At 40.8% G+C, this 129,062-nt stretch overlaps 9 protein-coding genes and 1 long non-coding RNA gene across 17 annotated transcripts; 5 read left to right on the top strand and 5 right to left on the bottom strand.

Moving 5' to 3' along the window:
• Positions 1-2,866: 2,866 nt before the first annotated feature.
• Positions 2,867-38,542, bottom strand: arhgef25b (Rho guanine nucleotide exchange factor (GEF) 25b). Of its 3 annotated transcripts, none has more exons than XM_015959754.3 (17): positions 38,410-38,542; positions 37,609-37,702; positions 18,713-19,032; positions 18,544-18,633; positions 14,250-14,374; positions 11,508-11,574; positions 11,325-11,428; positions 11,140-11,209; positions 8,321-8,410; positions 8,140-8,232; positions 7,933-7,983; positions 7,788-7,865; positions 7,043-7,234; positions 5,152-5,332; positions 4,879-5,075; positions 4,653-4,793; positions 2,867-3,204 (listed from the first exon to the last, which is right to left on the bottom strand). In XM_015959754.3, exons 3-17 carry the CDS (start codon positions 18,983-18,985, stop codon positions 3,100-3,102), a joined length of 1,857 nt encoding a protein of 618 aa, XP_015815240.3. In that variant the 5' UTR covers positions 18,986-19,032; positions 37,609-37,702; positions 38,410-38,542; the 3' UTR covers positions 2,867-3,099. The 3 variants fall into 3 exon arrangements, with proteins under 3 accessions (XP_015815240.3, XP_015815236.3, XP_070405967.1); XM_070549866.1 differs by lacking the exons at positions 37,609-37,702; positions 38,410-38,542 and adding exons at positions 3,340-3,400; positions 27,205-27,514 and having other exon boundaries at positions 3,067-3,204; XM_015959750.3 differs by lacking the exons at positions 37,609-37,702; positions 38,410-38,542 and adding an exon at positions 27,205-27,514.
• Positions 38,543-39,346: 804 nt separating this feature from the next.
• Positions 39,347-46,505, top strand: ankrd33ab (ankyrin repeat domain 33Ab). Its single transcript, XM_054749402.2, has 5 exons — positions 39,347-39,483; positions 40,826-41,122; positions 43,841-43,970; positions 44,049-44,189; positions 45,587-46,505. Exons 2-5 carry the CDS (start codon positions 40,865-40,867, stop codon positions 46,369-46,371), a joined length of 1,314 nt encoding a protein of 437 aa, XP_054605377.2. The 5' UTR covers positions 39,347-39,483; positions 40,826-40,864; the 3' UTR covers positions 46,372-46,505.
• Positions 46,506-50,740: 4,235 nt separating this feature from the next.
• On the bottom strand, positions 50,741-57,670 carry LOC107385688 (protein kinase, AMP-activated, gamma 1 non-catalytic subunit). The gene is made up of 13 exons (XM_015959756.3): positions 57,546-57,670; positions 55,081-55,132; positions 54,898-54,998; positions 54,744-54,825; positions 54,590-54,648; positions 54,431-54,476; positions 53,460-53,514; positions 52,993-53,119; positions 52,734-52,899; positions 52,589-52,626; positions 51,913-52,059; positions 51,677-51,776; positions 50,741-51,582 (listed from the first exon to the last, which is right to left on the bottom strand). Exons 1-13 carry the CDS (start codon positions 57,552-57,554, stop codon positions 51,572-51,574), a joined length of 993 nt encoding a protein of 330 aa, XP_015815242.3. The 5' UTR covers positions 57,555-57,670; the 3' UTR covers positions 50,741-51,571.
• A 1,486-nt stretch (positions 57,671-59,156) lies between these two features.
• rhebl1 (Ras homolog, mTORC1 binding like 1) lies at positions 59,157-67,573 on the bottom strand. Its single transcript, XM_015959757.3, has 8 exons — positions 67,153-67,573; positions 65,660-65,731; positions 65,498-65,565; positions 65,238-65,320; positions 63,206-63,262; positions 63,078-63,125; positions 59,642-59,723; positions 59,157-59,558 (listed from the first exon to the last, which is right to left on the bottom strand). Exons 1-8 carry the CDS (start codon positions 67,202-67,204, stop codon positions 59,466-59,468), a joined length of 555 nt encoding a protein of 184 aa, XP_015815243.1. The 5' UTR covers positions 67,205-67,573; the 3' UTR covers positions 59,157-59,465.
• A 1,839-nt stretch (positions 67,574-69,412) lies between these two features.
• Positions 69,413-73,362, top strand: LOC107385690 (zinc finger protein Eos). 5 transcript variants are annotated; one of them, XM_070549250.1, is made up of 9 exons: positions 69,413-69,524; positions 70,476-70,530; positions 70,622-70,726; positions 70,868-71,122; positions 71,293-71,460; positions 71,548-71,697; positions 71,955-72,086; positions 72,280-72,423; positions 72,818-73,362. In XM_070549250.1, exons 2-9 carry the CDS (start codon positions 70,494-70,496, stop codon positions 73,198-73,200), a joined length of 1,374 nt encoding a protein of 457 aa, XP_070405351.1. In that variant the 5' UTR covers positions 69,413-69,524; positions 70,476-70,493; the 3' UTR covers positions 73,201-73,362. The 5 variants fall into 5 exon arrangements, with proteins under 5 accessions (XP_070405351.1, XP_015815246.3, XP_015815244.3 ...); XM_015959760.3 differs by having other exon boundaries at positions 72,496-73,171; XM_015959758.3 differs by having other exon boundaries at positions 72,280-73,171.
• A 3,245-nt stretch (positions 73,363-76,607) lies between these two features.
• LOC107385691 (small ribosomal subunit protein eS26) lies at positions 76,608-78,786 on the bottom strand. Its single transcript, XM_015959762.3, has 4 exons — positions 78,661-78,786; positions 77,462-77,639; positions 76,868-76,998; positions 76,608-76,700 (listed from the first exon to the last, which is right to left on the bottom strand). The coding sequence occupies exons 1-4, from the start codon at positions 78,742-78,744 to the stop codon at positions 76,665-76,667; spliced, it is 429 nt and encodes a 142-aa protein (XP_015815248.3). The 5' UTR covers positions 78,745-78,786; the 3' UTR covers positions 76,608-76,664.
• A 1,091-nt stretch (positions 78,787-79,877) lies between these two features.
• On the top strand, positions 79,878-82,540 carry LOC107385693 (uncharacterized). Its single transcript, XR_011520210.1, has 3 exons — positions 79,878-80,387; positions 81,716-81,783; positions 82,177-82,540. It is a non-coding gene; the product is annotated as an uncharacterized lncRNA (long non-coding RNA).
• On the bottom strand, positions 81,479-83,362 carry fkbp11 (FKBP prolyl isomerase 11). The gene is made up of 6 exons (XM_070549865.1): positions 83,139-83,362; positions 83,003-83,065; positions 82,330-82,417; positions 82,184-82,217; positions 82,036-82,106; positions 81,479-81,871 (listed from the first exon to the last, which is right to left on the bottom strand). Exons 1-6 carry the CDS (start codon positions 83,238-83,240, stop codon positions 81,663-81,665), a joined length of 567 nt encoding a protein of 188 aa, XP_070405966.1. The 5' UTR covers positions 83,241-83,362; the 3' UTR covers positions 81,479-81,662.
• A 2,953-nt stretch (positions 83,363-86,315) lies between these two features.
• Positions 86,316-92,020, top strand: LOC107385694 (ADP-ribosylation factor 3). 2 transcript variants are annotated; one of them, XM_054749332.2, is made up of 5 exons: positions 86,316-86,415; positions 87,579-87,823; positions 87,910-88,020; positions 88,109-88,233; positions 90,040-92,020. In XM_054749332.2, exons 2-5 carry the CDS (start codon positions 87,676-87,678, stop codon positions 90,199-90,201), a joined length of 546 nt encoding a protein of 181 aa, XP_054605307.1. In that variant the 5' UTR covers positions 86,316-86,415; positions 87,579-87,675; the 3' UTR covers positions 90,202-92,020. The 2 variants fall into 2 exon arrangements, with proteins under 2 accessions (XP_054605307.1, XP_054605309.1); XM_054749334.2 differs by having other exon boundaries at positions 86,382-86,448.
• Positions 92,021-101,388: 9,368 nt separating this feature from the next.
• Positions 101,389-125,898, top strand: erbb3a (erb-b2 receptor tyrosine kinase 3a). Its single transcript, XM_070549864.1, has 29 exons — positions 101,389-101,718; positions 110,351-110,508; positions 110,820-111,006; positions 111,299-111,424; positions 111,653-111,718; positions 113,399-113,517; positions 115,013-115,154; positions 115,322-115,435; positions 115,564-115,681; positions 115,765-115,838; positions 115,920-116,010; positions 116,169-116,186; positions 117,287-117,504; positions 119,016-119,148; positions 119,260-119,353; positions 119,839-119,993; positions 120,075-120,128; positions 120,228-120,369; positions 120,455-120,565; positions 121,065-121,163; positions 122,588-122,773; positions 122,872-123,027; positions 123,115-123,190; positions 123,258-123,404; positions 123,499-123,596; positions 123,679-123,864; positions 123,964-124,032; positions 124,124-124,385; positions 124,686-125,898. Exons 1-29 carry the CDS (start codon positions 101,613-101,615, stop codon positions 125,438-125,440), a joined length of 4,260 nt encoding a protein of 1,419 aa, XP_070405965.1. The 5' UTR covers positions 101,389-101,612; the 3' UTR covers positions 125,441-125,898.
• The last annotated feature ends 3,164 nt before the right edge of the window (positions 125,899-129,062 follow it).

Raw genomic sequence — 129,062 nt, 5'->3', positions numbered from 1 at the left:
TCCTTACTTGTTGCTTGTTACTTCTGACAACAGAGCCCTCAGTCTCATTCTTGCAGCTTCATTTAACCTATTAGTCTTTTGATCAATTCTATTACGCAACTATGGTAAATCGTTGCTGTGTTGTGGGGTGCAACACGTGATCGCCAGGGAAAAAGGTGGAAAACGAGCAACTTTTCACCATTATCATCATGGCATAACCACAGAGATCACAGTTTCTAACATAACAAAGTCTTGTCGGCTCGCTTGGACCGCAGCTGTAAGGAGACCAAACATCACCTTCCAGAGTATTTTCATTCTGGTAAGTTACAGATGTATGTTTTTCTATTTTCTTCAACTGCGACATGCACAGACAACACGCACGTATTGGTAGGCTAGTGCGGGGTGCACTGACCCACAACACAACTTCTGCTGCCACGCTTCTTCTATGAGGTGAACATTTTTATAGTTTTACTAGAAAAGCCATCAAATGAAACGTTTACCTCTCATCCAGATGTAAACATACACTCACACCACAAACAAGTTGGCTGTAAATTGCAAGAGCAACAAGTTGTCGTCAGTGCTCCACGTTTTGGTCTTTCATACGGATCCAAACCATTTATAAGGCTGATTTTGTCCACATACCGGTCCCTGATGTCTCTATTTAACATATCCCTATATTCCACATCCTTTTTGGGATTCCAACATGCTGTTTAACCCCTTAGCATTCCCGCATCCCGCCCATGGGACAAAACCCCAGTGCGTTCATTAAATCTGGAAATTTAAGGGGTTAACACTTCCTTTCTCCCAAATCTGCTTCTTCTTTGCAACGTACTGTTTGTTTTTACAGTTTGTTTACATTTGTTAGGCCATCAGCATGTCTGCGCACATCTCAGAATGTGACGCATAATCTCACGTGTGATCCCAAGCTCGATAGGAACCCATCCAAGATGGCAGCCCGCTGCTACACAAGCTCCAATAGGCAGCGCCAGTCCACGGGGTCGAGTAACATAATTTTCCTACATTTTTACTCAAGTGGAACAAAGTGGTCATCAAAACATTACTCAAATAAGAGAAAAAAGTATTTGGTAAAAAAGGAAACTCATTTACTGAGTAGCTTTTTGATCTTAACAGCTGACTTAATTTGTTAAAATGATTTAATCAGAGGTTCAAAAGTGAATAATCTAAAAGTCAGAGCAGAGGTGAACTTACCAGGCAAAGGAACGTCTTGGGCCTCAACCACTTTAGAGGTGTCATGATGAACACACAAATATGTTTAAGATATTTTTTCATCCAAAATGTATTAACCCTGCCATTCTAGAAAAATACATCAAGCTACAGCTACAATAGACTGCTCCATGACCTCAGCAAGTGAATGACTGATGAGCAAGTTTGTCATCTGATTTGAAAGTTAATAATGAGAGGAAGTAAAAAAAAACATGCAAAAAGGAAATGAAGCTATTCAAAGGGTTCTGAGGAGTGAAAGAGGCAGGAAGAGAGTAAATATCTTACAGATTTTTCATAATGCTGCTGAGTAACAGTTACTGAAAGCAGCATTAACATTAATGGTTAGCACCAGAAGCTGCTGCCTGTGCTAGCGCTTTTTTCAGTTCAGAACAGAACAACAGTGGCAGGGGGGCCCGTGTCTTTGTTCGCCTTGAGCCCCCAAACTGCTCTGGTTATCCATCCGCTGGTGTAAATGTCCTCTAGATATTCTAAACTGAGGCCAAACACTTATTTACTATTAATGGGTGACGTTTGTCAGTTATACATATAGCTCCCATAACCTATGAGGACACCGCAGTGGGAACATCTTCACAAAAGCCAGAACATTAAAGGTGTGGTTGGCTGAAATACATTTTTTAATGATAATTTCTGATTCTAATCAGTCATTCTAAGTTTTTAATGCGGGCCGAACATGAAAGCAGTCTTCTACACCTATCTCCTGCACTAGCTTCTGATAGAAAATAGATGGTGAGATGCTAGGATTTGAAAATCCTCACGGATCTATGTAAATAATAATAATCTCTAAATTTGCATTTGATGGCCCTGCCCATCTGGGGTCGTGCTTTGTAAAAATGTTTTTGCAGTGAGGAGAGAGAGAAGAGTGTGTCTTTGTGGTAGTGACTTTTCAACATGACTGAACGTATTCTGTTAGCCAATCAGAAGCTAGGTGTGTGCATATCATTAATAATAATGAGCAGTCCAGCTGTTTTCAGCCCACCTCTGCACCAGCTAACTTCTGCATCTCAGAACAGGAGCATCGTAGATTTTTTTTTAAATGACTCATAAGGCAGTGATTCCCACTTGAGAACACTGCAAATGTATTGAATAAATGAACCACACCTTTAATTTGAAACAATGTGTTAACATCTTTACATCAGCTGTCAGCCAAAAAAGACACAGAGTGACTCTCATGAACTTTTATGATGGAGTAACATACATGTCATGTTTCAGCACACAAATACACAAGGGAACTTGTTCAAAATTCAAATATCTGAACATAATTTCTCTTCCAGTCTACACATAAGGACCCTACATAAGCACATTGTTATGATGTTTGATCTTTGTACCCCTTTTCTTCTTTCTGCTTGATCGTGCCACATGGTTTGTGTGCGTTTCAAATGTGTTTAGTCCAGATCAAACGCACAATGGAAGGGTTTAAATAATCTGGCAAATGGAAAACACAGCTCTCTGCTAATCTGCACGGGATAGACAGATGAGATCTGATCCAGAATGAAACTGCAAGTCACGATCACTGGAGTAATGAGCTCAGAAGGTTTCAGGGGGTTTCAGATGTTCTCAGAGGAGAATAACGTGAAACGGGTCCATGGAGACAATTTTGGCCATTTTATCAAAAACATCCAGTCAATTTTTTTTTTGTCAAAAAGTAGAGAAAAACAAATTCAAACAGCATGAAGCAACAGGACGTTTTTTTTCATCTCAGCATCTGGAAATGTTTGTTGATGAGCACATGGAATCTGTGTACACACACACTGTTATTCAAGCACATTCAAATGTTAACGTTACACAAAATCAAACACAGAAAGGCCTGCGACACAGTTAGTTGAAACACCGCAGCTTTGCTCACGTCTGCACAGAGTTGAATGGAGTCACCGAGGGTCAGTGCTGGTTGCTCTCCTCCAGCTGATCCAAGCTGTTGGGTCGGCGGGCTGCGTAAGGTGCGCCATCACAAAATGCGATAGTCTGGAAACTGGCTGTCACAACCTATGAGGAAACACACAATCCAGCAGTTACTTTCTTTGTTTAGTTTCTAGAAACATTTGTATGAAGCAAAATTTAAAGACTAAGTTCACTTGTTTTTTCAACACATTTGCAGTGATTTCTAATATAAATGAATACCTTGAGAGTGGATGTCTTTGTGAAAAGCTCTGGCGCTTCAGTTTCAGGAGCTAAAAGTGAGCTAGAGCAGAGGAGAGCAGAACACGGCAGGATTTGGAGTCTTGTTTCTTGATATTCTGGCATCTCGCCTCTGACTGGCTAACAGCAGTGCGACTACCACTGACTCTTTTTTGCTTCACAAAGTTGATTGGTCTCCACGAATAGCACAAGCCAGAAGGAATTCTGCTGTGTAGTGGAGTTGCTAATGCTATTGTTAGCTTCTACTAGCTGAGACTTTCTCTGTTCTCTCCGGGATGCTACATCAATAGCAACTTTCCTGGTAACAAGGCAAGATGGGAGAGTTCGTGAATGCCACTTTTTCAATGTGATGAAGATCTGTTTGGCTTTTCTAATCCGAGCGTCTCCCTGTCTATTTTCTATCGACAGTTAATGCAGGAAATAAGGTTGTAAGACTATTTTCACATTAAGCCTGAGTGAATATTCAAATTAAAATTAAAATAAAAAAGTAAAAAATAGTTTCTCAGTGAACTTGTTCTTTAAGCTGCATAAAAGTATTTATTTATTTATTTAATTAGATACACTAGAATAATTTTAACAGAAAAAAGGCACTTTGATCTTAACCTTGGTATGACAAGTTGACAGTCTGGTCAAAGGTATTCACCGTTTCTCCCAACTGAGCTTGTTTAAAGCGCTACCTACAGCAGGCCAGATAGTAAGTGTTGAGAACTTTTACACCAAAACTCACTTCAAAAGTTGTGAACTTTCTCTTTATAACAACTCTAACATGACGTGCTTAGAAAGATGTGGAGTCTAACTTGATCTGGGGAACCTCTGAATCAAACAGACCACATGAGGGCAGCAAAACAGGTTTTTTTCTGCTGATCAACAGAGTAGGAGCTAAGAGGACAAGAACAATTCTGTGGATTTAGGCCAGATCTGCAGCACTTATACTGTTTCCTTGGTGGAAGTGTTAGTACACAAGATAAAACACCAGGTTGGAGAGTTTCCCACAAACTGGATGGCTGAATAACACAAGCAACACATTAGGCTGAGCATGGTAAATCAACAGAGAAACAACAACAGGATATCTGACAAAGGCAGCTGGAGAGTTATTTCCTCTCAACATTAGTGACCGTGACAACAAACAGGCTGTACAGTTCTGCCTACGTGATCAACATCATTTTAAAACGTTATTTAAAAATTAACCATTCAGAAAAAGATAAGAGCTTTCACGAGAATTATTCGTGATTACTAAAGAAATTCAAGAGGTGTTTTCCTGGTGTTTAACAGGGTGACCTGGTCTACTGGTCTACCTTTTGGTGGTGGTGGGTGCAGGGTGACGCGGTGCTGAATGTGTCACAGCTTCGTTTCACCTCTGAGTACAAACTGAGCTGCTGTTGTGAGGAAAATGGAGGGTGAGTTGCTCGAAGTGACTCATCACTTGTATTGAAGTCCTTGAAAACAGAAAGAGAAAAGAGATGTGAGCTAGAGAGATACATGCCTGTGTAGAAATAGGATTATGGGTGTGTGCTGCATGACCTTTGAGGACTGGGTGAGCTGAGGCGAGTGCAGAGATGGCAGAGAATTGTTATGGGACAGCAGGCAGGGTTGGTGATGTCTCTGCATGGAGGGGTGCGATGACAGGCCAGGTGACGACACAGCTGGAGACTTTGTGCTCCTTCCTAAGCTGTTTGATGTGATTTCTCTTCGCTGGTACTCTATTGGGGACTGGAGGGCTGCAGCGGACAGGACGTCGTGTCACACCTTTTTAATAAATTACACATTTATTGTTGTAAAGTTCAGCTCTGGTACCATTTAGGAAGTTTCTCTGGGTCTCTAAGATCTGGACCACATCGTCGAACCAAGCTTGTTGTACTTCTGGAGAGACTGCATGCATAACAAAGCGTGTTACACTGCTGTCGGTTCCCCTGGAGGTCAGGACCAGACAACAAGGGTCTTCTTCAGAGGGGGTCTCCACACCCAAACAGCTAACCTGCAGGACACAAAGTGCTTATGTTGAACGCATCAGTACTTCAAAGTGTTCAACAGTTGTTTAATCTATACATCTGCAGTGGGCTATGGTAGGAATGAATGCCTTGCAAGTTGCACTGGGGGTGGGGCATAAGTGCCTGTATCAGCGCAGACAAGTCTGCTGCAGCAGAAGGTGGCAGCAGGATTTGGAGTCTTCTTTCTTGATACTTGGACATCTTGCCTTTGATTGGACGACAGCAACATGACTCTGCCACCATCTCTGTTTGCTCTGCGACATGGATGTTTTATCTCCTTAAACAACAGAGACCTGGATGTGTTCTGCTGTGTGGTGGAGTTGCTAATGCTAATGGTTAGCTTCTACTAGTCGAAATGCTCTCTGCTGTTTCCTGGACGTTAAACCAACAACAGCCGTCCTCATTCCCCTTCTTCACACTGGAAGCATCTACAGAGCGGAACGGCAGCAGAACGGTTTACTCGTGACTTTTGATGCGGTCCAGTACATACAGGAGAACCTTGGTTGCAGAACGGCTTCCTCGCTGTGCTCCTTGCTTAACTCGCAAGATCACAAAATCTCTCGAGTTTATGCCATCTGCCATTAAACAAAATAGATCCACTTTCAGGATTAAAGGCATGAAAAACACACCCCTGCACTTCTGGTGTAAATAAGTCGTCACTTGTACTGACGCAATCTACATAGATATGAATTTGCATCTCTGCAATAGTCTTTTATTTTGAAAATTACCAGGGGTTTTCCACTGAAATTAGAGGCCGACCGATCTATTAAAATTTTCTGTCGGCCATCGGCCGAAATTATTTTTAAAAGCCGATAAAATAAATAAATAAATAAATAAATAAATAAATAAAACAACAAATGTTAAATTATATATATATATATATATATATATATATATATATATATATATATATATATATATCAGGCACCTGTGTGGCCAACTGCCACCAACTATAATGAAGAAAGGACCCGAAGGACCCCAACACACCATTCTTTTAAATATTTTGAGTTAGTTTTATATTTGAAGTTCAATAAGTATTGAGAGATTTACTGACTTATTTAATTTATATTGCACACAGTGAGTGTTACGTTGTCCTTCACAATTAATGTGCTGCTAAAACGTGTATAAATCGGCCATAATAATCGGCTTTAGATATCGGCCATCGGCGACAAAAATTCTTTAAAAATTGGTAACGGCCTTAAAAAAACATATCGGTCGGCCTCTAACTGAAACCGTATGTGATTTCCTGTCTAGCCCTATGTTAACTGCGGAAATTGATGCCTCCCAGAAGCAGCTCATGGCAAAAATAGAACCCGATCCTACATTTAGTGGCGCGGAGTGCCACTTCTGGGATGCGCCCGAAAATTTCCATGTTGCGACTGGACTGAATCACCTTCATAGACTTTGTGGGATTCCAATTCGAAGCAGTGACGTTCTGCTGCCGTTCTACCTCGCCGATGCTTCCAGTGTGAAGTAGGGGTCAGTTCAAGCAACCACTCAACGTAGATCTGCCAAGCATTTCAAACCCTACCCTCTATCTTCCAGAAGCTAATGCAGCAGATAGGTGTAGGAGGCTATTTTCATGTTCAGCCTGCATGAAACATTCAGAGTTACTGATCATTTAAAAAAATAATCAGTAAAAAAAATTGTTTTGGAAAATCATGAAAATATATTTATTAACACCAAGTTTCTCTTACCTTGATGCTGTTTTTAAAAGTGTACCCTGGCAAAGGGATCCCTTTTTTCTTCTCAAGTGGCTCACTGAAAATGACGAGCTGCTCAAACAGAAACACCCTCCTCTCCCTGGCTTTGGACAGGATGCTGCTATCCTGCTCACTCACGGAGAAGGTGTCCTGCTGGAGAAGCTTCCCTTGAGCTGTGATTTTTCCCTGATTCAAAAAGTAGACCACAAACTCCATCAAATTATTGCATCCGACGTGTGATGAACAATTAACCCTCCCACTGTCTTCATGGGTGAGCCCGCCAGGAAAGTTGACATTGAGCAGGGTTGATAGTTTATCCCTTGAGGTCCACATGACAGGGGTGAGGTGGTGCTCACTCCTCACCCCTGCCACGTGGACCTCAAGGAATAAACCATCAATCCTGCTCAATGGTCAACTTTCCTGGCGGGGTCACCCATGAAGACAGTAGGAGGGTTAAATATCATTATCGATTATGAAATATGGTTCTTCACCAGTATGATTTCACACAATCCAATACTGCATAATTCAGTGGGTCATGACAGGATGTAACATGATACAATGTGATGTGACACAATACAATAAGCTATGATAATGTTGGGAAATGTAGTTTCAGACTCATAACTCTCCCAGTAGCCCATAGCAAACATAGCCTCAATACAAATAATAATCAACCACAATGGCTTGTTGCATAATTCTTAATGTGTGTTTAAATATCACACACAAAAAAAAGGATAAATACCTCAAAGCCTTGCAGCCTGCTTACATTCATCATATCATTACAGCGTTTTGGCACAAAGCACATCACCTCCACAGCTTTCTGAAAGATGAAATCGAATCAGCACAACAAAAATAAAAATAAAATATGGAAAAGTCTGGGTTCATACCTGGAGCTCTTCAACGTTCCTCCCAGCTTTGCTGTAATATTTTAAGAAGTCCTGAAGATGCCATAGAGATACATTTTTTATATAAAAAAAAATTGTTTTTATTTAAATTATGCTTTTACTCACAAAAAAATCCGACACAACTAATTCTCATTAAAAAGCGAATGAAAGCCTGTAGAAGCATGTGAACATTGTTTTAGTGTGACAAACCTTCAGGAGTAGCTGATACTTCATGATCCTCTGGACGGGTTTGATCAGGAGATCATTGAGCTGCAGCCTGTGACCCAGCTGCTGCCTGAGATCCTGAAGCACAAGGTGATGGGTTTAGTTAGATAAACTAAAAAAAAAATAGAATAAAGAGTCAGAACAAACAATCATGTTAGCTTCTCACCTCAAAGTAAGTCTCAATGTATTCTGAGACAACAAATTCTGACTTGGGTTTGTTCTGGCAGTAAACGACGTACATGTGAAGTCGTCGTTCCTGCATGTTCAACAAAGAGAGATGTGTGAAATCAAAGGGGAACTAGGCAGTTTTAGCTTGCTTTTAGCACCTCCTAGTGTCCGTTTGTAGAATCAAAAACAAAACGTACAGTATCTCCTCTTAGTGAGTTAATCTTAACACCTGAATCTAACTGTTGAAGAAGAAGAAACAATCTTTTCTTTTCTCAAGATAAAAATCACGAGGCGCTTCACAAAAACAAAAAATTTAAAATACAAAAAATAATTTTTAAAATGATTACAAATATGTTTATAATAAGCAAAAATAGACAATTGTGATTAAAAATGTAAAGAAAGAAAGAGAGAGTTAATAGGAAAGAGGGAAATCAGTGGATCCTGAGGAAGGTGAAGCAGGTAAGGAGAGCAGAATAAGGAGAGAGTGGTGACGCAAAAGCCTGAACAAGTGAGTCTTCAGCTGCTTTTTAAAGGAGACCACTGAGTCCACTGATCTCAGGCTCAGGGGGAGAGAGTTCCAGAGTCTGGGGGCCACAGCAGCAAATGATCTGTCACCTTTGGTCTTTAGCCTGGTGCTGCACAACCAGTAGGCTTTGGTCACTGGACCTCAGGGACCTGCTGGGGGTGTAGGGACTAAGATCACCAATGTAAGATGGTGCTTGCCCATGTAAGGCTCTAAAGACCAGAACCAGGATCTTGAAATGAATCCTGAAGTTGACTGGCAGCCAGTGAAGCTGGAGGAGAAGCGGGGTGATGTGGGTGTGCTTGGAGGACTTGGTCAGAAGCCGATCACAGGCTCTCTGAACCACCTGTAGACGTTCAGGGAGGTTTTGCTCAGACACATGAAAAGAGAGTTACAGTAGTCTAAGCGTGAGGAGATGAAGGTGTGGAGAACAGTCTCAAGTTCAGAGCGGGACAGAATGGGACTCAGCTTAGCAACGTTCCTGAGATGGAAGAAGGAAGAGCGAGCAAGAGAACTGACATGAGAATCCAGGGTGAGAGCTGGGTCAAAGGTCACGCCAAGATTCCTGACAGAAGGTTTGGCGTGAGAAGAAAGCTGACCAAGACAGTCTCTGACTTTGGGAACCAGCTTGTCTGGGGCACAGAAGAGGATCTCAGAAATGTCTCCTCAGCCTTCATAAGTGTCTACAGGAGTGATTGAAGTTAAAGCTAAAGTCCCTTTAATCATCACACACTGGTGAAATTCTTCTCCGCATTTGACCCATCGCTGTGGGGACGGTGAGCTGCAGCTGTGGCCGCACTCGGGAACTATTTATTACCAATAGGCCACTGAGAAAGTCATCACTAAATGAAACGAATCAGCTGTATCCATGATCTAAAACATGCTGGAACCAGACTGCAGCGCCAGGTATGTTGGCTCAATTTTCTCTAAGTCCCAAAGAGCGGCCTGCCAGTCTTAAGTTGAAAGCAGAACATTCTGGCCACAAGGGCGATAGGGGCTGGGTGGCCTTTCATTATAGCTTCTTTCTGGAGTATTTCTCTTATCAGATGGCACCATCTAGTGGCTGACAAGCATATCACACAAAAAATCTGTTGCTTTGTTTGTTTAAGATCGCAACTTCACATTTCTGTTTATTTATGTGATTCTGTAGCCGATAAACAGAGCTAAAACACGTTGTTTTACGAGTATTATTCTCATGTCATGTTGTGTTCTCATATATTTATATTTTAGAGACTAACTTGTCCGTGAAAAGTTCATCAACTCTGCATCAGCCGAGGTATTCCTTAAACTTGAAGCCCGTAAGCGGTAGTCTAATGCTATTGGTTAATTCTGGTCGGCGCTCAGTTTCCTATTGCACAGAGCTCTGCTGGGCAGGGGGCGTGCTTAGCAAAAAAAAAAAAAAGACGTATTGTTTACATTTTATCACAGTACATGATGAGATTATCACTTTTACGGATTCCTGAAAAATCATACATCATTTCTGAAAGGGGAATACTCCGGAAAACAGCTTTAGCCCAGCACAAAGTCAGTTTTGCACATGCTGGCTCAAGAAAACGATTTAAAAATGTGAAAAAGTTGCAAAATATCCCTTTAACAAAGGATTTGTTTTGTGTCAGTATGTTAGTTTGTGCATGAGGGAAAAGACACAGAAAGAGAGTTTTCTAAAGCACCTTGGACCTCAGTTTCCTCCCTCTTGGTTGTGTGTCAGACCAGGAAATTGGTTTATTAAACAGATTCAGGGCTGGGAAGGAAATATTTTATTAGCTGTGGTTTAATCAGACATGCACGGTAATAAAAGTGGGAATAGGAGTGTGATAGCTGCTCTCTCTCTCTCACACATTGTATCCTTTTCTGTCTTTTTTGTTTTACAACACAAACTTACTTCCTTGTGTGTTTCCATTAAACTTTATCCGTTTGGCCATCTTTTGATGTGACTCAGTAAAAGTGCGTGTAGTAAATGATGCACATGTTCAGAATGAGACAACAAAATGAGGAAAACTCTGAAAAGCTTTGATGCAGCCACGTGTATTACCACACACACAGCTTGATGTCTGTAGAGCTTCTTTAACTCTTATTGCAGTTTTTAGGAGCTTTTTAACCAAACCAGTGTGATCATTGGACCTGCTTATTCTGCAGCTGTACCTCCAGAAAGAAGATCATAAACAAACATCTGGAAGGAGGCAGGCTAAAGCTTTCACACAAAGGAACTGATTGGATTTTTATTCAGAGAACATGCAGTGAAACAAGAGCCCAGCTTCTGATCTCCATTTGAGTGATTTGTTTGAAAGACTCACATGTTTGATAAATAGCTTAGCTAGGCTGTCTGGATCATCCACACTTTTTTCCAGTTCTCCCAGAAAAAAACTGCAAGACAAAAAGCAGAGCGCAACCAAATCTGCTGTCAGACATGAAACGAGCTGACCCATCGTGAAACACTGGGAGGTCTGTAACATGAAAACGAACGGTCAAAGGAGCTCACTCTTTATGCCAGTCGTAGATCTGGTGGATGTTACCAAACACAATTCTGTCCTTCCCTTTCATGTCCTCTGGAGCTCCCTGATTGGCCATTGCGGTCATGTAGCCCTAAACAAAACAAACATCTCACCAATCAGCTCAGGGTGGTCTAAATGGGACGGAAAAATCCATTTTCATGTCGACTCACCTGGACGATGAGACCAAGGTCTTCAACATACAGCCTCTCTGTTTCTATCAGCTCTGCCAGGACATATCTGAGAGAAAAGATAAGGCTATCATGGTCTGGAAATTGCCTTGTTATGGTTCTACAAGCCCCCAAGGCTTCATAACACAAGCAGTCATCCACCCATTCACACGCTGGTGATGATGTGAAGACTTCAGAACATTAAGCTTCATTCTTTTATGCCTTTTTACCTCTAAAGCTTCTGTTTATATTGGGTGCCATTTGTAAAGTCAAACAGTTATAATTTAACAGCAGTTATTTTGGTTTTTTAATATCATAAGTGATTAAAAATAAAAGTTAATTATTCTAAGTCATATTTTCACCATGTTATTCGTACAATTAAAAATGTTAAAGTTTCCAACTAAATATTTACTCAGCAAGCAAATATTTAATTTTGAGTCACGTATTTATTTTACAAACTAAATATTTAGGTCAGACCTAAATATTTAGTTAGCGAAGTAAACATGATTAACTAAATATTTAGTTTACTAACTAAATATTTAGATTGCAAAATAAATATTTTATTTATTAACTAAATATTTAGTTTATAAACTAAATATTTAGCTTCAAATTAAATATTATTTTTTTAAATAAATATTTAGATCCAAGCTAAAAATTTACTTGGGAGCTAAGCATTTAGTTTGCAAAATCAATATTTAGATTTATCCCTCAAAAATATTTTGCTGGAATATTTTGCTAGGATCAAAATATTTATTTGGGAAAATAAATATTTAGTTTGTAAACTAAATATTTAGTTCAGTTCAGTTCATTTATTTATAAAGCACTTTAAAACACCCAGCACAGGAACAAAGTGCTGTACAGAAAATACATTAAAACAATAGAATAAACAGAAAGTAGCAAAGAGAAATAAATAAAACACAGGAGACATAAAATTAAAACAGCCCAATAATAAGAAAAAAAAACTAGATAAAAACAGCATTGAAACACACAAAAACAGCTAAAATAAGTCAAAACAACAAAAAAAAAAAAAGTAACCGACATCTCACATGGTGTCAAATGAAAGGGTAAAGAGGTGTGTTTTCAAGAGTGACTTAAAAACAGGTAAGGAACTGGCCTTATCTCTAAAGGAAGCTCATTCCACAGTTTAGGAGCTGCTACAGCAAAGTCGCGATCTCCTCTAAGTTTACGCCCAGTCCTGGGTTCATTCAGGAGCAGCTGATCAGCTGACCTGAGAGAGCGGGAGGGTGTGTAAGGCCAGACAGGACAGAGAGATAAGAAGGTGCAAGGCCATGGAGACATTTAAAAGCAAACAAAAGAATTTTAAAATGAATCCTAAAAGAAATGGGCAGCCAGTGAAGTGAAGCTAAAACAGGGGAAATGAGCTCAAACTTTGGAGAGCCAGTTAAAAGACGGGCTGCGGCATTTTGCACCCTCTGTAGATGACTAATATAAGATGCACTGACCCCAATATAGAGTGCGTTACAGTAATCCAGCTGAGTGGTAACAAAGGGGTGGATCACTGTCTTGAAGTGCTGCCGTGAAAGAATTTGCTTTATTTTCGCCAGCTGCCTGAGGTGAAAGAAGCTAGATTTTACCACCGCCCTAATCTGATATTCAAACGTCAGATCACAGTCCACTTTGACCCCCAGGTTTGTGACAGTTGGCTTAACAAACTGGGCCAGGGAATCAACATACACATTGGGGGTCTCAGTAGGACTACCAAAAATCATCACCTCAGTCTTTTTATCATTGAATTTTAAAAAATTAATAGACATCCAAGCCTTTATGTCATCAAGACACTGAAGTAATGGCTGTATGCGGTATCCGCCTTGTTTCTGAAGAGGGACATAGATCTGACAGTCGTCAGCATACAAGTGGAAAGCAATGCCATGCTTACTCAGTATAGACCCGAGAGGAAGAAGAAACAAAGAGAAGAGGAGAGGGCCAAGAACTGAGCCCTGCGGGACACCACACAAGAGAGGAGCAGAGGACGACACATAGTCACCGAGACTGACACAAAATGTTCGCCCTGCCAAGTAGGACCTGAACCATTCGAGAGCTAAATATTTAAGTATAAAAATAAATGTTCTCTTGCTAACTAAATATTTAGTTGGCAACTTTAAAGAGCAAGTAACACCTAAATTAACTTTCTTTTTGCTGATAACCTGTATAGATCAGTGTCTAATGGTGCTGTACACATGTGTAATCATTAGTGTGGCAGTTTAGTGCAATTTATTTCAATGTAATATTTCAGTCCGCCATGAAATGTGGATGAAAGCAGTCTCCACCCATACACTGACTCCCACTTTAACATTTATAAATGTATGTATAACATTGTGAAATTATGACATTGAAAAATGAACTCCCATTATTTTTCTTTTATGATAGGCTGAATAACCAAAAAACTTCTGTTAAATTATGACTGTTTATCTTTACATATGGTATCCCACATAGTTAGGACACTCACTCTGCTTTAAATTATTCTTTTTTGCCCCAACCTCAAATCAGCAAAACACATGAGCTAAAAACAACATTTCAGCTTCAGCTCAGGTAATTTTTTGTCAGCTCTCAGCATTCAAACAGTATTTCTGCTACAAAATAATAATAAAAAATAACCTAGTTATCTCTCCATCTTTAAACCTTTAAAGGTTGTAAAAAGAGAGCAACGTGAGGCACAGAGTGTTTTTATTAAGAACTAGCACAATAAATGCACTATTGTGTTTTCCTTTAGCACCCAACACTCACAAGCTCTTCTCCAAGGCCATGTTTCTGTCCTCATCACTGTCCACTGCAGAGCACTGACTGGCTGAGTCCTCAGCCGGTGTACGGCCGTCCTCTCCATGATGAGGGTTGGGGCTGACTATCTGAATCTGAAACACATAAATCCACCATTTTGCATGTTGTACAAAAGAGGTCAGAGAGGGGTCAAGCTGTAATGTGGTGCTCTCATTATTGCTGCAATATATAAATTTGCTTTATTCAGACATTTATTACTAAATAATGTAAACAACACTAACACCCAGTATCCACTGGTTGGTTTTAATAAAAATTGGGTAAAATAAAATGTTTCCATGCTTCTTTATTTTCTCTAATTTGACCACCTAAATTTCAGGCACCAGTATTTTTTGCTTTGAAAGACTTTTCCTTCAGTTACATGCTGAGTTTCCAAATCATGAGTGTTATTTAGAACTCTTTCTTAAATTAGTAAATGAAATATTTTCCAATTTGTTTTTTTTTTACTATGTTTTATAAATGTAACAAAGTCCTTTCAGTCTCATTTTATACAAGTGGAAATTGAACCAGCTAACCTTATTTTATTTTTCTAATGTTTAACACTTGACTGTGGTGAGCACGATGTTCTCTCACTGATCAGAGTTTTGATGTGTCGCTTCAGACATTCAACAATAGTGTCGGTTACAGTGGGTCAGCAATAATTAGAAAGCGATATTTGGGTCGTTTCAGTCTTATTTACTTTATATTGTAATGCTTTTATCCCAAATTAGTAAAAAATGCAGAAAGGTAAAAAATAAAAATAATAATAATGTTTCTTGTTGTGATTCAGCAGCATTCATGACTGTAGCCATTCAGATGATTAATCTTAACACACACACACACACACACACACACACACACACACACACACACACACACACACACACACACACACACACACACACACACACACACACACACATGAATCAGTGTTCTATTTGCAGCATCTCCAAACACTTATCTAAGAGTAAGGACTTTTACTTTGTGAGCTGCAGAAGAAACAACTGTACAGTTTGTCAAGTCATGTCACAGATAAGTAACTGACCCTGGATCAGAGTTACATAACAAAAACCACTCCCCACCTAAAAGCTCCACAATCTAATGTAAAATGGACCATAATAATCCTCTTGACATACTTTAGTCCCAACACATTTTGTCCTCAGGACTCTAATACCTCTGTAGGATGGGTGTGTATTTGTAGGTCAGTGCTTTAAGTTTATTCTTTATCCAGAATCATCCCTCTGCTTCCTCTATTTCTGATTTTAAATGCTCACGTCTCAACACAGCAGGCATCCTTCCAGTAGACACATGTGTCTTGCCCGTGTATGTCTGATCTCTGAACTGTGTGTACTGAAACTCTAATTTCCCCCTGGGATTAATAAAGTATCTTTGATTTGATTTGATTTGAATCAGTTTTCCTTTGTCTCTAATGAGAAACGGTCATGTTTAAAAGGCTTAAATGTTACTTTGAAAACATGTTTTTCTTTCTTGCGGACTTCTAAAGTATTATCCAAAAGGAATTTCAAGAAAAAACATTTTACAAATTATAATATGGTTGGTTTTTTTTTGTCCCCTGTGAGTTTGACCAGCTGAAACCAATCTGATGTTTTAGCAAGAAAATCAGTGCAGTAAGCTGAAACATCCATTCGCCCCAAGATAAAAACAGGAAACAGATCACAGTTTATGCCATTTTTCTTTAGCTGTTTTACAAAACTTCACATGGACTGTTTGAAAGATTTATCGTGCAGTAGTTTGGGACCAAATCAAAGCTGTTTCTAGTGCCTATCTGAGCATTTACTTTCATTACAAACGCAAGAACAATGTAAACAATCAGCACGAAGGTGGGCCACATTATTATTGCTGCATGAGCTTGTGAAATTAATTTGTCCTAAAGGGATACATAGATTAAAGATGAGCTCATTCATAATGCTATTCTGTAAGAGTTAAAAATGACTTTAACTTTTTCAAAATTCCTACTCCTGGTGTAAACATTACAAACGTGACCCTGTCACCACAGAAAACATCTAACATCCCCAAGGCCCCATGTGTGAAATCCACTGAAATCATGGTGAAAAAATGCGACGCTTTAGCGCCACGCAGTTCAGAGAAAGTATTGCAGCTACGGTGGCTCACTCATGAGTTTGACTGTATAACCAATTTCCAAACTGTGTAGCCAGCTCAGTGACCTAGTGGTAGAGTGTCCGCCCTGAGACTGGGAGATCAGGGTCCGATTCCTGGTCGGGTCATACCAAAGACTTTGAAAAAATGGGACCCAATGCCTCCCTGCTTGACACTCAGCATTACGGGTTGGATTGGGGGGTTAAACCACCAAATGGTTCCCAAGCACGGCTGTGTCTGCAGCTCACCGCTCCCCCTGGGGATGGGTCAAAATCGGAGAACAAATTTCGCACACACATCAGTGTGTGTGACAACTAATGGGACTTTAACTTTAACTAATCCACACAAAGCTTCAAACAAGCTACTCGACCTCTTTAAAAAAAGCATTTATAATTATGACTGTTTTATCTACCAGTTCTGAAGGAAGCAAGCTAGTTTTGTTCTTGAAGCGTTCACGATTCACACGTGGAGGAGGGGTGACGTCAGCCGGGAGGTCAGGTGTTGTGAGAAATTGTGTTCCCCTGAAATATTCTGTCCCCCGTGTCGGGAGATGCACTTCTGGCTATTTTCACAACATTTGTGATAAACTTTTACAGGAAAACGATGTAATGTAATGTAATAATGTTATGCTTGTAATTTTTTTATCTGTAATTCCTCCTAAAACCATAAAAAAGATACAGTAAAACCATTCTTCACTTTTTTGCAGCAAGCTTATTTATCATTTTTGAAAGTTATGTAAAAAGATGTAATCTCACTCAGTTTAACCATCTTTTTTTGAGGAAGTTTAGTCCTCATAATGGACAATAAGTTCTGTGAAATTGGAAATATTTGCTCTTGATTGCCTAAGGGAAACAGAATATTTCAGGAGAACATAATTTCCCACAACACCCGTTTCACGTGGATCACGGTGCCTCGATGTAAACAAACTGGCTGCTTATATGGATATGGACCGATCACTGGCTGATCTTAACTACGATCTTAACTACGGTTGGTGAAGGAGTGTTGTTGAGCTGGAGACACGCTGTAAACAATGCTGACTATCCACCAGCTAATTGTGGCTCACGGCTGGGATGGTGGAGATGGGCGACATGAGCTACTGAGCTACTAGTTAGCCATGGCTAGAGCCGGGGAGACGCGGTGTATGCTCTAAACTCCCACGGATTACCAGCAAAAGGAGACTCAAGTCTAAAGGTAACATTTGAGAAGAAGAAGCGTCTCTGTAACGTGTGGAGAACTACATCATCTTTAGTAGAGTGTTGTGATAAAGTAGGCTAAGCAATGCTGCTTTAGCCACTGGCTAGCGCATGAGCGCTGGAGCGTGTTGGGCGAGAAGGCAGGCTGCGGGAAGAGAGGAGACTTGAGTAGAAAGACTTTGGAATGGACACGTTGGGACAGAGTCGGGAGTTCTGGTACTAGGAAAATACAATTGAACAACTTGAGGTGAGTTTGGGAGTCAGAGACACTAATCGGAGGCTAGGGTCCAGCTAACAGCGGTGGGGATCTGAACATATGCTGCTTCCTTGTGTTGGACATGATGACGAGCTGACAAATTTTATGTATCTTTTGATTTAATTGTTTTTTTATTCAAACTAACAAATACAGCAACAGTGTAGCTATTCTTTTCTATTTCTTAGTTGAAGTAGCAGACTCCATGCTTCCAGGGCGCACTGCTGCCCTCTGCTGGTTCTTTCTGGTTACAGTCATAGTCCAAACGGGTAACGTGGAGCTCGTAAGTCCCTAAACAGCTACTGTATTTTAAGATGGCGGATGACCATGGAGCATCGACCACAGTTTATGTATATAAAAATTTATAATTTCAAGTTGAGCGGAGTATTTAGAATTGATGTTGGTGAGAAATATTAGTGAAAAAGGACAAGTTTTTGAACTGGAAACACAGGATTTGATAGTAAACTGGAAAAATATTACACACTGGGCCTTTAAAAGCATTCCCTTCATCCTACTTCATTTTTGACAACCATCTATTTTATATGGATCTTCACCTTTATGTATTCTTGTTTTTAACTGCAGACGTTAGAATATACCAAACTAAAACTAAATCTGTTGTTTATTCTGTTATTCTTTTTGAAATTACCTCTGGACTGTGAATACCAACAGAGTTTGTGTTAAGAAAATAAAGAAAATAAAGCACCAGACTCTGTGGGTTTCTGCTTTGCAGGTCACATAAGTCTCCCTGTGGAGTCTCCAGCGAAGGTGTTGAAGCCGTTGGACTTTTCCACTCCTGCAAAAAAAAAAAAAACATGCAGCATTAAATTCAAGTCCACCTGCTGTGTTTCTCTGTTTGTGCCACAAAGTCTCACCGTGTTTTCAGATGACAGATTGGTGTCTTTGTTCATTTCCAGAGACTTCTGCTGAACCCCACTGTTGGGTGGAGATGATGGCGCTTCCTTTTCATCCGATGTGAACATCTGCTTCTCGGCTTTAGCCGCTCCACCTCTGGGATCAGAGCTCAGCTTTCGGACGGGGTTGGTAAGCCATTTCTTCAGGGCGCTGACGGGGTGCCGGGATCCTCCAGATGAGGAGTGTGAGCAGGGGCTGGTGCTGCCTGAGGCCTGGTGGGGCATGGATCCCATTGATGGGGTGGTGCTGCCTTCGCTTCCTGCCGCAGAGTAGGACTCAGCTGCAGGGATGAAAGAGAGGGACATGTTCATTAGCTGATTGGGGGGTGTATATATATCCTCATATAATACATCACAACCAGATTTGTACAGGAAACTTTCCTGTTCTAAACCCACAGGTACTGGACCTGCTGTGGTCCCAAAACATATGCACATAAACACAATTCTGTTCTCAGGAGGAAAGTCTGTCATAAAGATACTTTTCATAAGTTTCTGTCAACATTTATGACAATTACAGCAAACTGACAACAAACAGACTATTTAAAACATTTTGGAACCAGTTGTTCTCTGCTTAGTTGAGAGGAGATGTGTACATCTGGGGTGGTTACAGTAAGAAGTATTCGGTCTAGCGTTTGCTCCTGACGAAGGCGTACGCTGTACAGTGTGTTCTCGAGAAGAAGAATGGGAAAATGAAAAATATAAAGGTGGAAATTATATAATGGGTGGGAATTGGATTTTAAAGAAGTAGCCACAGAGAAACTTTCCAAAGGACTGAACAAGACCAATCTTATTAATACCAGAGTCTTTCTGTTCAGAAATAAAATAACTTTTGCACAGTGTTGTATGCAACAGAAATAACCAATAAATGGTGTTTACTATTCCAGGTTTCTAATAATAACCACTGTACACAGTTTAGCTGAAGCTAACGTGGAAGTAAAATTGGTTTAAGTGTTTGCTTGTTTTTGTAGTTGTTTACTGAACTAATGACGTTTTTGTTCAACTTTGTCAGATCTGCTGATGTTAATCCCTCTGTTTAAATCAAACCTCACATTTTTGTTCCTGGCACCAATTAGTTGGGCTTTGGTCCAGGTTGCTTCCTCACAGGGGAGCCATTTCACCGTTGGCAACTCCCTAACTTTAACACAGCAATACTTCAATAAAACAGTGAGGCAGTGGTTCAAAATGATCTTGGTTCATACATAAAAAGCAGAGAATGTTACAAGCACAAAATCATAAACCGGTGTCGGTACAGGATCGGCTCGGGGTCCTTCGACTGCCGATGACGTCAAAGTAGTTGATTGGCTGAACAAGAAGCTTACGGAAGTGACGTTATCACATTATGATTTTGATTGGTCAGAACAAATTTGCGGTTGTAGTCCTGTAGTCCCAAAAATCAACACTTTTTGGAGAAAATATGTTTGAATTTCTAAAGGAAATGTAAAATATAAGCAAATGATAAACGGTGACCCTCAAAAGCTCTTGATGTTGATGAAACGGGGCAAAATAAAATATAAGAACTTCATTGAAAGACACCAAGCAATATTTGAGTCAAAGAATGTATTTAGATAACAACTAAGGAAATATACAGACGAACTCCACATTAATACAAACAGATGTGGCTTCACATATAAGAACTGTTCTATTTTTTTGTCAGTCCGATGTTGGTTTTATGCAGAGTCACATTCTTTACAAAACAAAAATAATATGGTGTTTTATTAGCAAATTACAATTATAAAGAAAACATTTAGGTGTTAACAAACAATAATTTAACTAAACTGCTGATGTCTTTCCAAAATGTATGTGTGAAAGCCGAGTAGAGTTGCAGTAATGTGACGTCACTGGCAGTCGAAGGACCCCGAGCAGATCCTGCACGACACCGGACCGTTTTAGGCCTTATATAACTGTGGATCTGTATGCGTCACAAATCATGAACAAGATACAAAAACAATCTAAAATCAGTCAAAACTAGTCTGGTTGTGGAATAAAATCATCAAAAGTCAGATAGGAACCTAGCAGATATCACACTAATAATTCAACAGTTCTGTGTTGCATATTTTAGTCTTTTAGCTCTTTTTTGTGAAGCTGTCATTCTTTGTTAGCACAATTCTTAAGACACCACAGGAAAACTGGGCCAATCATTGCGGAGATGAAGTCCAGAAAATAACCACGTGTCATTGTTCTGTTACCATTGTTCCCTTAGAATAAATGTATGAGTTAGTGACATGTCAGGATGAAAGTATCAGAAGTATAAGAAACAGGCAAATCAACATCCATAATATTAGAACCACTAAAAATATCTGATTAAATCAGCTTCCCATCTCAAGCCTGTCACACTGATTACAATTTGTGTCACTTTCTAAAAGAAAACAGGTTTGATAGTTTCAAAAGGCAACAAACCCTCTTTTACACGTATTTAACAAGAAAATGTCAGGAAAGCAAAAACCGTCTCACCCTCTTCCTGTCTATCTGATGAAAACTCAAGTATGACGCATGCAAAAAACACTCCGAATGAATTAGATGTAAAATGAAAATGTAATGTAAAAATGTTTGTTTTAAAGAGAATCTCCTCTGAGTTGAGTGACTGAACTTGTCGTGATGATTTGTGACAGTTGTGTGACGTTGTAACTTCCAAGAAGAAGCACTACCTGGAAGTCAGGGAGAATCTGGAGAGTGCAAACATGCATTATGCCCCAGACATCACCTAAACACTCGGTTACAGCTACACTATACAGTAAAACACGTTTTCTGCAGTCAAATCTGCTTTAGAGGTAGTCTAATAGTTTGTAGTTTATACAGCCCATACAGATTGTGGATGGATGCTGGTTCAGGGAGCTCAGGCAACACAAACACAAAAGCAGGTGAAAGTAAATAAAAACAAATGTCAGAAATTGCCATACTTCCTCACATTTCGTCCGGCCAGTAAAAAGGCTTCAGTTTTCTGGATTTTTTATGGTTCAAATCCTCTCAGAATCACTGCAGCAGCTAATTTTACATCCCCAACCCCCCCAAAAACTAGCAACTAAAAAAAAAATCATTCTTTCATTCTAGCTTCTCATTCTAGAAGTTCTACTTGGATGATGTTGTTGTGTCAAAAACAACTTGGAGGCAATTACCAGCTGAGATTATTTACTTTTGGAGTGTCGCTTTGAGCAGCAAGATGAATCAGCTCTGAACATTATTTTGTTTTTGTCACCAACAGGGTTTAAAGTATGAGTGCTGATGGATGATAAAGTCATTATATATAATTCTTCTGATTAAAAACACAAGAGGATGTTAAATATTCAAAATAATGTGAGCTAATTAAATCTGTTGTGACAACTTAAGGACTGCATGATTTATCCAACGACTCCCACAGCAGCTTAGGTTAATTTTAACATTTGTAATTGAACATATCACATAATCTTATAACGGAGGCAATCATTTAGTGCAAACACAAACCAAAGAGTTGTTTTCTTTCTTTAAAAACTCACAAGTCAACTAGGAAGTAGGCTTCTGCTTGCAGCCTCTAAAAGAGCAGCTAACACTCCCCCGCTTTCAGAAAGAGGGTCTCACCTCGATTTACTCTTAACTCGGAGTCTGTTGTGCAAAGCTACCTCCCTCACATCCTGCAAAGTTAAATATAAACCTGACTTCCTTTTTACGTCTTTGAAAGCTTAGAAAGTTCATACACAATGAAACATTTAATAACATGTTAAGGCTACAATGGGACATTTGAAAAATAAATTAGCTTAAAACATTTTTTTCATGCTTTTCAACAACGTTCTAACATGGTATAGCTATGTATGTAATGCAGAGATAAAAAAAAATAATAAAGTGGTTCTCTCGTATTTGTCTAAAAACCTCCACCAATAACACGTTTCAAACCGAAAGCAGCCATTGGGTCATCCTGTTGGTCTTGTCGAATCGCCACACTTCTGCTCATCCCTGTTCCTCCACTCATTACACACTTACATACAGTATTTACATATTCTGGTGTGAGAGGTTCTCCACTCAATGACATCAGAGAAGGAGAAACAGCCGGCTGCTACCACTTTCAGCTTTAGAAAAACACCATTTGAAGTCACGGACAACAAAAAACTTTGGACATGGTGACTGGTGTTCAGCACTATATTGTTTCCTGTGTTCCGTGATTGCGTTTTTGCATTCAAAACCTAGCTTGTTTACAGATTCGCCATAACAGCTTTAATCAGAATCAGCTTAATTGTCACTGAACCAATAAAATTATTTGGGTCTGTTTTGCTCCACATCGTTTCTGTTCTACAGTAAACTAAAACAGCTCAGCAGCAGATATTCCACTCCACTCCTCAATTTGGCATATTTCATGACTATTTAAATCATGCTGAATCTTTAATATATTTTTCAAGTAGAAATAATTCATAACTGATTACTCTTTAATGATTTACATGTGCAAGACCTTTAAAATGGGGTTGTTTGTCAAATTCTCAGTAAAAAGCCCTTTCTTCTGCCTAAGGCAATCAGAATTCTTCCTGTCTGTTGGAAACGTCATTTTGTTTTTTAATCTCACGGCAAATTTATTTTAAATGCTACTGGGATTTAGCCAAGCCCCCACAATATGGCTCAAAAATTGAAACAATCCTGGAAGTTCCAAAAATTGCAGTTCCACCCTCATCCGCTGGGGGCTGGTGTCAGAAACGAGCAAATCCTCATTGACTCCCATGTTAAAAATACCAATTTCACAGCAGAAATAAACATGTTTACAGCCTGGTACCAAAACATGTTTTTGGTTTAAATGATCTAGTTTACACTCATGACAACTCTGAGGGGGTGAATTTTTTTCTCACTCTTCTGTTAAAGTGTATTAAAAGCCTAAAATTCTGTATAATTGAGCATCAGACCCACGTGACCACAGAGCTAGCTCCGTGGAAAGGCCTCAGTAGAGCCTCGGTCTTGCTTGGAAACTGCTCTGGGATTTTGAGTCTCTTTGTTTGTGTATTCTTTTTTGGATGTTTTTTGTGCAATTGTTGGACAAAATGACTTGCTGTGGCATTAATTGCACTAATAGAGCATCCAAGGAGTCTCCACTTCATTTTTTTCGGTAAGTAAAATTATATTTATATATTTTAGGTCACTGCCGAGCTGAGCTTAGATTTTAACATGTACTGTTTAACCATGAAATTTAAATGTAATAGGGTTAAACCCAGTGCATTTAACATAATGCTGCACTTTAGAAAATAGGTTGAAATATAACATGTTGGTGGAGCTGGGTTCCGACTATCGGCTTGTGGAGCTCTCGGGAGACCTCTGTTTTCCACCCGTTTCTCCCCTCCCTGCAGCTCAGCGCATCTCTGTCTGATCGCGGCTGCCGGCTTGTGGAGCTCTGGGATAGAAACCTTTCCACCCAGTTTTACCCAATGGTCAGCCCAGCGTATCTCTGACTCAGAAGCTCTGGTGTTGTGCACAGTTAACTCCGGTTGTAGCTAGGTTGCTACCTCCGTTAGCTTAGCTCCCACCTCCGCGTTAGCTTTGGGTTAGCTTCAGGTTAGCTTGTAGCTAGTTTGACCGGGTGTCGTCAGTTGATCCCAGCCTTACAGCCCCACCCTCAGCTCCACCTGTCTTCCCTTTTGTGGAATTGTCTGGGCTTGACGGAACCTGTGACACGGTCAAAATGGCGGTGGTGGCCACCTCCCATTTGGCCTCAAAAACGTGTTATTGGAGTCCATGGAAATGAATTGTCCAGTATATATGTCGATGGATTTAGTTTATATTCCAGCCAAACGCATCATGACCTGAAACTGTAACATGTTGTTTACATATCGTGTAATTTTGTGAGTATTCTGTAACACGGGAGCGAAACTGCTGGCAGCTCTTTGAAACTGATTTCTGTTTCTAAAGGTGCTCATATGCCTTCATTATCGGTACCAAGTAAAAAGACAAACCTATCAAAAGATCAGTGAGTGGAAGGAGAATCGGGTCTTTATAGGATGGAGATCAGAGAGCAGGAGGAGAGCCTCATAAAAAACAGCAGCTGAAAAATCAAATGAAACAAAATGAGCAAAAACAGGACATAAAACAGTAAATAACTATAAGAACCACACAATGTGGATCATGGTCTTTTTGTTCAGACGAACTCATCCTCACAGACAAGCAAATGAAAATAGAAAACAGCTAAAAATGCTGATGTCAGAAAGTGTCTCTAAAGAAAAGTCACCGGGCGGTGACGATCTTATTGAGGTCAGTGGACAAGAGGTGAGAAAGCATGGACGCGTCAGCACACGTCTGTTTTCATTTTCACATTTCACTTGTCGGCTCACAGCATTTGTTACGCTGCTCTGTAATCCCCCCCCCCCCCCCCCCCCCCAACAACTGGAACAACAGAGGATTTACAGGTCAGAGCAGGAATAGCACATGTTGACTGTAAGCGTGTATGTGTTTGGGCTTGGGCTGTTTTTCTGGAGAACAGGGAGACCAACAGGGTTGCTCAGTGATTCTTATATTTCCATGAGTCAGTGATCTGTGGAATGTTTGGACCCACTGTGATCCAGATGTAACGATGTTCTACCCCCCAAGGCGCCATACAACTAACCAGTTATTCACCCACGCACACACACACACGCAACAATACTCAGGTAGGTTGTGGAGTTTAAACCAGGCTCAGGTGGTGCTAAGGGGAGAAGTGGGAGAAGAACCCCCACCCCCACCATTACACCTCCAGCAGCAGCCTGAAGTGTTGAAACAAGGATGGATCCATGCTTTCATGTTGGTGACACCAAATCCTGACCCGACTATAATCCAGACTCATCAGACCAGGAAAGGTTTCTCCAGACATTTCTGGTCCGGTTCTGGTGATCCTGTGAGAATTGTAGCCTCAGGTTCCTGTTCTTAGCTGGCAGGACGGACACCTGGTGTGAACTTCTGCTGCTGGAGTCCATCTAGAACAGCTGTTGTGGTTCAGAAATGCTTTTCTGCAGATCTTGGTTGGAACCAGTGGTCATTTCATCTTCTGTTGTCTAGTATCAGCCTGACCATTATCCTTTGACCTCTGAAGGGATATGTCGTCTTTTTCTGACCTCTCAGTTATCCTGAGAAGGTTGCAGGTGAAAATCCCAATAGATCAGCAGCTTCTGAGATGCTCACATCAGCAAGTCAGGCACCAACAAACATTTCACATTCAGAGTCTCCTGACTCTTTCTTCTTCAAATCTTGGTTGAACTTGAGCAAATAATCTTCACCTTGTTTAAATGCGTTGAGTTGCTGCCATGTGATTGGCTGATTAGTCGTCTGTGTTAAGAACTGAACAGATACACCAAATACTAACGAGTATCAGAGTTTCCAGGATGACATCACAGCAACACCGTTGTGGTGACTCTTTGTTCTCTGGAAGCAGAATAAAACTGCATGCCAAATGCAGATTAAAATATCTCACACTGATTTTAAGGATCCCTGCAAATATTTTCAGCATTTCCTCATTTGCTGTCTTTTCATGAGGAATTACACATTTCCTGGTAAAATGAGCAAAAATGTGAATTTCTTGTGCTTAAATTGAGTTCTCCAAACTCTTAAAACCATCCTGCCAAGTGTAGAACATTATCCAACTTGTTGGTGCATCATTAGGTGATAATCCACCACATGGAAAAGGATTCAAGATACACAGAGTATTTGTAATCCACAAACCAGACGCTAAAAATCAAACTTCAGGAAAAACCAAACTCATAATCATCTGTGAAGCACATGTGATAGAAACCGACAGAAACATCTGGATCTGCTCTGAAGGTAACAGACACACGCTGTTTTAGATTCAAGATATGCAACAGATTATCAGATGATAATATGAAGATGAAAGCATTTAAAATACAAAAAATATCCACGATGACTAAGTTAATTATCCTAATTACATCTGAGAAAATGCTTCATAATATAAAAGTTTTCTTTAGGATGAGAAGATACATTAAATATGATTTTGTATGAAGTGAAAAAAAACTGAAGTTGCTCTACAGCCAGCAGCTAAGAGTTGGATTTTTTAATGGAAGTAGTTCATTTTTAATCCGTTTATGCTGTTTAAATTTGTCTTTAGCTCGCTCTGATTAAAAAGGGATTAAACTCTTCACAAAATGAAAAGAGATGCTTTTCAACATTAATCCCCAGCTGCTTTTTGTTTAAATTATTCCTGTAACAAGTGGCATTAATCTGGTTTTATTTTCCATTTTAAATTGATCATAAATAAAAAGATGCAATAAAAACTACACCAGATTTCTTTGCAAGTCGCTCCATTTTTGGTATTATTTAAAGGTACCATCCTCCTAATAGATAAGAGGTAAGGCAAAGATCAATATAGTGAATAGAAAGTATTTACTTTAAAGAAACCTTTGTGTTTAAGTGAAAATTCAGCTTTGATGAAGTGGCATGATAATCTGACTGAATTATTCGTAGAAAGCTGTGCAAACCCAGTAAAAAAAGTTGATTAACTTCCAGTGAAACTCAAATCCGGTACCTACCTCGACCTCGGACAAAGCAGCAGCTACAGGAACGGAGAACTTTCCTGAACAGGTGCTGACACCCACACCCTCGCTGGTGCTGCCCCCCTTTCATCGTGATCCACGTCTTCTTTCAGACTCAACAACATCCGGAGCGGAGCTGACGGGATGCTTGACGTGCAAAAAGTACAACACATACACACACACACTACTCCTGTGGTAATCCCCAGGAGAGATGAGTGGAAAGGTGTCCAGAGAGCTCCACGGTCATATTCCAAATCAGGGCAGGAACCTTTGAGGAGAACAGTGGTCCTATTCCATGGAATGATGACAAACAACAGGAAAACGTTCCTGACTTTGACTCACGAGCCTCCCTGTGTGGTCACACAGGGGTGGAAGGTTTGGGAGTGAGTGAGGCAGTGACTGAGGGGTAGGAAAGAGGAGGAGCTGTGGCGAGAGTGGGGTTTAGCAGACGGTTCTGCTGTGCCAGCATCTGTTTCTCCTCACTCCTGTTCACACATGCCTCTCTCTTCTACTGCAGCAGCATCTATTTTCTGCATTTGCTCATGTGCTGTCTTTTCATGAGGAATTACACTTTTCCTGGTAAAACTAGCAAAAATGTGAGGTGTTGTAAGTGAATATCTGTTGGGTGATTTTTTACTGATGGGTAGGTAGTCTTTTCTTGTGTAACTGAGTTGGTAGAATGATTCCAGCGCTTATTTAAAGATATTTCACAGTGAAACAGCTGATTATCTATTTTTATAGCAGTTCCTGGAGGTGAATTCCAGTTGAATCAGAAACTCAGAGTTGGCAAATCCGACAAAGCCACAACATTCTCATGATTTCCTGTAGCAAAAACGACATTTACAAACTATTTATTTCAAACTCTGCTTTGTCTCTAACTTTTAAAACCATAAGAATCTTAATATCAGAAATATCAGTGAAAGTGCTGTACAAAATACCTAAAATGATCAGAAACAACTTGTGTTGGATAGAGTAAAACATTTTTTAATTTTCTGCAAAACATCCATCTATCCATCAATTTCTGTCTGCTTATCTGGGGTCGGGTCATGGGGGCAGCAGCCTTCGCAGCGAGACCCAGACTTCCCTTTCCCCAGCCACTTGGGCCAGTTCCTCTGGGGGAATCCTAAGGCGTTCCCTGACGAGCTGAGAGACATCGTCTCTCCAGCGTGTCCTGGGTCTTCCTTTAGGTCTCCTCCCAGTTGGACGTGCATGAAAAAACCTCACCAGGGAGGTGTTCAGGAGGCATCCTAACTAGATGCCTGAGACAGCTCAACTGGCTCCTCTTGATGTGAAGGAGCAGCAGGTTTACTCTGAGCCCCTCCCGAATGACTGAGTTTCTCACTTCTCAACCTATCTCTGAGGGAGAGCCCAGCCACCCTGCGAAGAAAACTCATTTCCACCGCTTAATTCTTTCGATCACTACCCAAAGCCCCTGACCCCTGACTCCAACCTCATCCGTGGTTCCAGACAATCGGAGTCTCCATCTAAAACTAAGGTGAAACTTTCCATTGTTATCCTGATGTGAATGTAAACTGTCACCACTCCTATGCCACTCTCCTGTTTAACATTGTTATGGAGACAGTTGTGTGTTTCTGTGGGACCAGATTGTTTTTCCTTCATGGAAGAGATGGCAGAAGATAGTGTTAAGAGCACAAATACCCGGATGTTCTCTTGAACGGAACAACTCGGTTGAACCCTGGACTCGACAGGAAGGGACAGTCGGATCTTTTCCTGTGGCCGTTCCTGTGCTTCAGGATGTGATGCACCAGTCTGCAGATGCTTCATGAAACCAGGGCTTTTATAATCAACTCTGTGGTCTGATGGAGCAAAAAGCTAAAGGTGATTGTTCTGTGATTTGCCAAAAAGTGACTATACTTTTGTTTCAGATTACTGAAGACAGATAATCTCTAATCCCAAAGTACCAGGATGTGGTCTTCTGCTGTCAAATAGACAGATACAGGAAATCCTGCCGCATGCCCACTCCCATCACCAGTAGCTCTATTTACCCAAATCTGTGCTGACATTTTAATTAGTTTCCTCTTGTGTTGAAATTTATATTTGATTTGACTTTAGGATTTATTGTATGTTGAATAAAGTCTTGTGTACAGCCTGTTATGCTGCTGCTGCTGAATAATTTCCCAATTATGGGAACAATAAAGCTCATCTCATCTTGTCTGGTCTGCTTCGTCTCGTCATAGCTCATCTGTTCTGGTTTCATCTCATGTCATCTCGTCTCCCCTCAGTCTGGTAGCACTGAGTTAGGTGAGAGGCTAAATTCCTTCAATAATTTGAGTAAGCCATAGAAATGCAACGTTTTTAACTCCGTCAGAGCAATGATTTAATCAAAATATGTCCAAATATCCATACACAAACCAGTTATCAACTAGCATTCACCGTTTTATTACTAAATATCTGTAAGAGCTCCTCACAATTACATTTCACTGATATCATCATCATCATCCTCATTTATTTCGATAGCACCTTCCACTACCTTTGTAGTAGCCCAAGATGCTGTACACTTTCACAATAAAAAAAAACGAAGCAAACAAATAGTAAAAGAATATTAAAAAAAAATACTCAGACAATAAAAAAGGTAAATTAAGTAATAATAAAAGTGAACTTAAAAACAAATGCAAAACAATTGAAGACTAAAATCACAGTAAAACCAAGACTGACTTGTGACTCAACAGGAAATGGGATGGAGCCTGCCTCACAAAATAAAGGCAACGCGTTCATTAAGCTTGGAGCCACCACAGAGAATGCATGATCCCCCATAGATTTGCATCTAGAGCGTTGCACTTCCAAGAGTTTCCTGTCTAGGAAACGCAACTCCGGGTCGGGGGAGAGGTCCTACCTCAAGTGGAGGAGTTTAAGTATCTCGGGGTCTTGTTCACGAGTGAGGGTAGGAGGGATCGGGAGATCGACAGGCGGATTCGTTTGGCGTCTGCAGTGATGCGGACGCTGAGCTGATCTGTCGTGGTGAAGAGGGAGCTGAGCCAGAAAGCCAGGCTCTCGATTTACCGGTCGATCTACGTCCCAATCCTCACCTATGTGTCATGTTCCTGGGCAGAGGTGAGTCACACCTTCTCCTCTCACCAGACTCTGAGCTAATTCTCCACAGGTGAGGAGCAGGGGGAGCGGCAGCTGCAGGAGATTTCCCAATCAGGGACGCGGGTTCAAAAGGAGGATGGAGATACATCACTTTGCCGGATGATTGCACCAGTTTAGGTAGCACCAGCCACTCGACTCTGAACTTTGATCTTGTTAATTCGTGTTTTGACTCGCCTTCGACTAGTGGATTTATGACCTTGGATTGTATTTTGGATTTGGAATTGGATTATCCCTTACGCCTGTTTTTGTCTCGCTCAGGATCATCTCTTCATCTACTCACCCTCGCTGTCTTCTTTTTCTGGAACATACTCATCACGTCCCATCCTCCTCCGCCGTTCCTGTTTGGCTTTCCCTCTGCTACCTCACCCCTCCTGGATCTCTCATCCTCTGCCCAGCGTCCTCCCCGGCTTCCCCTCCTCTACTGATTAACCTGAGCACCTCAGAGACTCGAGCCGTATTGCTCATCCCACAGGACTTCCCTGTGCGGTTTCAGTTCCCGTTTTTATAATAAAGACATTTTACTTTACTGCTTTGGACTACGTGTGCTGATTCTGCATGTCTTGGGTTAGACACTTACCTCGAGCCATGACAGAATCATCCGGCCACACATCTAATCCAGCGGAGTCAGCACTCGCGGATCTGGCTACCCGGATGTCCCAACAAGAGCAGACTCTTCCCGTCCTCATGGAGCAGCTGAATATCACCAACCAACGTTATCAACGTTTGGAGACCGTCCTGCAGCAGCTTCAGGAGCAGCTCTCCTCTACAGCCTCGGGTTCCGTCCCCGCTCCAGCGACAGCCGCCGCTCCGGCGTTCGGAACAGAACCACACGCACACGCCTCGGGAGGTGTGGTTTCACCTGGACCGGAGGCGCTCGGCTCTCCGGAAATCACCCACTTCCGTTCGGCTCCTCCTCGGCAATGTCCGACCTTCTCCGGTGAATTCGAGGATTGCTTTGGGTTTCTGCTACAGTGCCGCCTAGCGTTTGAAGACTCCCCGAGGTCTTTTCCTACTGACTCAATGAAGATCTCGTTTATTGTTGGACTACTTAGAGGCAAGGCGCTTCGGTGGGCGGAGGCTAAGAGCAGAAATCCTAATTTCCTGTCTGGTTCTTACCCAGACTTTCTGGAGGATTTTAAACTGACTTTTTGCAGTTCAGAGACCACCACTGACATCAGAAGAAGACTGTTGCACCTCTCGCAGGGAAGAAGGTCAGTGGCTGACATGTCTCTGGAGTTTAGGACCTTGGCTGCAATGACATCATGGGGAGACGATGCCCTTAAAGCAGCATTCATCGAAGCGCTGAACGATCGGGTAAGGAACCAGCTGGCTCTGTGCCCCGAGCCATCAACCCTGGACGGACTGATCTCATTATGCATCTCTATCGACAAGAGACACAGGGAGCTTCATAAGACACCATTCAGGGATCTGTCACCACCTGTAGCACATCGTCCATCCCATAGGTCTCCTCCTCTGGACTCACCCGAGGAGCCCATGCAGGTGGGACGTACCCACCTTACTCCAGAGGAGCGCCAACATCGTTACAGTAAAGGGTTGTGCCTTTACTGTGGAAAACCAGGACACATGGTGCACACTTGCCCTGCGGCGTCAAAAGGGCGTGCCCACCAGTAGTTCCGGGAGTTCTGGTGGGCAGTCATTCAGGTAAAGAGACCTCCCGTTTTCTTATTGACCTTGCTTTGACTGTTAACAGTCGTCGCCACCGGACGACTGCTCTAGTAGACTCAGGATGTGAACAGTCTTTGGTGGACCCTCAACTGGTGCGGGATTGGGGACTGTCTACTGTTCCACTGCCGGAACCTTTAACAGTGTCCTCCCTGGATGGGAGGCCCCTGGCCACAATCACCCACCGGACCCAACCACTCCAGCTCCAGGTCTCAGGTAACCACACGGAGATGATCTCATTATTTGTGTTTCCCTCCCCGCAGAACCAAGTAGTTCTAGGCCATTCCTGGCTTAGGGTACACAACCCGTGTTTGGACTGGAGATCAAGCCGTGTGGAGACCTGGAGTCCGGAGTGTCATCTTACCTGCCTGACCTCTGCTTCCTCTGGATCCAAGGACTCTGAAAAGACTCTTGTGGAGCCGCCCGATCTCACCCAGGTACCAAGTGAGTACCATGACTTGCAGCAAGTGTTCAGTAGAGATCAAGCAGCCACGTTGCCACCTCACCGTCCATTTGACATTGGAATAGACCTGTTGCCAGGAGCTCCGCTCCCAACCAGCCTCCTCTACAGTCTGTCCAAACCTGAACAGGACAGTATGAGGAAATACATTACAGAGGCCCTGGCCAATGGCATAATCAGGCCATCCACCTCGCCTCTGGGAGCTGGGTTTTTCTTCGTGGCCAAGAAGGACGGGTCGCTTCGCCCTTGTATTGATTACAGGGGTTTAAATCAAATAACGGTGAAGGACAAGTACCCGCTCCCTCTACTCTCATCAACCTTTGAACCTGTGCAAGATGCCACTGTTTTTACGCGGTTGGATCTCCGCAATGCATATCACCTGGTCAGAGTCCGCCAAGGTGACGAATGGAAGACAGCTTTTAAGACACCCCTGGGGCACTTTGAATATTTGGTGATGCCCTTTGGCCTCACTAATGCTCCAGCGGTGTTTCAGAGACTCGTGAACTCGGTGTTGGGGGACTACATTAATGACTTTGTATCTGTATATCTTGATGATATTTTGATTTTTTCTAGGTCCATTGATCAACACCAGAAACATGTTCGGATGGTACTCCAACGGCTGTTGGAGAACAGACTATTTGTAAAAGCCGAGAAATGTGAATTTCATGTTTCAGTAGTTAAGTTTCTTGGTTTTGTTTTAGAAAGTGGACGGCTGAGGGCGGACCCAGACAAGGTCCAAGCAGTGACTGAGTGGCCTACCCCTGCCACCAGGAAACAACTGCAGCGGTTTCTTGGCTTTGCAAACTTTTACAGACGGTTTATCCGCAATTACAGCCAGACCGCAGCCCCTCTGACAGCTCTAACCTCTGTTGTTAAGCCCTTTTCCTGGTCTCCAGAAGCCGAAGCTGCATTTAGGACTCTGAAGAGGAGGTTCACCGAGGCCCCAGTCCTCTCCAGACCAGACCCCAAGCAGCAGTTCACTGTGGAGGTGGACGCCTCTGACACCGGGGTTGGCGCAGTCCTCTCTCAGGTATCCCCAGAAGACCACAAACTTCATCCGTGTGCCTTCTTCTCACGGCGCTTGACACCCACCGAGAGCAGGTATGACGTGGGGGACAGGGAGTTACTGGCAGTAAAACTGGCTTTGGAGGAGTGGAGACATTGGCTGGAGGGGGCTGAACTACCATTTATCATTTGGACTGATCATAAAAACCTGATCTATCTCAAGGAGGCAAAGAGACTGAACCCTCGACAGTATAGGTGGTCTTTGTTCTTCTCCCGCTTTAACTTTGTTTTGTCCTATAGACCAGGATCAAAGAACACAAAGCCTGACGCTCTGTCTCGCCAGCACTCCTCTGAAGATGAGACGGCTCCTAGCACCATCTTGCCTGCCTCCTGCATCGTTGCTGGAGTAACATGGCCCATAAGAGACCAGGTCCTGGAGGGCCTTAAGGTGGATCCTGGCCCAGGTAACGGACCCTCCAACAGACTGTTTGTTCCCCAGGCACTACGAGAAAAGGTTATTCACTGGGCTCACACCGGGAGGTTCTCAATCCACCCTGGAGTAGGACGTACTGTGGCTCTGATCAGGCGATCTTTCTGGTGGCCCTCCCTCTACAGAGACTTGAAGGAGTATGTGTCGGCCTGCCACGTCTGTGCCCAACAAAAAGGTACCAATCAGTCTCCAGCAGGCCTACTCTGTTCCCTACCAGTGCCGTCCCGTCCTTGGTCCCATATTGCCTTGGACTTTGTTTGTGGGTTGCCACCTTCGCATGGTTTTAGTGTCATTTTAACTGTTGTGGACAGGTTCTCCAAAGCCTGTCATCTGGTGCAGTTAAAGGCTCTCCCTACATCTGCCGTCACGGCCCAGCTTTTAATTAAACATGTCTTTCGTCTGCATGGGATCCCAACAGAGATCCTCTCTGACCGAGGCCCCCAGTTCGTGTCTCGTGTCTGGAGGGAGTTTGCCACCGCCTTGGGAGCCCAGGTGGCTCTGACCTCGGGGTTTCATCCGCAGACCAACGGACAATGCGAGCGGATGAACCAAGAGTTGGGTGCCATGCTTCGCTGCGTCTGCGCCACCAACCCATCCACCTGGAGTGAGCATTTGGCTTGGGTCGAATATGCCCATAATAGCCATGTCTCCTCCGCCACAGGTCAGTCTCCCTTCGAGTCCTCCCTCGGATATCAGCCCTCTCTGTTCCCCCTTCATACAGATGCCACCATCACCACTCCTCAGTTCCTTCGTCGGGCCCGCCGCACTTGGATCACCACGAGGTTGGCTCTTCAGCGGACCGCGGAAGGGAATCAGCGACTGGCTGACCGACACCGTCGTCCTGCTCCCACCTACTCTCCCGGTCAAATGGTCTGGTTGTCGTCCAAGGATGTCCCGCTGAAGGCGACCACCAGGAAGTTCTCTCCTAGGTTCCTTGGTCCCTTCAAGGTCGCGGCGGTCCCTAGTCCGACGACCGTGCGGTTGGAACTCCCGTCGTCTCTTCGGATCCATCCTGTGTTCCATGTCTCCCTGATCAAACCCGTCGTTTCCAGCCCTCTGTGCCCGGTTCCGGCTCCGCCTCCTCCTGCTCAGCTCTACAAAGGGGGGCTGGTATACAAGGTGCGGCGCATCCTCGACTCTCGCCCCCGTGGTCGGGGTCTTCAATATTTGGTGGACTGGGAGGGGTACGGCCCGGAGGAACGCTCCTGGATTCCCTGGTCCAACATCGAGGACCCCTCTCTCATCTCGGACTTCGAGGCCTCCAGATCCGGTGCTAGGACGCCGGGGGGCGTTCGTTGAGGGGGGGGGGGGGGGGGGGGCGGCACTGTCATGTTCCTGGGCAGAGGTGAGTCACACCTTCTCCTCTCACCAGACTCTGAGCTAATTCTCCACAGGTGAGGAGCAGGGAGAGCGGCAGCTGCAGGAGATTTCCCAATCAGGGACGCGGGTTCAAAAGGAGGATGGAGACACATCACTTTGCCGGATGATTGCACCAGTTTAGGTAGCACCAGCCACTCGACTCTGAACTTTGATCTTGTTAATTTGTGTTTTGACTCGCCTTCGACTAGTGGATTTATTACCTTGGATTGTATTTTGGATTTGGAATTGGATTATCCCTTACGCCTGTTTTTGTCTCGCTCAGGATCATCTCATCATCTACTCACCCTCGCTGTCTTCGTTTTCTGGAACATACTCATCACGTCCCATCCTCCTCCGCCGTTCCTGTTTGGCTTTCCCTCTGCTACCTCACCCCTCCTGGATCTCTCATCCTCTGCCCAGCGTCCTCCCCGGCTTCCCCTCCTCTACTGATTAACCTGAGCACCTCAGAGACTCGAGCCTTATTGCTCATCCCACAGGACTTCCCTGTGCGGTTTCAGTTCCCGTTTTTATAATAAAGACATTTTACTTTACTGCTTTGGACTACGTGTGCTGATTCTGCATGTCTTGGGTTAGACACGTACCTCGAGCCATGACACTATGGTCATGAGCTTTGGGTAATGACCGAAAGAACGAGATCGCAAATACAAGCGGCTGAAATGAGTTTCCTCCGTAGGGTGGCCGGGCTCAGTCTTAGAGATAGGGTGAGGAGCTCGGACATTCGGGAGGGACTCGGAGTAGAACCGCTGCTCCTCCGGATCGAAAGCAATCAGTTGAGGTGGTTTGGGCATCTGGTCAGGATGCCTCCCTGGGGAGGTGTTTCGGGCATGTCCTGCCGGCAGGAGGCCCCCGGGTCGACCCAGGACACGTTGGAGAGGTTACGTCTCCAATCTGGTCCGGGAACGCCTTGGGGTCCTGCCGGAGGAGCTGGTGGAAGTGGCCAGGGAGAGGATGGTCTGGAGCTCCCTAGTTGGGATGCTGCCCCCGCGACCCGGACCCGGATAAGCGGAGGAAGACGATGACGACAACGGAAACGCAAGGCCCCTGAGGGGGTGTGTCTATGGAGCAGTGAGGAGAAATAGTTGGGGCAGTGCCCTACAGCAGGGTTTTAAACTTAACCCGATACTCAACTGGGAGCCAGTGAGGTCCGGCCAATACAGGACTGATACGCTCCCTTCTCCTAGTACCAGACAAGAAGCTCGCCACTGATTTCTGGACAAGTTGAAGGCAGGCAAGTACATCTGAGCTCACACCAGCATTACAATAGTCAAGGCGTGACAATACAAATGCATGTAAAACTGTTTCTAAATGAGCCCTCGACAGCGTTGGCTTGATCTTAGCGATCCGTCGGAGGTGGAAATAAAACAGGAACTTACAATATTAGCTTAATAGCAAGCATCACAAGTGAGGGGGAACCAGATGAAAGCAGCATGACGTCAGCATCTGGCTCACAGCTCCATTCTGTCACCCACATGTAGACTTTTAGTTCAAATGTGTGCACACCATCTGCTCATTTCCTCTTCAACCATTCAGCTAATAGCTGGAGCACACATGCAGCTCACCAGCATACGACCAGCTGCAGATGTATGCACTTTCAGCAAAGAAAAAAGGATTTTGAAAATAAATAAATAAAAAACATTTACTAATTGGTTTCTGGTTTTTTATTTGTAAAACTCAATGAGAGCAGCTGTGGCTAAACTTGCATTTTTATTAAAAAATTTTCTCGTTCATCTAAACATTTAACACAGCTGACTAAACTTTAATCTGAAAGACAGCATTCTTGATCATCTGAGCACAGCTGTTCAAACTTACTGCAGCCAAGGAGGAAACATACAAAATCTGGGAACAAACTCCTGCTGGTTCAAAAATGTATCGAGATAAAAATAAAACTGTGCGTACAATTTTGTTTTTGGCAATTTTGTGCATGCAACAAAAACTGCATTTCCAACCCTAGAGACAGACTGCAGTGATAAAAATATCAAAATGCTCTCTTAATCTTTTAAAATCATCATGATCCTTCTCCGTGAACTAGCCCTGACCTCTTCACAGTGTAGGATTATTGTACGTGGCTGTATGTGGAGCTGCACGTGTCTGACTGAGCAGCGACTAATCAGACGTGTTCATTGTTTAGTGTGCTGGATCACTTTCTACATGCAAGCACCAATCTGCAGCATGACACCTCTGGGTGACATAATAGGTACCGACGGAAGCAAACAAAGCGGTCGCTCTAAATTTACTGCAGACACCAGGTCAGTAAACACACTCACTGTTGTACCTTTACTTCCTGCAGCCACACTGGACTCCGGCTCTGTCCTGATATCCTGACTGTTTCCCACAGATGGAGCTCCGGCTCTGCTGCTGTCGGAAAACTTTACACAAGACCAATGAATGAGTGAACAGGAGAGAAAGAGGCCATTAAAAGTGTGTTTAAAAGCAAAAAAAAAAATACATCAGAAGTAAAGAATATGGGACTACATGGTATGTATGAAATGCAACAGATTAATGGGCAGGTTTAGACCCAAGATAGAAACCTGTTCTCTTCACCTTTCTTCCCTTTTGTTTTATCTCATCTGAGGAATTTTTCTTGGGGCAATAAACTGAGCAGGAGACTGCACAACATCAAATCCTCAAACCCAAGACTTGACTTTGCAGCCAGGTTTACAAAAGACAGAAAAACACAGACACCTTTTTATATTCCAACTAAATTACAGAATGTAATCTTCTGCTCTGGATGAAGTGTGCACAAATAACACTACTAGTGACCACTTCAGAGGAAAATGAAAACGTCAAAAGAAATGTTTTATTACATCAAAGTTAAATTACACTAAGTTCAATAATCTACAAGGTAAAGTGGAGAAATGCAGACATTTTGTCAGTTTTATTATATTACAAAGATTTAAAAAATATGTATCTACATTTAAACTGATTTTAATATATTTTTCAAAACAAAATGTGAATAAGTGCTGAGAGGATCTCAGGCTTTCAATTACAAATCAGTTCAATCCTAAATTGCTATTTTTAAATAGTTTTCCAGCTGTTGGAGTCGTAAACGTTGTTAGGAACCAAATGCACTCACGGTGTCAACGCTGCCTCCTAGAAGTCCTGGAGTCGTCTCCTGAACTTTTACTTAAGTTTTCATCTTGATTTCTCTGCTCTTTTCTCTTGAGTTAGTAAATCTACTGTTGCATCATTTTACTTTATCTTGATGTTGTTTAAATCAAAGTCAAACAAGTTAAAGAAGCTTCAGAGAAATCTCTGCATAGTCCAACCTGCAGCTTGAAAAAAGCATCAAAGGCTACATTTGTATTCCAGCATTTCTTTGTCTCCTCTGTTTTGATGAAGACAGCAGATCTGTTTCTGCAGGAGCTCTCCTCACGCTCTGGTAGAGGTAGAAAGGGTCGGCCCGTACAGCAGTTTCAGCCATGCCCTCAGACGTTCGATCAGTCCGGAGAAGAAAAAACAATCTGGAGTAGACACGTGTTTAAATTATCTAAGGGTCTTATTTCAGATTTTTTTAAACTCTTTTTGGTGGAAAATTGAATTCCTTTCAGATACGCATCAACCTTGGATGTTTTTCTTTTCTTTGACATTCATGAGACAAACTTTGTTTTCTTGCGATCACATTAAAGAAACATCTGAGGCTGAGCACTTTGAGAGATCTCCATCCAGTGGTGAACCTGAGAAACTCACCTGCTGCTCCTTTCATCATCCTTTGGACGACTATCCACAAATCACTAACAGTGTTTACATTTGACTGCACATAAACGTCTTCTTAGTAAAACCCATTCGTTTGGACAGACATAGTAATTTTCTCATCGTTTATTCTTCAGCAGCTTTGAGTCTGATGTCCTCGACACCTTTTTAACACTGAGAATTGTCTCGTCCAAAATGATAAATCCAAATAAATAAACAAGCAGTGAGCTGTGACTTGAGGGAACTTTGGTATTAGATGGAGCCAGAGATCGGACAGAGCAGGAAGTAATCCTCTTTCTAAAGCTGTCGTAAGCAGGATGAGCTGAGAAGAGCAACAAACCGTGACTCTGAGAGGACTCCTCCTCTCCGTTGTGGGATGGACATGGAAAACTCAAGTGTGACAGCTGCTCTGGAGCCATAAAAGAGGAAATCGAGTCATTTTGGTACAATAATAGAGGTAAGACTTGGAAATAACTTCTAGCTAGCTGGTCAAACCCATCTAAATAGTGGGGTGCGAAAATTTGGGCAGCGTTGTTAATCTTCCTGTATAAATCGTTGGTTGTTACGATAAAAACATTCAGTTAAATAAATCATATAGTAATATTTAAAAATAAAACAGTAATATTTGAGAAGTGAAACGAGGTTTATAGGATTTACAGAAAGTGTGCAATAATTGTTTAAACAAAATTAGGCTGGTTCATCCTATTAACTTTGTCTCCTATGATATATATATATATATATATATATATATATATATATATATATATATATATATATATATAACTGACATTTTTTATCATAACAACCAAGGATTCATACAGGAAGATTAACAACGCTGCCCAAACTTTCACATCCCACTGTATCTGCGTGTTTGGGTTGCCTAGATGGGAGGATGGTAGATGCTGCAGTTAAACCTCAGAAGGTCCATAAAGAGACAGAACTAAAAGGTTCAAAAGATGATATAGATGTGAACAAATGTCTAAATGGAACTCCAATTCTCTTTAGAGATTCAAAACTACTGATAATGATAACTGCATCCTTGTATTTATCATTTCTACATCGTTAAAACTTCCAAAACACTTTTTATCACCCAAATAAAAAAGGTGATGTTTTTGCCTATCTGAGATCTTGATTGTTGCAAAACAACTTCCAACTTTTCCCTCTTCCTCTTCCTCCTCTTGCATGTGCAGCGTGTTGTGGTCACATGTATGACGGTGTGGAGATTAGGACACCTACTGCCCTGGAAGTGCTGCAAACATCAGACCTTCTGCCTTGTTTTATCTCATGGCCTCTCATGCTTCTCTCAGAAACCACCAATGTTCTCTGTCCATAATGGGAATTCATATGACGCCCTTTGATCAGAAACATACCAGAATAATTTTTTCACTATTTGACCCAAAAGGTTAAAGATTCAGGGGCTGAGCAGTGGCGCAGTTAGAGCTGTTGCCTTGCAACAAGAAGGTCCTGGGTTCGCTTCCCAGCCTGGGATCTTTCTGCATGGAGTTTGCATGTTCTCCCTGTGTGTGTGTGGGTTCTCTCCGGATGCTCCGGCTTCCTCCCACAGTCCAAAAACATGACTGTTAGGTTGATTGGTCTGTCCAAATTGTCCTTAGTTGCGCGTGTGTGTGTGTGTGCATGATTGTTTGTCCTGTGTGTCTCTGTGTTGCCCTGCGATGGGCTGGCACTCTGTCCAGGGTGTACCCCATTGACTGCTGGAGATAGGCACCAGCTGAGTGTTGAATCCCGCATCTATTTTGATGTTTTTGTTTGAAGTGTTCCTAATTGTGTTGATCCTGTAGATGTAATTCATCCAGACTGAGTCCCATTTCTGTTGGAGGATGGCCACTGCAGATGAGGACCCCTACCTGGGCTCAGGCCCTGATGATGATGATGCTTCATCAGGAAGAGAGCCTGACTGCGACAGCATCCTCTCTGATGACTCCTTGCTGCCTGTCTACACTCAAGAGCCAACAAATGCTGGTGAAGCGTCAACTCTCTATCACGCATGTGCTCGGAATGACCACATAGCTCTACGAAAAGTCCTGGAGAGAGGGGTCACGAAGGACGAGGCGATGGAGTATGACGTCAACGGCTGGGTGAGGGTTTCCTTTGTTTAGTCATTTATTCTATTTTGCAGGGATGGGACAGGTCAGAAATTAAAATCAGGAAATGGAAGGGAAGCGTGATAGGCGGAGCCCCAAAACCTACGAAAGTTGACTGCTCGGTTAAAAAATTTCTTCATCAACAACTTCTTAAATAACTTCCACCCACCTGGACTCCTGACCCTCTCGTTATAGCCCTCAATTTTGATAAACATAGTGACTGCTATCCTGCGCTCAGTGACCTCTGACCCTGACAGGCTTCGAGGCACTCCACTCAGCTATGTGCTTTTGACCAGACTGCTCCTGCTCCTTCATTAGTCCAGCTGTGTCCTTACTCAGTGGAAGGAATCCGCCATAATTTCGATTTCTAAGCGGTCTCATGCCAAGGATCCAACGCACTACAGGCCAGTGGCTCCAAGATGTCTTGTGCAAACGCATGGCAAGAGTGCTGCATAATTAATTCTCAAGCATGTTGTCAAAGAAAATCGGATCCACTCCAGTTTGCTTAAAGGACAAAGCGTGGAGTAGACTAGTGGTTCCCAAACTTTTTTCCTTAAAGACTCCCTTGTTAGTGTGTCCAAGACAAGCCAAGACCCCGCTCCTACACGCATACACACATTAAACGTGATCATTTACAAACTTCACACAGCAACACATTCTGACACCCTAAGCGTCGAAAAATTATGCGGTGTGACCAATCAATCAATCAATACTTTATTAATCCCAGAGGGAAATTAGAGTTTCAGTACACACAATTCAGGGATCAGACAAACATGGGCAAGACACATGACAAGAATTGGTGACTGTGATCATTCGCAACCTGAGTCGCGCTACCTTAATAGAGATAAGAGGTAACATGAGGACTGGTTCAGGTGGAGGGAAAAAAGGCACTTCAGAGTTACCCTCTCCCAAGAGGGCAGCTTTGCTATGCAAAAAAAAAAACACCTCAGACAGATATGCAACAGACTTCAGACAACACAACATAACATGAGACTCCAATAGGAAGGTGTGTGTGTGTGTGTGGCGGGGGGGGGGGGGGGGGGGGAATCCAGCGCTCATCTACTGTACAGTCACAGGTGGGAGGGAGATCTTGGGAGAAGCGAAGAGCACATTGACTCCTCCAGCTGATGACCTCGCTAGGCTGAAGTCCACCAAGGCGGGGTGCGTCCCCTGTGGACATGTGGGAGCCCCCTGCTCTGTTTTCATTGTTGATAAAATCTTATCGATCGCATTGACTGACCAGTGCAAACTGGTCATTCAATGCGGGGACCACAGGGACACACGCTTGTTTCCGACATGTAGGGAGCCCCTGCGTGTCAGGAGGCGACGTGTTGTGCCAGAGCGTCGCCATTCGACGCACATGGTAAGACGGAGATTTCACAAACATTTCACTAACCTTTTAGCGATTTAACCTTCCCCACACCCCCATCCTAACCTTAACTCAGTATGTCAGTCTAAATTTTATGTTAAGCGTGTTTGAGAGGAATGATGAAACGTGAAACAAAGCATGCGCAAGCTGGTTAAGATTAGGATGGGGGAGAGGGGAAAGTTAAATACCATGAGACTTAAGGTCACAATTCAGTCAAATCTCCGTTCTACCGCGGACGTCGGATGGCGACGCTTTGGCACAGCGCGTCGCCTCCTGACGCGCAGGGGCTCCCTACACGTCGGAAACAAACACTTGGTCACACTGTGTCTCTTTTTGACTCTTAGGGTGTGAGAATGTGTTGCACACAGAGTTATAACTTTTATATTTATGATTATACTGCAGGCTGTTATTGGGATAATTTTTACAAATCAAGTAACCTCAGAACTTCAGCACAGACAATTTTGTGGGGAACCCCTGCAATCTTGTGCAGACCCTCTAAGGGGTCCCAGACCCCAGTTTGGGAACCACTAGAGTAGTGTCACGTGTGGCGCAGGAGGAGGTTAGGACCTAAGAGGCAGAACACCGGAACGGCTCGAGGCAGAAGAGGTTTAAGAAAATAAAGTCCTTTTATTAATGGAGGCTGGGCAAAAATGCTGACAAAAAGGCAAAACAGAAGCTCACTCATGAAGAAGAGAAGAACAGGAGAACACTCGAGACGGACAAAACAACACTGACAACGACAATGGGCCGACAAACACTGAGAGACACAGACAGGGTTATATACACAGGGCTGGGTGATAGGAGACGAGGAGCAGGTGCGTGGGGAACTGGGCACAGGTGAAAATAATGAACTGAGGGAAGAAGCAGAAATAAGCAGGGGAGAAGCCCATATCTGAATCCTAAACCAAAGCTACTAAAATAACCTGAACTTTAAACACTGTAGAACAAAAACTAAAGATAAATAAACTAATGTTAAGTGAAGTGACTAGAGGGAAACCTGAAGACGCTGGGGACCAAAAGGGGGGCACAGAAGATTAGGGGACACATGAAAGGAACCAGGAGGGGGCTGGGGACCACAGTGACACAGAACATGACAAGTAGAGGATGCACGTCTCACATGTCTACTACCAAAGAGATGGACTCTGTGCCCACACAGCAGAACGTTATCTATGGATTTGTCTTCTGCTTTTCACATTGTACGTGTATATAATCTGTTGCACTGCCTCTCTGACCTTCAGGTTAATCTCATGCTGCTTTTTTAAAAATCTTCCCTTCTCTCTATAAAGACAACGACTCAGAGCATTTGAGTCAGTCTGATCTTTATCACTGATTTTTACCAACAGAACGGCTTGATGGTGGCCTGCTGTAATGGTTTTGTGGATATTGTTCATGCGCTACACAACTGTCCCTTTATAGACATAAATCACCAGGACAACGAAGGCAACACAGCACTGATTATGGCTTCCCAGGCAGGTGAGTCATCTAGTCAAACAACCCCACTGAAAGGAAAGTAGTTTATGACACTGATCACCTGATACCTGAACTCTGCAGGTCATATCAACACAGTGATGTACATCCTGAACTACTACCCAGGTGTAGACACAGAACTCAAAGATTGTCGAGGGTTCACGGCTCTCATCAAGGCCACCATGACAGGCCGCGATGACGTGGTGGCAGCTCTTGTTATGGCTGGTATGTAAGAATGTGGCAAAGTTAACCCTTTTAATTCTATCTTTTAGCATACAGGTCTTCGTTAATGACCTTAGACAAGTAGCTGTTGCTGCCCACAAGATCTCAGGTCTCAAGACAGCTGCCAGTCTTCCAAAGGGGTGATCGTCTGGTTCTCCTTCAAAATAACAGTCCTTGTGAAAGCTACGAGTAAAGCAGCTACTCACCTGTGTGTGTTGATTAGGTTTAGATTTTTACACATGGCATTCCAGCCTAGTCTCTTGCTGTTAACGCTACATGATCATTTATTTATTTATTTATTTATTTTCCTGGTGTCCTGTCAAAAATAAACAATCAATGATGAACAAGAGTCTGCTTCTAGACCTGCAGAAAGAAAAAAAAACAAAAAAGAAAAAAAAGGGGACACACAATACAACAAGAACAAGCCGTCACTGCGTCAACCTGATGAGGAAATATAAAATCAACATTGTTTTACTGAACAATCACACGATAATAAATCACAGTGCATTTAGTGCCAACCACAGTCTTAAGACATGTGTTAAAAATGCCCAAGTCCATACTTATGAGAGCACCATGTGAGCACCTGTGTGTGTACACGTGCTGGTATATGTAAGGTTTCTCTATAGGAGCGTCCAATAGAGTGTGAGGGACCACAGATCTGCCCCAAAGATGGAGGGAGCTCTAAGTCCCAAAGATCCAGGAGCTGCCCCTACATGATCATTTATGACCTCAGCTGACCCCATCTTATATCCCTGCAGGCGAGTTAATGAGCTAGTGACGCCAGACCGGTTTAAGGGATCACCCTGAGGGCATCGTCAAATCTCAATTCCACTAATCTCTGACTCACTAGTCCTCCCGGCTGCTTCTAGATGGGGCGCTTGATTATTTCTAATCTAGTTTTCTAATCTTCCTGTGAGGTTTTTCCTTTGATACTCTGATTATGACACCAGCCTGCTAACGAGGATGATAAATTAAAGGTTCTGTGGAAAAACTGTTTCAATTACCCATAAGTTAAAGATACATTGATATGTCTGAAATGGAACCTAGAGGCCAATGAATTCAAATGTTGTTTGAGATAAGATGTAGAAACAGGAGATGAGGGTTAAAAGGCTGACATGTCATTAATTAATGCAGATGAATAGAAATAAATATTAAGAATCCTTTTTGTGAGTTTGTGTTAAAACTAGTGACTAGTGCCTGGTTTTGTGAGAACTAGGCCATTTAGGTCATTTCCAATTAGAACAGACATAATTAATCTTATTAATGATCCATTTCTTGCTCTTAAACCTGTTTGCCATGAAAAGTCATTGAGATTGCTCTAAAAGCAGAAAATGAGTGTATAATTCAGATAAAAATTTAACTCCCCTCTCCTGTCTCCATCATCAATCATCCCATTCCAGGGGCTGACACAAATGCAGTGGACTCCTCTTGTGGAAAGTGTGCTGAGGACTGGGCCCTCAAAACGGGTCGCTTTGAGACCTTTCGTCGTCTCCGCCGCCTCACCATGCGTCCGAAGGCCGAGCAGTTCTGTGAGAGTTACATCCCTGAGTGGCCAGAGCTCAAGGAGAAGGTGGACAAAGCTATGGCTCAGAAAAGCCCTGCAGAAAAAATCACTCTACGGATTAAAAACACGTTTGGATTCAGCTTTCCGCAAGATCCCCAGGACAATGGGGTCATGGACCACATGGTGCGCATGACCACCGGCATCCACAGCCCTCTCATCTCCACTGGATGTCGCCCTCTCTGCCCCACGAGTCCGCCAGAAATGGGGAAGAGACGGCTGGCTGTGCAGGAGCTGATGAAAAAACACCCACAGAAGGAGCTGGAGGAAAGCTCAGTATGCCACAGCAACGGATCAGCATCAATCGTCCCTTCTGTCCACTCTGCAGAGGCAGTCGCTGCAATGTGCCCTCCTGACACTCAGCGGAGAGGTAGCATCCTGTCTTTGGCCTCTAACAAAATGGCCACAACTTTCATTCCCCGCAGTGTGGCGAGGCGCAACAGTGTGTTCCCATCCGGGTGCATTCCACACATCAGTGTGGACAGTCCTTCAGACCCTGCACCAAAGAAAGACAAGAAGAAAAGGAACAAAGACAAGGGTCGACTTGAACCGCCTAAGTGGAAATACAAGGAGCAGCAAGAGGAGAAAAAGAAGGGCAAGGACAGAAGGATGGCCAAAAACTAAAATTAACCCTATAAAAAGAGCGGATTCACATTTTAGTGAAAAGTCTAAAGCAGTGGTCCTCAATGGTCCTCAATAGGTGGCCCGCGGGCCATGTGCGGCCCACAGACCCCCTTTGTTTGGCCCCTGAACCCCGCGCGCGCACCCCCCAGGCCACACAGCCGAGCTGGAGGAGAAGGGATAGGTGTTGTCCTTCTTGACATTGTAAGCTTGTGTGTTATGTGCATTATAGCCAGCGATCCAAACAGCAGCACCCCCCATTCCCCATGGTCTTGGCAGGTTTGGCTTGATTTCAGCACCCCCTAGTGTCCGTTATGAATTATCTGTGGTCAGACCAAAAATGAAACCTATCTCCTCGCTGTGTGTTCATCTTTTTAACACTGGAATCTAACAGCTGAAATGTCTCCCCAGACTTCATTAGTGTCTACAGGGGTGATTCATCACTAAATTAAACAAATCAGCTGTGTTCATGATTAAAAACATGCAGGAAACGTGCTGCAACCAGGTTCCCAACAGAACGTCCAGCCAGTCTGAAATTGCAAGTGCGATATTCTGGCCACATGGGGCGATAGAAGCTGGGTGGCCTTTCTTTAATCCTGTAAAGGCTCATTTTAGCACAAAATGGCTCAAGAAATGATTCAAAAGTATGAAAAAGTTGCCTAGTATGGCTTTAATCATAACATAAAACTCTAATAGAAACCCTTAAAATTACACACAAAACCCATGATTAGTCTCACAAACATATTTAGTGTCTACCTCATTGTTCACATAGAGCGAAGATGTGAATGTCTATTCACAAAACCAGTAGCCTGGCCTGCCAGACTTGTCCTCTGTTTAATTCTGCACAGAGAGAGTCTGGTAACTCCATCGACATTAATATACGGGTAACTCACAGGCAGAGAAGCACTTGAGGGGCGGGACTAGGCAGCTCAAAAATAACCAATCAGAAAAAAGAATCCTGACTGTACCGCGCGACGCTGTAGTTTTTTACCTGTAGGAAAAAAAAGGTGTCTGGCAACGGTGCAAATATCTTTCTTCAGAGGGAAAGCTTTTAGCGCTCTACTTGTTGTTTTAACGACGTGTCCAAGTCATTTAGAACAAAGGAAAGAGCCGCAGCGACCTCCGCTTCAGTCGCCATGTTCGAGCGTTATGGTGTGTGACGTACGCTGCTCAGCGCTGATTGGCTCAGTTAGAAGTCTCAGGGGGTGGGGTTATTTGAATAGGAGAGTTCCCAGACCCTTTCTCTGTGCAGAACTAAACAGAGGACGACTCTGGCAGGCCAGGCTACAAAACCAGACAAACAAACATGAATTGTGACATTTTTTTGCGAAGTAGCTTAAAAATACAAAGACTGTGTGGAGCAGAAATCTCTTCAACCCATAGCAGTTTTCTGATATTGCCAATAATATGATCCTTAAGAACAAAGTTATTGAATTAATGTTAAGCGCTTGGATTCAGTTTGCTTGAAGTTACGGAACTCGTGAAACATTTTCACTAAATGTATTTCACTGGTAAACGCGTTTTCAACAAGGATTGTGATTAAAGGCTTATGAATCCACCAGAAGTTTGTTTTACATTTGTTCTTAGAAAATAATAAAGGGTGAAGCTGATTTAAAACAACACTAAACTGACTTTAGAGCTTTTGAAAATCATTTGTTCCTGATTCACTGAATCTTAATGCACAAAAAATCTCAATACGTTACCACACAGAGGGGCTCTATAGCCCAGTCTCTGAGTTAGAGTTCATGATGTGTTTATGGTCCCTGAATAAGCAAAGAACCCTAGAATCTTCTGATTAAACATTCAAAGATCAATCAGATTGATATTTCATATTTGTATGGAATATCACATCTTACTAGTCATAATTCATATGTATTAGTTGCTACAGTGAAGTATGTGCTATCAGACAGATGGCCTCCCATTTGAGTTTACAAGGACAAACAAGCTCAATGTTCCAAGGCTGCTAGACAAGCCCAAACCATCACCCTTCACCACCATGTTTATGAGCTGTTTTTGTGCTACATTTGGCTTGTAGCACTGTGATTACAGCCAAATGTTTAAATGTACAGTCAGGCCAAAAGTTTGAACACCTGTCTCATTCAATGTGTTGTCTTTATTTTCATGACCATTTTCATTGAGAGGCTCTCACTGAAGGCATCAAGACTATGAATGAACACATGTGGAGTTATGTACTTAACCAAAAAAGGTGAAATAATTGAAAACATGTTTTATATTATCTTCAAAATAGCCACCCTTTGCTCTGATTACTGCGTTACACACTCTTGGCATTCTCTTGAGGAGCTTCAAGAGGTAGTCACCTGAAATGGTTTTCCAACAGTCTTGAAGGGGTTCCCAGAGGTGTTTAGCCTTGTTGGCCCCTTTGTAAATGGCCATGAAAATAAAGAACACATTGAATGAGAAGGTGTGTCCAAACTTTTGGCCTGTATTGTCTATTGTGTAAGAATGAAGTAATACTGACATCCTGCGGTCACAATTGGTTACTGCAGCCCATTTTCAAAACACATAAGTCCCTTTCTCACCCTGCTTCATGGATGTTGCTAGCTACGGATCTGCACCAATGATTCTAAATGACAAGCAAAGACGAGTCATGTTGTCATACACACCAAGTTGATAAGTAAATTCCTGTCACAGTATTATCGAGTTGTTGGTAAATGAAAAAGTTGCTTATTTTAGCGCCAACTACTTGCTTCCAATTCATTGCTAAAGCCTGGGGTACACCGGAGGCGGACGCGCCACGCAGCATCACGCCCGAGATTTTGAGAAGTCAAGTGGTCACACGGGACACGCCGTGTCGCTGAGCACTTCTTGGCAAGTCGCTCAATATTCACATCATCACGCGGGACTAGAGAACAGAAAGCGGGAAGTGATTCTATTGTTTATACGTGATCAGACTTGCTGTCGTGTTTTGTAAGACTGAAATTAATTAAAAATGGGTAAGTGTGCTATTTATTAGAATATTTTAAGCTCAGCAGTACTTTAAAGATATCAAAACTGCAGCTGGGTTTGAGCCAGCAGAGGAATTTGTGCTGTAAAGGCGTTCCGCGTTGTAATGTCTGTTGTAAAGCACTCCACAATGTCATAAACAGCCGCAGCACTTGAGATAGAGCTGGTGCCCATCTTCAGCACCTAGAAACAATGCTTCTGGGACGTGGCGCAGCTCTCCCCGTGTGCCCACTCTCATTAACTACAATGGCTTCAATTTAAAATGATGCGTCTGCCTCCAGTGTGCCCAGGCTTAACTCAACATTAGCCTCCAAACTCCTTTACCAAATTTTAGGGTAAAACAAAAAGATGCCGCAGCACTTTACCGGCCCATGTCAAATTACAAATGTTCACTCTGCAGCGTTAGCTTGGCGCATACTTCGCAACCTCATAGGTTCACAGATCGTAAAAAAAATAAAATAAAATCTGTCCCTCTGTTTCAATATAACTTTCTACATGATTGAGACATCAGACTTTCACGGTAAACTTACATATTGTACCTTTAATTTTCCAAAGGGAATTGATCTAGACCTTGCAGTTGGACTAATGTGAGGTTATATGTTGCTGTAACTTTTATTAAATTTGAAGAATTTGAAGAACAATGTGCTGTCCGTGTTTGTCTGATGAAAATGAGAGCTTGTGTCCTCTGCTGTATGTAAATAGCTCTGGTCTTATTAGATTTCCCCCCCCCCGTTTATTTGAGTGTGCAGACTAAGCAAAACCACTCGCACTACTGCTGACTACACACCATTTAAAAACAAACAGTCCTCAGAATGATCTCCAGCTGCTGCTGCCAGCAGTTTTTATATAAGATCACACCTCTGAAAAAAAGAATGTTTACATAAACCATGTCAGTGGGTTGCTGTGCCCTAAATCCTGACAGAAACCTGAGCAGGATCTGATACGAACACTTCATCAGCAGTATAGATGTTTCCCTACATGGTGTCCATGATTCTCCAGCGCTTAGCGGATTGGGTTTGGTTTATTAAACTAAAACTTGACCTCATTTGAAATTTGGGCTGCTATTTGCAGACCTGGAAACAGAAGCTTTAAGAAACTTTATTATATTTTAAATAAGAATAAGTACAAAAACAGCATTTACATGCAGTTGTACAAATTCAATTTTACAAATAACAAAGAATTAAATGTGGCTCATTTTTCTCACTTAGAAAAAGGAAAGAAAATGCTGGTTTTTAGTGAGTTTAGTGCTTATGACCCTTCAACGAATTAATATTTATAATGAATATAAGATGGGATGCAGCAGCATTACAGACTAACTAAAATATTAGTATTAACATTAATACAATGAATCAGATCAAATGTTCATTCAACTTTAAAGTGGTCAACGTGTTTTTCTTGTAAAATTCAACCGATCCATAAACACAGATACCTTTGGGTTACAGGCAGAAAAAAGATGGCTCAAAAATAAAATATATAGAATTCATTTTACATACACTTGTGTCAAAGGATTCAAAAGACTAACCCCATAAATATCCACATATAGGTAGTCTAATCGAACACAGCAGCTCCGTCAGGTCTGCTACCCTGTTGTTTTTCTCCTACTTTGTTTTCATTTAAACAGATTCAATCCCTACTGAAAAGCTACATTAATTCAGCCATTTGGAAAGAAAATAAAGATCCGGAAGCTGCCTCAGACAAGTATTTAGACAGTTAACGATACTTGGTCTCATTACATAACTAATTATTACCAAACAGACGACGTTGTCCAATGTAAGTGTTGTTGTAATAGCCCATTAAGCTAAATAATTGGTAAAATACTTTAGTTTTTTGTATAAACTGGATTAAAATAATTGTAAAGCTGCATTTAAATAAGTTAAATGAACAAAAAATAATTTGAGATTATTAATACAATACTTAACTGAACGTTAATCATCAACTCATGTTGCTGCTAGTGTGATATTACTCTGACACCAAGCGTCCTGTTGGCAGTCTCCAGTCTTGCAACTAAGGGAATGTGGTTTTACTTTAGTCAAGATGAATTAATCTGAGGGTGAAGAATTTGGCTCAATTTAAAGGTTTCCTGATCTTCTCATATTAGAAACTGCTGTCTCACTAAATCAACTCCATTGATTTTCCAGAAGAAACACGAGATGTGCTTTTGTAGTTTTCCTCCCACAGGCCTGTTCTTGCTCCCTCCGCTCTGGTCTCATCCTGAAGTCTAATGTTTCTCACTCCTGCCTTAGGCGGCGCCTGTGGGGAAGAAATAGACGTTTTAGACAGGAGTTAAAGGTTTTTAAAGTGATTAGAGAAAATGTGCGAGCGTTTCAACTCGGACTGTATTTACCCTCTTCTGCACCAGTGAGCACTAGTGCCTGGAGGATGTCTGAAAGGGAAACTATCCCCTTCACCACGTCGTGCTCGTCAACCACCACTAGTCTGTGCACCTGGAGGAAAAAGCGGAGAAAACTAACTACTCCTTTATAAAATGTACAAAAGCAAACTGAAGGCAATTGAATGGTCACTTAACACAAAAACGAAGGACACTGACAGTAATAACTAGACTGTTAGCGGCATCCTCACCTCCGCCTCCACCAGCCTGTTGATGATGGCCTCCAAGGTCTCGTGTCTGTTGCAGGTCAGAACTCCCTCAAAGTACTGAGAGCGGTGCTGCAAGGCTTTGGTCACCGTCACATCCAGGTTGTTGTACGTCTTCTCTGCTGCCAGATTCTGCGTGAACATAACAATACCTCCATGTTTTGGTTTGGAGTCACAAAACCAAACAAAAATATTACACCGTTACCGATTTGCTGACGTTTGTTTTTAACCAGGATTGTAACACAAAAATCATTAAGACCACGACTCTCTGAGTGTAATTTCACAATTCTTGCTTCACTCTTGACAAAATTTCCCAGCATGCACTCACTCGCCAACATTTCACCCTGTGACCTGCAAGGCTCTCTTGAACACATACCGAAGCCTTTTCAAAGCACCATCAGCACCCAGGAAGCAGGACGGAGTGAGGAAAGTAAACATTGCTCACACACTTCTAAGAAAATTGACTTTTGAAGATTTTTTGGAGCTCGTGGGTCTGCTTGTATCAGATCAAAGAGCTGAAGAGATAAAACTTGTGAACAGAGAATACCTTAAAGCAGCTTAATGAAGCCTGTTTATACCTGGACAGGGGCTCTAATTCATGTTCTGTCTGTCTTTACAGCAAACAATTCCTTCATTTATTCAGTGAGTGAATTTTACTTACTATAACATCAAATTTCGAGTAAATGTCCACTACTCGACCTGGAAGACATCGACAGAAGACAAAAAAAAAAAAAAAAAAACTTGAGATCTCGGATTGCTAGAAAAACCTAAATAACAGAGATAAAGATTTCAGCCAGCTCACATACCTTTGTCATCCACAACAGGGAGCGCCGACACTCGCTGCTCCACAAAAATACCCAGCGCCGTGTACAACGGTGTGTCTGCATGAACCACTGCTATGCTTCGAAACGTCCCAATATTCAGCTCCTCTAAAGTCTGGCTTAAAAACGAAGGTTTCGGCATCTCTGATATCTGAATACAAGAGAGTAAACGCTTTATTGTGTTTTTACATATAATCATTATTTCATATTGTACAGTGTGACAAACTAGCGATCAAGAACCTACAAAAAGCTTCAGGAACTTAAGAATCCTCTTGTGGGTGAGGATGTACAGGGTGTTCCCCGTCAGAGGGTCAACTACAGGCAGTCTGTGGATCTTGTTCTTCAGCAGAGATGAAACGGCATCATACAAACTGCGACACAAAAAGGGGAGAAAGTTGATGGTGCTCAGCTTATTGCCAGAAAATGGCTTCACAAGATGCTTATGCTCGTTTATCAGAGGTGTCTCAAAGAGAAGCTCAAGTACAAACGTAGACCAGTTTTATAAAGTAGAATTAATACAGAAATTAAAAAGCATGAAATAATACAAAGTCTATAGTAGTTATGCCAATATCGCTAAATGTAGAAGATGAAAGTTCAGCTATTATTCATCATACTGTTTTTAAACCCGTATATGTTCACATTTTTAATTTGGCCATAAAATCTTAATAAATAAATAAACTGCTGATCCACTTCAGTAGTACTGCCACTTACCTTGCATTGGGAGATATGCTGACTAGAGGCTTGAATGAATCCTGCAGGTACAGTTCTAACATAACCAAGAAGAAAAGATAGCTCACCACAATGAATATCATATCAAATCTTCAGACGTGTGTGTTCAGTAGGGCTGCAATGATTAAACGTTCTGGTGATATGATTATAGTCGGAGACATAATCACGGTTTCACCAAGGTTATTTATGGGAATTGATTTCCCATCTGTATTAGCTTATCACACACACACACACACACACACACACACACACACACACACACACACACACACACACACACACACACACTTAGGGTTTCAAACTCTAGAAAATATTTATAGAAACACAAATTGATTGATACACGAAAGGAGATGTTAAATTCCTACTAGTGCATTTGTTGTTATGAATAACCCTGAATATCCTTTTAAGGCATGGCACTGCAGGAATTTTGCAGCATTTGTGCCACCATGCTTGGTAGGATTATTACAGCAACACCTGACTTATGAGTGCTTATTACGCCTTGGCGCAACAGAGGAAGGTATCATGATCACGTGGAGAGTCACTGCTTAGCTCCGGCAGGATCCTATATTAAAAAAGAAAGTAAACACAAGCGATATGTTTCACTTTTGTACACAGAACCAGCTGAGATGGGGCAGAGCAGAGCTCCAGGATTTTCTCTCCATTAGAGCTGGAGCTCAGATATCCTGACAGTTCACAGGGAATGTGAGTGACAGCCACCTTTAGGAGCAGCTTGTTAAAATACCTGATGAGCACAGCTTGGATCACAATAAAAAAACAGGTTATATCCAAGTTAAACGGAAGTCCAGTGCAGAGACCGCCCCCGTACACCCTTTATACCGATTACTAATGTAATTGTACCGCAAGTCTGGATTAACTGCCGTGTTTCACACCGTGGTTAATAATAAACAAACCAGGTAATCGTTGCAACCCTAGTGTTCTGTAGACATTCTCACCTCTCCATGTTTCAATTTTGTGTTCTTCCAACTCATATATCTGAACCTAAAGCATCACAATAAGAGAAAATAAATAATATCATTTGTTGACAAAGTCTTATATGTAACAAACAATCCCTGAAATTTATGAGCACAATTAAAAAGCACACAACATCTTACCAAAGGAGACTTGTAGTAGCGATGAAGAATGTTAATGAAGTCTGTGATGGTTAGCATACCTGAAGAGATGAAACAGAAGCAAATAAAGAAAACGGACATCTCTGATGTTCTTTTTATTTATGCAGAAAGTCAGTGAAACGACACAAGCTCTCACCAACAAAGCACTGCTTGTTACTGTCCCACAGGGGCGCTGCTCTTACCCCGTTAGAAACAAGAGCAAAGAACGCCTTCTTCACCTGGAAAATTATTCACTTCATCATTTCCAAATATATTCCACTAACATTTACAACCATGTTCATTTGCTGTACCTGGAGTGAAGTATCAAACACAACTAATTTGGAGCTTGTGGGTACAAGATCATAACAACGATGGGACTTCATAAACCTGGTGTATACATTACGGTCTCGGTCTAAAGAAATGAGAAAGCCTCTAATGAAAACACTCGCTTGCCAGTGTTTTAGAAACAAAACAAAAAAAAAAAATGTCTTTACCACCAATGAATGGATCCTTTTTGCTCTCGATGTCATCAATAGTTACTGGAATCTGTAAAAATACATTATTAAAAGTTAATTAAGTTTTAAAATTGCATTCCTTTTAAAGCATTCTCCTGTAGAAAAGGTCAAGGTCAATTTTATTTATAGAGCGCATTTACAGCAGCAAAGCTACACCCAAAGGGCTGTACAAGGTAAAACAAATCAACAATAAAAACCTAAAATAAGATGAGCACACAACAGTCACAATTTATAATTAAAACTGTTAAAAACTATTAAGATGCTCAAGTCAACCTGCATTAAAAGCCAGATAAAAAAAGTGCATCTTAAGAAGGGATTTAAAATGCTCTAGATTCTGTGTGGTCCTGATGTTGAGAGGTAATAATAATAATGCATTGAACTTATGTAGCGCTTTTCAAGACACCCAAAGACGCTTCCACACACTCTCACATTCACACACTGCTAGTGATGGTAAGCTACTTGTAGCCACAGCCGCCCTGGGGAGGTCTGACAGAGGCGAGGCTGCCATTTGGCGCCGTCGGCCCCTCTGACCACCACTAACACAGGCAAGTTGGGTGAAGTGTCTTGCCCAAGGACACAACAGCAGGATACCCCTGGCGGGAGCTGGAATCGAACCCACAACCCTCCGATCATGAGGCAACCTGCTCTACCACCTGAGCTACAAGGTAGCTTGTTCCACAGTTTGGGACCAACCACAGAGAAAGCTCTGTTGTCGCGAGTCTTATGGCGGATTTTTGGAACTGTTAAAAGAGCTTGAGAGCTGGACCTCATGGTTCTGGCAGGGACGTAAGCGGACAGCAGCTCAGAGATGTAAAATGGGGCCAGGTCATGAAGGGATTTAAAAACAAAAAGTAAAATTTCGAAATGGATCCTGTAAGAGACAGGAAGCCAATGGAGAGAGGCCAGAACCGGGGTTATGTGATCCCGCTTGCTGGTGCCAGTCAGCAAGTCGGGCCACTGCATTTTGGACCAGCTGAAGCCGGTGTAAGGAGGACTGGTCCATACAGGGAGAAAAGTCCAAATTGCACTTTTGAGACTTTTACCATTAATTACAGATGATTATTCCATTTATTTGCCTTGAATGGCAGCTCTCGTGGCTGCCTGTATCGGTTTTGTTCTATATGTTTTGTGTGTGTAACCTTGGTCAGGCTGTACTGCGGAGACACATTTCTGTGCTTCTGGATGCTGGAGCACTGACAATAACACTCTACCACTAGGCCATCTCAGTGGGCTGGCCTAGTGGCAGAGTGTCTGCCCTAAGACTGGGAGATCAGGGTTTGATTCCTGGTCGGGTCATACCAAAGACTTTGGAAAAAAATGGGACCCAATGCCTCCCTGCTTGACAATCAGCATTAAGGGGTTGGATTAGGGGGTTAAACCACCAATTGGTTCCCGAGCGCTGCCGTGTCTGCAGCTCACCGCTCCCCCAGGGGATGGATCAAATGCGGAGAACAAATGTGGCACACACATCAGTGTGTGTGACAACTAATGGGACTTTATTCTGATTCACGCAAAATGTAAAGAAAATCAAACCTGCACAACTTAGCCTTGGCTTGAAATTGCAAAATATATTGTTATTTATGCACGTGCAGTTTTCCTAGCGTTCTTCTTGAAAAGTAAATTATATTTGATTGACATCAAATATTAGATATGCAAAATGAAGTGTGCACTGGAAATTAAAAGAGAAACGACGCGGTTTGGCTCAAAGCATTCTACGTGTAATAAGCCACATTACTACTTCTGCATTTTAGAGCATTCCAGATAATTGGTACGTTCAAGTTGCAGAAATAATTTGTAACGTGTATAGCTGTTGAATGAAAAAAAAAGGGACAACCGATAGAAAAGCCTTAGCCTAGTGAATCCACGGTGGTGGACAGACTAAAGGTTAACTAGACAAACTAAAATGTCTCGATTAATCATACACTTCGTGGCACGTTCGAGTTAGTATATCAAGTTGTTTGCTGAACTTGAAGTCACATTTGAGACAAAAAGACGACCTGTTTTTTCTGATAAACAGAAAAAGGTCTGCATCAGACACTCATAAAGAGTCTCTGATGCAGCTAACTGTACTATATTATGTCGACACCAATCAAACTTCTTACATTAATTACTATATATATAAAAACTACATCACTAACGTTAGCGTGTTAGCCAGCGACACAATCGATCAAAAAGCCAGCTCAGGTGAGACTTTCTTTCTACTCGGGCGTTTTATATATATTAGTAAGCTTGGCAAAACTTTATGTAACGCGTTCAATATATGTATATATATATTTTTTTTTTATTACAGTTGCTCAAGTAATAATGTGCTTTCTTAACAAACCAGCAGACAGATAGCGTGCTAACTAGCTGCTAATATTAGCATCCAAAACAGAAAAAGTTAGCTTTGTTATTTAGAGGCTTTGTTAAAAGTAAAAACGTGTAGTAGCGAGCATTTTACTTACACACTCCATGTTCCATTGACTGAGTCGCTTTTACGGCTGTCCGACTCGAGTCCGACCTCACGAAGCCGGAAGCCCTAACACGTCTTCTTCCGCTGAGTGAATGGAAGGTTACCGTAATAACCATAGTGTTGCCGCACCACACAACACATTTCGCAGATTTTATTTTTTTTTACATTATCGTAATAAGAAAGATGATTAGGGTCACTGAAAAAGGGGGGGGGGGGGGGGGAGAATTCTGACTAATCTCAGGATTCTGGTATTTTTCTCAGAATTTCGACTTTAATCTCAGAATTATGACTTCAATCTCAGAAATCTGACTTTTGTTTCAGAATTCTGCCCCCCCCCCCCCCCGGATTATTAAAGTCAGAATCCTGAGGTTCAGAAATATCAGAATTATGAGATTAAAGTTAGAATTCTGAGATTAAAGTCCGAATTCTGAGAAAAATTCAGAATTCTTGGAAAAATCTGAATTCTTTCTTTTCTTTTCAGTGGCCCTAATCATCTTCTGTAATAATCTGAATTGCTTTAATTTTTAATTAAAAACTGCATCTCACTTCTAACTGTCCAAAGCTTAATGTTATTTGTTCAGTTATTAACAAGAAAAAATACTCTATGTAAATATTGAAATATAAATAATCAAGTAAAATCAGACACTTTCCAACATGAGTCACTTATTTATTTACAAAACAGTTTACAGCAAGATTTCTGAATTACCTTTGACCCACAAGGGAATATCAGTGTTCAGGTGCACAACACCTGCACTATTGGTGTCAAGTCAATAGAAGAAAAAAAAACTTTAATAAGAGCACCTTGAGTCAAGGAAAATAAATGAGGAAGTTTGAACTGTAAGGCACAAGACACAGCATCACCAGCTTCTGTTTATCTATCAATCATCTAGATCTGCAAAGCACTCAGTCTTCACTACAGAAAGAACATGAGGCCCACATAGAACAATAATCCAGCCTGTCCGGTCTTTGTAAGGCTGCAACTTTTAATGAAGAAAAAAAAAAAGACCACTACGAGTTCTCAGACTACAGCCTCAAAGGCATAAATGAAAGATAAACTTAAAAATGAATGAGCCAACTTGGCTTTCAGACTCTTTAATGGTCTTGTGAAGTGTTAAAATGTGTTTAAAACCTGAAACCCAACAATTCATATAAGGCTGTACTCTTCTTAGGATCATAAAGAGAGCACAAAACTCATTCAAATATCGACAAGACTACAGTATAAAACAGGGATAACTGGTAAATAATAATCTATTCCAATCTACAGGAAGTGTTCTTCATATACAGTTACTAGGAAAAATTAAACTATGATCAATGGAAACTCATCTGCTTAGCAGCAGATCTGGAACAACACTGTTGTCATGTTGACGGCTCCACAGAGATGATAAAAAGGTCAGAAAACTGTGAAACCACAGTAAAATCTCATGTGAAATATGCAAAAATCCAAAAGATCCGTCTATCGTGATGAAAAGTGAGTTTCCAACAGCACATTTAAATCAGTGTGAACTGTTACAGCATCACTACTGTAATCCAACATCAGCTCTCAACGGGCCTTCGCTGCACATAAACTCATTTTCTGAGACATTAGCTGATGAGATTCCCCAAGATTTGTAATTTTCCAAAGCAAGTGGTGGAAATCAAATGCACAATAATTTTTCAAGATTACATTTTAATTTTTAAGGAAACTGTCCACATGTTCCTGCTCTAGAAGCTTCTTCTCGTGTTTACAACCAGCAGGAATCCATTTCAGCTGCCTGGACAGCTGCTTTGCTATTTAAATCAATCTGATAACACGATGGAGGATTAATGTTCCACTGCAGCATCTTGGCATTGATGAGGTTGCAACTGGTAAGCTGGTGACATTGTGCCGCCTGCGTCTTCAGTAAATTAGCTTAATGACGTCCCGGATCAACTTTTACATCACTGTGCATTTCTTCTCCTCCGGAGGTGCGTTCCCATCAGCTTTCTCCATCTCCAAAATGATCCGCTTGAAAACCTCCACAGCAGTCTGTGTTGCAAGGAAATGGGGTCATAGTGTGAATTCTGTCAGGGTAAATGTAGAGAAAAGGTCATCAAACCCCTCCCTGTTACCTCATTCTCCTTGGCAGACGACTCCATGAACGCAGCACCCCAGGAATCAGCAAGTTTTTTCCCCTCCTCTGGCTTGATAACCCTGAAAATTGATTTAAAAAGCCCTCTTCTGTGACATTTAATTAACAAAATCATGTTTCTTTCTTTATCAAACACAAAGCTCTTATTTTGTTATTTGGTTTTGTCACAGTCAACAAGTTAAAATAAAAAATACCAGAACTCCAGAGATCAGAAGAGAAACAGGAGAGAATAAAACAAAAACAAACCTCAGCATAACTTTTCTCTCAGGTTTCGTGTACCAGGGACTTGCGATGCTACGAGTTATGTTTCTTAGCATCAAAAATGTTCACGATGTGCCATAATTTACACCAAACTTCGTTGTTTTTTTGTGCCCTAATTTACCATTATATTATATAATAAATAGAACCATTCTTCATTTATGACCCTATTGACTAAAACTCACAAAAAGCTTTTTTTTACTATTAGTTTCTATTAAAGGGTTTTTAGTTTCTATGGTTTTTCTGTTTTTATAAAAACACAAATAGATTTGTATTTGTAAAGCTTACAATCTTCCAGCTGATGGAGATGCTTACACAGACTTTAATTTGACCAATTGGTTTCCAACTAAAACAATGAAGAGTATTAAAGGGATGAGGCGATTTTTTTTGGTGAATGTGCTGTGTGTGTGTGTGTGTGTGTGTGTGTGTGTGTGTTTGTCTGCTATGCACAACAGAGAAGAACCAACAAGCGACATGCAGGTGAAACTCAAAAATCTTTTGAATCTGGTTCAAAAGTCTATTTATGTCAGCAATTCAACTTGGACTGAGAGACCAACTAAAGGCTGAAAATGTATTTCAGTCCTTTATTTAGAAAAAAGGATGTATTTTCGCCTTCTTCAACAGCAGACTGCCTCGTTTACAGACATTTGTTGCGGTGAGTATGTCACGTTGTTCATAGTCAAGTAGCATGCAGCGATCGTTTGAAAGACAACGGTAGAACCCGCCCGACCGAGAGCTGTCAATGGAGCGTTGCCAGACTAATTAATATATCTATTTAGTCTGGCTTGCCAGGCTATGAGATTACAATTATAACAAATAAAGTCTAAAAAATCTGACTTTGCATGTAATGAGTCCCTTTCATAGTTTCACCTTTTCAGATGAATTAGTAAAATAAATTAACTTTTGCAGCATATTCTAGTTTCATCTAACTACCAGTTAGAATCATTTCCAAAATCATTCTCCTCAATAGCATACTTTACAGTAGCTAAAATAAGATTATGACATAACGTTGCATTGCATTCTGGGAGGCAGCCATAGACAAACAAGTGTGCATTTTGAATGGGTGCCTATGAATCTGAGTCACTCCAATTGTCACAAAGCTGTAGTTTTGTCTCCTAAAGATGTTGAAACAGGAAGGAACTAAGCACAGCTGTTGGGGATTGTGCAAATCAAATTCAAGAAACCCAGATCAAATGTCGGAACATTTTTTTAATCTCTTTTCCAAAGCTGTGTAAGGTCCTCTACAATACAAACAAGTGAAAAAACAAGTGAATTTCCCCACGGTGGGATCAATAGTCTATTCTATTCTATTCTATTCTAATATGAAACAGCACATTTTGCCGGTGGAGAAGGTTCTGCATCTGAGAATGATGAGCCGATACTAGCAACGCCCGCAGATGTGGAGTTACCCAGGAGGCAGCAGTGTAAACGAAGGGGCCCTGCTGAATGTCCCACCCAAACATGGATGAAAAAGGCTTTTGACCAGAGGTGAGTGGTATGTAAAATGTAGTGACACATATTTACCTAAGATTTTAAAAAGTACTTTGAGAAAATGTTACTTGAGCGCTGAGAGTCATGAACATAAAAGCTTGAACTTTGTTTCTGCTGATATGTTTTTTCAATCGACATCCAAGCACTCTGTGGTTTATCATTTGGCAAATGTGGTTTGTTTATCTGGCATTAGCACCCAGCAGCACTAGTGTGGTGACAACCCTGACAACCAGTGAAGAACGCCGTTTCATGAATGAAGAAAAATCAAGGCTCAACAAGTCCTTGGGTTCTGGGTTCTTATGCTTTTTCCACAGCCAAACTCAAGCTCTTGTAAGAATCACTTAAAAATGTCCTGGCTCCTCAAAAGCCCTTTTTTAGAAGACACACCATGTCGGCAAATCAGCGTGATTACTGCCGCCACGGTGTGTTTTATGAACACGCCGTGGTGGCATGGCGTTGCGGGAATTTCATCTGATGCATTTGTGTCACCATGCATGGACGTAATATTACAGCAACGCCGGAGTTGTGAATGCATTTTACGCCTTGGCGCAACAGAGGGAGGCGTCATGACCACGTGGGGAGTTACTGCCGAGCTACGGCCGATTACTACAGTATTTTGAAAGTAAACACGGGCCGTAAGTTTCACTTTTGTAAACAGAATCAGCTGAGATGATAAACTGAAGCGATGCAGAGCTCCAGGAGCTTCTCTCCGTTAGAGCTGAAGCTCAGACAGCCAGAGACTGCACGGGGACTGGAGGACAGATACATTTTTGAGCAGCTTGTTAAAAAAATGTAAATGTTGAATATAGAACACGGACACTACAATGACATCTGGTGTTTTGAGGAGGTAGTGCAACAAAAGAACACCTTTTCCAGTCGCTGGGGAGTCAGGTTCACTATAGACATGTGAAGTGACCTGCCAGCACCATGTCCAGTGATGAATTTCTACTAATATGTTTATTTTACAACCGTATTTAGTGTTGGAACACCTTCTGGGCTCAGAATCAGCTGCTGGACTTAATGAGTCCGCCATTTAACAGTCCTTGCCTTGCCAAGCAGGCATTGTACCGCAATGGCGCCCCCTATCGGCTGGTAGATGTAAACATAAAACCTGCATCGTGCCCGTCAAAATAAAAATGTGATTATTTATTTTTTACTGTACATTGATTCTGCACACCTCTAAACGCCAAGTAGAGGTATTATTTTTTTAAATATTACTTTTTATTAAAATGTTTCATATTCAACCTTTAAGGAGCGTGGCCTCGATTGCAATAAAAATCAAGTTATTGTCCAAGAAAAGCGGAAGTCCGTGGCAGCACTGAGACCGCCCCTATAACCCCTTTTTACAGCCACTGTGGAATTTTTTTTGTAAAAAGAACATGACTGCACCACATTACCACCACGGTCTGACCACTTATAAACGACATAAAGCTCTCCGATACTGGCTCAGCGTAGCAGCATTGTTTTCTAAAAAAAGGCTACTGTGACACAAGAATGTTTACTTAAAACTTTCTAAATGTGCAATAAATTTGAAACTTCTATGATCCATAAAAGCAGAAAGAAAAAAAGAAGAAGCAGTTTTTCCTAAACGAAGCACCAGGATCAACACAGCATCATTGTATGTTGATGACAGCTTTACTTATCTCAGCAGCTTAGTTAACAATTACCTTTCCAAGTGGAGATCTTTTTTGTTTCCTACAAGAACAGTTGGGACCCTAAAAAGAAAAACTGGTTATGAGTAGAAGAAGAAGAACACACACTATAAAAGTATTTAAAAAAATGGAAAAGGACTTACTGAATCTTTCCAACCATGTCTAACAGCTTGTCATGTAGAGCCTGCACAACTTCAAAACTGAACAAAGACAAACATAGGAGTCACTTTAAGCACTGGTCTGGGATTGGGCAGTAACTTTGGCCGAAATCTTACGAGACATTCAGTCGGTTCAACATTTCAAAATCTGAATACAGTAACGGCCGACGTAGAAAGAAAAATGAAGGTGTGGGTCTATTCAGAACAGCTGCAGTATGTTGTATTAGAATATGTTCAGTAAGCAGAAACTTTATCCAACTCAAAGGGAAGTTCTGAGTAGATGTAACAATGAATCAGGGGTCATATTAACTGGAAATATTTTGTTTTTAACCTTCTTTCATGTCGACAGTAAAACCCTAAAGACCATGCTCAGTAGTGTTTTTCAATACATCGTCAGTGGTCTCTAGTGCGGATGAAACTCGAATTAGAATATGGTGCAAAAGTTCATTTAGTTCAGGTAATTCAGCTTGATTGGTTAAACTAATATATAAAATAGACCCTTTACATGCCAAGCCAGAAATTCCAAGCCCTTATTTGTTATAATTGTGATGATTGTGGCTTACAAGCTTATGAAAATCACACATTCAAAATCTCAGATAATTAGAATATTGTGAAACGGTTCAATATTCTAGACTCAAAAGCCTCTTTTATAGGACAGACCATCGCGTCATTACAGAGTGATAAATCTGAATTTCTGGGTCTCGTAAATGCGGCAAGGAGCAAAGGGGAAAGGTGATAAAACTCGACTCTGATGCACTTAGCCTCGTAGTAATATTGCCGCATGAGCCCCTCGCCTCTGACGACTAAACGCGTGTCAGCCCCGCTGATCCCTTTGGAGCGACTGTGGGAGCCCCCCCCGCCAAAAGAGGGTGGTCGCGTTAGAGACGTATACTGTGTGCCGAGTGCCGGCCGGAAGGGATATAAACACAGATAAACATGGCCTCTCACTAGTATCTTTCATCCAATATGGCAAACTGGACGGACGCGGAGACCATGGAGCTTTTGGCCGTGCGAGTGGACGAACAGACCAGTCGCCTTTTTACGGGGACGGTGAGAGACAGCCAGCTGTTCAACAGAGTGGTGAAAACACTGGCTGAGCGGGGCGTCAACCGGGATATAAAGCAGGTCACATCAAAGCTAAAGGTCCTGAAAAAGAAATTTCATCAGTCTGACGTGTCTTCCGTCTGACGCTGAATGCACGAACCTGTACGTCACATGCGGGGGGGCCGCCCAGCGACCTCCCTTTATCCCGTCTTGGTTTGAGAGGTGCCTGATGGCAGTTTATTCTAGCATCAGCTTTGCTACTATAAATGCCAAAATCCTCCCCAGGGAACTGCGGAAAATCCTGTTTTGCAAACGCGATGGTCCTGTAAAAACAGCTCAAGTGTCACACTAATCAGCTTATGAATCCAGAACACCTGCAAAGGGTTCCTGAGCCTTTAGATTGTCACTCAGTCTGGTTCAATATTGGTGAAATAAACTGATTTTTGCACAACATTCCTAATTTTCAAGTTTCACCCATATAAATTAAAGCCTTGTAAGCTGATCTCTGTGGATAAACAGCTCTGGCGCTCCTGTGTTCAGGAAGTTGAAGTCAACTGGAGCAGAGGGAAACAGAAGACGACAGGATTCACAGTCTAATTTCCTGATATCCAGACTTCTCCCCTCTGATTGGGTAACAGCAATGTGACTCCAACAGACTCAGTTAGCTCTGTGACATTGATGTTTTATCTCAACAAATAAATCAAGCCTGAAAGTCAATCAATCATTCAAAGCTTTATTTATAAAGCGCCTTCCGCAACCCTGTCAGGAAGCCCAAAGCGCTGAAATTTGAAAAAAAAAAAAAAGCGCTTGTATTTTATGTTGCTCATTTCATAGAAGCAGAATCCTCACAAGTCACACCTCATTCTTAACTGTATACACTGGAACTGTTAAAAATGAATATTGGGAAGCATGAAGCTTTTTCTAATTAATATTGTTTATTCTATTACCTGGCTGGACATAACCGTGTACTTACCTTTTCAAGGAAGTCACTGAATAGACAAGGACATATCCATGGATGTCCATTGAGTGGGACTGTGGAAAAATTGAGTACTCATCCTGAAAACAGAGAAGACATCTTATAAATACATCAACCACAACACTATACCTCAAAACATACAAAGTTTGTGTCTTCCAAAATGTTTGTCACAAGACATTTTCAAGAATTAACTACTCTGAAATATTGACAAGCATGAAGATTTCAATGGTAATTTTAGCAGCACGACAGCTTCTTACTTGTCCAGCTGTATCAACTAGCTGAAGATTGAAGTCTTGACCCTTCACGTTAACCATTTTGTTAAAGGCTGGGAGAGAAAATGAAAAAGGACAGGTTTTACAACTTCACACTAAATTCACAACGGGTTTTACAGCCACAACAGCCAATGAAAATGCACCTACTGTTTTCGATGGTGGGGTCATAGGAGTCAACAAACTGTCCTTCTACAAACTGTATTGTAAGAGATGACTTTCCTGTGGAAAAAGAAGACAAGAGTGGCTTTTTTAACACTGGGAAACATTTGTCAGGTCAGGAACACTGTGATGTTCCTGATCAAAGGTGAGCAGATGGGATAGAAGTTCAGCTAATTTTGTGTGCAACTTTTTTGTAAAAACGGATTAAGTGGTTTTAATAGTTATTTAGTACATGCGTCTGTTACAAAATCCAAAATCCATGCCAAGTTTTGGTAAAAAAAATAAAAATAAACAGCTTTCATCACAATGTTAAACATTTTCTAAAAATTGTCTGGAAACAATTCTGAATTCCTAAAACAAGTTTGCTCCTTTCTGTGCTATTTTTGTCCAATCAGTGCAGAATGGGTCATATAATAAAAGGTCTTGGACAAAGTTCTTGGTCAATGTTGTCTGCAAGTGCAAAATGCAGGATGACTACACCTGGAGGACCAGATGCTTTAGAGTTGTCTTAGAAGACAGTTCTCAATACCCAGTTCTGTAAAATGTTGTTTGCTGTGGCAGTAGCATGGGTAAAACAGCAAAGACCACAAAACAGACTGTCTAAATAGTACTAATCTTAAAAAATGCATTGGAAATAAAACAATTAGATACAATGCATTTCTTAAAAGATATGAAACCATTTAAATATACTCTAAAATAACCACATTTATTATAATTGAATATTATATAACATAATATTATGTCCATATCTACCTTTTTTATGTTAAACCAGAAAACACCCCTAGGATTAAAATGTCCCTGATGTGTAAAATTAACTTTAAATCAAGTCTACCTGAAGGTTTTGTTCCAATCTAATACAGGGAATTTGGTAAAAATGTATCAGACTAAATTAACGCAATAAAATAGTGATAATATGGATGATTTCCCCTCAATATGTTACATTAAACACATGCTGGCTTTGTAAGAATCTGGAAAATTGTAACTATTATCAAACGTTATGACTATAAATATTGATGAATGTGCTGTATACAGCGTGTTTCTTAGAAACACAATGCATTTAACTTAGCAAACACGTATTTTCCGAGCTGAATGGTGCAACTCCGGGCATACGAGGACAAACAAACAAGTGTGGCAACAGGTCAAGCGGGGAACTCCGGGTTGACTTTGTTTTTATAGATTGTAAACAAGTTATGGTGGAGATGCAAGAGTGATCTTTAGGACAAAACGGCTCCAAGAGAAGACGAGTTACCCGGATACTGAGCTAACTTTTATTTTAACACGATTTCAAGTAACATATGGCTGCAAACAGACGGTTTAATAAACGTTGATTAAAATGTGTTTAATGAGAATGTTCGCAGAAGAAAACACAACAACAAACGGACATAGATGGGACATAATTTAGTGAGGATAGTCCGATTATCTCGACAGGAAAACAAAGCCAGGATATTAGCATGTTAGCTGATTAGCAATGTTGTACTCACCTACGGACCGGTAACCTATAACGGCGATCTTTCGGTATTTTGGCTGAGGCATTGCGGTGAAAACAGTATTCAAAATGTTCTGGAAAATTTAGTACGCCAGCTAGTTTTACAACCTAAACAAACTTTTATCGCCACATTCGTCTCGCGTCACGTGACAACAACAAACTTTTTGGAGCTCTCCGCTGGGCCTCGCGCTGGACTTTCAGGATTCTATTACGGCGAATAAACGCTGCGCCTGTCCTAAAAACTACTCTCGTTTTGTGTCTGGTGTGTGTGTCGATGTCTGTAACTGTTTTTAAACGAGATAAATGTCGTTTTGAACAAAAACTGGTAACAAAAAAGGTAGTTCAACGCGGTCGCGAGCTGCAAGTCAAAGTGACGGAAATTGCCATTGTGTAAGCACACCGTCGTAAAACGAGCTAACACGTCAGAGAAGTGACATGAACGTGCATTCATATTTTTACAGCAGAGGTCACTCTTTGTACGTTCTAGCCTCTGGTCCCAACATGTCCCTGACAACCTGCCCTTATAGACTTTTCTAGTCTGACCTCACTCAGTTCATACTATTTTAAGTTTATGTCAACAAGTAAAACCCAAATTCGCCCTATAAACCAGACTTCCCTTCAAGTTTTTTTTTCCATATTTACAAACAGAGACTTGTGATTTACTGGAGGGGTTCAATCTTTTTATTATCTTTTTTTTTGTACGGAGCAAAATCAACAGAGTATTAAAATATATCAATACTGTGCAAACGATTTATACATTCCCAAATGTATTTATAATTTCTTCCAACATCCAGTGATGCCTCAAATATAAGTTCTTATTATTTAAAAGATCTTTCTAAGTTTAACTTTGGACTTCAACTGTTTTTTAATCAATTTTTGTATAGTTCTTATGCCTGGACACGACCAGTTATTGTGAGCCTGCAATATAAGGAAAATAAAACAGCCAACTTGAAACTTTAAACATTTTTTGAAGAAATAGAAGGGAGAACTGATCAAAAACTTTAAAGTCGTGCAGTAGTAAGTGTTCAGCAAATGGCTTTTTTAAAATGCCATGTTGAAACAAAAATGCAATTTAATTTCTGTTTAATGTCTGTTAAACAGGTCTTTGTAACATTATTCTACAAACAAACTTGTGAACTTTATGAATTAAATTGGTTCTTTGCAACATTTGTCAACATTGGTTATTTGATTTGAAAGACTTTTAATTTGCATTCTGTTGACTAAATACATGTAAAATAATATGGGGATTTAGCTGGTATTTGGAGCCTATGACTTTTTTTGTTATAATAAATCCTGACACCACATAATAAAGATAAATAACAATAATATGTTTTAAACCTGTGTTCTTAATAGAATTTAAAGATATTATCCCCTCACTTTTAGTTGTTAGTGAACAAATCCACTTTCATCAGCTGATGTGCTTTCACCAAAAAAACATCTTCTAACTAATGGAATCCATTGTCTGGACAAAGAATGTAATAATACATTTTTCAGATAATTAGTTCATTCACAAACAATTCCTAAATGTCAGTTCTATATTGGGAAAATACAACAAATAATTATAAGTGTAATATTGGACTATTGCTCATAAACATATGGTCATCAACAAAATTAAGGAAGTTCATTTCAAAATAATTAATCGAATATATCCTACAAAATATTTTATTTAAAAATATAGGAAAGAGTTAGATGACTCGTGTACATTTTGTAATTCAGCTTTTGAGACAATTCCACACCTGTTCTATGAATGTGTATTTGTTAACAATTTTTGGTATGAGACAGAACGTTTAATTTCACTATGTCTTGAGAAGAATATTAAATTACATTTACGAGATATAATTTTCCTTTGGCCACAAATAAAAAAGATCTTTTTAAATCATATGCTTCATTTTTAATCAGATAATTTTGTTTGGGAAATTTTATATTCATAAATCTAAGTGGTCCAACACAAACCCCAATGTCAACATATTTAGGACTGAGTTAAGAATCTATTTTGACACTTTAAAAGGTATGACTTGTCCGAAAGCTATAAGAACTCTAAGTTATGTTGATGCCTTTATTTCGAAAGGAATCTTTTAAATACCCCCTTTCTTCTTTTTTGTTTTTCTTTTGTCTTTTTTCTTATATGTATTAATTACATAACTCTGTCAAAGAAATGTGTACTTATGTCAAATATGTATTCTAACTTGCTATGGTCCTTGTAATGATGTTGAAATAAATATAAAATCAGCTCATGTGCTTTATTTCCGGGCCAGACCGGAAAATAAAAGCTAAAACTTCCGGGGGCTGTTGCTGTTACAAATGGGCAGATGAAAATTCAGATTAACGTCGATAAAACTGACTTGGAAAGGGAAGGTGATGCATTAGGTACTGGAAAACCCAACGCTATTAGAAGGATTCGGTATTGTTGTCTGTCTCTGACGTGTTTTAGCAGGTTAAGCAGTTGCTGACTAGCCTTAGCGTTTGGGGTAGCGTTGGCTGCCATAGCAACCGCTACAGAAACATTAGGCTAACTGTTATGTTAGCTTGAACCATGACGTCGATTAGACTTGAATATATAGTTTAACGATACACAGCTACTTAATGTCACAAGCCAATACCATCTCCTTGCGCCGTTGCTCATATTACTTTGTCGCAAATTAGTTTCTGCGTTCATATCAAGTCGTCGATGATACCAGACTGTTGTATTGTTGTGGTACAGAGTTTAGCTAACTTGTTAATTTTCATTACATGGTCAGTAAGCTAACGTTAGCCACCAAGGCCGTAGACTGAAGTTAAGCCAATCGCCACCGATATGTAAACGATGTCAGCATTATCTTAATGTGTGTTTCAAACGGTATCGTACTAAATTAGCAGAACTTTAAGTCAATTTTGTGATGTTATTAAACGGATTGCTAATATTGCAAATCAGTGACGGAGTCTTGCCTAACTTAGCTGCTACTGATCTAATTGCTGATGTAATTAATTAACCTACTTAAACTAATCTACGGCGCATAGTAGTTAGCATTGGGAGCTAACGTTACGAGGTTTTGTTCAAAATGTACGAGCATTCTTTGCTAGTACCAATTTAAATGTTTTGCTGGTAATTGTATAGTACGGCATTGTTCCAGGCTTTTATTTTGACAATTGAAAGTGTCTAATTAAAATTTACTTTAAATTGTATTTAATTATTTAACCTACAGTCATCCACGTTTATCATTTTTCACGTGAAATCTCACCTACCTGCAAGTCTCCCATGTTTTTTTTTTTTTTTTGATAAATGGAGAACTTGGATGTAATTATCTTCAATTCCTGCAGTTGATGTAAATGTTCTTTCAGGATTAATCTTGAACTAGCATGGATGGCGACTGTAATGGCCGATCCTACATGTCAGGTAAAGGTGTATTCAATAGCAGATTAACACATTTGTAAGGTTGACTGGTTCAAATGTGAGATTCTGCTTCTTGTCACCTTTGTGGTTTCAGGTAGTGGGGAATCGTCGCTGGAAAGAGAGTTTTCAGGAGCCCTTGGTGGTGTGACAGTGAGCACCCCAAATAGTAAGGAGAACTCTCCAAGACGCTCCCTCAGTGGTGAGAAGCATTTTTAGATGGACCCTATAGTTTGTCTCTTGGCTTAAAAGTCACACTAAAATGACAGTATTAAATGTTAATGCATTTGGTTTTGTTAATTTTATTTAAATCAAACCTTACACATCAATATGTTCTTTACAGCCAACTCCGTTAAAGTGGAGTTGTACAGCGATGAAGACTTGGGCCGTGTTCATGACGATGAAAGAACAGAGAGGGTAGAAGATGAAGGTCCAGAGCAGGGATCAGAATCTGATGGAGCCTACAGGGAGTTGACCAATTCTGAAGCAATGCCATCTGCAGCTACCAGACTGCCAAATGGAAAGCTAAAGTGTGACATTTGTGGAATGATCTGCATTGGACCTAATGTTCTCATGGTGCACAAACGCAGTCATACAGGTGAATAATTTAAGGGAACAGACACATCTTTGATTTTCATTTAAAAAAAAAATCAAAATTGATCACATCAAACTGCACTCTGAGGAGGAGCCTTTAAAATATCCCATCTGTAATTGATGATACTCATTATTTACTGCAAAGTTTGCTTGAACAATTTGACCTATCCACAGGAGAAAGACCATTTCAGTGCAATCAGTGTGGCGCCTCTTTCACCCAAAAGGGTAACCTGCTCCGCCACATCAAGCTGCACTCAGGGGAGAAGCCTTTCAAATGTCCCTTTTGCAGCTATGCCTGTCGAAGACGAGATGCCCTTACTGGTCATCTACGCACTCATGCAGGTAAGACAAATTGGAACCTGATGAGGATTTGGATTTTCCTTCAGTGTGATCTACAATTATAATAGTTTCTTCCTTCTTTGTCTACAGTGTCTTCTCCAACTATAGGGAAGCCATTTAAATGCAGTTATTGCGGCCGTTGTTACAAGCAACAGAGCACCCTGGAGGAGCATCGTGAACGTTGTCATGGATACCTAAAGAGTCTGGAATCACAACCAATGAACAATGCTCAAAATCTAGGTATACAATAATCTTTTTTTTTTTTATAAAATTAAACCAAATTGGGACACTTTACTATTCAATAGAGGAAAAAAAGCTATTAGCATCAAAGTTAGAAATGCAGTCTACATTCTTAACAAGGTAACGCTCAGATCCTCCTCTAACGGTAACCTGTGGTTCCAAAACGTGGTTTGGATGAGTTTAGAAATTTTGCGGGAGTTGTAAGAGAACCCTTAAAGGGAAAAAAAAGCGTAACAGTTTGTTTGTACTCTGTCCAGGAGAGGAAATGAGAGAACTAGAGTTTGTACCAGACTCTCTTCTGCAACCCTCCTCAGACAGGATTGCATTTATTGATCGGCTCGCCAACAGCATCACCAAACGAAAAAGAGCCACTCCACAAAAATTCATAGGTGAGCATTTAGTCTTACTGTTAGGAACGATAATATGTGTTGCTCTACTTTTTCACACCGATAAGAGGTAAAATGTGACTGTTTAGCTACATTGGCCGATTGTAAGTTTACAATCTGGTTTTTGTATTTTTTTTTTTATGTTTATTGATCTTCTTTCTACGGCATCATAAGATTGTTTATGTCTGTGTTGCAGGGCAGAAGCACATCCGACTCAACCTTGCAGATGAATCATACGACCTGACTTCTGATTTGGATAAAGGTGAGGACATGCAGGCAGGGGACCTTGAAGCTCCACACTTTACTGGCCTTGGAGGAGAATACACAGCAGCTGTGGCAGGTAATAAAAGTGGGGTATCAGACAAACTTATGCCTCTCCACCTTCGCAGCACTCACCATTCTTGTTTGACAGATCTCAAACCGATCCACTGCTCCACTCACACTCCTGTTGCTCTAGGCCCAAGGTTGGATTGTTTGGGAACCGGGGCCAGGCTGGGGGTTGTAGGTGTAGGGGGAAGGGAAGCTGCTGAGGGTCACGAAGACCTAGCCGTGGGTCAAAGTCATGCACCTTCCCCTAGCAATGGGTTTCAGGACTCCACAGACACAGAAAGCATGCTAGATGAGCCATGTAATAGCACAGCTCCGGTTGCCACTTTGCACAGTAACAATGGGCAACAACACCTCATTCACTCCAACAACCACGTCATCAGACCTGCCCCTCATTTCCACCACAGAAGCCGGGACAGACGCAGTCCCAGCCATGCCAAAGAACACGAAGTGTACAGAGAAGATGGAGGACACGTGGCCCTCCTACCTCCTGCTCTTGCTCCGACCTCCAGCTCACCTACAGCACCCTCCTCCACTTCCAGAGAATCCCTCCGGGTTGTGGATGGGGAGGGGCGAGCTGTGCGTTCCTTCCGTTGCGACCACTGCCGTGTGCTTTTTCTGGATCATGTCATGTTTACCATCCACATGGGTTGCCATGGTTTCCGTCAACCCTTTGAGTGTAACATCTGTGGCCATCGCAGTCAGGACCGATATGAATTTTCTTCACACATTGTCCGCGGAGAGCACATCGTTGACTGAGGCGAAAAGCTGGACAGCTGATGTCACTTAGAGCTTGTTGAACTCCAACAAGGACCTGGCTGGGTTTGTTCTGCACAGAGGGACACTGATGCTGAATGTTCCTTTATTTCTTGTGACATTTTAATAACAAATGCTTTTGGGCATTTAAAAGGTAAAAGAATATCTTCACCTACAGATGTGCCTTGCGCCAATATTCAGAGTATTAACATATAAATGTTTAATTTAAAATACGAAAGCTAAAAGTGCAGATCAAACTCAAAACCAGGTCCATGTTACTTAAATGTTTGAACAGGTGTGTGAGTGAGTGAGTGGGGGGGGGGGGGTGTCTACTATTTAGAAATGCACTTTGGTTTAGAAAAGAGGTGAAATGAAGAATCTGTGTGTGTGTGTGTGTGTGTTAGAGGACCTGAGGGACCCCCTTTTTCTGTAAATTGGAAAGATGAAGGCCCTTGTTTGTGTTGATGCCATGTTGTATAGTGTGGGTCTTGTATGACAGCTTTTGTTGCACTGATACCATCCAGGATTCTGTGAATATCTGAAACTATTTTCTAGATGACATTAACGACCTGCATGTCTCGAACAGCGTGAGGACAGGACCTGGTGGGTTGTTCTGCTCTGAAGGAAATCACTGCCAGAGTCTGAGGAGATTATATAAAGAGATTATCTGTAGTTTCCTTTTTCATGAATACGTGGAATTACAACCCAACTCTTAATATGTAAGAAATTTATTTATCCTATATTTAAAACTATGTTTTGTCATTGTATTGTGCCTTTCTTCCCCTTATTTCCCAGACAGGAGCTGCTAACCTTCATGTCTTAAATTGATTTGTGTGTGTGTGTGTGTGTTTTGGGGGTGATTCCTTGGCTTGTAGTTTTATAGTAGCTCGTTACCAGTGGAGTGCAATTTCTGTTCTAAGTTTTAAAGTTCATGAAGTTTTCCCTGTCCAGACTGTTCAGTCACTGATATTATTAATGTTTCATGGCTTTTTTTTTGTTTTGTTCAATTCAGCCGAATGTTTTTGTTTGTCATATTTTGGTTCTAGTCTAACGTTTATTTTTATTATTTAACGTCTGAGCGCTCTAGTTTAAATAGTCTCTTTTTCTCCACACAAAGCAGTTTGATGAATGTGACATTTGTTTTACATTATGTATCGGTTATTAATAGTAGCAAATATCAAGGCTGCACACTTTAATTTTTGTGGCAGTCATCAAATGTTTTCTGTAAATCGGGGAAAATATCTGCTTTAAGCCTTTTGTTTCCCTAAACCTTTGGTGAATAAGAGAATGTGTTCCTATCATCTTTGTAATTCAAGGCTCTAGATAAATGTAGATGGTTGTTAACGTTCCTATTTTGTCTACCAAATTACAGCTTTTCCACGCAGGAGTTCCAAAATATTAATATAGTAGATGAAAAGTATTGAAATTGGCATTTGTTTGGTTCAGTACATCAACAAAGAACATCCTCGCATCTGAGCCAAAGATCCATGTCTGTAACTGTTACGCACTTTCACCGGTATGTCGGCAGAATGAAAATCTCTATATGTATATAAAAATCTTTGTATAGAAAATATTTGATTTTGTTAAATGTTGCTTCATTAAAACGTTTTAATACTGTTATTAAAGCACTTTGGATGTCAGATTCTTAGTATTCATTTTGTTTTTTGAAAATGCGACGTAAGCTTTTCTGCAAGATTAGCTAAAAATGTAATCTCAATGTTGATTTTGCAAGAATTATGGTAATTTTTACAGAAGCCGTAATGTAGTTATACAAGTTCTCAAGTAACACGATCTTAATTGGAAGATTACATTTTCTCACAAGCTGCTTTAATTGAAACGTGACTGTTAAATGGGATGGGTAGTTTTAAGTGTAAGCGCATAAGTCCTACAGTCTAAAGATGGATAGATATTTTATTTGGTCAACAACAACAATTTATCAATTTTAAATAAAAGTAATCAAGCAACCGAAAAAAGGAATAGGTTGAAGCCTAGTGGCTTATAATTAGCCTTTCCTTAACTCCCACAGAGATAATCAAATCCTTAACCAAGAGAAAAAAAAAGTAGGGCATAACATTTAAAGAAAAAGCAATGATAAATCAAGAAATCAAATCAACACAAGGTTAGACATCAAACTAAGTTTCTATAACTTTGGAAGATGCACATTTTTCTTGAAAAATTATAAAGAATAACACATCTTCAGTTCAAGTCCATTCCATAACTTCACTCCCAAAACCGACACACATCTATACTTAGCATTAGTTCTCACTTTAGGTATTTCAAAAATAAAAGACCCCCTCAAATCATATTTTCCGTCTCTTAATTTAAACATACTTAAAATACAAATTGGAACATTCTTTTTCACCATTCTATACATCATTTCTAAAGTTTTAAGATATATGTCCTTAAATTTTAACATAGCTGGTCCTACAAAAATTGGTTTGTGGACTCCCTATATCCATTTTATTTATTATTCTAATAGCTCTTTTTTGCAATTTAAAAATTGAATCCAGATATGTTTTATGTTTTCCCCCAAATTTCCACACAATAACTCGCATAAGGCAAGCAAAGGGAAGTGTACAGTAAATAAAGGCTGCTCTTGTGCAATAAGTTTTATAAAGAATAGAAATACTTAATTTCCGTTTCACATGATCTATGTGAGACTTCCAACAAAGTTTATCATCATTACTCCTAAAAAAGACAAACTTGGTGTTTGAGGTATTACGTATTTAACCTGACAATATAGATCAGTTAACAGGAAAAATACTTCAACTGTCCTGGAGTATTCAACTCCGGTCCTGGAGGGGTGGCATCAAACACGTTTTAGTGGAACTGAAAACCCCGGCTTTAATCAGCGGCCCCAAAAAACTGAATGGTTTAAAAGCAGATTGCTAACATTTTGCCACCACACCATAATTAGAACAGCCTAAACCAGTTTTCACCTGACTGTCAAAAATGGTCATGGTTACCAATAAAATGCAAAGATTTGACAAAATAAACGTTATAGTGTTTTGTTGAAAAGTCCATAAACTTTTCAGTCCAGTTTCTCCAGCACAATTTGCCCACAAACATATTCCCCTGACCACTGGATGGTGATGTGCTTCTGAAGGTGATAGGTGTTGTACCAAAGCCATTTGCTCCTGAACCAACATCTGGTTGTTTTCATCTCAAAACTACTACTAGGTCCACCCGTTCCAAGATTATACTTAAAAACATCCAGGCTTTGTGACGGTCAGTTGCTTTCTAGTTTTGTCAGCTTAAATATCCTTTTTGTTGCCTTGAATGACAAAAGCCATTTTTAAATGTATGATATTACACATTTTAATAAATGACCAATAAAACTACTTTAAGTTCTGTACTGCAAGTCTACGCCAATAAAAAAAAAAACTTGACTAAACTTCTTTCCTTTAATCACAAAAGATTGAAGAGCTTCACACATTAAAGTTGTTGTAAAGATTGTTTATTTTCTTTGTTAGATGTACGGCATGTTCAGATTCTGCTTTACATGGGTTTTGGAGGAGCTCTTGGTGCACCAGCCTGAAAAGAAAAAGAAAGTTCAGATAAATGAGTGAATCAATGACGATGTCTTTTTTTTTTTTTTACTTGGTTTCAGGAGTTTGTGTTTGAACAATTTTCCAAAATATTTATCTGTAAATTTCCACATTAGCCAGTTATTTTTACAACAAATTGTGTATGATACTCACAGTAGGCCTGAATCTTGGTGGTGGGGTGCGATCCTTCCTGGCCTCACAGGAGCGATTCCTCACTACCTTGCTGTGGATAGCACAGCTGACACAGTAGTGCAGCTTCACGTAGAGCTTGGGCAGAACATATGCTGAAAAAGTAAAAAAAATAAATTAAAAAAACTGACTAGAACCAGACTCCAGAATCATCCAAGTTTATGAGAATACATAATACACACACACATATATATATATATATATATATATATATATATATATATATATATATATATACATACATACATATACATACATACATACATACATATATATATATACATACATACATACATACATACATATATATATCACAAATATAATTGTTGTGGACTTTTGAGCCTTAGTGATAAAAAAAAATCTGCGAATCGTCCCTGCTGGTGAGCACCTGTAGCTCTGACTTTTTTACAAGGCAAAATAATACAGCTTTGTTATATTAATTAGTCCCATATAATAATTAAAATTTTGTAAAACTCAAGTTGATTCACACCAAACGTTACTTTGGTGTTGCTTAACAAGGGAGCTGGATTAAAGCGAAAAGGTTCAGAAGATGCTTACAGTCAAAGACGCTGGCCTCTGAGATGTCCCTCACGGCTGCTGCCTCTACAATGTTCCTGATGACAAACTTCTTGATGGCCTTGTCCTTGGGTACACAACGAGCACAGTTGGTGCAGCGAATGGGCTGCACATGCCCGCGGCCTTTCTTGGCACGACCGTTATTCCTCCTCTTCTTGGTCTGCAAAAAGTTGCCATATTAATATTTAAGTAAAACAATTAAGGCTGCTAAATTATGTCCATGATGCAAGATTACATGCAACAAACACCTCTACATTTTTATTATTGTTTATCCTCCTCATTTTATATTTCCCACTCTTAATTTATTTGTCATCATCTTTGAAAATAATTTTTGAATGTGCTACTGCACTAGTGGAGCACCTTGTGTTATCTTGAAATACTCTTCATATTTGTAACAATTATCCAGCACCTTAGAATGGCACCAAATTTGCTCAATCTGTAAATAAAATCCTTGACCATAAAACAAAGTGTAGCATCGGGGAATTAAAACCTACATATCTGAAAGGTTTCAACACTATTTTACAGCACTTCCTGTATAGTTTAACTAGCAATTATCTTAGTATAAGACAAATATGTACTAAATCTTCACTGAAAAAATAAAACGTCTTTCCTTGTTTGCCATGAGACTGCTTCTAACAACTACCATTTAAACGTTCTCAAATGAAATACAGTAGATCTAATGCTATTGTCCACACATTACTGAGAAAGACATCCAATGCACCTTACATAATTTATAACCCAAAAGGTATACTCTCTTAACTCTATATAAAATTATTACGAAGTGAACGAATCTCTGGTTCACTGGTAGTCGTGATAGTTCATTATGAGGTGGTTCCCGCAACATAAGACAAGTTAAATTGTATCTACTCAAGCTACTAGATAAATATCTTAGAATTAACATGCCGTGAGCACAATTCGGTTCATGTAGTTTCAAGACAAATAATGACAGGATCTTTTGCCATCAGACGTAACACATGTACAAAATGATTAGCATGCTAGCTATTAGCATTAGGCCCAAATTCAGATTTCATTCTGTATAAGTTATGTTTGACTTTAATTCTCTAAGATATAAGTTCGCTGTATGATTATAATGTATAAAATGTGTAAACAGCTTCAGCGCAATCGAGTGAAAAACAAGTTTTGTTATTTTTACACTGCCGCCGTCGTTAAAACTCACTCACCATGATGCACGAGAAGCTAGAAAGAGGACCGGAAGAGGGTGCACCGGCACAAAAAAACCCATCCACCCCGCCCTCTGAATACATTTCGTTCCTAAATGCATTTATTTTGAAGAAAATATGTTATTTCTCGTTTGTTTTATTATTTTGGTATTTAGATGAGAATAGATCGACTTTAAGTTAGTCTGAACAGAAAACGAGGATGCACTGAACTTTAAAAGCACTAAAATTAATAAACAAGCATTCGCGGAGGGATATAAAAACAAAAAGAGCACTTCCGGTTGCGTGATTAAACCTAAACGCGTTGCACGATTCCTAAATGAATAAAAATATATTATTTGAAATTCAGCTTTGTGGTCGCTTTTCACCAACACGTTAAAACATTAATTATTTATCTTTTTCTCTGGGCTTTACACTTTCATAAAAATTACGCTAATTAAAAAACGAAGCTCTAGCTCCGAAATACTGTAAACAATTTTGTTCAATGATGCATTTTTCTATCATAGCAAATGATTACATTTGCTTGAAAAGAATTTGATACAACAAAATACCGGTAGTACAATACAATTTTTTCAAGAAATACAGGATTAATGGAACTACTTTTTTTTACCTTTGGCTACAAGTCTATTGTCCATGAATAGACACCTGTTTTATTTTATTTTTATATATTTATTGCATTCATAAGTGGTTTTAAAAATCACGTTTTGACTTTACACTTAAAATAGGTGAATCCTGATTGCTATTAAATAGAAAAACCCAGATAACACTTTTCAAGCATTGCTTTAGACTCACAAATTAATTATACAGTAATTGATTGGTATTAGTTATTAGCTGCTAGCTGACTGAGTTGGAACAGCTATCCCAGGTTTGGGAATTTACCAGCTCAGTTTTTTGCTTTTTACGGCATGTTGTTGCATCTAAACCACATAAGTACTAATTGAGACAGACATTTCCCATTCTTATTGAAATGATTACTTTTACTTAGTTTGACAGGTTTAGATCACATTTACACCTTAAGAAGTGTGAGACGTCTGCCACAGCTGTTCTATAAAATCTGACATTTAAAAATAAAATGCAAGAGCAGTCAATTTGAGTTTCAAATTACAATGTGTCTGTCCAGTAGCGGTTTTAGGCACGGGCAGACAGGGCAGTTGCCCGGGGCGGCATTTTTTCATGACACAAAAGGGGCGCACAAGCGCTGAGTAAAAAAAAAAAAAAAAAAAAAAAAAAAAAGGAAATCTGCGCCGCACCGAGGTTTTCTATTATCTGTCATATGACAGTGTCTGGATTGGAAACAGCAAGTTGGCGCCCCCTGCAGCTGCAGGCGCTCCGTGCACCGTGTGTGTATGAAGAAGAGGAAGGGGAGGGGTGCGGCGGGGGAATTCACCTCTGGGTGGGTCCAAATGAAATGAGCGGGTAGGGGCTGAATCAACTATCAACATGGCTAAAGTCGATCACATCTTGATGTTCTTCCACATTTAATTCATAATATCATAAACACAGGCCTATCATTCTTTCAGGTTTCTCTGAATTGTGTGAAATGGCCGAATAAAAAAAGGAAAAACAAAACGATTTTGTGGTCACCCCCCCATCAAGGTCAAATTGTTTAGTCCTGACTAAAGGAAACTTATTGAGTCAAGAGCCAAACAGAAGAGATGAACATAAAAAGGCTAAAACCAACAGGTGCCCGATTCAGGAATAAAAAAGAAAAAAAGAGGAGAAAAATAAAGGTATGGTCGCTCTCATGATGAATGTTTTCAATTTTTTGAACCAGTTAACTGGGATTTTAACGGTTAAATCCGGTCAACTAGTTGCTAACAGAGCTAATAGGGCTGAAAATATTGAAACGAATATTCAAATGGTTCGAATAAATTCCTTGAATCGTTTTTTATTGATTCAAACTAGGATTTGTTAAATGCTCGCTGCAGCCTGTGGCCTGCCTGAACAACAACAAACACATGTTGATCAAGTTCACATAATAATAAATAAAACAACTCTACAAGCAGAAGAAAACACCCCAGTCACCACTAACTATCCTGTTTATTTATTGCAGATGGCTGCACTGATTATTTTTTACATGATTTGTTCTGTAAAAGTTAGCATTTTTGGTAGTCTACAGTTTTTTTTATGTCAGTTTAAATTACAATTTCAGAGGCAATTGTAAAATATTATGGATCATGAGATCTATTGGAGATCTACCCCAACTTTTGGACTGCTCTGCCAGTCACTGTGGCTCAAGCTGAGAGGAGCTTTTCAAAACTTGATCAAGTCATACCTGAGGTCACCTATGTTTCAGGGGCGGCTCACTAACCTGGCTCTGATTAGTATCAATCACTCAGTAGGGGAGCAGATTTCATATGATGACATTATTGATGACTTTGCATCAAGGTTAGGTTTTAATTTTAGTTTGTGTTTTCTGTTCTAGGTGCAGTGCTGTAGTGATTATCTTTAGTTTGTTATGTGTGAAATATTTTTGCTATTTAGAATATGTATTATATATTATGTGCATATATTCTTAATATTTAGTTAGTTTAGTTGTTTTTGTATATTTGATTCTATATATTTTGATACAGTGTATAATGTATATTGCTTTACATTCTGACAACTTCATAGTAATTAATGTAAATATGTGCAACTTAGAAAAATGAATGTTCAATAGTCGTTCTAATAAAACATGCCTGTTTCTGGAAAACGTGTGTGTTCGTGCAGGTGGGGTGGTGTGGTGGTGGTGGTGGGGGCGGTTGGGGGGGCGCTCAAAGGGGGCCTCGCCCGGGGAGTAATTCCATGTAGAACCGCCACTGTGTCTGTCAGACATAAACAAACTAGAATTATGTAAAACATCATCTAGATACCAAACTGCATTGTCTTTATAAATGTATAAAAATTATTGAATTATATAATGCACTTTCTCACATGAAAACATACAAAAAATTATTCCATTAATAAACAGACATGAAGAACACAACCATTCATGAAGTTTATTTAAAATGTTCTTTTCCATGTTTTCATTTCTTTTTGCTCTTCTTATCTTTGGCCTTCTTCTTCTCTGGCCTCTCAGCCGAGCCCCGTTTGTAGATGTAGACTCCGATCAAGCAGAGCAGACCGGGTAGCAGAGCCAAACACATGGTGGGTAACAAGCTCCTGATCATTTTTTCAAACGGTGTCTTTCGTGACAAGGTTATGACCTCCACCTCAAACTGAAGAGCAGCGTCACCTGAGGAAAGCACGCAATCAGTCTTTACATTATGATCTTAATTATGAGCATTCAAGGTTTTTAATTGTTTTTCATTTCATGAACATATTAGCCATAATATAGAGCACACATATATATATATAGAACATGCCTTAAATCTATCAGTTTGTGTTTGCGCTGACTACCTGGAACTGTGGGAGGGAAACCTCTTTTTCCATATGCAAGATGAGAAGGAATGATGGCTTTGATTTTTTGCCTGTAGAAAAAATAGAATGTTTGTTTTTAATGTAACTATGTCAGTCTAATACAAAGTTATGTTTTCACAGAGCTCACCCTTCACAAACACCAACCAAGCTTTGCTCCAGGCCTGGAAAAAGAAGGCAGTCAATAAGCAGAACTTACAAACCTGACAAGTATAACAACCCAGCTTTACGCAAATAAAAGTCTCTGCAGAATGCTGTTATTACTTGTCAATTTACCAGGAATAACTTGTCTTGCCCCCAGTTCAAGAGAATGAGGATCCCGGGACAGAGATGTATCGATCACCTTTCCATCCATCAGTTTACCCTGTTCAGTACAGCAATAGAGAATGAGAACTAAGGACATTTTACATTTGGAGCCTAAATAATCTTAAATGAATGTATTTTTGTACAGAGGACCAAAAATAAAAATGAATACAAAAAAAACACAGTGTAAGGTTGAAAACGAAGTATTCAAATTTTGTTTATTAAAAAAATCTAAAACAAAAAAATCACTTATATATATATATATATATATATATATATATATATATATATATATATATATATATATATATATATATAAGCTGTTTAAGAAGCTGACATAGTTTATTTGGTTAGACTGATTAATTTTTACAAACTCAAATAATAATCAAGAGAGATTCAGATTTTACAAATATGAAATTAAAGTAAAGCATATATAGACAAACATTGTGCAGTTCGCTGCTGGAACACGTGGAGCTGTAGTAATGCTGACGTGTTGCACCGCCCCAAATTCCCGTGGTAAAACCATAGACTGTAAACACGCACGCACGCACGCACGCACACACACACACACGCACACACACACACACACACACCGACAACAACAACAGCTCACAATAAAAGTCAAAGCTGGAGCTCAGTGACTTACAGTGTAGTGGATTTTCAGTGTGTCTCCAATTTCGGAAATCATGGCACAAGATTCAGGCTGCACCTACAGAAAGAAGGAGTCATCATGTGTCCATTTTCATGTTGTTACTATATAAAATGATGGCGTTGCTCCTCACCAGTGTCTCCACCTGCAGCTCCTCTGCTTCATTCTCCTCCTCAGCCCGAGCAAGTTCGCAGGAGAAAGCTACGAGTAGGAGGAGAAAAACGCGTGTCTTCATTTTCCACTTCTGGGAAAGAGCTGCACCCTCTGGGAAACGTGAGAGCGCGCACCGTCTGCCTGCGTCCAAAATCGCTAAGTATCAGGCAACGCTGATGTGTTATAATGCTGTGAAGATAAGGACTAGCGGTCAGGGGGCGGTGGACCAGCACCTGAGCCTCCCCGCCCTGAAGAGCCCGCCTCAAACCCTGCTCCAGCATCACCCAGGTTGCTACAGTCTTTCTACAGTCTGGCTGCAGTGCGTGTGGAGAGTAAGCAGCGCTTGTTTGCCCATAAATTATCTCAAAATGAAAATAAAAAGAGTCAGCAACAGGGGAAGATGATTTAACAGTCTTTTTCTGTTTTTATTTTGATATTGGTGTGTGTGTGTGTGTGTGTGTGTGTGTGTGTGTGTGTGTGTGTGTGTGTGTGTGTGTGCTCTGTCTTCGCTATCCCCAGTGAGTCCTGGCGGATGGCTGCTTATACTGAGCCAAGATCTAGGGTTCTTCCTGTTAAAAGGGAGTTTTCCTCTCCACTGTCGCTACATGCTTGCTTAGTAAGAGGATTGCTGTTAGGACTCTGATACCAGTCAGTCACTCAATGCAATTTGCTGGGTTCCTTATATTGGACATTTTTTTACTGATTGGCTTAATGAACTGAACTTTATTGGAATGTTTACCATGTGAAGTGCCTTGAGACGACTCTTGTCATAATTTGGCGCTTTATAAATGAACCAAATTGAATAGAATAAAAAATACAATTAAAACCTTATTTGTGCAACAGTTAAACATGATGACTGTGTACTTTCAAAGTGTTAAACCCAGCTGGGTTATTAGTTTGAAATGAACTAGAAGGGGAATTGACGCCCTCCAGTGGCGACAATTTGAACTAAACTTTGTCCTTGGTAAACCATTTAGAAAACACCGCTTGAGCCTCACAACGGTTACCAAAGCTGAGCAGAAATCTTTCCAAAGTTTAAACTTTTTCGGCTAACTCTGTTAAATCAAAGCACAAGAGGGTTACATTTCCTTTTTTCTGTAACAAAGAGATGGTTAAACCTGAATGTCTCAAAGACCAGTGCAACCATTCTCTCCCCCATTAAGCACTTACACAGGTCTTTATTAATTAGTTTTAGAGCCAAGAATAAATTGAATGAAAACAAATTTACAAAAAATTTTACAATAAGTGGTTTAATTTTGTTTGAGTGTTGCTGAAAAGATGGGAGAGAAGAAGACAAGTGTCATAATCTGGCTCTAGGTTTAAAAATAAAGCATATAGTTAAAAGAAAAAGCACATCTTAAAATTTGATGCACAATTTTTAACACTCAGAAACCACAATCATCAGTACCTCATTTATGTGTGCCACTGCTTCACTGACAGTCAAAAGAACATAAAAAATCTCCTTATACTTGATTTTATTGCATTTTGTGTCTGAACGAATAACAAGGTGGGTGAATTTATAGAAAAAAATATGTCCTTTAATCAGTGTGTGTCTGATTAAGCAGACTTTAGCACTTATAAGTGTCATGAGTTGGTGTAGGAGGAAGTTCAGGACCCAAGATGCAGAAAACCAGATAACCGAGGCAGGAGGTGGATGATGAAAATAAAAACCCTTTATTTAGGAGTAATCCAAGAAGGCAGGAATCAAAAACCAAAAATCCTAATATCTAAAGCGAGAAGTCAAAACACTATAGACCTAGAAACACTAGAAGCTAGAGAGAGGCACGAGACAAGACTTACAAGAACAATGAACCGACGAAAGATTGAGACACAGACAGGGTTTTATACGCTGGGGAGGATGAGAGGGAGATGAGCTGCAGGTGTGTGGGGAGAGAAATCAGGTGAACTCACTTACTAACCAGGGAGAGGGCAGTGAGTTGAAGAGGAAGAAAAATAACATGACCTAACATTAAAGACAAAACCTAAAAACAGGAAGAGCAAAATAACTAACTAATAATCTGAGGAAGGAGAACTAAAGAACCGGTGGGGGAAAAGGAAACACACTAAAAGAGACTGATAAATGAACAGCTGAAACTAAAGGAAAAACACTACAGAAAGAAAACCTACAGGGGCGTGACTAAGGGGGACCATGGGAGCACAGGACCTGGGAGGGGGATACCTGGCGAGGGAAACCTAGAGGGCTGCAGATCTGGGGATAAATGAGGAACACAAGGAGACACATGAGGAAGACGCAGACAAGGACACTAGGAGACACGAAAGGAGAACCTAGAGAGGGATGGAGAACACAAGGAGACACATGAGGGGAGACACAGACGCAGACCATGACACTAAGAGCTGATATGAGAGAAACTGATGACTCATCTAATTTCCTTCTCCATTAGACCATATCATTACATTAATCACTTGTTTACTAATTTCGCATGTCTTTGTTGCCACACGCAGCACGTGCCTTAACAGATGTTTGGTGCTAAACACACAACCCACTTTGACTTAATTGTGTTTTACAGCACTATGTTGTGACACCGCTTGCATGCAGCAGATATTTTTACTTTGTTTCACTCCTGCAAATAAAGTATTGCACAAGTGCGTTTCAGTTCTGGAAACCACTTCATCATTTCCTGTATCAGTGGCGGCTGGTGGTTGTATTTGAAGGGTGAGCTAACATGCATTTTTTAAAATGCTGCTGTTTAGAGTTCAACAATACAATGCCTCCCATTTAAAATAGAGAAAACCTGCTATTAAATATTATGCTCCTTTTAACAAACCATCACCAAAAACCAAGCCTACACAGATCCTCTTTTAAATTATTCAGGACCTGAATGATAAAAAATCTGCTCCAGAGGAACAACAGATGTAATCCGCCTAACTAAACTGAGCTAAATCATTAATCCGTGAATTTAAATCTATGATATATGTGAATCTTTTATGAGATGAGTAGTATTTTTGGGCAGTATAGGACCTCACAACTCTGCAATTTTCATGTTATTTCTTTGCATTTTAGATTTGGAAAAAAATCATATTAATTATCAAAAACTAGTAAGCCATGCTTTGGGGTGAAAATGTAAAAGAAAATGGACTACAGGTCAGCTAAACTTCAATTTTTAAAAAGTTAATTTTCACAGTACAGGTACAAGTTTGCTTTCACTATCGCGAGATTTCATTTGCTGTTGAGAGCTCCTGCGGAAAATCTCGTGAGACGTTAAAGAAGTGGACTGGCTCGGCTCGTCTCGGCTAAGGTAAGCGAGGACACCGACCGTACCGTCAGCACGGTTCGTATCCCGGCACACACCGGAGTAATGGTACTAAACGTTTGTGTGTGCTCTGTAGTAGCCGCGTGGGCTCGGTGTTAGCCGGGTTGAAGCGGCTTGGAACGGCTCTGTGGTAGCAGGTTCACCCGCTGAGGTGATGAGCGGAGCGGGGATGTGGGTGATCACCAGAACGGTTCACACGCTAACAACCGTCGCATCCAGTTGTTCACGCTGATAAAATACAGATTTCTACCGATAAATCTGAATAGTTTATCAGGAACTGAAAGGAGATCAGTTTTCACGTGTGCTGAAATGAAATGATGCTAGGGTGGAGACGTGTGAAGTGAGCTGATCGTATGAAGGACAGGCTGTAACGTTACCTAACGTAGCATCCTAGGCTAAAGCGGAGACACCGGAGCTGGGTGAACACCACCAGGCCCTGACCGCACCAAACCAGGGGTCAAAACAAAGGATGGCTGTGGTGTGTTTACGTCCACCCAGCACCATGGACAGGTCCACGGAGAGCGTTTCTGCTGCATCATCCCACTCTACTCGGGCTCTTGTCGCTTTCAGTCACTACATAGAAATGACACACATCATAATCTTTTTCTAAACAGAAAATAACAGGTTTGCATGATGATTCAAGTTTACAGTTTGTACATTTCATCATCTGGATAATCCAGATTAAAACGGAACATTTACTGAAGGTCTTTGCTCTTTCAGTGTTTATATTTTCCCCTGTTTTTATTCTCTTGTAGATTATGCACATGCATTTGTGCTGATCATAAATCGGTGTTAAAATCATTCTAATGAGAAGCTCCTTATGCTCCAAAAGGGAAATGTAGTGTTATGGTGAGCTCTAGGGAGTACAGCCAGACCTGGTAATGTGGGACATGTTGCATGTGCTGCAAGGGTTTGGCTTTGTTGCAGTTTCAAGGAGAAAAGATAATGAAAAGTGTCTGAACAGATTGCATTGTTGCCTGGAGTCATGGCACAGATTTCCATCACCCTCTGTGATGGAGATAGTGGATGCTTCAATTTTATAAGAGCAGATGTGAGAAGGGTCGTTGTGACTCAATGTTTTACTCCCAAAGTAGCGATTCACATTAAAGTATAACTAAAAAGTATTTTTTTCTGTTCTGTCCTTTCAGCCCTCCTTAATATTCAGTCCCTGCAGGAGATTCTCCTAAAACCTGCAGCGCCGTGACTGAAGCAGCAAGACTCAAGGTTGAGAAGCTCACCTGAATCATGGGGAACATTTTTGGGAATTTACTGAAGAGCCTGATAGGAAAAAAGGAGATGAGGATTTTGATGGTGGGGCTCGACGCCGCAGGGAAAACAACAATCCTTTATAAGCTTAAACTTGGAGAGATAGTCACCACGATCCCTACCATCGGTGCGTCCTTTCGAGTTTCACACTCATGCTCATTAATCTCAATGTTCACGATGTTGCGCGTTGTGTAACATCTTTCCTCCTCTCAGGATTCAATGTGGAGACGGTGGAGTACAAGAACATCAGCTTCACCGTGTGGGATGTGGGCGGACAGGATAAGATCCGACCCCTCTGGAGGCACTACTTTCAAAACACGCAGGGTGAGCAGAGATAATCCGACACCATAAACTCCTCTCTTCTTTGGAAAATGTTTTAACGTCCACTTGTCGTTTTTTTTCCTGCTTTAAGGTCTAATCTTTGTGGTGGACAGTAATGACAGAGAACGAGTGAACGAAGCTCGAGAGGAGCTGATGAGGATGCTAGCTGAGGATGAGCTGAGAGACGCGGTGCTTCTTGTGTTTGCTAACAAACAGGCAAGCCTCCACTTAACACAGTACCTGGTCCTAATGGGGAAGATAAACTCCTGTTTCTATTTTTGTCTAGCTTGTGTTTAAAGATGTTGGTTTTGCTTACATTATCAAGTCAAATAAAGTTTTAACTTGTAGAATAAAAGCTAAATCTAAAAAAAAAAGGTAGAAATTGGATTTAAAAAGAAACCAAAAGTTATTCTCCTAACTAAACACCTAAATGTCTTTTAAACAGAACAAAGTACCAAAGGTCAGCCGCTCAAATGTTTGACTAATACAGATTCATTAAGTTACAACATTCCAGATACTTTAATTATTCTGTGGCAAGTACTGAGCTGGATTAATAAATTTGTACTAAGTTAAGGACATGTATCGTGCTATTCTACACCTTCCAGAGCAAAAATTAGCACAATATGTCATATAATACCAGGCACTATTGAGATATCATGTTTTATAAAGTATAAGTTATTTTCGTGACTCATTCCTTTAACCCAGAAATAAGACGCTTGGATATTATGGACCCCCCCCCAACACACACACACACACACACACACATACATGTGAGTTTCACCATAGTACACAGCTGCAGACCTGGAGATTGCAGATTCACCCTTGCTGCAGATGTACTGTCATATCCCACTTACTACATCACCCCCGGGCTGAGATGGTAGCAGATTCCCAGCCCGAATCATTGCTCCAGTCAGCTAGCAGTTAGCATTTGGTTGTGCTCACCACCCCGGCTCTCCATTGGGTGGTTTTAACGCTGGACTTGTGCCGGTTTGAGTAAGTCATCCGTCTGAAAACCCGCTCCGGTACTGGTGGTGGTTTAACAAGCAGTCTGTGAAATCATGGTCACATTCTGGCTCTGTTTTTGAGAGCTCCTGAAGATAAAATCCAACAATTTCTGCCGATTCTTCAGGAAGACTGGTCACTGATCCTGTTCTTGCAGACAAAAATCAATTTTTGGGTCCTAGGCAGACTAGAAAAGAAAGAAATCACATCTTCACAACTGTGGAGATTAAACTCCTTGCTAGCTGCACGGAGAGACCAAGCATGTTTACAGTCCAGGGGAGGAAGGATACGGACAGGAGACTGGGAAGGAGTAGGCCGCGATGACGCAGCAACCACTCCATCCAAATGAATGCAGCCTGCTCGACACACCAGCTAGGATTTGCAACTGAGATAGAAAAATGCATGTCTGAAACTAAAAACCGCTTTGGGGGTGTTTTTTGTGAAGATCGAGCAATATAAAATGGTCACAAGCTCCAAAATGGGAATTTTACTTGAAATAGGACCTTCAAATGATTTATTGATAACAATTATTTTGAAAAAGTCTATATGTCTTTTATAAACACACACACACACACACACACACACACACACACACACACACACACACACACACACAACACACACACACACACACACACACACACACACACACACACACACACACACACACACACACACACACACACACACACACACACACACACACACACACACACACACACTAATCTGGCTGAGTTTATTTGTTTGACACTGTTTCCCATCAAAATGCGTCTCTTAAAAGCAATCTTCAATTACATTGTGATTTATGGTCCAGTTCAGTCCCTTTATGATGTCTTCCATTTTAATACATTTTTAATTTAGAGTAATTATTAAAGTAGCTGTTCAGTCTGATAACGACAAAGAGACCAAACTGTAAAAATTGACTGAATTTCTAAAATAATACTCAACATGTTAACAGAGCATACATAAAATAAAGGATCTGTCTGCATTCACTTGACGGATCTCTCTCCTTTTCCACAGGATTTACCAAACGCCATGAACGCGGCTGAGATCACGGACAAGCTGGGCTTACACTCCCTCCGCCACCGCAACTGGTACATCCAGGCCACCTGTGCCACCAGTGGCGACGGCCTCTACGAGGGCCTTGATTGGCTGGCCAATCAGCTCAAAAACAAAAAATAGAAGTGAGACTGGGGAAAAAGCAGCCAGCAGCAAACCCGATCCAACTTTTCCTGTTCCTGAGGATGGAGGGTGTTAGGTTGGTTTTGATTGATGGGTACGAAGCAAGATTCAGAGTCAGGAGATTTATCTTTTTTATTTGCTTTGTTCTAGATAGTTTTCAGTGGTTATTTAATAAATACACACACACACACACACACACACACACACACACACACACACACACACACACACACACACACACACACACACACACACACACACACACACACACACACACACACACACACACACACACAGCAGACACTTGTTTTTTCTAATGCCCACTTCTTGTTGTTGGATCCATCCTACCATTTACTCCTGGTGAAGTGCTGACTCATGTGTTACTCCGCTGAGTCAGCACTCAGTCAAATAGGTCTTTTATGTTTTTTACCTACACATCGTTCACCCAGAAACAGTCCAGCTGTCGTTTATGATCGTTTTTATCTTTTATTGAAGTCTTTCCTTTCTTGCAGGGCAACAGAGCCATGACTTAGAACAAATGAAATCAAACAAGAGCTGCTTCTAAAATGTTGCTCTTCCTTCTCTGTTTTGAGCAATACTGAGCACCTTAACTATCAGATCTAGTGCTTGGATTCACGTCGGCGTGCGTGCTTCCTTCTTGTGTTCGTGCAAGCAGCCCTGGTGTTAGTCATCACACTTAAGAATCCTTGTCTCACTGACGCGTTTTAGGAAATCCTTTGATATCTGTGCTGCGTTTCTACTGCGCTGTGGCAACCTGAAGCCGCCCTTTTTAAATATTTAAAGCGCACAACATGTTCTCGGTTGCCCCACCTGCAGACTTCCTGTTGGCATCATGCACACGTCTCCATACGTAAGAGTGGCTGTACTGTCCCCTACAAGGAGCATAATCAAATTATCAGCTTAAATGTGACAACAGTATAAAAGTTAATGTATTTAAAATCCTGCTGCTGCTTGTTACCCTTGTTGTCTGACTGGATCAGGTTTCTCTCTTTGTTCTGTTTAACCAATTGCATTGATTTTGTCACTGAAAACTGTTTACTGAACATGGATATTGTGGAAGCATCTTTCAAATAGCTGTATTTGTGTTTATTTTACACGCTTTTTGCATCATCTTTGTGAATTGTGCGAGTATTTCTGTGAAGGAGAGCAGGGTACGAGCAGATCAACTATTTTTTCGAACTTCAGCTGAACGACTGCACCAAGGCTGAAACCAGCAGAATCCACAAGCTCTGATCTGAATAAATCGTTCCCTCCTCGTGCCATCCGTGGGTACCTCTACTCTTACACAAGCAACAGTATCACAAGCTGCACGTCCACTCTACCAACCCACCAGTATCATATCCAGCATTTACTGTGTGTGTAGGTCTTCGTTTGTTTGGTTTATGTGGCCTTATATCTAGCCATGATCTCCTCTCTGCTGGTTTGTTTGAATTTTAATCACATATATTTATCTATAAAGAAAATATTTGCAGATGTTTTTTCTCTCTCTGCCAGAAAAGGCAGGTTTTGCACCAACATGTCTGAACTGTAGTCACAGAGTATCCTTAGTTCTTCTGGTGTAACTGGATTGATATTCGGTGGTAGTTTTCTCCTCTTAGGGGTTTAAAGGTCGTGTCTGTAAAACAATGATAATCAGTGTGAAAAAAATATTCCTAATGATTCATTCTGTACCGTTATAGTTACACTAGTAGATTTATAAGACAAGTGATGATCATGTTTCGATGCTGAATGCGTGCAGACATCTGTGTGTGGTGTAAGACGAGATCCTGCCGTATTACAAATAAATTCATTTTCTGTATGGGTTGTCTCTCCAGGTGGTGTCGACTGTTAGAGACGAGCATCAAAGCGACGTTTTTATACTCGTGTTTACACAGCTGAAAACAAGTACAAAAAATGAGAGAATATTGGGAAAAAATGTTCTTTGTCCCTCATTAGATTCATTAGACACAAAGTGAAACACCTCAAACCTTCATTTCTTGTAACTGTGATGATTACAACTTACAGATAACGAAAACTCACAATTCAGTGTCTCAAAATTAGAATTTAGATCAATAAAAGACATTTTAAAGAGAAATGTAGGCTTCTGAAAAGTATGTTTGTTTCCTTTTATTAAAGAGGCAGTGTGTAGTCTCCTAGCACTAGGGGGCAGTACGAACACTTCAGGGTAGTTTTACACCACAGCAGAAAGATTGTGACCTCAGCGTGACTCTTCAGACATTACGGTCCTTCGGTTAATTCCATCAAGAAAATGGAATGCCGATGCTAGTTTTTAGGTGGCGTAGGTACCGCATCTGGTCGGGGTCCTGCGCCTGCCACTGACGTCTTCATAACGCTCGGCCAAAATATATTGCATTTCTTTTTTCGATTCTGTTCTATCACATAGCTTTTGAAGAGTTTAGCAATTTTGTTGTTAAATTTGCGTACTGCCTGAATATTTTTGAACATGGTAAAATAACTCCCGTAAGTCGTACAATCAATCATCTAGTGTGATGTCATCGATGGTCGTCGACCAGAAGGAAACATGGTGTCCTCCAAAGATGCTAGACCCACACCTGATGCATTTTTATGGCAAAATGTTACGAAGCCACCAACATTTTTCAACTTTTTTTTTTAAATTTTATCAGTTTTCAACAACATTTTCATGGATATTTTAGGCCTTCAGGTGAACCCCGTTTTCGTTTCATCTCGTTCCGAGGTCTTGTGGCTACTTGCTCTTTGCTTCATAAAAATAGTACACTCGTCGTACAGGTTTCAGAAGTTAAAGTTCTCCTGGCCAATGTTGCCCTGTTTATTACGATCGTTGTTTTAATTCGGGACTAGTTTGTTTGGAGCGGAATTAGAAAGAAGTGAAGCGACTGTCACATGACCGTTTTGAACCAATGCCGTGCACGCGTTTAGTAAGCAGAAATCCAACATGGTGACCGACCCAAAAAGCGATTATGAATTAGATTCCTTAAAACGTCTTAATTCGTGGAAAAGAATTATTTTTATGGAAGCGTGGAGCGAAAACACGCAAAAAGTAACTTGGAGCGAAATAACGTCAAATATCATTTTTGAACAGTATAATATGACATTCTTACTAAATGTTTCACGTTTTTATTTAGTATAATCAGAATAATAGCTACAGGCCTTCACAGCCCTTTCACTGCTCTGGCCCAACATTAATGTACAAACATGATATTGCATGACGTTTGCTCTAAATTTGTACAATATTTCACCAAAAATATAGAGCAAACGTTGAAAATATTTATTTGGCAAGATTATTCATATTCTGTCAACTACAAGAAATGTCATTTTGTGTGGGTTCCAGCTCTGTCTTGCCATAATCTGTCTATATTTTCTTACTGAAATAGCATTTGCTTTTCTAAAGTAACTACTGTATATTTGGATGAAATGATGGGATTATTCACTTGGGTGTAATTAATGCATGTTAATAAAACAATCATATCCAGATACATCAGTTCAGTTTATTACATTTTCTGAGATCACTTTGAAAACGATCATGTCCTCCTATATGAGTAATGTTTACACGCGTCTCAGTCCATCTAAAATCAAAACAAATGTCAAAATAAAAGCAGAACATTTTAAGACAGAAATATAACAATAAACCATTGAACATGGTTCATAGATACACAGAAAACATATCTGCACACCTCAAGGTTTTTTTTATAAATGATTTGCTGCATCCCCAGTGTCCTCCTGTGCTGATATCCTAAAAATTTACAGAAAAATATTATTTACAAATTCACACAACATTTTCACACATTTACAAGAACACAGTGTATCACTCATCACTGTCACTGTCAGAGCTGTAGTCAGATGCAGCTTTTTCTTCATTGGCTTAAGACTGGCTAATGATACATTTGCACAATTTTGACACTGGCATAAATCTGTGCATGACAGTCCTGCTGACATACAGGAACACCTTCCTGTCTCGCATGTGCCCTTCCAGCAACCACAGTGAACTACCTGCATCAGTCAGGGGCAGGATTTCTAGTCATCCAGGTAACTGTCAGCTTACTATCCTCAATGTGCCATCCATTACCAGCAGGTGAGGGGGCACATGTCTTAGCTTTCAGAGCTGACCTCATTATGGCTGCTTGGTAGTTTGACCTTTTCAAGTGTTGATACAGGGCATCATTTGTAGGGGGGATAGATAATTCTGATGCCATGCAGAATGCTTTGTATCTGGCTTCATTTACATTTTGGGCAGTTGGTTGTTCATACAGGTGGCATACATATTTGCAGAGTGTTGCAAAAGTTGATGCGTCCAAGTAGAAGTTACTACCCAAATTTGTAAATGCAGTCAGATACTTGTTTTTTCACAAGCAAGAGAAAATGTCTTTCTTTTGCCTTTCCCATAGAAAGCACTTGTAGAGTCACAACCTGAAAAGGTATGAATCCCAATAAGCACAGAACACAGGCTGTTGCCAAGAGTTGATGAGACCTTAGCGATGTCAATGATTCTATTTCTGTTACCAACTCCTGTGAAGAAATATAAGCTACATGGTAACTCTCTCTGTAGACTTGCAGCTATCACTCCCACATCTGTGTCAGGACTCTTTATGATCACTGTGTTGTGCTCCTGTGCAGCATGTTTTGTATGTAAAAACACTGGTGTCACATTCCTCACGATCGCATGTCAAACTTTCAACAGTAGTCAGAGTTTGTAACCCTTCTGCAACTGTCACGCAGTGGCATTGTACTCCATGTGCTATGTACAAGCCGAGGTTTTGCCCCACAGATTTAAGGTTAGCATCTTTCCATGCAACATAAAGGAATTCTGCCAGTGCCTCTTTATTTGTTCCGTCTGACAGAAACGTTTTCCACTGTGTTGGTGTCCTCTGATCTCGTCTGTAGATTTGCATTCCCTGTGTTCCACCACCAGCTCTCCGTGAACGTTCTAGACTTTTAAGACTCATTTCTGGATATTGGTCAATCACAAAGTCTGTCCTTGAACATTTATGCAGCTGAGCTATTGTTATGATGTACTGCAATATGACACCAGAAAGTTTCCCAAAAGTGATTGGTCTGTAACGAATAGCTTGAATGATTGCCATCCCATCAAAGAGCACAGCACTTTCTGCTGGAACTTTGTCAACCAAGCAGTCTCCAGCTTTGTTCTCCGAAATATCCAGAAGGACTGACTTGTTTGTTTTTGCTAGTGAACCGTCAGCACCAGCTAAAGGATATGAAACTGTTCCCAGGGAGTAAGACAAAATTTCCTTCATGTCTACCTTTCTACTCTGACCTATGATGAGTAGTCTGGAGAATAGCTTCTTGTCCTCATTGAGAATCACTTCCTTGCCCACTGCATATTTTCTGTTGGTTTTTGCCTGGTCACTAAAGGTCTTCAGATTTTGTGCTTTGATGGGAGTGAATGAGTCAACTGAATGTGTTAATCTTTTGTCCATGAACTCTTTGACAGCATTTTCTCCCTTTTCTGAAGCTGTAAGCAAATCCTCCTTAATCTCTTCTGTTGCTATTCTCCCAGAGCTAAGAGGCACAATGCCATCTTTGATCGGTGTCGAAAGGGTTCAGCATGGAATCAATGGTGGAAACGATTCTGTTCACAGCATTTTCATCCGCGTTAATTCGAGAGCTGTCAAGGTCTTTTTGTTTCCGTGTTTCTGAAGACACCATTAGTTGTGCCATTTGTGTGTTCTTTTTTAGATATTATTTGTGCAATTGTTGGACAAAATGACTTGTTGTGGCCAGTGGCGGTTCTACATGAAATTACTCCCCGGGCGAGGCCCCCTTTGAGCCCCCCCCCCCCCCCACACACACACACACACACTCACACACACCCCACCACCACCACCACACCACCTGCACGAACACACGCATGTTTTCTACAAACAGGCATGTTTTATTAGAATGACTATTGAACATTAATTTTTCTAAGTTGCACATATTTACATTAATTACTATAAAAGTTGTCAGAATGTAAAGTAACATACATTATATACTGTATCAAAATATATAGAATCAAACATACAAAAACAAACAATAACTAAATATTAAGAATATATGAACATAATAGATAATAAATATTCTAAATAAAATATTTCACGCATAACAAACTAAAGATAATCACTACAGCATTGTACTTAGAACAGAAAACACAAACTAAAATTAAAACCTAACCTTGATGCAACGTCATCAATAACGTCATCATATGAAATCTGCTCCCCTACTGAGTGATTGATACTAATCAGAGCCAGGTTAGTGAGCCGCCCCTGAAACATAGTTGACCTCAGGTATGACTTGATCAAGTTTTGAAAAGCTCCTCTCAGCTTGAGCCACAGTGACTGGCAGAGCAGTCCAAAAGTTGGGGTAGATCTCCAATAGATCTTTATCATGATCCATAATATTTTAGAATTGCCTCTGAAATTGTAATTTAAACTGACATAAAAAAAACTGTAGACTACCAAAAATGCCAACTTTTACAGAACAAATCATGTAAAAAATAATCAGTGCAGCCATCTGCAATAAATAAACAAGATAGTTAGTGGTGACTGGGGAGTTTTCTTCTGCTTGTAAAATTGTTTTATTTATTATTATGTGAACATGATCAACATGTGTTTGTTGTTGTTCAGGCAGGCCACGGGCTGCAGCGAGCATTTAACAAATCCTAGTTTGAATCAGTAAAAAACAATTCAAGGAATTTTTTCGAACCATTTGAATATTCGTTTCAATATTTCAGCCCTATTAGCTCTGTTAGCAATTAGTTGACAGAATTTAACCGTTAAAATCCCAGTTAACTGGTTCAAAAAATTGAAAACATGCATCATGAGAGCGTACATACCTTTATCTTTCTCCTCTTTTTTCTTTTTTTTTCCTGAATCGGGCACCTGGTGGTTTTAGCCTTTTTATGTTCATCTCTTCTGTTTGGCTCTTGACTCAATAAGTTTCCTTTAGTCAGGACTAAACAATTTGACCTTGATGAGGGGTGACCACAAAATCGTTTTGTTTTTCCTTTTTTTATTCGGCCATTTCACACAATTCAGAAAAACCTGAAAGAATGATAGGCCTGTGTTTATGATATTATGAATGAAATGTGCGTTAAATGGAAGAACATCAAGATGTGATTGACTTTAGCCATGTTAATACAGTTGATTCAGCCCCTACCCGCTCATTTCATTTGGGAAAGACCCAGAGGTGAATTCCCATGCCGCACCCCTCCCCTGCCTCTTCTTCATACATGCACGGTGCACGTGAACGTTCTCAGTCAGCAGGAGCACCTGCAGCTGCAGGGGGCGCCAACTTGCTGTTTCCAATCCAGACTCTGTGATATGGCAGATAATAGAAAACCTCGGTGCGGCGCAGATTTCTTTCTTTTTAATTTTTTACTCTGCGCTTGTGCGCCCCTTTTGTGTCATGAAAAAATGCCGCCCCGGGCAACTGCCCTGTCTGCCCGTGCCTAAAACCGCTACTGGCTGTGGCATTAATTACGTTTCACAGCTTTCTCCATTCGTCTCTTATCACTGACGGCCTATTTCCAGAGTTTAACAGTAAAAACTACACATCATCTCTTTTATGGTTGGGCCTCCTTTTGCATGATTCAATGCAACGTGGCATGGAGGCCTTCAACCTGTGGCTTTGCTGATGTGTGAAGGAAGCAAACATCGTACCCTTCAGTCACCTTCATCTACACTGCTGGGTCTTTTGTCTCTATAGTGGGTTTAGGTCAGCTCTGTGCCTATCAAGCCCAGTGACACCAAGGTCACTGAAGCAGTCTTTAAGCTCCTTTGGCAATGTGGGCAGGAGCCAAGTCCTGCCGAAGAATAAAATCAACATCTCCATTATGCTTGTCAACAGACAGAACCACGAGGAGCTCTAAAATGTTCTGCTAGATGTCTGCGTTGAATATGAACCAACACATTAGAGGACATGGAGCATCAAATCATCTGAGACTGTGGAAACCTCCCTCATCCTGAACTTAGCCTCTCCTCTCTTCCTCAATTCCAGAATAGATTTTTCTTGATTATCATCTCGAGGCTACAGTTCTCCTTGTTGCTGCTGCACTTTTTTCATACCGCGCTTTTCTATTTCACTCAACGTTCTACAAATATGCTTGGATGCAGCATTTGGCAGTCTTCTTCTTTGTGGCTGTGCAGCCTGCAGACACAGACTGAGACCTCAGAGGCTCAGGAAACCTGCGCAGGTATTTGGAGTCCTATGGTGTGACACCATAAGTTTCCAACACGTCATTTTAAAAAAATAATATTCTAATATTTTGAGACACTGAATTTAACGTTTCCATTATCTGGAAGCCATAACAATACAAATCACCGGAAATAAAGGTTTGAAGTATGTCCTTCTATGTGTAATAATCTCATTTATTACATGAGTTAATATTCCTGGAAGGGGTGAGCAATGATATTGAAATGTTTTCATGATTTTCTAATCTCTTGGGCTGTGCCTGTAGATCAGATGTTACAGTTTCCAGCCTTTTCCAGAAGGGGGCAATCTAAAGCAACTAGCCAATCAGTGCAGAAAACCCAGTGAGAAAAACATTTTCTTTAGTTATTGATCAGTTAACTATACATAATTTAATCACTCTTCTCTCTTAGAAACCTTTTCTATAAAATCCTGGGTTCACACAGGCTTTCGTCTTCTGTTGGAAGGATTAAACGAAGGTCAGACAGTGTGTTAGTTTCTTTTTCTGCCAAGAACTTCCTGGAACTAAAAAGTGAACACAATTCTGTTTTTGTTCACTGATCGTGAATCATAAAAAGTATCAAACACTTTTTTTTTCATTGCAGTCAGGTGTGGTATAAAGTGCACAATTCAGCTACGATTAAGAGAATGAATTGTTTTTGAGTGCAAAGCAATGCAATGCTGCACAAGAGATACGTTGTTGATTTTTATAAAAATCTGCAAACTGTTTTAGTATATTTTAGTGTCAATGAGGATCTTCCTCATCACTTTAAACTGTTTTCAAGAATAAATATTTTTTTGCACAGTTTCGCTTTACAGGAAAAACTATTGTGTTTGTGCCTTGGGTGTTAAAGTCTTATTATTGCTTCGGGTTTTGAGCAGATATTTGCTCGGACATAACGTGTATTCTTTTTATGCAGCTTAGCCAGGAATACATGTTTTTCTTTGGAGAAGCAGTTTTATTTTTCCTTTCTCTGATTTAGTTTTAAGTTTGGCGTGACAAGATAGAAGAACAGACAGACAGTGTTTTTAGAAGTGTGCATGACATGGACTGGACGTGCAGGCAGAACTGGTTTCCATAGAGTTGTTAGGCTTGCTCATCCACTTATAGATAAGTTGTTTTTGTTTTTTTTCTTCCAAATGATCACTTCTACAAGACAACCAGAAATCTGTTTCCAGCAAAAAAAAAAAAAACTAAATAAATAAACAACTTTGTGCACAAGTCCCAAGTCCGACAGTAAATTCATACTGCAGCAATAAAACGAAAACAAGAAGCAGAAAGGAGCGGAGAGGTCAAAGTATCGTTAGGAGAATCATGCCAGCGCACCATGACACACACAGATAGATGACTTTTGTTACTTGTTCAGTGAATCAGAGACGCTGCTTCAGTCTTGAGTACAACATGTTTTCAGGTAGTGACAGAGAGATGACGAGGAAGTGACTCAGCCTGACTGGAAGGATGAAGCTCACTTTACATCAAGGAACCACATAGATGGAAATCAACATCTGAACAGCAGCGGACCTCTTTATTAATGTTCAATCATATTCAAACAAAATGTTGATCCTCTTGGCCTGTTGGTTCAAAGCTGCTGGTTCAGTCGTGTTCATTTCTTAAATATTTAGAGAGCTTAGATGCACAGTTTTTGCAGGGCAAACAGAAACACGTCCTCAGCTCTTTGAGGAACCCTTTGTTGGTGCTAAAGAACTGTTTTATGTATCAGAATGTGTTATCTTTAGAATGTGTCACGGGTTCAGATGAAAAAAGTGGGAACACATTGTGCGACAGGCTGCAACAAGATTTCATTTAAAATGAATCCATGCCTGTTATGTGTTTATAAGTGGTTGAATTAAATGGGTTAAAAGTTGTCAAGTAAAGGGACAATTGTAAAGATCCATCAATTCATTCTAACCCGCTTATCCGGCGTCGGGTTGTGAAGGCAGCAGCATATGCAGAGAGGCCCAGACGTCCCTCTCCCCAGCCACTTGGGCCAGCTCTTCCGGGAGAATCCTGGCCAGCCGAGGAACAAAGTCCCTCCAGCTTGTCCTGGGTCTTCCCTTGGATCTTCTCCTAGTTGGACTTGCCTGGAAAACCTCACCAGGGAGGCGTCCAGGAGGCATCCTAACCAGATGCCTGAACCACCCCAACTGGCTCCTCTCGATGTGGAGGAACAGTGGATCTACTCTGAGCCCCTCCCGGATGACTGAGCTTCTCACCCTATCACTAAGGGGGGGGGGGGGCAGGCACTTGTAAATAGTATTTTCTTTAATTTTCCTGGATCGGTTGAAGGTCTCTCATCTTGTTTGTATTCCTTCAACACATCCTCACACCCAAGGCGTCAAAATATGACGCGACAACATATGACGATTCGGGACGCCCCAGCGTGTCAGGAGACGGCGATCAGGAACACGCTGGTTCACGTGGCTCCGCTGGCGTCAATGTTTGACGCGCGCAGTCACACGGACATTATTTGACTATTTAACCTTCCCCTCACCCCAATCCTAACCTTAAGGTCCATAAACAGTGGCCTTAAGGTTAGGATTGGGGTGAGGGGAAGGTTAAGTAGTTCACAAGTAGTTCTAATGTCCGTCTCACTACCGGCGTTGGAGACCGACGATCTGGGACGCTGTTCAGCTGTTTGTCCCTGATCGTTGTCTGCTGATGCGCTGGGGCGCCCCGAATCGTCATATATTGAGGCTTGGTCACACGCGTCATAGTTTTTAGTCAACTAATTTCTTACATGCAAATTTTTGCAGGGATTTAATACAACATATCCACAAGTGTCAGAAATAGAAAAAAAATGTATTTTTCAAAGGAAAAGCTTTAAGAAATGAAATTAAATCAGCCTTGCAGCTTACAGGGCGTCAGTGCAGGCAGAGCCCTCTTATAAATCAGTGCTGGGGAAAAAGCCGCTCCCTCCTCTGATTGGCTCAGCGCTGCGCTCCAATCACTGAGCTGTAGTGATTGAGCACACACAAACCGGCTGGGAAGTCAAATACCGAAACACACACAGGGTTTCTCTCCAGGGCGGATCTATTCCTCCTCTCAGGAGAAGAAAGCGCAGCTCCGGGAATAAAGACGCCTCATTTTGGATTAATATCGGGTCTAATTTGAGATTTTCTCTGGTTTGGATTCGCCGAGGACAGCTTCCGATGATAAAAGAAGAGGAATATTTCCTTTTTGTTTGTCTTGTGATGTTTGTTTGAAGTTCACCACTGTGGAGATTTGAATGAGGATGACCGCCCTCACTCGGAAGGTGCAGCAGGTGTTTTTCTTCCTGCTGCTGTGCGCACGCTGCAGCGCACAAACGCAGGAGGGTGATCAGACGCCAGAAGGTGGGCCTACACACACGCTCTCTCTCTCCCCCACACACACACTCACACACACATGTCAGCATCCTCGCACATTTTTATGTTTTGGAAAATGATCTGCCATCCAGCAGGACGAGAGCTCCGAGTCGTGGTGGGTGGACACCTGTCCTGAAAAAAACAGAAAACCTGTTCAGCACAAGTTAAACTTGTTTGCTGTGAGTCACCTGCACCTCTCCCACGGCTCTGTGTGCTTTATCGTGTTTGCTTCAATTGTTTCAAGGTTTTTAGACGCGGAGCCCAACCTTTTTCCACCTCCTGGAGCACACAGTCGAGCCAAAGTTGGTGTACGTTTAAAAAAGGTTATCTCCAAAATGTTTGAGTCTCCTTTCACTTTAATCAATAATGGAACAAACATTGATAAGTGTGAGAGGAAACCGGCTTTATTTGTTCAGAACTGTTGGGAGAACAAGTTAATAATGCATCTTTACTTTTAAGAAAATGTATTGATCATTAATTTAATCAGCTTTACAAATCGATAAATCAATTAAAACATAATTAAATTGAACAAAAGCATAATGTTTTGATTGATTATGTAAAGATCTGAAACATTTTCAAGTCCAGTTTTAGTTGCATTTTATTTATTGAAAATTACAATTTTGTCCCCATCTAAAAGTATTTAAATCATATTTTTTAAAATATTACTTTCTTCACTTAAAATTGGGTCAAGGACGTCTTCAACTACCATCCATCAGAGAGTAGTATTCGAGTACTTGAGTACATTTATTTAGTTACTTTTTGAAGGAGAAAGATATTGTGATCTGAATCTTGTTGTGGACTTTGATTTCACCACCTGGCTGCAGGTGAATAAATTCAGTGACTCTGAGAAAACATCCAGAACACGAGATCGCCCATGGTTAGTCAAATGATTAGATTTGAGGTGACTGAGTTTCTGCTAAACATGTCAACAATCTAAAAGTTAACAGAAACTTAGAAGTGTTTCAGAACCAGTGGCGCCATTGTTTGGCAGTCTTGCCTCTGTCTGTGCACCCAGGGCATCTGTGGCTACAGCTCATCACCACCAGGGTTTAAGTGTGTGTGTGGATGTCTGATTGTGTTGTAAAGTGCCTTGGGGGGTTGTAGAACCCTAAGAAGGAGCTATACAAATGCAGGCCTATTACCATACAATTTTCTTTAAAACAAAACACAATACATAACAACATTCTTGCTAGATAAACAAAAATGTGCTGCAGTGAGACGTCACTGCACATTCATTCAACTTTTTTTTATGCCGTTAAAAATGTACAAACATAACTCCATATTTTTAAATAATTGGTTATCTGATGAAACCAGTTGGCCAAAAATCGGTCTGCCTCCGCTGTGAACATTTGGAAATCATCCACATGAAAGATGCACTGATTTGCCTCGTTTCCATTGGCTGAATGGTTCAGAAATAAAAGCCGCACTGTTCACTAAGTCACTTTTATCTATCAGTCTGTTTTTATTTTGGATCACAGTTTTTGTGCAAATAAATGTTATTTTTCTATTTATCCAGTTTCCTTTTAATGAATTTCTAAAATTATAGTTTGAGCATCAAGTCAGAACTGAACTCAGCCTTTATCTGTAGAGCACCTACAGACGTGGACCATGTGACCAAAGTGCTGTACAAGAATAGAATAAAACAGGTAAAACTGACAAAGTAAAAATGAAAAGGTAGAAATCTATTAAAATAAAAACAGTTAACCAACAGAGATAAAATACATGAAAATAGGTCTTCAGTCTCGTTTTCATCCATTCATTCATTTTTTATTTATTTTGCACATGGCTGTGCACATCTCCGTTAAACAAAATGATTAACAGAGAGGGGTCTTACAACACGACCATGACTGAAAAGGAGCAGGAAGGAAAACATGTTGTAACTGTCCCATTCTTAAAGAGACAATATGTAATTTTTAACCATTAATATCTGGAAATATCCATCAAAATGTTGTTGTAAATTAATTAAAAGATCCCCAGTTGATGAAAAATATTGGCAGTTTCATGAGATATAACTATAAAAATCTGTTCTAAATTACATGGGAGCAGGTGTACATCTCCGGGCGACGCCATTTTGGATGCCATGTTTCCTGCTATGGAAGCCCGTTAGGACAAAATGCATTTCTTGGTTTGTAACAAACGGTTACAAAAGTTTCACAGTTAATAAACATTTTACATATTTACCTCTTCACTCGTTGCCAGTGATGAAAGGGGATCTGATGTTCTTGTCATTTTGCTGGAGGCTGCACTCCTAGGGATTTTTCACCCTAATGGGCATCCGTTGGTAAGGTCTTACTTGAGCACAAAAGTAATGCTTGCTTGCAATCATTTAGGTATGTACTACCCCCTGTCACCAGGGAAGCCACACACTGTCACTTTAAACATAAAGAACATAAAGAAAATATCACCTTATTACAATCTGCATAGTGAACAGTATTCAGCAAGTTCATACATTTGAAATATTCTGTTTGTATACAACCTCTTAAACTGAAAAATATTTACACACATTTTCAATTCATTCTGTAACGAGTTTTGAACACTGATGAGGAGCGCCTAACAGATGAGGGAAGTGTGTTCCATAGTTTTGGACCCACAACTGAGAACGTCCTGTCCCCTCTCATCTTCAGCCGAGTTCTGGGCCCAAAAGCAGAAGCTGGTTTTCAGAGCGAAGCGTCCGAGCGGGAACGTATGGCTGCAACAACTCAGTCAATTAGGCCGAAGCCAACCCATTCAGTGCTTTAAACACCAATAAAAGCATTTTTAAACAAATTAAAAAAATTGACAGCCAGAATCTGTGTCACGTAGTTATATTTGTGCTTTTTGCTGCAGCATTCTGCACGCTGCAGACGAGCAGCAGCACTCCGACTTACACCATAAAAACAGTTACACAACCACTGTCAGAAACACAGAATGACATATCAACAGATCTGTTCAGTGTTGTTTTTGTGCCAACAAGTAGGAGTGCGTTTGTTGTACTTATAGTGACATTCTGAATAAATTCAAAGGTTTAGTGGCTCAGAGACTCAACATCTGTCACCTTGAAACTAAATCAGAGTTTTAACTACTTAACCCTCTGGAGGCAGGCGTTGCAGATTTGCAACGTTAAAACCTACCTACCTGGTTACTCCACATACGTATTTCATGAGCATTTTAATTGCCCCTGAAGGACTTAGTTGTTTGTCCTTTTATCAAAACTTATTTTGAGCCTGAGAGGGTTAAAATCTCTTAACAGGTGATGCCTAAATAAGTGAAGTCCATCTGAAGTTGATTTTTGATTCCAGTGCATGATTTTAATCGTCACTAACACAAATAAAATCCTCCAATTAATTTACCCACATGGCTTTATCTGTAAACCTGTTATTTTTGTATTAAATGAACTGATTTGTCATACAGGTGCCCATTCTTTGTGCACACTCGCGCACATTTACCTGTGAAGCATGCAGTAATCTCTGGCCTCCAGTGCCAAGTTTCTGTTTACATCATCCGGCGTCTCTGCTGCTCCACCGAGCTTGTTTATCTCCTCCTCCCTCTATTCTTTACCGTCTCTCCCTCTGTTCTTTTGCGGTGTTGAAACCTCGGTAACCGATGGGTGAAAATAACAGCTCAACCTGATCCGTGAATTCTTTCATTATTGTGTTGGGTTACAAGTTGGCACACAGGACAATGACACCATGGAAGAGTGGGTTCACCCAGTGAGTGGCGGTGCTGAGAATGCGACAGAGGAAGGTTCAAAAGCGCTTCTTTAAAATGGTTGCTGTTAGCATTCTGACATTAGGACCATTGTGTTCGTGTGAGGATGCATTGACAATAAAGCCTCCACCTCAGTCCATTTTGGCTTCTCGTGCAGCTGGAAGTTGCACAATTCAGCTGCTCATAAACGTATCTCGTTCCTGCTCAAACACCTTGCAGAGTGGACCATGTCAGCAAGAACCCAACAAGACATCTGCACATAAGTTAGTTCCACAATATGCTGTTTTCACAGAAAAATCAACATTTAAAAATATTTTTACCATTTCTGGAAAAATTAGAAAAATTTGCTTGGGTGTGAAATTCCTCCCAAGCAAATGATGGGGAAGACTGTTGTTGTTTTAGCGTCCAGGAAATGGCAGAGAGCGTCTCAGCCAGAAGCTAACTGTTAGCATTAGCATCTCCACCACACAGCAGAACACCTTCAAGGCTTATGTTATTTGTGGAGATAAAACATCAACGTTGCAAATCAGAGTCGGTGAATCAGCCAATCAGAAGCAGATGTACAAACATCAGGAAGTAAGACTTTAAATCTTGTGGTGTTTAGCTCAGTTCTGTTCTCGCCCATTGTAAGTAAGTACATTTTATTTATATAGCACTTATCACAGACATAGAATCACAAAGTGCTTCACATAGATCGAAACAAAATAAAACAAAGTCATAAAATCATAATGATCTCAAAACAGAATTAGGTTGACATCAGAAAAAATTAAGTCATAAAATTATAAAATGTCACAAACGGATGAAAGATAAAAAATTTGAGTTAAAAATAAGGAAATAAAAGATTTAGGTATAAGCAGCTTTAAATAAGAGTCTTTAGCTGTTTTTTAAAAGTGTCCAGACTGTCAACGCTGCGTAAGGATAAAGGAAGATCATTTCAAAGTCGGGGTGCAACGGTCTGGAAGGAGCGATCTCCTCGACTTTATATCTGGTCTTTGGAACTTCTAGAGGGTTCTGGTGAGTGGACCTGAGGGCTCGGGTCGGAGTATAAGGCTTTAACAGTTCAGTAAGATAGGGAGGAGCTTGACCACGTAGAGCCCTGAATGTTATAGTCTGGATTCTAAAGTTAATGGGTTACCAGTGCAGAAACATTAGACATTAGAACATCTCTGCACTGGAACAGACTTCCCGGTGCTTTTGTTCCCCAAAGTATGAATTGCAAGGCAGTCATTCCTACTAGAGACCATTGCAAATGTATTGAATAAACAAGTGTTCTGCACCTTTACCACAACTTCCTGATTAAGTGAAGTGAGCATCAATCTTTCATTTGAGAAACACTCTTCAGCTTTGACGTTCCTGACCCCATGAGCATCTAGATGAAGGGTTTCAGGAGTGCCGAGTGTTGACTGTCATCATACCTGAAACCTCCCATAATCCCACTGAACAATGCAGATCTGTTCTGCAAACACAAGCTCTGAGCCTGGCAGTACAGATTCCCTTGTGACTTTTGTTGGGGAAATTTTATATAAACTAAAATTACAGACTTCCCATCCAAAACAACACCTTCCTCTGAGACAAACTTCTGAACATTTTTTATATCAAACATTTTAGGAAACTGAAAGAAATTAGGACAAATGTGTCATTTTTAATTTTAGCTTTGCATTGAGTTTACCAAATTAGAAAAAGAGACTTGCTGGATTGCCTCTTTCTGCTCAAGTGTGTTTACCCATTATATTAAAGGATTTGTGTTTTATTTTTTTCCAAAGCAAGAAAGTTCAGATTTAATCACAGCTGTTCTCACAGACTTGAAACAAAGCTCATCCAGAACTGCAAACATCTTAGAAAAACTACAAGTCTGGGTCCTTAATCAGAAGATTGGCCTGCTCGGTTGCAACTTTTTATAATCCCTACAGAAAACCACTCGCTCAGAGTTTTTATTATTACATTGACAGCCTGTGAATTGGGTTTTTGTTGCTCAACACAAAGAAACAGTGACATTTAAGAAGACCAGCAACAACGTCCTTCCTGAAATAAAGTCCCTGGATGTTCCTGAAGTCCTCGAGTGTTTCTTTTTTAACCAGAACTTTGATCCGGGTGAACAAAGACACATTTCCTGTGTCCTATCACAGAAAGCTTTTTCATCCATGAGGGAAGTGTGTATTTTTGTCATCATTTGTGTTTATGGCACAGAGTCAGATTCAGTTAAGTGTTCCCTGAAACACAATAAAAGACCCTGAACATGACTTTATGATCACATGATAAAGACTGTTGCCACATCACCTCACATGCACAAACACTGAATGGGTTTTCCTTTCCTGAAGGGTGAATAACATTAGCATACATCCAGGAAAATGATTTAAAATTTGTTAAAAACCACGACGCACACCAAAAGAACCTAAACCTAGATGGTGAGTGAAAACCAACAGGTTACCACAGAGTGACGATGTCCTTAGAAAACAAGCATAGGCGTGCGTGTGCCTTGCTTTGACCTGCCTGCTGTGCACGGGCTGTATGGTTAATAATCATTAGTCTTTTATGCCCTTGTTGATCCTGTTGTTCTTCTGGTTTCTGTTTTGACCCAAATGCCAGTTAATGGAAAACCTCACAACTCTGCCAAAGTGTTTCATGTCTGATACCAAACAGCATAGAAAAACACCAAGAGTACATAAAGTTTCTGTATTTTCCTTGAATAAAAATCAAATATAGAAAGAAAGAAAGAAAGAAAACAATCTTTTATGTAGCACCTCTCAGGATAAAAATCACAAGGCACTTCACAAGAACAAAAAAATTTTTTTTTTAAATGATTAATAAATATCATAAAAAATGAGGAAAATAAAATGTGATTAAAAATGTAAGGAAAAGGAAAGAGAAAATCAGTGGATCTTGGGAAAGGCGGAATAGGTAGAGCAGAATAAGGAGAGGGTGATGAAGGTCACGCAAAAGCCTGAACAGGTGAGTTTTCAGCTGCTTTTTAAAGGAGACCACTGAGTCCACTGATCTCAGGCTCAGGGGGAGAGCGTCTGGGGGCCACAGCAGCAAATGATCTGTCACCCTTTGTCTTTAGCCTGCACAACCAGCTTGGTTAAACCTAATGAGTCAAAACACCAAGATTGTTTTTGGAATGAGCTCTTTTTATCATGCTTTTATCAAGTTTTCTTTTCTGTAGGTTTTGGAAACAAATCCATGGAGTTGATGCTTCGTTAAATCAATTTTCTACATTTGTAGTGAGAGACTGAATGTTAGAATGCGTTTGTTTAAATCCTGAAACAAACCCTTGAATCAAATATTCTGTTTTCTGCAGCCTGCAGGTTTGATATTTCCCGTCTGTGTCAAACATTTTTATCATGTATTACATTTTGTGAAATGATATGAGGGCCAATAATGATCCCACAAACTGTAGTGCATTGAATCTGTTTAAAGACAATATACAAATGTTTTTAACCGTTCAATGTTTTCTGTCATTTATGACGGAATATTAAATGACACACTACATCAGCTGTTCTTTAGCTTTCTTTTTACATCTGACCAATCTAATGAGCCGGCAGTAAGGCCAGAGCACGTCTATAATTCAGTTGTTTGCCATGGAACTAATCTCTCAGTTAAGTGTTCAAGGAGATCTGGTAGGAAAGTCATATTTCTGCTGGAACGGACATGATGCAGGTTTATGGCCAAATATATGAAACGGTAATTGCATAAACCGTGGTGAAATTTGCAGATTTGATTTTATTTGATTGGAGTTGTTGCAGCAATCCACTACAACCTTTGCCCTGCTTGAACTATCCATTAGCATATCAATCCAGTTGAACTAATCTATTAATTCAATGATAAGTTGATTAAGGAGCTCCGATATTAAATGAAATCAAACTCTGATTACTTTTACCAGAAAATCACTTCATAATTTCATATGATCTTGCATGTATCTAAATCCCAACGTCATCAGAATCTGTGTGCTTTGATTTAGTAAGACTGCACGTGTTGTTGAAATACAAGAAATCACATTTTTATGTTTGTGCATATGTATTTATTTATTTTTCTTAATTTGTTTTTCTTGTTCTCTTCATCCATGTTCTCTCTGCTCCTTCGCTCCCATCTGGTATTTGAATAGCAAAGTAGTGATGCTGACTCTGTGAACTCCCACTGACCATAAACAAGGGTGTGTGTGTGTGTGTGTGTGTGTGTGTGTGTGTGTGTGTGTGTGTGTGTGTTGGACGAAAGGACATGTTCTGCACACAATTCTCAGCTTGTTTCTCACTGTTACAGTACATTCATTCAGTTTGAGAGAGATGAACAGTCTTATAGTAAATGGGATGAAACTGCCCTTTTGTACAAACTCCCATGAATGGTTTCTTTTATCTGCTATCATAATAAACACTAAGTTCACTAAATCATATTTAATTGTCATTTTCAAATTTGATTGGTCACTCTGAGTTTTGAATGCAGGCTAAATGTGAAAAAAGTCTTCTATCCCCTATTTCCTGCATTAGCCGCCGATTGTCGGTGAAACGGTTGGGTCAGAAAAGGCTACTCAGATCTACGTCACACTGTAAACTAACATTCATGGACTCACTCATCTTGGCTTGCAACAGGGAAGGCTGTTGTTGGTTTAGCTTCCAGCAGAGAGCAAAGCATGTGTCCGCTAGTAGAAGCTAACTGTTAGCATTAGCAACTCCACAACACGGCAGAACTCCTCCACGTTTGTGTTATTTGTGGAGATGAAACGTCAATGTTGCAAAACAGAGTCAGTAAGGCGTGTTGCTGTTATCCAATCAGAGGCAAATACCAGGAATCTGACAGTAGGACAGTAAAGAAAATGCAAAGTTGTTTTAACAAACTGACTTTTTGTAGTTGTAATACAAAAACGCCAAATATATGTCTATAAATTTAATCTGAAGAAATAACCTGACACACCAAAGATCAGATTACTCTACTTTTCCAGTGGCTGTTTGCACCGGCACCCAGAATTCTCTCAGCATGACAGGAGACACCGATAAGCAGTACGAGTTGACAAAGAAGATGTACACCGGCTGTGTCATTGTGATGGGCAACCTGGAGATAGCCATGATGGAGCACACCAGGGACTTCAGCTTCCTGCAGGTAGGCCTATTTAGCTCTTTTAAACTCCAGTGAGTCTCAAGTAGAAACTTGTGGAATTGTTGACGATACTTTTGGCAACCACTTGGGTATATAATGAAAGGGTGACATGTAGTTTCAGTTATGTTGCAAAGAATGTTGATTTAAGTTTGGTAATTGTCTTAAAAGTTGCTCTAGGCAGCGATACAGCTATCTATCGATCTATCTCTGACGAAGAATCTTAGAAAGTATACATAGCTCAATCCCACTTTAGACTGTAAAGAACAAAGCTGAGGTGACATTACTTATTCTTTTTTTTATTATTATTCATGCAGTCTATTAAGGAAGTGACAGGCTACATACTATTTGCTGTCAATGAGTTCAGCCGGCTCCCACTCGACAACCTACGCGTCATCAGAGGCAACACTCTGTTTGAAGACCGCTACGCCTTGGCAGTGATGCTCAACTACCAGAGAGACGGTCAACATGGCCTCCAAGAACTGGGCCTGACACACCTCACAGGTATGCAGCTTGCGTACCGTGTGTGTTTAAAGAGTGGGAAGTCAAGCTGGAACAGATAAGGACTCCTGAGCTCTTTTCCACCCACGCAGTGAAGTCACACCCTCAGTACTGGTGAAGTCGCAGGAATGCGACAAACGCTCAACTGCTCAACTGCCACCTTAACATGAGCTCTGACCCACTGAAACGTGTTTGTGTGAGGAGTAGCAAATGTTTTTGTGGAATGAGTCACAGGCCTGCCCGAGCTTGCTTTGCTAATTGCCACTTCCCTCATTTAAATATGTGTCACCTGCAGAGATACTGGACGGAGGGGTCAAAATCACTCAGAATCGGAACCTGAGCTATGCCCCTCAGGTGAACTGGCTGGACATAGTGAAAGATGAGTCAGCTCACATCGAGATTGAAGACAACGGTCCTAAATGTGAGTCCCAATTATGAGAGGCAGCATGAGATTATTGCATAGATGTTCATCATAAGGTAGCGAGAGCATCATATCTAGGATTGATTAATCAAGCAAGCAGCAGAGCTGTTTTTTTCCCTCCAGTAATACAAACAGCGCCTATGCTAGAGTATCAACTGGCAGATTTCCAGATTATGAATGTCAAAATTAAATCTTAGTAAGTAAAACTGAATTTTACATGCTCCCTAGTGCCTTGTGACAAAGCATGTGGAGACGTGTCGTGTTGGGGACCAGGAAACAACTCGTGTCAGATCTGTGAGTGACATCAAAACTTTCATTATCCATCCTTCCATTTTCTGTAGCAACTCCAGTGAATCCAACAGGCCCAGTAGAGATGCAGTTGTTACAGCGATGCTTGAAAAACAAACCAAGGAAAGTTTGAGATTCACATCAGTCACTGAACCATTCTTTACAATGTAGTTAGAGCTTTAATAATCTGGATTCACGTGCCATTTTCACACCGGTGCTGAGTTGCTGACACTGGTGTAAAGTGTAAACTCATTCATTACTCTTTAAGCATCTTTTGTGCATTCATTCCGTGTGTTTCACCCATCTGCACAACAGTTCTCATTTTTAACACAGCAAAAGTTTTATTTTTACCTTCTTTTTGCTGACGTTTCGACTATCACAGTAGCCTTTCTCAGAGCTTTGCTGCTGTTGGTGGCGTCACTTCCTTCTCCGTCTATCACTGGGCAGCAAACTGTAAGGCTTCGCCAAGGGTGACCCGTTATCAGCCACCCTTTGCAAGTTTTTCATGGATGATCTAGAACTAAAAGCCGTAGCCACTGCCCCCCCCCCCCCCAAACCTGCAAAATAACATTATAGAAATTCTATGTGGATGACATGATAGAAATCACACCAAAAGGACAAATAAATACACTAACAGAACACCTGAACAACATAGTTGATACAAACTACAAAAAAATGTACATATGAGGAAGAAATAGAAGGCAACGTAACATTAATGAACATGAACCCTAACCCTCAACAGACAAAAGATGAGACTCTGAACATAAACACAGAAAACCAACACCCACAGACCAATATCTATTATGGACATCAGAACACCCTACCATACATAAAATGTCAGTGATCAGAACGTGATGCCACCGAGCGAACATAATAACAGAAGAACAAGACCATAAACTAAGAGGACTAAGCTAAACAAAATGCTTTAAAGACCTGCAGATACCTGACATGGGCAATAAACAAAGGAAAACAACAAAGATAAGAAAAAAAAAAACAGAAATCCAGAAAAACAAGAACCAAAACCAGTGATAACCCTTCCATGATTCAGAGGTGTAACAGAAAAATAATTGCAACAATGAAAAAACACAACATGAACACACCAACTAAACCATACATAACTATTGGAGAAAGACTAGTACCCAAAAGACGAGATGTCAGCAGGACAGAATTTTGGAGTCATTTATGAAATAACATGCAAACTCTGCAATAAAACACAGATAGGAGAAACAGGACGCCAACTCAACACATGAACAGTAGAACATAGAAAAGAGTGTGAGAAAGAAACATATGGAAGACACACAAGAAGCAGAAAGTACAATAAAGACCACTGCACAAGGGAGAATCACATAATTGACTGGGACAGCACAATCATAAACACCAAACAACAAAAATACTAAAGATGGATTAAGGAAGAGATGGCATTAAAGAGACATGGTTACACAATCATGAACAGAGACGATGGGGTCTAAACGTTAGATCACCCTTGAGACTGTGTCATCAGAGGGCGACACCATCCTCTGACGCCCACAGATAAACGGAGAAGGACGTGACGCCACCATCAGCGGCAAAGCTCTGAAGATGGCTACAGTGATAGTCGAAAGACTCGAAACTTCAGCAAAAACGAGGTAAAAATAACTTTTTCTCTGTTGAACAAAGAACTGTAACGCACTCTTTACTCTGTTTCAGTGACAAAGACGGTGTGCGCCCCTCAGTGCAATGGTCGGTGCTTTGGTAGAAACCCGAGTGAGTGTTGTCACAACGAATGTGCTGGAGGCTGCATGGGACCCCTGGAATCAGACTGCTTTGTGAGTCGGAAGTTTTAACTCTTGAATAATTTAGGATTTACAAAAATATCTGAGTCTAAAAAAAATAGGAGTCTTCTGTTCTTCCAGAATGATCTGTTTCACTCCAGAATAACTGTATCAAAGACAACTCAGGAGCAAACAGGCCCCAAAATCTCTAAAAGGGCGACACAGAGATCTGTCCCAAGTCGTCTCATTTGATGTTTTTTCTAAAAGTGGAAATAATGATTTTTGTTCTCTAGCCTAGACCATGGATCTCCAACCTTGGTCCTAAACGGTCACTATCCAGCATGTTTTAGTTGCTTCTTTGTTCCGACACACCTGGTTCAATGTGTGAATAACCTAAGTGATACTGGTGTAGCACCTTTCAGAGTCCGAGGACTCCAAAGCAATTAACACTACAGTGTATTTAACCTGAAGCCAGATCATGGTAAATGGCCTGTGTTTGATATAGTGCCTAGTCCTAGAACCCCCCAAGGCACTTTACAACACAGTCATTCATCCATTCACACACACACACATTCACACGTTAATGGTTATGGTTTTGCCCTGGGGTGCACTGGCTGTTGAGCATGGGCACCACCAGTACCTCCAACCACCCCAAGCAGGCAATGTGGGTTAAGTGTCTTGCCCAAGGATACAACAGCAGAATTCTCTGCCAGGAGCGGGAATTAAATCTACAACCCTCTGATTACTTGACAACCCGCTCTACCTCCTCAGCTACTGCCATTTCAACATTTCATCTATCTCAGCAGAAGCCAGTCAGTCACCCACTGGTTGAAAAACAGGTGTGTTGAAGCAGAACTTAAACATGTTGGATGGGGCCCACGAGGATCAGGGAAGGAGATGTGTGTCCTGGAAGCAAACCTCCAATGAATGTTTAATGTTGTAAAATTTTAATCAGTATATCAATTGGGATGAAGAACAATAGAATCCTTGAGAAAATATTATTGATATTCTAGTTAATATACAATATTGTCTTACTTATTTAAAATCAGAGAGAGAGAGAGAGAGAGAGAGAGAGAGAGAGAGAGAGAGAGAGAGAGAGAGAGAGAGAGAGAGAGAGAGAGAGAGAGAGAGAGAGAGAGAGAGAGAGAGAGAGAGAGAGAGAGAGAGAGAGAGAGAGAGAGAGAGAGAGAGAGAGAGAGAGAGAGAGAGAGAGAGAGAGAGAGAGAGAGAGAGAGAGAGAGAGAGAGAGAGAGAGAGAGAGAGAGAGAGAGAGAGAGAGAGAGAGAGAGAGAGAGAGAGAGAGAGAGAGAGAGAGAGAGAGAGAGAGAGAGAGAGAGAGAGAGAGACTTTATTATCTTTAGAAAGAAAACATACATCTTACAGAATTGGTGTTTCTTGGGTTTGAGTCTAAAAAAATTACATTTATTGGACTATTGCCGTCATAAGTCAGTCCAAATGTTTGTTTTTTCTGTAGTGAGCATGCCTCAGACACAAAGCATACATAAATGTATGACTTCTTCTGATCAACGTGATATGTGACGTTTCACAGGCTTGCAAGAATTTTAACAACTCCGGTTCCTGTGTGGCCCAGTGTCCCCAGACAGTTATCTACAACAGAAACACATTCAAAATGGAGCCCAATCCCAACGCCAAGTACCAGTATGGATCCATCTGTGTGTCACAGTGTCCCCGTGAGTCACACACACACACACACACACACACACAGTCTGGGTTCACACATGGTCTCCATTCATTCTATATCAATGCAGTGTTATGTTTGCGTTTCAGAAAGCTCATGTTGTTAAATGTTAATGTAGTCTCTGACAAGCTGCATTTGTGGGTCTGTTTTTCTCATCAGCCAACTTTGTGGTGCATGAAAGCTCGTGTGTGAGCAACTGCCCAGCAGATAATACGGAGGTGGAGAAAAATGGAGTCAAACGTTGTGAGCCCTGTGGAGGTTTCTGTCCTAAAGGTATCAGAGCAGAACTGGACCAGATGAGACCGTCTCACTTTGTTTTTTCGACTTGGATTAGGAAAATCTGATAAAAAGGGCAAAAGTGTTGTTTTAGTGCATCTGTAACTTTGAACTTTTCCCTCCAGCTTGTGAAGGCACAGGAAGTCCAAACAGAGAAACCGTTGACGCCAGTAACATCGACAGTTTCATCAACTGCACTAAGATCCAGGGCAGTCTTGACTTCCTGGTGACGGGAATAAAGGGGTGAGTGAAAATAATTCTTTGTCGCCTTCTTTTAAATCAGAGTTGAATGAGATCTTTATTTTGTTATTTATGTTTGTTTAAAGTGACTCTTACAAAAATATCCCAGCCCTCGATCCAGAAAAGCTCAACGTTTTTAGCACTGTGCAGGAAATTTCAGGTGAGTGTGAGCTGATTTTTCTGAGCCTTTCTCACAGTAATGTCTGATTAATGTTCATATCAACAAAATCTCTATTCTCAGACTACCTAAATATCCAGTCGTGGCCGGAAAGCCTGTCTAACTTGTCAGTGTTTTCCAATCTGCACACAATACAAGGCAGAACACTTTACAGGTAAACATTTGTTTTCCACTCATTGTTGTTCTTGTGCCATCTTGTTATGTGGTGTTGTGCAATGCAGCACACGACGCACCTGCAGAGTCATAAAGCTAATTGTCTCTCGTGTCCCATGTCTCTGTTTCCTTGTCCCGTGATGTTTTGAATCTCTTAAGAGGATCAAATTCTAAAAGGTACAGTAAACATTTATAATCTAAACATTTTGTTTTATTTTTCCTCACTGTGGCGGTTAGGTTGAAGGATTTTGTCATTACATTGGTGGTGGACACTACTTATAGGAGTTTAGACTGATCTTCCATTTGCAAATATAAAGCAAAAAAATTTTGCCATAATTTGGGATCTCTAGACTTGATTGCTCTCAATGATCATGTCTTGCATAGATTCAAATACAACAACATTTATTTTGTTATATTTTAATTTGAAAAGCCTGTTGATGGTTTTTCTTTTATTTCACTTTTAAGTTTGTCAGTCATAGTTGCAGGTTTTGCTATTTAAAATGTGTATCAGAAATTCTGTTTTAACAACTAAACATGAATATTACCAAATCCCAAAATAAACCACTAAAGCTAAATGGGATTTTCAAAGTAAAACGTTAATATAAATTCTGAATTACTTTTAAAGGTGTGGAACACTGAAAACCCCTTTTATTTCTGATTACAATCGGTCACTCTGAGATTTTCATGCAGGCTGAACATGAAAATAGTCTCCTACACCTATCTCCTGCATTAGCTTCTGATAGAAAATAGACGGTGAAACTTTGGGATTAGACAATTCTGACAGATCTACGTCATACTGTCACTTAACATTTAATGACTCACCCATCATGACTCACGACGGGGAAGGCTGTTGTTGGTTTAGCATCCAGGAAAGAGTAGAGAACGTCTCAGCTAGTAGAAGCTAACCATGAGCATTAGCAAGTCCACCACACAGCAAAACTCCTCCAGGCTTGAGTTATACATAGAGATAAAACATCAATATTGCAGAGCAAATGGAGTCGGTGGTAGAGTCACGTTGCTGTTACCCAATCAGAGGTGAGATGTCCAAACATCAGGAAGTAAGACTCGAAATCCTGCCGTACAAGCTCTCCTCTGATGTGGCAATCTGCTAGTTTCTGAAACAGGTGCATCTGAGATTTTTGTCCCCGGAGAATTTGCAAGGCATTCATTCCTGCTAGAGACCACTGCAAATGTATTGATTAAAAAATGTCCAAAACCTTTAACTAGATCTAAGGTTTTATCGTGTGACGTTTTTTCCTTCTCACCTGCCGTTTCAGAGGCTACTCTCTCCTGCTGGTGAAGATTGAATCTCTGACCTCCCTGGGTCTCCACTCACTGCAGAAAATAAATGACGGCATTGTCTACATCTCAGGAAATAAAAATCTCTGCTACCATAACACTGTGAACTGGACGCGCATCCAAAACAGTGGCTCTCGTCCACAGAAACGAAACAAGCAGCCTGAAATCAGGAACAACAGAGCTCTAGATGAGTGTGGTAAGTGACTGAGGGCCAATGTAGCCCTGTTACAGATCCAGGTCCAACTCTGGGGTGTGAAATACCACGTTGTGTAGAAATTAATACAACTAATCATAACTTAACCCTAATAGCATATTTCTATTGATGTAAACATCAAAACAACATGTGGGTTAGCACTGGTAGGTCTAAGCTGTCACTATACAGGCTTGTACAGTTCCATCATCATGCTATTTATATAAAAATTTATAAATTTATAAATTATTCTTTGAAATGAAGCTCAAAATGAAGTATAAATAAACTTCCCAGCATGTTTCTGTGTGTACAGAGGTTTAAGATATTTACAGTTAAATCCCAGATTATTAAGCAGTCCGTCTGTGTCTCACACACTTAGTAGTGATGAATTTTTTTCTCCTCAAATGCGAAATTGTTTCTCATTGCAGCAGGAAGTCATTTAACGTAGATTAAACCAATGTGTTGACTGCACAGAAAGAATAGAATAGCATGCTTTTGTTGTGAAATCATGAGTGATATACTCATATGCATTGATTTAAAACAAATCAATGATCACCATCAGAAACATTATAAAAAAAACGGTTCAAATATTTGAATCAAAAGCTGTTGTTGTAAACTAATAAATCAAGTTTTCAAATGTATGCATCTATTTTAGGCTTTTAATGATCTTGTCCAGAATTGAGACAAGTCCCCTGTCCCCTCCCTCGCTTTTAGCACAGCAAACACAAGCAGCTTCACGGACAGGAAAAACGTCTTGCCAAAAACAGAAAGAATATCAGGATAGCTGCTACTTCAGAACGCTGCTGCCAGAGTCTTAACAAGAACGACGAGAACGGAGCACATCACTCGTGTTCTTAGATCCCTACACTGGTTACCAGTAGATTTTAAAGAGCTCCTACTAGTTTATAAGTCACTCAATGTCATGGGATCAAAATACATGTCCGATCTCATTCCTGTATATACACCCAATAGGGCTCTGAGATCCCTTGGAAACAATCAGCTGGTAGAACCACGGGTCAGAACAAAGCATGGTGGAGATGCATTTAGTTACTATGCTGCTCACATGTGGAATCAGCTTCCCCACGACCTCAGATCTGCCCCGACCCTCGAGTTGTTTAAAGCTAAACTAAAAACACTAATGCACTCATCAGCTATGTAAAATCATTGTTTCTTATGCTGCGTCATCTCCACTGTAATATGCGCTGTAACTTTGTCTTCTCCTTTAGCTCTAAGCTATAATTCTATCTATGTATATTTTAATCTGTGTTTTTATGTTGTTTTCATATCATGTCCTGATAACTGTGAAGCACATTGAATTGCCTCTGTGTTTGAAATGTGCTCTATAAATAAAAGCTGCCTTGCCTACTCTTCTTTAAATTAAAACTAACTTTTTTCTGGTCACTTTTCATTTGTAACAGATTTTAAATATTTATTTAAATCCCAAAAAGTTTACTTTGAGTTCTGCATCCACACCCACTGACATGTATCTTTATTCTGCTTTGTGTGTGTGCATGTAGCTAAAGAAAACCACGTGTGTGACCCTTTATGCTCCTCTGATGGCTGCTGGGGTCCAGGACCAGCTCAGTGTGTTTCCTGTAAGACATACAGGCGTGGAGGAGTGTGTGTGGAGGACTGCATGTTCCTAACTGGGTAGGTCTTTAGTAAATAACATAATCGAACATAACTCATGAGCATAACCTAATTTGAATGTCTTTGGCGTGGCCATCCCAAGGGTTTCAGTGTTATCTGTTGTGATTGCAGGAAGATGAGGGAGTTTGCTACTGAGTCAAGGGAGTGTATGCCCTGTCACGCACAGTGTAAAGTCCAAGAGGGGAAGGAGACCTGCAGAGGCCCGGTAGGATTTTCAGACTGTTATCTTTCAAGTCTTATGGCAACTTTTAAAGCCACACTGTTGAAAAGTTGAAAAGAAACAAAACAACTTTGTGCATTAATCTTCTGCTGCCCTCTAGTGGTTTTACGGTGCTCATGTTAAATGTTTGACTTAACGGTGTCCAAACTTTTCAAGACAAAGAGCCCAAAATGTCAATTAATAGTCCTTGCAAGTCACAACAATGCAAATGTTTGTAATTAAAAAAATTATTTTATGATTACATTTTTATTTTTGCTCCTCAAATCAGGGTCAAAATAGGCATATTAGTAAACACTGAACATAAACATTCTCTATCTAAATCAACAGCCTACTGGTGAGATAAATCTATCATTCTAGAAATGCAATTGAGGGCCGCAGAAAATCTCTCTGCGGGCCACAAATGGCTCCTGGGCCACACTTTGGACCAGCTGGTCAGCCACCTTTTTAAAAAGCTACGTTCTCCCTTTCAGGGTGCAGATCAGTGTGTAGCCTGTGCCAGCCTGCAGGACGGTCCACACTGTGTCTCCTCATGTCCTGAAGGTTTGATGGGTGGGGAGGGAGTCATCTATAAATACCCAAACAAGCGAGGCCGCTGCGAACAATGTCACATCAACTGCACCCAAGGGTGAGGACCGCAGCAGAACCTTGTGGTGAGACATGTTTGTTGTTCTCCTGGAAGCTGTTTGTTTACGTGTTCTGTGTTCAGGTGCACCGGTCCAGGTAAAGGAGGCTGTGACAGGACTTACGGACCAATTTCTGGGTAAACCATCCCCTCATTCTAACAAATTTATTATATTTCTAGCTCTTTGATTTTTATTAATACTGAGTGTTTGTTGCTCATTTTTACCTCTGTCAACAGACAATCGACCACGTTCATTGTTCTGGGAGTAATCGCAGTGCTCTTCTGTTCGTTCTCCATCTTTGTGCTGAGTGTCCTGTACCGCCGAGGCCTCGCCATCCGTCGCAAGAGAGCTATGAGGAGATACATTGAGAGTGGGGAAGTAAGTATCTTTTTTTTATGTAGTTGGTTTTTAAACTTGCTGTGACGCTTGTAATGAGAAAACAATTAACTTTGTGTGCTTTCAGAGTTTTGAACCTTTGGAGGAAAAGGAGAAAGTCCATGCTCGGTTCCTGAAACCGTCTGATCTGCGTAAGATCAAGCTGCTGGGTAGCGGTGTGTTTGGAACCGTCCATAAGGTAATATTGATTCTTAGTGAAGCATCGATATGAAATGTTTTGGCCGATACCGATTTCCAATATTGAGATCACTGTTATGGCCGGTAACCTATGTTTGCCGATACCGATATACTGACATTAATGCTTCTAAAATCAGCAGATTTTGTACAGAATGAAAATTATTTAAGCTGAATTTACGTTGTATGTACACACAACACACACATTTACGGTTCTGAGATGATTTCATTCACTGTTCACGTGACTAAACAATTACTTATCACCCACCTCACCCTCTGAAACAGGCAAACAAATGGAGACGAGACGGAAAAAATATCGGTTGTTAATATCGGTCCGGTTTTATTTATCAAACCCATACCGATATGTTAAAAAATGACTAATATCTGTGATGTCGATACTGATGCCGATACATTGTCCATCCCTATTGATTCTGAGATCGTTCTGTGGGATGCTCTCACAAAGAAACGTGTTAAACCATCTCTCTGCTCGCTTCACTTCACAGGGCATTTGGATTCCCGAGGGAGACACAGTGAAGCTGCCTGTTGCCATAAAGACGATTCACGATCGCACTGGTCGACAGGACTTCTACCAAATCACAGATGTAAGACAACAGGAATTCTGCTAAAACTTTCATATTACATGAGCTCCCTTCAGCCCTGATGGGAGAAAAACCAGCAGGATTTCAGATCAGATATCTCTGACATATTAGCGCCTGCACACAGGAGTTTTGGGTGGGTTTAGTCCAGTTCGGTACGATGACTCATTTGGATCCTCTGTGGATTGAGTTCTCTGTGCTTGATCAGATTTGGGTTATTGGAGCTGTTTCCACATAGTTTATCCACATTCGTAGAAGAAGAGTGTAAATGTTAATGGAATACTCAGGCTATTTTGTACTCTAGATTTTCTTTATTTTAGTAAAAGTCATGAATATTTACTATCTTACTCATTGTAATCAGCTTACTGAACAGCCAAGCCTGAGATGACTTCTGACGGAACTGATGAGCTAACAGCTAAGTTGAAATCAGCCAGAAGTGTTGCTACTGTCTTAAATGGATACTACGGTATGCAGTTTTGGCTTGCTCTTAGTCCCCTCTAGTGTTCGTTAGTGAAATTTATCTCACTGTGCGTTTGTCTTTTTAACACCTTAATCTAACAGATTAAATGTCTCCTCAGCCTTTATTAGCGTCTGCAGGAGCAATTAATCACTAAATGAAACAAATCATCTGTGTTCATGATCTAAAACATGCAGAAAATGCACTGGAAGCAGACTGCAGCACTGGTACCTCAGCTCCACTTTACTAAACCCAACAGGGACCGGACCGGCATTCTGATGTTGCAAGTGCGGTATTCTGGCCACAGAGGAGAAATACAGAGCGACTTTTCATTAACCCTGTAAAGGGTCACTGTAGCACATTTAGCTCAAGAAAAATTTTTAAAAATATGAAAAAGGTGCCAAGTATGCCTTTAAAACAGCTCAGATCTCCTAAACTACACAGTTCATGAAAACAGCAGTACTTTTACACCCATCTTAATCTTAGTGTACAGTTACATTCACAAAAATGTTTACGGTTATTTACAAGCACAAATGTTGTTAGCAAAATGTAGCACTTGTGGTGCATCCAGGGGTTCAGTCTGTAGGAGCTTTTCTACTGAAATAGCTGAGTAATGTGAAGTTGACAGCAAAGTAAAGATTTTAGTCCAAAAGTTTGAAGATTCGAGCTGTTTGGTCTTGGCTGTGCTCACGCAAGCATTAGCTCATCAGTCTATTTCTCCAAACAGAGGTCATTCAGAAAGTTATGAACAAGGAGTGAGATAGTAATGGTTTATGACTTTTACAGAAAAACACACAGAAAATGAACTGAAACATCCCTCTATTGTTGATTCTGCATAAATCCTAAACGCTTATTTAGGATCTTTGGAGCCATTGGCATTCATCCACCATGCACTCTGTAAATACTGTTCTTAGTATCTGTATTCACACTTATAAACAAATATGCTCTCTGAAAGCCTGAATATGTCCCGCAGCTCATGGTAACACTGGGAAGCATGAACCACATTAACGTCACCAAGATTTTGGGTATATGTCCTGGCGAAAGCCTGCAGCTCGTCAGCCCGCTCAGCAACCACGGCTCCCTGCTGGAGCACGTCAGGAGCAACAAGAACAAGCTCAGCCCTCAGAGGCTGCTCAACTGGTGTGTTCAAATCGCAAAGGTAACACAATAACACGTATAACTTATTGTATTTGCACACACGCACGCACGCACGAGTCGAGTCTGTTCTTTGACTCATGTTGCTGTCATTAACTTCAGGGAATGAACTACCTGGAGGAGAACAACGTTGTTCACAGGAACCTGGCTGCCAGAAACGTGCTCATCAACAATCATTTCACAGCACAGGTTTCAGATTATGGTATTTCAGAGCTGCTCTATCCTGAGGACAAAAAGCATTACTACAAAGAGGTTAAGGTTAGTTTGTCTTCAGCTTTTACCTTTTTCTCTCATACCTGTTTTCACTCACTCAACCATCAATAACGTCTCTGGTCAAATGTTTAGACACCAATCAAGTGGATGGCCTTGGAGAGCATCATGTTTCGCACATTCACACATCAGAGTGATGTCTGGAGTTACGGTGAGTTCAGCGTTAAAAAACACCTTTTTTTTTTTAGGTCAATCTGACTTTCTCTTCCTTGTTTTAGGAGTGACGGTTTGGGAGATGATGTCTTATGGAGCGGAGCCATACGCAACAATGGCTCCACAGGAGGTTCCTGATCTGCTGGAAAAAGGCGAGCGCTTGTCTCAGCCTCAGATATGCACCATTGACGTCTACATGGTCATGGTTAAATGTAAGTGACTTGGTTTCTGTTGACATCAAGAGGTTCATATTTGGGAATTAGCTTAGCACCATCTTCAAACGGTTGCTTCTTGGGTTTTCTGCAGGTTGGATGATTGATGAGAATGTCCGTCCAACGTTTAAGGAGCTGGCCGGTGAATTTACTAGAATGGCCAGAGACCCACCTCGCTACCTGGTGGTCAAAGTAAGACGGCACATGCTGTATCAGTGTTGTGTTTTCTTTGGAGCATAAAAACCCCAGTCTTTGTCTCACCATGGTCTGGCAGGAGGACTGCAGCCAGCAAGAACTGGCCCATGATGAAGTTGCCCAGCGGAGTGCAGACCTTGATGACTTTGACGATTTAGATATGGAGCAGGAGGACCAGGGGGCAGAGGGGGTGGATGACATGGCTCCAGCACCCTATTACCTGTCCAAAAGTCTGAGCCGTGTCTCTAGGATAGATCATCACAGAGTAGGATGCACTCCTTTCTGGATTTAAAGCATTTTTAATGTCTGCAAAAGTATTTTCCTTCCTGCTTGATCTGACATCTTGTTTTTTTTTGTGGTGAAGTTGGTTCCACATCCTTCAAGTGGGGCTGAATACCTGCCCATGACCCCAGGTGTCGACATTATAGGACAGGTAAGCTGCAAGAAATGTTTTTGCACCCTGTCCACATTATACGCAACCTTATTGGGAAAAAATTACATTTATTCTGTGATTTCTCACAAAGGCTTCATGGCAGTCACGCTCTCGACTGAACTCTGCTCGCACTGTGTCTGAGAGCTCAGAGGGGTGTAGCACAGCGGTGGAGATGGACGTGAGTGAGGACTTCCCGGTGGCTGAGGGCCCCAAACAAAGGCGTCAGCGTGAGGACAGTGCTTATGAGTCACAGAGAGACAGCATGTCGGGTGGACCGACGGAGACGCCCTCACCAGAGATAGAAGAGGAAGATCAGAATGGATATGTGCTTCCTGGAGGCAGCCCAGAAAGAGGTAATGTTGATGAGACTTCTCAGAAGACGAGCTGAAGATCCCGTCTTCCACTGAATGGTGCATTTTTATTTTTAGGGAGGACCCAGATAGGGATGTTTTCCTCTAGAATAAACAGTTTTCAAAGCAGTTAGCAAGTAATATTCAGAATTACAGAAAAGGTTTTTTTTAACTAAAATGCACGGAGGCCTCCACTAACAGGGAACAGGTTTTTGTGTTCACACTCATTCTGCACTTCTATAAGGGGAACATCAGTTTCTAACATAATGATAATAATACTTGTTACTCATTTGTTTATTTCAGATCTTCTGCTGTCATCATCTCGACTCACTTCTGTCAGGATGGCGAAGTCTCGCTCCTCTGGCCTCCTGGATGACCCAGATGATGAAGAGTATGAGTACATGAACAAGCAAATGTGCGTAACACCTGTCTCCATGAGGTCGAATGGCCACTGGTCGAATGCCACCAAGAAGAGGCCCTCCTCTGTATCTTCACAAGCAACAATGTGCTCCTGTGACACCACGTTGTCTGTGGAGGTCAAGGGAGGAGCAACAGTGAGCAAGAACAAGTCTGATTCAGAACAATTGGTTGAATACGAATACATGGACATCAGAGGGAGGGAACGAGACGAAAGCCCTCCAGAACACAACCCTCCTCCGCCCCCTATTATACCAAGGACGAGAAAAGAGGAAGAGGAGGACATATATGTGGAGGACAGCAACTATCATTACACTAACAAACAGCCAAAGCTGAGACGAGCTCTGAGAGACAAGAAGGAGCAGAGGATAGAGGGAGGAGATAGCAGTGAGGCAGAAGAATATGAGGACATGGAGAGCTTTGCTGCGCCTCCACCTGCTGATGTGGTGGTTTACCAGAACATGCAGAGGGAGGGGATGGAGGCTACAGGGCCACGCCCGTCTGAGTATGACTCACATGTGAGAGTACGGGCTGGAGTCGGGCATGGGGAGGCTGCTGCTGCTGTTGGAGACAGCTCTTTTGACAATCCAGGCTACTGGCACAGCAGGATGTTCCTGAAGCCCAACGCGGTGCCAACATGAAGAACATGTTAACCTCACGCCTGGGACCCAGTGATGAAGGACCTAATCTAGGAAACACAGAAGTCAGACAATGAAGCTGGTTAAAAAAAAACAACAAGTTCACTCAAAGGGATGAATCTCACCTCAGGAACTATGCAGACTTAATGCATTTTTTTTTGTTCTCATTTTTTAATGATTGTACATTTTTATCACCTGCTGTTTATATTATTGTTGTGTATATTTTGCTTTTGTAATATATTAACACATGTTTGACAAACATTGTGTTTTAACATAACTGTATATTGGTGTTAATTTGACACAAAATCTCAAAATAATGAGAAACTTTCTCAGATTAATGACTTTTGGTCTAGCATCATAGTTACACACATTTGTGCCGTTAAGTAAAGCAGACGAGCATGGCCTTGTGTTTTTATGTACTTTTGACATGAATAAGTATATTATACCATTAGGCTTCTCGTACATTTATCATCACAGCAGATGTAGCCTAGCTGTACATGAACCTTCTCAGTGGCCTAGTGGTAGAGTGTCTGGACCGGGAGAATGGGGTTCAAATCCCAGTCGGGTCACATCAAAGACTTTAAAAATAATTGGATCCAATGCCTCCTTGCTTGACACTCAGCTTTAAGGGCTTTGATTGGGGGGGTTAAACCACCAAATATAGCTCCCGAGCGCAGCCACAGCTGCAGCTCACCCAATGTGTGCTGATGACTAATGGGCCTGGTTAGAAAAATTAATATTGTGTGTAATTACAAGATGCACCTGAGTCAGTCTGTAGAAATTTCTTTTGTGTAATTTTGAGAATTTCTGATAAAGTTTCTCATTATAAAATATTTGCTATTTTCTTCCATTTTGTTGTCACAAATAGGCTTCCATACATTATTGTGTCCTGTGATTTGGGGGCATTTCAGGAATAAAAGCACTGAAAATTTATAACAGAACTGAACAGATTACAAGCTATTTTTTGTCTACCTTTTTAATGATTTAATGATTTTTGTTAGAACAAATGTGTTTTTTGTGAGGGGGGTTAATAACTGTTTTAAAACTTCTTACATCAATGCTATATGAAAAACATTTTCTACTAAATAAAATATTTTTAAATAGTCATTTCAGAGTTGTTTTTTTCTCCACCTAACAAGAACTAAAGTTTGCTGCTCATGAGACAAATGTTTGTTTTTATTACCCTTCTGATTAATACATTAAGTTAAAAATTGGGCTGTTTGGAGTTGGAGTAGCACATAGCCTCACAGCAAGAAGGTTGCAGGTTGGAAGCGTTAATAACTACTTCATTAATTGCAGGGTCTGAGCATTGGACAAGAGTACAAATCTATTGTGACCATTAGGAATAGGCTCCTTCCATTTAGAAGAGAGGGATATTTGGAACTTCCTTCCAGACCTACAACCCAAGATTGTACAGGTGCTGGCCAGTAAATTAGAATATCATCAAAAGGTTGAAAATATATCAGTAATTCCATTCAAAACGTGAAACTTGTACATTATATTCATGCAATGCACACAGACCAATGTATTTCCAATGTTCATTACATTTAAATTTGATATTCATAAGTGACAACTAATGAAAACTCCAAATTTGGTATCTCAAGAAATTAGAATATTCTGAAAAGGCTGAATATAGAAGACACCTGCTGCCACTCTAATCAGCTGATTTACTCAAAACACCTGCAAAGGCCTTTAAAAGGTCCCTCAGTCTTGTTTTGAAGGCACCACAATCATGGGGAAGACTTCTGACTTAACAGCTGTCCAAAAGACAATCATTGACACCTTGCACAAGGAGGGCAAGACACAAAAGGTGATTGCTAAAGAAGCTGGCTGTTCGCAGAGCTCTGTGTCCAAGCACATTAACAGACAGGCGAAGGGACGGAAAAAATGTGGTAGAAAAAGGTGTACAAGCTCTAGGGATAACCGCACCCTGCAGAGAATTGTGACGACAAACCCATTCAAAAATGTGGGGGAGATCCACAAAGAGTGGACTGCAGCTGGAGTCAGCGCTTCAAGAACCACCACGAGGAGACTCATGAAAGACATGGGATTCAGGTGTCGCATTCCGTGTGTCAAGCCACTCTTGAACAAGAAACAGCGCAAGAAGCGTCTCGCCTGGGCCTAGGACAAAAAGGACTGGACTGATGCTGAGTGGTCCAAAGTTATGTTTTCTGATGAAAGCAAGTTCTGCATTTCCTTTGGAAATCAAGGACCCAGAGTCTGGAGGAAGAGCGGAGAAGCACAGAATCCACGTTGCATGAGGTCCAGTGTAAAGTTTCCACCGTCAGTGATGGTGTGGGGTGCCATGTCATCTGCCGGTGTTGGCCCACTCTGTTTCCTGAGGTCCAGGGTCAATGCAGCCGTCTACCAGGAAGTTTTAGAGCACTTCATGCTTCCTGCTGCTGACCAACTTTATGGGGATGCAGACTTCACCTTTCAACAGGACTTGGCACCTGCACACAGTGCCAAAACCACCAGCACCTGGTTCAAGGACCATGGTATCCCTGTCCTTGATTGGCCAGCAAACTCGCCTGACCTTAACCCCATAGAAAATCTATGGGGTATTGTGAAGCGGAGGATGCAATACGCTAGACCCAACAATGCAGAGGAGCTGAAGACGACTATCAGAGCAACCTGGGCTCTCATAACACCTGAGCAGTGCCACAGACTGATCGAGTCCATGCCACGCCGCATTACTGCAGTTATTGAGGCAAAAGGAGCCCCGACTAAGTATTGAGTGCTATACATGCACATTCTTTTCATGTTCATTCTTTTCAGTTGGCCAACATTAGAGAAACAAACATTTTTTCATTGGCCTTTAGAATATTCTAATTTTCTGAGATACCAGATTTGATGTTTTCATTGGTTGTCACCTATAAATATCAAAATTAAACGTAATAAACATCGGAAATACATTGGTCTGTGTGCATTGCATGAATATAATGTACAAGTTTCACGTTTTGAATGGAATTACTGAAATATTTTCAACCTTTTGATGATATTCTAATTTACTGGCCAGCACCTGTATAAGAGATGGATGGATGGAACATCCAACATTGAATAAAGGCGCTATTTTTCTAGGACCATTGATGTTTGAGATATCTACGATGTTTACAAAGAAACTGCGTTTTTCATCTGAGAGACATGGCCAAATTAAGACCAATTTTGTCAGACTCTGACTTGGAATTGGTGATATATGCTTTTATTTCTTCTCGTGTCTGCGTGTTCCTCGGGCCGGAACTTTCTCATGGTCCCTAAGACCTAGAACCAGGGGAGATGTGGCATTTGAGGCCATGGCCCCCAAACTGTGGAATGCCTTGCCGCAATCTCTTCGTGGGGCTTATTTGTTCAAATGCAACTGAAGATGTTTTTATTTAGACAAGCTTTTATTCGTTTATAATTTTTTGTTCTAGTTGACTGACTTTTTCCAGGGGAGGATTTAGGACTGAAGAAGATCCGGGGCTTAACACACACACGCGCTCAATCACGCACACACACACGTGACACGCACTAGTCAACATCATATATATTTGTCTTGTACCACATAATTTTTAATCTGAAGCTACATATTAAGCATATTCAGGGCAGAGTATTGTTCCTGTTAGTGTTTAGTGTGAGATGATAG

This window comes from Nothobranchius furzeri, chromosome 3 (genome assembly GCF_043380555.1).
Source record: "Nothobranchius furzeri strain GRZ-AD chromosome 3, NfurGRZ-RIMD1, whole genome shotgun sequence".
In the NCBI taxonomy this organism is placed as follows: domain Eukaryota; kingdom Metazoa; phylum Chordata; class Actinopteri; order Cyprinodontiformes; family Nothobranchiidae; genus Nothobranchius; species Nothobranchius furzeri.
Note: the sequence above shows the minus strand (reverse complement) of the source record. Positions and strands in the feature narration are given on the sequence as shown.

Bases quoted from the DNA above. Each gene is read 5' to 3' on its own strand.
- arhgef25b (XM_015959750.3), bottom strand. From the start codon at position 27,298: ATGAAAGGGGGGCAGCACCAGCGAGGGTGTGGGTGTCAGCACCTGTTC. The intron at 19,033-27,204 runs GTAGGTACCGGA...TCATCCCTGCAG, and splicing joins CTGCTTTGTCCGAGGTCGAG to CTGAGTCCTACTCTGCGGCA. The intron at 8,411-11,139 runs GTGAGTCTTTCA...TTGAACATGCAG, and splicing joins CTAAGCTATTTATCAAACAT to GAACGACGACTTCACATGTA.
- ankrd33ab (XM_054749402.2), top strand. From the start codon at position 40,865: ATGGCCACTGCAGATGAGGACCCCTACCTGGGCTCAGGCCCTGATGAT. The intron at 41,123-43,840 runs GTGAGGGTTTCC...TTTTACCAACAG, and splicing joins AGTATGACGTCAACGGCTGG to AACGGCTTGATGGTGGCCTG. The intron at 43,971-44,048 runs GTGAGTCATCTA...TGAACTCTGCAG, and splicing joins GATTATGGCTTCCCAGGCAG to GTCATATCAACACAGTGATG.
- LOC107385688 (XM_015959756.3), bottom strand. The intron at 54,649-54,743 runs GTGAGAGCTTGT...TCATCTCTTCAG, and splicing joins TAACAAGCAGTGCTTTGTTG to GTATGCTAACCATCACAGAC. The intron at 53,120-53,459 runs GTAAGTGGCAGT...TTTGTGTCGCAG, and splicing joins AGCATATCTCCCAATGCAAG to TTTGTATGATGCCGTTTCAT.
- rhebl1 (XM_015959757.3), bottom strand. From the start codon at position 67,204: ATGCCTCAGCCAAAATACCGAAAGATCGCCGTTATAGGTTACCGGTCC. The intron at 65,732-67,152 runs GTGAGTACAACA...CTTTTTCCACAG, and splicing joins TATAGGTTACCGGTCCGTAG to GAAAGTCATCTCTTACAATA. The intron at 65,321-65,497 runs GTAAGAAGCTGT...CTCTGTTTTCAG, and splicing joins TAGTTGATACAGCTGGACAA to GATGAGTACTCAATTTTTCC.
- LOC107385690 (XM_015959758.3), top strand. From the start codon at position 70,494: ATGGATGGCGACTGTAATGGCCGATCCTACATGTCAG. The intron at 70,727-70,867 runs GTGAGAAGCATT...TGTTCTTTACAG, and splicing joins TCCAAGACGCTCCCTCAGTG to CCAACTCCGTTAAAGTGGAG. The intron at 71,461-71,547 runs GTAAGACAAATT...CTTTGTCTACAG, and splicing joins TCATCTACGCACTCATGCAG to TGTCTTCTCCAACTATAGGG.
- LOC107385691 (XM_015959762.3), bottom strand. From the start codon at position 78,744: ATGTATTCAGAGGGCGGGGTGGATGGGTTTTTTTGTGCCGGTGCACCC. The intron at 77,640-78,660 runs GTGAGTGAGTTT...AACTTTTTGCAG, and splicing joins CTAGCTTCTCGTGCATCATG to ACCAAGAAGAGGAGGAATAA. The intron at 76,701-76,867 runs GTGAGTATCATA...TTTTCTTTTCAG, and splicing joins CACCAAGATTCAGGCCTACT to GCTGGTGCACCAAGAGCTCC.
- fkbp11 (XM_070549865.1), bottom strand. From the start codon at position 83,240: ATGAAGACACGCGTTTTTCTCCTCCTACTCGTAGCTTTCTCCTGCGAA. The intron at 82,418-83,002 runs GTAAGTCACTGA...TGTACTGAACAG, and splicing joins CACTGAAAATCCACTACACT to GGTAAACTGATGGATGGAAA. The intron at 81,872-82,035 runs GTAGTCAGCGCA...TGCTTTCCTCAG, and splicing joins TTTCCCTCCCACAGTTCCAG to GTGACGCTGCTCTTCAGTTT.
- LOC107385694 (XM_054749332.2), top strand. From the start codon at position 87,676: ATGGGGAACATTTTTGGGAATTTACTGAAGAGCCTGATAGGAAAAAAG. The intron at 87,824-87,909 runs GTGCGTCCTTTC...TCCTCCTCTCAG, and splicing joins CACCACGATCCCTACCATCG to GATTCAATGTGGAGACGGTG. The intron at 88,021-88,108 runs GTGAGCAGAGAT...TCCTGCTTTAAG, and splicing joins CTACTTTCAAAACACGCAGG to GTCTAATCTTTGTGGTGGAC.
- erbb3a (XM_070549864.1), top strand. From the start codon at position 101,613: ATGAGGATGACCGCCCTCACTCGGAAGGTGCAGCAGGTGTTTTTCTTC. The intron at 113,518-115,012 runs GTGAGTCGGAAG...GACGTTTCACAG, and splicing joins CCCTGGAATCAGACTGCTTT to GCTTGCAAGAATTTTAACAA. The intron at 123,191-123,257 runs GTGAGTTCAGCG...TCCTTGTTTTAG, and splicing joins GAGTGATGTCTGGAGTTACG to GAGTGACGGTTTGGGAGATG.